Source organism: Salmo salar, chromosome ssa10, assembly GCF_905237065.1.
Source record: "Salmo salar chromosome ssa10, Ssal_v3.1, whole genome shotgun sequence".
Classification (NCBI taxonomy): domain Eukaryota; kingdom Metazoa; phylum Chordata; class Actinopteri; order Salmoniformes; family Salmonidae; genus Salmo; species Salmo salar.
In genome coordinates, this window is record NC_059451.1 from 87,141,644 (window position 1) to 87,285,822 (window position 144,179).

A 144,179-nucleotide genomic window follows, 5' to 3' on the forward strand; every position below is an offset into this window, starting at 1 on the left:
TTAAACTGATTATGGCATTAGTCATGTAAACGCCTTACTCTGCTTATCTTAAATAGGCGTATGGTCATAATCAAAGTAAGCATAAGCCGATTAAAAACACCTGATTTTCTGCGCAATCTTTTCGAATTATTAGGACATGATAACAGTTTAATCGGCGTTCCAGTGGTGTATTTGATCTGCACATGTGCCCGCACCAGGCAGCGCAGGCTTCCTCTTATGCACGAGTGAAGTGAGTTCGGAAAAACTGAAAGTATGCATCTTAGAAATAGTAAACATACAAACTTCATATGTCCAAACTCAGAATCAAATAGTCTTCACAAAATAACAAGTCCCATTAGTAGACTGATTTCAGATGTGTCCATGGAAACAGGATTATTAGAGAAATTGTGCTTCTTGCAAAGCATGTAAACGGTTTAATCAACTATTATATTAACCTGACTATGCACAATCATTATTGTGTGCATGTAACGGTGCTCAATAAGAAAATATCAGTGACTGATACCCAAGAGAGAACTTACGCTTTCACGTCAGCAGCGTCTTGTGATGTTCGAGTTAAGGTGCGGGAGCGTAGCCTCTCTCCAGCCTGCTGGATCTCCTGAAGGTTCCTCTCAACATGAGGAAGCTCAGACACGGCCTCAGTCTCTGCTGCAAGCTGCTCTGCCTGCTGCAGGAGTTCTCCAAAGCCCTCCGCTTCCATGGCAACCACTGGGAGTCAACAGACAGGCTGGCTGGATTAAAACAAATATAACTATAGTGGATTAATTGGCCTGCAGTCTTCATGACTCTAGCCTAACTATTAAAAATACTGCCTAGTCAAACCATTACTCTGTTCCAGCTGGCTGATAGGAGTTATTAGATAGGTACGGTTTAGCATAGCACAGAGAACTTGATCAATGAGAGAAGATTTGAAATAGACAATATTGCAGCCTGGATGACTTCATGGAGCAATGTTTTTTATTTTATTTATTTTTTACTTAATTTATTGACATTTTCTAAAACATTTGTCATCTTCTTCCAAGTTGGGCTATTGCCAAGTTAAGGTTGGTCGAACATTCTCTGTAATACACCAAAAAGTACCTAACCTGTAAGTAAGGCTGAGTTAGCCTGTAACAATCTGACTGCTAGCTATCCTAATCCTGGCTGGGAACATGGCATTTAAACAAATCAGTGACTGTCTGCTGTTTAGACCTAATGACTGATTCCAGATATCAATCATTCCAGATACCACAAAACATTCTTGATGAAAACTTGAAAAAAAAGACCGTCTGTATGTAATGTTAGTGTATGTAATGATGTTGTCCAGACCAGGACTGATCACTGGACTGGTTCTATATAATTCAGTGTTTTTTAATCTGTCACGGGCCACACCATGTACAAACTAATCTCATTTGTGTTTGGACCCTTTTCCTCAGTTTTCCGAAAATCGAACCCAACGCGCGACTGCCCCATTAGCACGATTAGCTATTAGGCTAGCTTGCTATCGTAGTGAGCCTCTTACTACGAATAGATTTTGATATCACTGTCTACAAAAACTCAAATACGAATTACACATTTTATGCCATCAACATTTTAAAATAAATCCTTCGTTTACTAACGGTAGACAGGTACAAAGGAAAGCATGTTAGCAAACTGGCTAGAGTCATGCTTGGCAAGGACAGACCGAGTACTGATGAATGGTGCTAGTATCAGCTAGCAGGATAACTACAATAACTAGTATCATTCCTTGCTAGTTATAACGCGTATTAGTTGGGCAACTTACAAGAAGACTAGATAGCAAATGATCCTTTCCCTTGTTCCACAAACTACTAGTTTTTTCTTTCTTTTGGAAACTAGTTATAACAGTTCTTTTGCGATTATCTCATTTCCCCCCCCGTCGTACATACATTTTACCCCGGCACTTCTGAGGTCTACGATGATTGGATGATGCCTCGTTTTCCAAAACGACATTGCGCTTTTTACTTGTGGGCAGCTCTCTGCCGCCACCTGCTGCGCCGGAATGTAATGGAGGTGGTAGATCGAGAAGTCACGCAACCTTGTGCCTATACCGTCATCATGAAGGAGTGGGAGCTCAGCCTCCAACCCAACCCCCCTTTTGGTTGAGTCTGCCTCATCCTCATTAGGGATGGGGACAAAATGATCATGTATTGCAATTGTCATTTTTCAATCCCTTCATGTGCTGGCATAACTGACTTGCCTAGTTAAATAAAGGTTAAATTAATGAATACAATATATGCCTTTTGTATAACCCCTTAAAGTGTGACAGGCCTGCTATGCCTAATTGGCAACTAAACACCCCCAAAATAAACACTCCTCAACCTAATCTATTATTAATCACTAATCTCAAAGCAGTGTTGACATGCAGGTTGAACTGTGTTAGAACAGTTTATTCACCTGTCACTCCACAATGTTAAAATACAATGCGTGCGCATCATTTTCGTGATGTCGGCCAACCCATCTACACATAACAGCCATGGAAAAAGGACAATTAGGCACTTAAACTTATGACAGACCAGTGTAGTATTTAGATTTGCATTGGAGAAGATTAGATACCAGAAGGTAGCAGACACTTGGTCAAGGACAGGTAAGATCTTAGACTTGCAGGAACCACTGAGTCAGGACTGTGACCTTCACCTTGTCCCCACAATTACTCAGCCTACTTGAGTGGCATACTTGTCCCCAGCAGCAATTGGTTCCCATGTGTCTCCCATCCAAATACTTCAAGCCTATTCTAGCCTTCATTGTTAGGGAGACAGTATAGCATATTGTGGATACATTTAGTACTCAGGCCATTTACCATTAAAAAAAGGTTCTGTCTACTTAATGAGGTGGCTGTCCATCCTGGTTTTGTAGACTAGACGTAACAAATACAGGACACAAATTGTTATGATAGGTACCCAAGGAGGGTAACCAGAATCTCAGACAACTAGCATTTTAACTTGATAGCATGTTAGCTAACCCCTTCCCAAACCTAACTCAGCTAACGTTAACCACAAACTGCTTGGAGTAACCCTGGATTGTAAATTGTCATGGTCAAAACAGTGATACAACAGTAGCTAAGATAAGAGAAGTCTGGCCATAAAGCACTGCTCTAACCTTATCAGTAACAAGGCAGGTCCTACCAGCCCTAGTTGTCACAGCTGGACTACTGTTCAGGTGTGGGGTCAGGTGCCACAAATACTTAAGAATTACAATTTGCTCAGAACAGCATGTCAATCGTTCATGGGTCAAAGTGGGAGGTTGACAAGCTGAATGCTCCGAGCTCTGTTAAAACTACTAACACAGCTCAGACACCCATGCACACGCCACAAGGCATGCTAAAAGGTCTTCAATCCCCAAGACTATGGGAGGCACACAGTATTATATAGAACTAGCCCACATCAGGTAATTGATGCAAGCGGTAAGATCAGATTCAAAACTAATAATTCACCTTACGGAACAGCAAGTACTGTGAAGACATGCTAGCACACTGTTTAGTGTTATACATTTTGTATGTGTAATGCTATTTACTGTTTTATGTAAGAGCCTTAGTGTTTGGACCCCAAGAACAGCTAAGGGGGATCTGTTAAGAAATACATTTTGTATTTAGACAAAATGCCAGTACAGAAAAAAAATCTTAAATGGAAACTTATGGTTAACTACGCAAATCCCCCACTTTTAATTTGGGAGGGAATCAAGAAACATGTAGACACTGGAAGGTTAAACATTTGTGTTGTTACCCACCCCCAGTAACACAAATGAAAGGCAAACTTGAATAAGTTAAATGGAATTTATTTTCTTACATTTAAGTACTAAGTCTAGGCTCAAGATGGTACAACCAATTTCATAGGGAATGACTGCATTGTCAGTCATGCACCAGGCCTCACTGACAACAGCTGGTATCACAGGTCTTGCCCTTACACACACAGCCTGAAGCACATTTACTGCAGCCGGAAGGACAGCAGGGGCAGCAACCTGACGGGACAAAAACAATAAATTAGTGATGACCAATGACAGACTATTGCATAACCTATTAATGAGGCTCTAGGATGAGTTGGCAACTTGTCTCCCCAGTCATGGTCAACTTACTCAAAGCAAAGACTTCCTAGTTTGGCGTCCTCTTGAAAAAAAGCCTAATTAGGCTACCAGGTGTTCATAACTAAGTGGGAAAATGGTAATACCATCTTTGAGAAACATTTTCTAATGGCCAACACGCAGTGTCAACCAAGTACAGCCATCATGCTGGTAAACAAAATGAGTGTTAAAAATTATTGTTTTTTATAAAAGTTGTGCAGTTGAATTTCTCTGCCGAAATTGCAGTTAAAGTCATTTCCTTAGGTGACGCCAGTATGAGAGAAGTCGGCGCTCAGGACATAAGTTTCCCCCACTAATTACCAGTTGGGGGGGTTAAGTGGATTTCTCTCCAGTTGTATGTGGTAAATTACCTTCCCACTTGGTTATCACATAGGGTGCACAGCCCGTCCTCTCCATTTAAAGTGCCACCAGACACCATTGAGAAGAGCTTGGGTAAATATACCTACATAGGCAATCTGAAGTGGTATTTAGAATGTAACAACCAACAAAAACTCTTACTTTTCTTACAACTGGTGCATGCGCAGTTGGCGCACTTACAGGATCCACCGCAGTTGCAAGAGCCAGCTACAAATACAAGTTGGGTTAAGAGATGATCAAAATAACAGGTAATTTGTTACGAATAAATAGGACTAAATTCTGATTATATTAATCAATATACATAAACTTACTTTTAGAGCATTCACAAGGATCCATGTTCCAGTTTTTGATCGCGCTTCTTTATTCAAATGAAGTATTTCAGCTTAATTTCACTGATGAGTTGTAAGCTTCAAATTTCTCTTTGGCGAAGCACCGTTTTTATAGCGTCAGGACAGACGGGTGCCGTGTGCAAAACAGTCTCGCGTTCAGACGATCAGGGTTTGCACCCGGGTTATTTCATTATACTGCGCGAAAATAATCAAGGAAGAGTTTCCTATTGTTTCCAAATTCAAAAGCCTGTTACATAAATCTGATTACCACGTTGATCGATTAATTAAGGCTACACCCTTATTTAACTATACAAACATTTATTGGGATCTTTTTTGTTTTTAGGAATACCTTCAATAACCCCCAGGGTCTGGAGAGTTGTAATCAATCAAGCAATTATATTGTTATTTTACAGGCACGATCTAATTGTAATGTTCAAATACATGATGATTTCAATTGTTATATACTATAATCTAATCTAGACATATGCCTAAAGATTAGAATGCGAAAAGTTAATATAATTATATTACTTGTCGGGAAGAATTTGAATATGCCTAGTGTATATGGAAAATATATTAAAACGACGATTTACAAATCACTACATTGTTGACTGGTTTTAGGTTGGACAGTCATCGTTACCGTGCACAATGCACACGGTACGCAAATTATTAAACGGTTCAGTTGTCACTTTTTCGGGAGTGGTGTTGTCATTGGTGCTGTGTTGAGAGCTTCCAGTCCCGTGCTTCCTTTATCTGCACACGAGCTGTGCCCATGAGCAACATTCGGATGTGAATGAATCACTTTGCGCATGTCGACTGAGTGTTAGTATTTTCTAGAATATCTTGCCTGAGTAAATGAGCTGTGTCATACCACAAGCATTGTGCGACGTGGTAAGAATAGTCACCGTCAGCAGCCAGTCTTACAATTAATTACAAATGACAGTTAAGAAAACAAAAACAATGATGCATTCAGAACTATTCTACAAACCTCATAAATACTTTCATCTTTCATCATGTAAATATATATAAAACAAATGTACCCTAATAAGAATCAGGATCAATACAGAAATATAGTCTAAACTCCATGAACGATGATGACTTCAAAGCACTTGTTTGGTACTGTGGAATAATACAAAGTAACTTGAGCAGCTTTGAGTGACAAGTGAAGTCATTTGCAATAGTTTTTTAAATAACTGCCGTTGCATGGTTTTAGCTAGCTAGCTAACCCAGAAACATTGACAGTTAAAGATCGAGGACTTCGTTAAGATATCGTCTCGCTTTATCAAATGGGCCAACTATATGAAATGCTTTGTATGTTCTGTCGACATATCTCATGTCTTGTTGCATATGGAAATGGTGGAATAAATATACCTAGCTATAGTAAGTAGTGAACGTCGTTATCTGTGATGAGTTACAATCGCTGACTGTCTTGTGGATGTGTTTATTTGGGAAAGATAATTACTGAAATGTTGCACTCTAGTATTAACAATATTTTAATTAGTCATAGCTATGCCATCTATCTAGGCATCTGTTCTATCTTTGTTGGTTATTTTCGAAGACTAGGAGGAGCCAATACAATGAACATGGACCGCCGGGACACCCAGCGGGCGCCTGGAGTAAGCCGTTTCAAAATCAAATTGTATTTGTCACATGCGCCGAGTACAACAGGTGTAAAAGACCTTACCGTGAAATGTTTACTTACAATTCCTTAACCAACAATTCAGTTCAAGAAATATAGTTAAGAAAATATAAACGAAATAAACTAAAGTAAAAAAATAAAAAGTAACACAATAACAATAAAGAGGCTATGTACAGGGGGTACCGGTACCTGAGTCAATGGGCAGGTGTAGGGGTAAAGTGACTATGCATAGATAGTCAACAGTGAGTAGCAGCAGTGTAAAAACAAAGTTTATGAGGGTAGTTTGAAAGTGGATGCAACATGCATGCATCTCCAGCAGTGATGATTAGATTTCATACTCATCTCAGAACAAGCATCCAGTAGAACAAACTCACAATATGTACTGTGATTGGTTATTTTACAGCCTTATTCTAAAATGGATTCAATTGTTTCTTCCTCCTCAATCTACACACAATACCTCATAATGACAAAGCAAAAACAGGTTTAGAAAGTTTTGCTAATTTATACAAATTAAAAAATGGAAATATCACATTTACATTAGTATTCAGACCCTTTACCTAGTACATTGTTGAAGCACCTTTGGCAGCGATTGCAGCCTTGAGTCTTCTTGGGTATGACGCTTCAAGCTTGGCACACCTGTATTTGGGGAGTTTCTCCCATTCTTCTCTGCAGATCCTCTCAAGCTCTGTCAGGTTGGATGGGGAGTGTTGCTGCACAGCTGTTTTCAGGTCTTTCCAGAGATGTCCAATCGGGTTCAAGTCCAGGTTCTGGCAGGGCCACTCAAGGACATTCAGAGACTTGTCCTGAAGCCACTCCTGCATTGTCTTGGCTGTGTGCTTAGGGTCATTGTCCTGTTGGAAGGTGAACCTTCACCCCAGTCTGAGGTCCTGAGCACTCTGTAGCACTCAAGGATCTCTCTGTACTTTGCTCCGTTCATCTTTGCCTCAATCCCGACTGGTCTCCCAGTTCCTGCCGCTGAAAAACATCCCCAAAGCGTGATGCTACCACCATTCTTCACCATAGGGATGGTGCCAGGTTTCCTCCTGATGCGACGCTTGGCATTCAGGCCAAAGAGTTCAATCTTGGTTTCATCAGACAAGATAATCTTGTTTCTCATTGTCTGAGAGTCTTTAGGTGCCTTTTGGCAAACTCCAAGTGGGCTGTCATGTGCTTTTTACTGAGGAGTGGCTTCCGTCTGGCCACTCTAGCACAAAGGCCTAATTGGTGGAGTGCTGCAGAGAGGGTTGTCTTTCTGGAAGTTTCTGCCATCTCCACAGAGGAACTCTGGAGCTCTGTCAGAGTGACCATCAGGTTCTTGGTCACCTCCCTGACCAAGGCACTTCTCCCACGATTGTTCAGTTTGGCCGGGCGGTCAGCTCTCGGAAGAGTCTTGGTGGTTCCAAACTTCTTCCATTTAAGAATGATGGAAGCCACTGTGTTCTTAAGACCTTCAATGCTGCAGACATTTTTTGGTACCCTTCTCCAGATCTGTGCCTCAACACAATCCTGTCTCGGAGCTCTACTGACAATTCCTCCACCCTCATGGCTTGGTTTTTGTTCTGACATGCACTGTCAACTGTGAGACCTTATATAGACAGGTGTGTGCCTTTCCAAATCATGTCATATCAATTGAATTTACAACAGGTGGACTCCAATCAAGTTGTAGAAACATCTCAAGGAATATCAATGGAAGCAGGATGCACCTGAGCTCAATTTCGAGTCTCATAGCAAAGGGTCTGAATACTTATCTAAATTAGGTATTTCAGTTTTTTATTTTTAATACATTTGCAAAAATTTCTAAAAACCTGTTTTAACTTTTCGTTATGGGGTATTGTGTGTAGATTGCTGAGGATTTAAAAAAAAATCTATTTCAGAGTAAGGCTGCAACATAACAACATTTGGAAAAAGTCAAGGGGCCTGAATACTTTCCGAAGGCACTCACCCTCAAGATGAACCATAAAATAAATCCTTGCATGTTTACAATGGGCAGGTTTAATGGGATCCACCCATGCCTCACTGCAGTCACACAATCAGGGAAGGTATGGCCTCGCCCAGTTCCCTTTGGTAGTTGCCATTTACATGTATGCATGAAGCTTGATGCATCGTAATATAGCACTCCAGCCCAAGTGATTCAATCTTCTCTCTTCTATCAGGTGTTCATCCATAACCCTCACATGTGTGGCCAGTGGCAGGCAGCCTACCGTCTGAGCCAGAGTGCCCAGGACTCAGACATCTCTTTGCTCAACATCACCAGGCACTGAGCTGCTCGACAGCTGGTACTCGAGGACCCAACACCACTGAAGACACGCTCCTCGTGGGCACCCAGACAAACCTGCTGGCCTATGATGTACACGAAATTGCTGACATCTTCAACAGAGAGGTGAGCCAAGGACTGGACAGGAAGCAATGATACAACATAATCATGTTTCTGTTGTAGTAGTATTACATAATAATAAAGTTTAGCAAATAATAATGCTATTTCCTTTCCTCTTAGGTGACAGATGGGGCCAATGCCATAGCTTTAGGGAAATTGGCAAACACCATCATCGGAGGAAACTGTGCCTTACAAGGATTTGACTGTGAGGGGAACGACCAGCTCTGGACGGTATGGATTGTGTTCCTCATCATCCTGTGAACTGTTGTCAAAGATTGAAATTGAAATAGTTTTACCACAATAAATGAAATTATATGTTTGTTTGTTTGTCTGGGTTCCTTTTCAGGACACAGGGGAAAATGTCCAGTCATTGGTTCTCTGTGTTTTTACTGGCAATTGAAAAAATTATTTGACATTTTATTTTGCAGAAGTTTCATCCAAAGATGAAAGCAAGTACTTTGCAATGTACAGCTAGACGACTTTAAATGTTGTTATTACATAAATATACTAGATCTTAAAATGGGTAATATACTGTGTATATTTTATTTTGTCTGGTCTTTGCAGCTTCTTGTCAGATCAAAGGACTTTGACATTAGGGTATACAGATGCACAATTGAGTGCATCCTGTCGGGCTGTATCACCGCCTGGTACGGCAACTGCACCGCCCACAACCGCAAAGCTCTCCAGAGGGTGGTGTGGTCTGCCCAGCATTACCGGGGGAAAACTTCCTGCCCTCCTGGACACCTACAGCACCCGATGCCATAGGAAGGCAAAAAGATCATCAAGGACATCAACCACCCAAGCCACTGCCTGTTCACCCCGTTAACATCCAGAAGGCGAGGTCAGTACAGGTGCATCAAAGCTGGGACCGAGAGACTGAAAAACAGCTTCTATCTCAAGGCCATCAAACTGCTAAACAGCCATCACTACTAGCACATCAGAGGCGGCTGCCTATAGGCATAGATTAGGAATCACTGGACACTTTTAGAAATGGATCACTAGCCACTTTAATAATGTTCCGTATCTAGCATTACTCATCTCACATGTAGAAACTGCACTCCACACTATTCTACAGTATCTTAATCACTATTAAATTGTGTTTACATATTGCATCACCCATTTCATATGTATATACTGTATTGTATTCTATACTACACCACCGACTGTTAAACAGCCATCTCTAGCATATCAGAGGCTGCTGCCTATAGACATAGATTAGGAATCACTGGCCACTTTAATGAAATGAAACACTAGCCCTTTAATAATGTTAGATATTACTTGTTAGATATTACTGCACTGTCGGAACTAGAAGCACAAGCATTTCGCTACAACCGCAATAACTATCTGCTAAACACGTGTGACCAATAAATTTGATTTGATTTTGATCAAAGAAGATGAACTTGTGAAAATGAGGTATAGCTCATATTACATACCCAGAGTTGTGTTTCTGCAGCAATTTGATGTTTTAAAACTTTAAAAAATCTTGCTGTGTATAGTACAGAAAATGTCAGCAAAGAGAGGATGTGTGCTGATTGTTCTCTCTTTGTGTCTTTCAGAAGGTTACCTCCCTCTGTCATAAGCATGGCAGCAAGTTTGCTTATGCACTGGCCAATGGAACAGTGGGTGTATATGACCACACTGCCCACTACTGGATAATCAAGGTACTGCAAGTTTTGAATGGGTGGAATATTAGTTTTCCTTCTTAATGCATCTGTCACTTTACACAAAACGTATTGAATTTGAACCAGCATTATGTTTAAAGATGTGCCAATAACTGTACCCTCTTTCCCTCTGCAGTCTAAGAACCATGCAATGAGCATCCATGTATTTGACCTTAATGCTGACGGTGTTGTAGAACTCATCAAGGGCTGGTCCAATGGAAAGGTAAACCACCTTGATGTGTCAGTCAATAATCAATTTAGGGCAATCGAGAAGACCTATTTGTTAAAATGAGTACAGAACCAATCAAGGAGAGTCTTCAAAGTCCTCTAATCCTTCACTTTGTCACATTGTCTAGGACTGGTTGACACTTGGCACCAGCCTTTCCTCCAAGTGTAAGGAATGTTGTAAGGCCCCTTGACTTCACCTTAATTTACATATTGATGCACGGAGCGATCGAAACAGGTGAAATCATCTTCAAAGACAGCTTCTCGTCCTCTGTGGCTGGAGTGGTGGAGAGGGACCTTACATGGATGGACAGATCCAGCTCATCTGTACCTCTGTGGAGGGAGAAGGTAAAGACATGAGTAACACTACTAGTACTTCGTATAGGCCTAGTTTATTTGTGTGTATTCTCTCAGAATTTGTCTTTGACATCCAATGTGTTGTATGGTTGTTGTCAGTGCGTGGCTACCTGCCTGCCAGTAAGGAGATGAAGGGGAACCTGATGGACTCCAGTGTGGAGCAGGATCTGATCTGAGAGCTGAGCCAGCTCAGGCAGAACCTGCTACTGGAACTACGCAACTATAAGGAGAATGCCAAGGTTTGTAAGAACTAGGGCTGAACCCATTTAGTCCACTGGTCGATAGGCTGTTGGTCGACCGAGACTTTGTTAGTCGAGCAGTGGCAAATATATTTAAAAAATATGTGGAACACGAGACACCTGTCTAATTCACGCCTTTCTGAGCAGACTAATCCATTGCGGAGGCCTCGGGAATGGTACACCAGTATCACCAGTAGTACATTTAGCCTACTATTCATTTCCATCATTTCTCATCTACATTGTTTAATTACGGTCATTTCTGTTGTCATTGTAGGAGTGGAAATGTTGTCTGCAGAGCGCACAATGTAGGCTACACTTGTGAGAAAAAAGTTTGGGTTTATTTCATTCCATTTATGAGTTGTCAATGTATTAATTGTCTTGTTTGGAGCACTCCTTACACATAGAAGTAGGCCCTAGGATACCTGGCCTGATTACACATAGAAGTAGGCCTAGGATACCTGGCCTGATTACACATAGAAGTAGGCCTAGGATACCTGGCCTGATTACACATAGAAGTAGGCCTAGGATACCTGGCCTGATTACACACAGAAGTAGGCCTAGGATATCTGGCCTGATTACACATAGAAGTAGGCCTAGGATACCTGGCCTGATTACACATAGAAGTAGGCCTAGGATACCTGGTCTGCGCGCAAATGTAGGCCTATGTGCCCATTTGGGGATCTGATACTATTTATGATAGTCTTAACTCACCATTACTGTGGAGCTTCTCAAAGTCATTTTTTCTTCGCCTCAAACAGCAAGTAAATTAAGTCTGTTTTTACATCCATTGAGAAGGACAATCGTTTCTTAACGTAGCCTATTAGAAACATCTTTCCAGCTCTCTCCCTTTCCATAACTACTCAGAATGAAAGGGGAAAAAATGTCATGCTCTAATCCAGTGAAAACGTCATTAAATATGCCTACCTGATTAATTCTTATCCATTACGCAAATAGCCTACAGCTGTGTCTGTCCGGAGCTCACTGGAGCAGGAAACTCTGAGGGCCCAGAATATTTTATACAATGTTGCAAGTTTGTTAGCCTCATGCTGGATCAAGTTAATAGTTGACACAATGTGTCAAGTTCCTTGCAGACAGGCCATGCGTAGCCAATGTGATTCATAGGATATTTATTTTTATCAGGATATTTTCTACCTCCGGGCTGCAATGTTTTTATTTGTTGGCTTTATGTAGGCTACTTTTACATATTGGCAATAGAAGTTACTTATAGATTTGTATCATTTTCATAGAATTTTGATAAACCACATGATATTGATTTACTATAAATGAAATGAAACTGTTCTGGTTAGGTGATATTGATCTCTGGCTCCCTCTTTAGTCATTTTATGTCTTCATTTTTAATTGCAGTGCTTTAAGCATCAGACAGGCTCAGTAGTCTATATATAGTTGATTTTATTCAAACATAGGGTGTGTCTATATATGTTTTAACATTTCGACCAATCGAATCTCTGTCGACCAACATTTTTTTTAGTCGGGGACAGCCCTACTAAGAACAGACACTGACAAACACTTTCACAGAATCAACTATGAGGATAAAGCTACAACCAAACACACGTTTACATGGATATATACACACTGAAACTCTCTGAAGTAACTAATATTAGAAGAAAATGATTAAGCCCACATGTACAATCAAACACCCACACCTCAGACAAACATTCCCAGACCTATCAGTTACTGTACTCTGAGGAGAACATTGATCCTCCCACTCTATGTACAAACATACACACGCATAGTGTTTGTACCTTAGTGTAAAGGACTGTGTGTCTTGTGTCTCTGGTAGCAGGCTGTCCCAGGGACTTCAGAAGGTGATACCCAGATGGGGGTGATACCAGCCAATACCCAGCTCTAGACTGCCATCTGTCAGAGCTGCCACGGAGTCCCAGAGGGCACACATAGAGCTCAGCATCTCCACGCCCAATGGTAAACACCATCACCCCAAACAGATACCCTCCCTACTAACCACTAACACATTCATGCACTGTCATCAAAACACAGTAAGCAGCTCACTTACACAGCCCTAAAACCGCACAGAAACTCACCATGCTGACCAAACTTCAGCCTGTCCCACATTGAACCCAATCACTCTCTCCACTCAACATCCTATAATCCAGAATGTGCAGCCTCATGTGGCTTGCTGTGGTAACTGAGTGGGCTGAGTACTGTCCTCTTGGATTTCCCCCTACAGAGACCATCATTAGAGCTGTGCTGATTTTTGCTGAGGGAATTTTCGAGGGTGAAAGTCATGTGGTACACCCCAGTGCCCAGAATTGGTCTGGTTGTATCCGTGTTCCCATCATTCCTCCGAAAGATATCCTTGTGGATCTACACGTCAAAGCTTTTGTTGGCGGCAAGAGCAGGTACACATATTTTAATTATGAAAGAGACAGCTGAGTCCTTTGCATAGATGTGTTAGTGAAGTGATTTGCCAGTGAAATTCACACTTTAAAACAACCAATCATTGATTTTGACTATCAATTACTTTCCAACTTTGTAAGTTTAGCAGTACTTTAGCTCTGTCTAATGACAACAATAAATAATTTTGTAATTTGAATGTGCTTATTCTTTCTCTTCTCTTTCCTCCAGCGTTCAGTTCCACGTCTTTGAGATCACGCGTCAGCTGCGTCGGCTGCCTGGCTTCTCCGTGTATGATCTTAATGTTGATCCTGATGTATCTCAACCTACTGGGAAAGTCACCTTCGCCAGGCCACAGAGAGTAAGCACATTCATTCTTTGTATCTCTCTCTCTCTTACTCTAACTTACACACACACTTCCATGTGCTGTCACGCTCCTCTACAGACTCTCCCAAGCCCCTCTGGCATTGTGCTTCATAGTAATGTTAACTGTTATTACAGAAAATCTGTATTCTCGTCTTTATGTCGTCATGTGGCTGAACCAGATCTTCCTTCTACCAGAGGGCATTGATACCCCAGTTGTGATGTTCAACTTTCTGCGCCGTGGGCAGAGGTATGTCTACATGTGTTAACACACATCTTCGTGCACAGGAGATCTGTAGTATTTCAAAATGGCCCCTTCAGTGGTTCTTTGCTTTCCAATCAGATCACACTAATCACAGACGACATAGACCTACAGGCAGAGGCAGACTTCCCCACGTACTTTGGGAAGCTGAGGACCACCATGACTGAGGTGAACAACACACTTCCCACACTACCCACCTCAACCTTCACACCAATAGCATTTCTCTCATTACCAACCTCACAACACTTTTGATATCGCTTTATTTTTGTGTAGTGGGCCTAACATTTCTATGTTCTCTTTCAGTCGACTCGGTTCGACGTCTCACTATGGGACACGCCCTCTTTTACGGGTCATTGGTTGAAGCCTTATTCAATCAAACCTAACAGGCCAATCAGAGCTTTGTGGGTGTATGCCCCGCGTGTCTATATAACACCCTGCACTGCTCTGGTTTCCTATTTCTTTGCATCTTCACAAGTCTATTTGGGTACTAGCTCATTAAGCAGCATTCTTCAGAAAACTAGCTCTCAACTTAACTTTTCTTTCCTGGTGGGTTACCACCCCACCATGGAGCATTGAGTGGCTTATTTTCAATTTTCAGGAACTCTGAAATCTTCAGCTTCACTTTACAGAGTGAAGATACCTCAGTTAGCTTGTTAGCAGCACTTTTTGTTGTTGGCTAGCTACAGTACATCTGTTACCTGGCCTTGTTAGCTAGCTAGCTCCACTGCTTTAGCATCCCGCTAATAGCAGGTTCCCACAAATTTAAGCTACTTATACCTGGGGTCTCTAGCTCTCTGTCGGATTCCACCGTTCGGAGCTAGCTGAACTTTTGAATGTCTTGGCTGTGTAGTGTGCTAACGGCTCCACTTGTGTTTTAGCTAGAATCCTTTGGGCTAAACCCCCATTCGGTTTGTTTGGCTAGCACGAGCGGTGCTGTTTCTTCAGTGTGTTACCCCACCATTGAAGCACCATCCCTTTTACCTTCCCCTGTGAATAATAGCCCAGCCGTTCATTCTACCTCGAGTTATTTAGTTTACACACCGAGTTGGCACTTGGTATCTCACGTGACGGCTCGGCTAGCTGGCTATCGTCACTCAGGTGAAGATTGCGGGCATTACAATTGCGGGCATTACATGTCTGGGACAGATTCCTATCCACTCTGTAATACTTGCCTAGGCGTTGAACACGCCATGGAGGCTCTCGTTGACCCCACTAGTTGTGTGCATTGCGCTCAGATGGGCTCCGGTGGCCTAAGACGTAGAGCCAAGTACATGGAAAGTATTGCCCAGGCCTCGTCCTTGCTCGAAGATGACTCTGTTGACAATGAAGTCCCTGAGGAGGGAGAAGCTACTCAGGCATCCCCTCCATCTGATTCGGACCTTAATTCTGACGAATCCGTAAGTGAGGACGACAGCATGTCTCTTGCCGCATCAGGCAGCGGCCTTTCTAACCAGGAGATGGATTACGCCCCTGAATAATTTCTCCCCTCTGCTCAGTTTGTGCTACCCAGCCAGACTGCAGAGGTAGGACAGGAGTCAATAATTGACCTCCACTTCTTCGAGGCAATCAGATGCACTGCAACCAAACTTGATGTTGAGTATTCAACGCCTCCCACACCTTCCAAGAAGACTAGGATGGATGGAATCTCCTCTCAGAGTAATTCTACATCCGTCCGACAGCGTGTACCAGCCTTCCTAGACTGTCTGGCGTTGTTGGAATCTTCCTGGGTGTGCCACTCAAGTCACCTTCTCCTGTGACTGGCTACCCCTATTTGGATATGCACAGCATGGAGTCATCGGGATGGCTCAGCCCGCCTCCCGTGGAGCCATCCCTGGCTCCTCTTCCTCTGCCCCCAAGCTCGCTCATCCCAATGACCGCTTCACCGCGTCCGTGTATGAGAGGATCTACCAATCTGCATCTCAGGTGGGGCGCTCCGTGAACGCTGCTGCCCTCCTCTCCATCTACATGGCGGTACAGAGTGCGCCATCTCTGTCCGGTCTCCAAGCCACTTTCCTCATCATGGGATTTGGCACTGGTTCTGGATGAACTTACAGGCAATCACTTTGAATCCGTGGAGACAGTGGATCTTAAGACTCTGTCTTATAAGACAGCCCAGTTGCTCGCCTTGGCTATGGCCAAGTGTGTTAGTGACCTTCATGTGCTCTCGGTTCATCCTTCATGCACTCAGTTTCCCCCCAGACTACCCCAAGGCTATGATACATCCGTGGTCGGGCTTTGTCCAAACAATGCCTCACCCATTGTGTAGTGGAGGCTATCGCCAAGGTGTACAGTTGTCTGGGATTGCAGTCTCCCCTGGGTGTCCGAGCACATTTCACTTGAGGAATTGCCACGTCATGGGCACTGTATAGAGACATCTCCGTCTTGGAGATTTCTGCGGCTAGTTAGGCTTCCTCTCACACCTTTGTCAGGTTCTATTGCATGGACGTTACTGCGCCCTCCCTGACGCACAGAGTCCTTGGACTGGAGCTGAGTAGGATGGATCAGGTACATTACCATGTACCACAACAGGCTTCTCAGCAAAGGTACTATTGGCAATCGGGGAGCTTTGCAAGTGTCCTGTAGTGAAATGTCCAACCGAGTCGACTGAAAGAAAACTTTGGGTTACGGTATGTAACCCCGGTTCTCTGAAGGAGATCTCACCAGATTGCCCCTCTTGTAAGAGGTAGTTCTTAAGGAAACCAGAGCAGTGAAGGGTGTTATATAGACACACGGGGCATACACCCATAAAGCTCTGATTTCTCTGTTAGGCATGATTGGTTTCAACCAATGACCCACAAAAGAGGGCGTGTCCCATAGTGAGATGTCTTCCTCATCTCCTTCAGAGAAACGGGGTTACATACCGTTACGCAAAGTTACCTATTGTTTGAACAGGTAGATGACTATCTCTCTGTCCACCAAATGCTGATGGCGGCCATTGCAGATCATTCTAATCACATCCGTAACATGCTGGAGTGGGCAGAGGACGCACAACTCATGGGGGACAAGTTAGTGACGCCACAACAACCACCATGATTTCTCTGCTTGGCTTTTCTTTTCATCCCTTCATCTTTTTGCATGACAGGAGGAACATGAAGAAGCTCTACATTGAGCTCTATGACCTGAACAGAGACCTGATCAATGAGTACAAGATCAGATCACAATGCTCTTAAGTCTGTCAACCAGGCCCATTCAGAGGGCAGGGAGACTGAGAGGTGAGTAGGGGTTGAAAGCGTGATCAGTGATCTTTCCTAACCTCTACTACTATTTGTCTCTCTCAGTGGGTAAGCCGAAGAATCAGGTTATCACAGCCTGCCGAGACGCTATCAAAAACAACGTCAATGCCCTGTTCAAGATCATGAGAGCAGGCACAGCCTCTTCCTGAGGGTACCCCCTGTGTGAGAGGGGGGAGCCAGTCTGGGGGGAGCCAGGAGAGGAGGCTTTATAAGTGTGAAGAAAGTCTAGTTCACTAGTGGCAAGGCCTGAAGAAAAGACAGGCCTCTCCTGCACCCCACGATGTCATATTTGTCAGCAGTGATGTTTTAGAAGAGTCAGTGGGTGGGAGTAACTGTCACGTTGTAAATGTGGTTTTCTAGCCAAAGAAATCTATACTCCTTTAATGTTAAATGGGACCATAGTGTGATACACGTTTACTTTTTGTAGATTGTTAATAGACAGGGAACTTTGTGTGTGCAGAAAATGTAACTAAATTAAATGGTCTTTTAACTTAATATGTCTGTTTTTTGTTTTCATTGTAGTATTTTCATTCAAGTCTTGTTGGTTGAATGAATGTCTTCAATGTCTCTCAAGCCAGATTGCTGTTAAGTGAATCCAGCTCCTAAATTGCAGCCATTTAAGACAGCTAGGGGCTAGAAGTGCATATGGTGCTGTATTGCAAGGACATCAATCACCACGATAAAATTACAAAGTGTCTGACAAAAAAATAAGTCTGCTAGGTTCGGATCATTATGCTCCCCCCTTTCCCCTTCCTTCATATTCTTGGAGAGTCCGCTTCCAGTTGCTGCGCTGGCATCTGGCGCACAGCTGGACCAGCGACTCCCACACGTGTCACGTGACCAGTGAAATGAATACCGTTAAAATGCTGTCTTGCCAATTTTGCACGTTTTTCAAAAAGTTTACTTTACCTTACTGAGCCTCCCTCCATACACCATGTAAGTCTGTATTCATCTCATGTATTTTTCTCTCCATTTTAAACTTCGTTTTTGTTGGACCCCAGCACTGTCAGAGACTGCAGTTTTCATACAGAAACCAGATGTTCCCGGGTTTGGCAGTGGCGCTATAAATTGCTTTGGTGACTTTCATCTGTTGTGGTAAGTATGATGGCTGATGCGTAGATTGAATACTTTGTACACATATACTGATACAATACAAACGCTGTCATTCAATATAGGGCTCCCTGTATTATGCAAATATGCAACAGTCTGGCAATTATATGTAAATCTAATGCGTCATGGTCGGCTTTTTCTTTTTTTACATGCGACAAAAGTTTTCCTTTGAGTTATTAACGCATGCATGTCCGAAAAATGATGCATTTTTGCAAATTATAAACTGCATGGTGAACCAATAAATAGTTACATTTGTGAAGGAGATTAAGATAGGGACATTGAGTTACGAACACTATGTTCTAATGCACACAAGAAATCATTTTCTATTTAGAAATCTTATGTAGAGTTTACATAAGATCCGACACGCCCTCATAATAGCCGAATTGACCAGATTTGGGGTTAGCTCCTATAGGAGAGGGTGGCAATGAAGTCGTTCTTCAAAATCTTTTGGAACATTTTGGTCTGGCTTAACATTTGCTTCTGAGGTGTCATTTGAACGCTAACTTGGAAACCGTGGTCAATTTCTGTAGACTACTGGGAGATTATCTGTTCTGTTCCTTTGAGGGGGCGTGTCTGCTATAGGAAAAGGTATGAACATTCTTGCATTAGTTCTGGAAACTTGGGGAAATGAGTTTGAACGGTTGGAACTGCAGATATCCCTGTAATGGCGCCTCAGATCATTTATGAATAATAAAGACAAAGAAAAATAAGAACAAACTATAACTGCAAATATAAAAGTAACAACAACCAAAAACTTTGTCAAATATATTTTGTTATTTTCCTTGTATGTGTAAAATGTCATTCTCGTGATTTATTTTCATATCTAGGATTACAGCCTGCTGAAGAGATGGAATGGAATGAATTTTGCAGACTAAAGGGAAAACCCCTCTGAGATACTGGAGTAGAAACATAAGGACTGCAGAGTGTTGGGTTACGGAGCATTATCCAGCAGGACCTCAGGGTCCCCCAGAAAACCTCTCGGGAATTGCTCTTGCATGGGTGATCAGTATTGTGAACTCTTCACAGGATGCTGTATGGAGCTTTCTGATCTCAGAGATCCTGAGGAAGAGGAAAATACAAATTAATGGGAAAAGAGTTGTAAATGAAATCAGCCTTTGAAGGGAAATAGGTTCAGTAGGACACAATGAGGAGAATTCACATAAAAGGAGATGTTCTGTGCACCCTGCTCATGCTGGGGCTACTCTGTCTGCTGTTGTATGCCCACCAATGCTTCACTCCCACCTGGGACACTTGGCACTTAGAGCAGGGCTCTACAAGCTCCCGTGCTCTTCTAGGGGCTCTACCAGAGAGCCACGTGACTAAACTAGTCCCCTCTATGCACCCAGATAAGACAAAGTGCCAGTCTGAGCCTCGGTCACATCCGAAGTCCAAACTTCAGTCTAAATCCAAACCTAAGGCCAAGACCAAATCTAGATCCAAGTCAAAGAAAGATGAGGGGACAAAGAAGGTTGCTCCAACAAAGGCTGCTCCTGTTTTACCCACACAACCACCTTTTGACTTTGAGGGTTACCTAAGAGATAAGGACAACCGGGACTTCAGACTGCTGATAGACCAGCCAGGGAAGTGCTCAGGCGAGCTCTACATGCTCATTACTATCAAGTCCGTAGCAGCAGACTTTGAAAGAAGGCAGGTAGTGCGGCACACCTGGGGAAGAGAGGGTGTTCTCCAGGATTTGCAGACAGTGAAGACTGTATTCCTCCTTGGGGTACCCAGGAACAAGACAGCCCTGCCTTTATGGGACCGGCTCCTTGCCTATGAGAGCCACACCTTTGGGGACATTCTCCTCTGGGACTTTGATGACACATTTTTCAATTTGACACTTAAAGAGACCCACTTCCTCCAGTGGGTGAATGACAGCTGCTCCAATGTCCAGTTTATCTTCAAAGGTGATGCTGATGTTTACGTGAATATAGACAACATTTTGCAGATGCTGAAGGGTCAGAAGCCTGACAAGGACCTCTTTGTGGGTGACATCATCCACCACGCCCGCCCCATCCGCCGGCGCAGCAGCAAGTACTTTGTGCCTGAGTTTGTGTACGGCCAGACGATGTATCCGTCATATGCAGGAGGGGGAGGCTTTGTGATGTCTGGTCACACTGCCAGGCGGCTGAGTGAAGCTTGTCAGCAGGTAGAACTATTCCCCATCGACGATGTGTTCTTAGGCATGTGCTTAAAGAGAATCGGAGTCAAACCGTCACGCCATGAAGGTTTCCGTACATTTGGCATTGTGCGCCCCTCTGCTGCTCCCCACCTCCAGGTGTTTGACCCTTGTTTCTACAGGGAGCTGATGGTGGTACACAGCTTGACAGTGCCACAGATCTGGCTCATGTGGAACCTGCTGCATGACCCCCAACTGAGCTGTCACAGTAACCTGGCCCCCACCCCATGGCCCTTTAAGTGGAGGGGCAAGGTACTCGGGACAACAGGACAGACGGACTCCGAGACTACAGTGGAACAGGACTATGATGTTAAAGTGTTTGTAAAGCATTGAGGGCTTTGTGTTATGTCGATTAGAGGGACTACACTGTGAAAGAGCCATTGTGATATGGAAGCTGTGATTGAATGTTTGGTACAGTTATTTTTAGGTAATACAGTGGTTTTTGCTTAACAGTTTACAGCCGTTGTAAATGTGCATTGTCTCTAGGAAACAGTATTTTTTCTTATCTTTTTCTTGGAAACGTCCTGGATGTAAAACCAGTTGGTAAATTTACTGTGGTGGTAATGTTTTAAAAACACCCCTGCTCCATTTAGGTACAGAATGACTTACTTTGTTTATTTTATTGCACAGAGCCTCAATAAGGTCAATATAGATTGAAACATGTGCCAGGTTGATTGTGTGCAGTTGAATATACAGTACAGCGCTGTAAATTAAGAATCTTTGGGTGCGTTCGTAAAGTCACTCTGGCTATCTACTCCGATTTCAGAGCACTCTTGTCTGAGTGTGTCAGAGCGCAGAATAACTGATGAATTTACGAACACTCAACACTCGTTGAATATGGCCGGCGTCAGTAAACGTCGGCAAAAAAATTAATTCAATTGTTTCCAGCAGCACAGTTACAGTCACCAACGCTCTGGATAACATTTAAACAGCCTAACCAGCTCTGCTAGTGCGAGTAAAATGGTTAGAGTGAGGTGTTCTCTAATTTGTGTCTGGAAGTAGCTAGCAAGCTCTGAAGCGCAACACTCTGAATTTACGAACGGACAATCTGACAACGCTCTGAATTTACAAACACCCAGAGCGCACTCTGAGTGCACTCTGGTAATCCAGATTGAATTTACGAACACACCATTTGTGTGCGATTACACATCAAATGATACATGTAGGTAGATTTCAATCTGAAATGAAGGGAGACAAAGCTCAATGCATCAACTGTAGCTGTGGCAGGAAGTCCCCAATGGACCTCATTATATATATACTGAACAAAAATATAAATGCAACAATTTCAAAGAAATGTTTTCCCACTCCTCTTCAATGGCTGTGCGAAGTTGCTGGTATCTTTGCATTCAAATTGCCATTGATAAAAATGCAATTGTTTTTGTTGTCCGTTGCTTATGCCTGCCCATATCATAACCCCATCGCCACCATGGGGCACTCTGCTCACAATGATGACATCAGCAAACCACTCGCCAACACAACGCCATACATGTGGTCTGCGATTGTAAGGCCGGTTGGACGTACTACCAAATTCTCTTAAACAACGTTGGAGGCGGCTTATGGTAGAGAAATGAACATTCAATTATCTGGCAACAGCTCTGGTGGACATTCCTGCAGTCAACATGCCAATTGTGCGCTCCCTCAAAACTTGAGACATCTGTGGCATTGTGTTGTGTGGCAAAACTGTACACTGGCCTTTTATTGGCACCAGCACAAGGTGCACCTGTGTAATGATCATGCTGTTTAATCAGCTTCTTGATGTGCCACACCTGTCAGGTGGATGGATTATCTTGGCAAAGGAGAAATGCTCACTAACAGGGATATAAACAAATTTGTGCACAACATTTTAGAGAAAAAGCTTTTTCTGCATATGGAACATTTCTGTGATCTTATATTTCAGCTCATGAAACATGGGACCAACACTTTACATGTTGCGTTTATATTTTTGTTCAGTGTAGTTCCAGAAATCTTTCTTAGAAACATTCCAACAGAGGTATAGTTTACATATTCATGAATGTTATGTGCACAGCACCTACTTTTTTAGTTCACAATTAGCTACACTGAAGATGACAATCGCCAAGCAACAAACCAAAGCCCAGAGTAAACCCTGAACAGGGGAGGGTGGTGTGCTTTCATTTACAATACTTCTGATAATCTTAGAATCCTTACATGCTGTTTCTTTTTAAACGTGTTATGTTCAGCTATACCTCCAGCTGTAGTCCAAATGCTGTAAGTAGACGACATGCTGTTGATATCAAAATGTAAAGCAATCAGTTAACACTGAAATTGTCCCTGGTGGGAAACATGTGCATGTACTGCTTTTTTTGTTCTTTAAAAAGAAAAAATACAGCTCAAGACCTTTCTTGTCATATTTATTACATCAATATTTTCATATCCTTTTTGTACACACAGTAACAGGATTTTTTTAAATGAACAAAATTCAGAATGAGCAGTTTTATAAAATTCAAAATGTTGAGTTTCAGTAGATTTTATGAGGAGCTCATCTTAATCACAGCATTCTTGCATCTTTCAGGAGCATTGTGCAAGCTTTAAGCAGACCGTTCTGATTCACCGTAGCAACGGTTATTGCTTTTTATGACATGCTTGATAATGTTGATCTACATGTTCTTTATTGTACAGAAGTAAAGCTATCCAAAATATGACACCAGATTCCAATTAATTTGATTCACATTTTGAATTAAGGATAACTCCCATTTCCAGAACTGGGTTAAATTGACTGAAACCACCAAAAATAACTACTTTGGGGAATGGGGATAAAACATACAATATAAAGGGAGACAATACATAGCATTAATATGAGTATTAAACTCAACTCAAGTTGTCCATTTATAATTAGTCTTAATTACAGTCATTAATTCAATCCAATGCAAAAATAGGATCAATTGAGAGGAAATAAAACAGCCAAAGCCAACAGCTGAAAAGGAAGCATTCACTTTCTCTTGGCATTTAAAACAAGATCCATGTCCACCTGAGATTGGGCAAACACAGCCCAGCTCATGCTCAGCAGTAACATTCCAGTAACGTTACCACAACATTGGTTGTGTTGCATTTGTTTGCTCGCTAATATAAATGCAAACTCATCTACAGTGAGTTATATCAGATGCAACAAATGTACCAGGCCGGGAGTGCATTGCATTGAACCCCAACAACCAGTGTGTGTAGCTCAGGTCATGAAGGGTTGGCCGGTGGTGATGGTCAGACTGATGTTAAAACCATAGTCTTGCTATGAGATGTTCAGTGATATACATGTTTCTGTATCCAGCAACTAGAACAAACCAAAACAATGTATTGTGTATTGTGCAAATCTTCCAATCAGAACACCAGGGGTTGTTGAGAGATGAGGATTAGCCCTTCATGACTGAGCTCAGGACCTGCACTGTACATCAAGTCTTTATTCTACAATTTGTCATGTTTTTTAGAGCAAGAGGGAAATGATGGCCTATGGGTGACAGTTAGTCGATCATGTTAGCTTGTCATGCTCAGTCATACTCAATGCTGTTCAATAGTTTCATTTACAGAGAGAAGTCAAGACAGGCTTGGTGGGAAATGAGGCACAACGTTAACAAAGAATTGTAGCTTTTTTTTGTATACTACTTGAACAAAGCAAGGGATACAATTTTAACAACATCAACAGCAGTACAGGATTTTTTCATTGCAACTCATGAAACAAGTCAATGTAACTGAATAAACAATGCCCGTGTAATACACCTGCATCACACGCTGCAAAGCTGAGGGCTGGTCTGAGTGGGGCTGACAGGCAAACCAGCCACCTGTGACAGAACAACAACACGACATACCTCTGTTCTAGCACCAGTACATGATCAACCCACTATAACAGGGCGACTGACCACAAACACCCGGTGGTTCTAAACAGAGTGTACAGGGCTACCTTCCCTATCCAGCTTTGTCTCTGATTTATCCTATCTTCAGCATCGGTCTCTAGTACTAATAGTGGTTAAAGCGGAGCTATAGAGATGAATGAACCATTCAGGAACAGGGTTTAGGAGCACCAGACAGTGTTCTCTCCACTAGGGGGGGGAGAGACATCAAACAGAATTCCTATGTAATACAAGTGTCTGGCGTGTGCTCTGACCTTAAAACAATTCAGGCCCACATCGTACCATTATCTTAAAATGACAAGCCAAAAGAAAAGGACACACTATTTACAAATCTGTACAAACACAGAACACCAGAAGAGACTGCTGCACATAGTTCCAAATCTACCTGCTACACATATAGGAGACATCTTGGTTAGAGTAAAAACTGAATGATAAAAGATCTGCATTAAAAAGCACAAAGCAATTATAAAGAATATTATATATTCAAGAAGTACTAAGATGAGATCAAGATTATGGTTCTGGGGCCTGCAATAAAAAAAATATTGTTTTAGGAGGGAATGTCTGCTCTTTTGGGCAAGAGGTCAAGTTGACAACTAAAATGACAATAACTTAAAACATCTTTGGCTAAAATGTTGGCATATTAACAAAGAAAAATGATAATGAATGACAGCAATGATGAAGTACATCTAAGGGGTTTAGCTGGATTCATTTAGATATCTATTGTGAATAGAAAAAGTGAAGTGAAATGGATGGAGAAAGGGAGCAATGATGAGAGTGCATGGGGAGGAAGGTTGTAAAGGACAGTGGTATAGCAGTGGACGTTGGAGGAGATGGTGTACATCTGGAAGGAAGGAAGCATGGCTTTTCTCTACAAAGTCAATTCAGGTGACAGAGGAGCAGGAGCCTTTCCTCAGTCATCACTAATGGAAACAAAATACACAATCCGCAGTGGATAGGAGACAAGAATCAAGTAAATATGGTGTATCTTAGTGCAAATGTCAAAACCAATGTTTTTATCGTTCCATGCAAAAACACAAAACAAACTATAAATGTATTTGGTGCTTCACCGCCTTGCAATAGGAGGTGGCTTATGCTGTGGACTTGGTCATGGCATGAGTGTATGAATGAGTGTATGAATGCGTGTGTGTGGGCCAGTATGTGTGTGTTTGTTCATGTACCAAGACAGTACCCCTCACAGCATGCAAAGCACTAGGACACTCCAAGGTGTGGCCAGTTTGTGCTTGTAATCTTAAAAAAATTGAAATATGTTCATGCAATTGTTTGTGCATGCATTGGTTTATGTCGATGCGCATGCATGGTTGTTTCTGTATGTGCATATATCTGCCTATGAATTGATGTACATGATGTGTTAGTGCTGCAGATGAGCCTGCATCCATATGCATGTGTTTTAAAATCGGTAACATGAACATATAGTGGAAAAAGGATTGAAATGGTTTTGGTGTCTGTGGCAGGCTTTTGGTATCTGTTTCTGATGTATGTTAATCATGTATTAAAATGTCAATTTAAAAAAACTACAGCATGCACGCAGGTGCTCATTTGTGTAAGCAAGTGAGCATTTGTTTCTGCTCGCAGGCATACAAATGTACACTGTCAACACATCTAACGAGTGTTCTGATGATGAAGAGCATTGGGACAGGGTGAGTCAGAGGGAGAAGGGATGATGGCTGCTGTAAGGCTCCAGGCAGGACCCTGCATGAGGCGCCCGTCACACAGGGGCAGATGGGTCCAGAGGAGCTCCTAGCAGGCCTCTCTGGTGTGAAGATGGCAGTGGCTGAGACAGAGAGTACACTGCTGATCAGCCCAGGGCTGGTGTGGAGCGGACTGGAGCGGTGGGGAGACAGCCCTCAGGCCGGGTATAAGTTGGGGCCTGGGGCGGCAGTGGGATGCTGTTCAGTGGCCGATGGCCTCGGCTCTGGCCCTGCTGCTGGGTCTGGGGGCTCCGTACAGGGTCACTGAAGCTATGTGGTTGTTCTGCATCACCTGGGACGACAAGTTAGCACAGTTCAGACACATACCATACATAGTTTACATACATCCAGGTCTTTGTACTTCTCAATCTAATACCGTCATTACTCGACCCACACACCAAGTGTTCTTACCTCAAAGATCATTCGCTGTAGTCCAAAACAGAATGTAGAGCCAAAGGGATTGGTGTTATTTGCCGAGGATGACCTGTGAAACACATCGTTTTTCACACCTTTTTGTTAACTGCAGGGCCAGCAGTCAGATGTCCAGTGAAAAGGTTTCAACTGACAGAAGTCATGTAAATTATAATCCAGACATCTCTTACCTGTGGAGCACGACAGGCTTCTCCATGGGGTGTCCAAGCAGCTCCTGAATCTGATCCCACTACGGGAGAATCAACCATAGTCAGTCAGAAGAACACAAACCTCGTCTGAAGTAGCTATAACATTCACCCATAGTTGCTCTTTTCACTACTCTTGAGTGAGCTAGGCAAAGACTGAGCAGTGTAGGCATGTCTGACCTTGCTGTAGGTAGTGAGGGTGCAGTCCTCCCTCTGAGCGGCAGCACCTTCTGAAAGACAGACAGGGATACGTGAGGAGACAGGCAGAGTTCACCAAATACAATAAAAATGCTGATTAGAAAACTCACCTTTCTTGATGACAAGTGGAATCTTGAAATCGCATCGATGATATCTGGTGTTGAGACAGTTACATGTTACTGAGTGTAGTGAACAGCACTCCTGTGACTAAATCACTTCACCACTAAGGAGTTTAATAGCCTCTTTTGGCTCTACTGGAAAACATTTATTCAAATGGATCATATGTCTGAAAATGGTATACTTGAGCCAAGGACCAATGAGGTGCCAGCTGTCTTAACTGAAGCAGAGAGAGGCTTACATGTTGAAATTGTAATGGCCGGGGAAGTTAGTATGAAGGACAAACTTCTTCACCAGGTGTGTGCTAGAATCAAAGAGTAAGTCCTGGTAAAAAAACAAAAAGGGACCAATCAAACAGTGGTAAGAAACAAGCAACATCCTACATTGAGCTTTAATGTCAACATAATTAAGGCAAGCCCTCTCTAACCACCCCCCATGGAACACCAATACCCACCACCCCCAGGGTGAAGTAGTTGAAGAAGTAGTCATTGCATTTGGACGGGACCTGCTTGTGAGGTGACGGAGAGTGGATCTTCATCTGAAACAGGAAACCCAAACATGAAGAGAGCTTGTTTATCAACATAGAGGACCATATCAACTGCTGAAAGGAGCAGGTCAAGGGAAAGGAAGAGACAGGAAGCAGAGTGGAGGGCCAAACCTTGTCTTCGGACTTGTAGAATACTTTGTGTGGCGAGCCCAGAGCGCTCAGCACATCCTGACAGGAGTCTCCAAAGTAAATGTTCCTCTCCACGGCACGCACCTTGGCATCAGCCATCACCCCGGGCCCACACCCTGAGGAGGATAGGAACAAGACCACTCATTATACAAACTTAATATGACCTGGTGTTGCAAAACTGTTGGAGCACATCTTCCTCTCAGATGTTTCATTAGGACTGTATATCATACATCAAACCACAGAGACAAACAAAACAGCTGGTCTAAGGAGACACGTCTAAACACAGAGATTGATGAGGGCATATTTTGATAGCCCTCCTCCCCTTCTAATAAAGGGTGTAGTAGGTCATTTGTTTAGCTCAGCTTCCCCAGGGGAGGGGTATGTCAGAGGTGATATATGGTGACGAGATTAACGGGCTAATGTGTGGACTGAAGAGAGCATGGAACGTGATAGACCTGAGGGACTGGCAGGAAAGGATTATATTGTAGCTCCAGACCATGAGGCTCTATTACAGCCATTACAACAGTACTGGAGGAATTCATTCATTAAAGGGAGGAAGAGAAGAGTAGCCTCATCCAATTAGAATTGAGGACTGATTGAGCTAGAGGAGGAAAATACCTACTTCCTCCAGTCCCTTCAGTGGCATGTACTCAGGAAGCCTCAAAAGGAATACCAACCTGAACAGATTTAGCTTGAATTCCACAGTTCTGATGGTGTTGTACTCATGGGACACGAGTGGGTTCAAATGTCCCCTTGCTAAGTACCTGCAGTGAGGAGGCGAAGTCTCAGACCAAGTGGCCCCACCCCATCCCTCAGCACATCCACACACTCTGCATAAACGTTGCCAAGGAAACAGGCAAGGGGCATCACTGGGGCCCTGAGGAACGACAGAGTGAGTCATAGTCAGGTCATTACAAATTCATGTCTTTCTCTCAATACTTAATAATAAGTATTTAGATAACTGAAATGCATCAGATTTAAACCTAATCATATTCAAAGGAAATGGTGGTGTTAGTTGAATAATTTACATCTGAGTAAACAAGCTCACCAAACACACAGTATCTTTCCCTTCACCCTATCCTCCACCTGCTTCCTCCATCTCCCCATAAACTTGCCATGCTCAACCATTATTCCAGGTGTGCTTGTGAATACATTATGTTCTTACTTGGTGTCCTGTAGGTTGTTCCCAGCGTAGATGTACATCCGTTTCACTGTGGCCCCGTGTGGAATCTGCAGGGAGGCCAAGCCATGGGCAAAGTTAGGCTGTCAAAGCAAAACAACTGGGAGTAGATTGGCGTGTGCATTTCAACAGCTCATATTCAAAACATGGATATACAAGTACACACATCAACAGCTTTATAACAATGTATTTTCATAAAAAAGACATACTGAGTAATTTTCGGGGCCAATTTGTTTTGTATTCCAGCATTACCAAATGCTTCAAAACCAAATACTCATGTTGTATTGGTAATGAAGTATGTACATGTATTTGTTCATTGCCAAGGGGTCGAAAATAGGCACGGGGGTTCTCATTATCGCTAACAGAAATCATTTTCTAAGACAAATACTCTAAGACAGAAAGACAAGTTCTTTATCTGGTAAACAAGGTCTATTAGGGTTTGTCAGCCAGGTAAAGTAAAGCACAGAAAATCAGTGAGGGAAACCAGTAAGGTTTGAACAAGAAGAGAAAGTTATGGAAGACAGTTGCTGTGTCAAACAGGGTTAACCATAAAGCCAGTCAGAAAAACAGCACACTAGGGATAAATATAGCAGGGTAAGGTAATAGTCTCACCTCATACTTGGGAGCTTCATTCCATGAGTCAAGCTGGAAGGAGAAGGAGAGTCCTCGAAAGTTCAGGTGGAAAAGTTGCTCTGCAGCATTGTATACTGGGGAGTGAGGAAAACATGGTCAAACACAACAAGCCTTGCAGCATTCCACAGTACTATCAATAAGACTAAAAGTTGTATCTTCCCTTACCTCCAGGGTGTGTGGCGCCAAAGGACTGATCAATCTGCTCTATGGTGGGTGCTATAGCCTGAGTGTTGAAATGTACTCCACTGCAAGACAATGACAATTTAGGCGTAGATACTATTACAGTATATGTAGTAGCACAAAATCCCACATCCAACATAAGCTGAAACAATTTGCAAAACAAGTTATTCTCATGGACTACAACAAACTATTCCAGTCTGACAAACTGTCAGATACACTACATGACCAAAACTATGTGGAAACCTGCTCGTCGAACATCTCATTGCAAAATCATGGGCATTAATATGGAGTTGTTCCACCCTTTGCTGCTATAACAGCGTCCACTCTTCTGGGAAGGCTTTCCACTAGATGTTGGAACATTGCTGCGGGGACTTGCTTTCATTCAGCCACAAAAGCATTAGTGAGGTCAGGTGATTAGGCTTGCCTCGCAGTCGGTATTCAAACTCATCCCAAAGGTGTTTGATGGGGTTGAGGTCAGGGCTCTGTGCAGGCCAGTCAAGTTCTTCCACACCAATCTTGACAAACCCTTTCTAACAACACTTACAGTGTTGTTAGGGCAGAAATTTGACAAACTGATTGTTGGAAAGGTGGCATCCTATGACGGTGCCACATTGACAGTCACTGAGCTCTTCAGTAAGGCCATTCTACTGCCGATGTTTGTATATGGAGATTGCAAGGCTGTGTGCTCGATTTTATACACCTGTCAGAAACGGGTATGGCTGAAATAGCCAAATCCACTCATTTGAAGAGGTGTCCACATACTTTTGTATATATAGTGTATACATTTGCTATGACACAACTCCAGTCACACTGGTATTAGAACAAGGAACTAGAGATCACTCACCAGTATTTCAATTTAACTTTGCTCAAGTCGTATACTTCAATCACCTAAACATGAGTAATGAGAGACTTGATAAGTCAACATAGACAGCCTTATTGTCTGTAGCGCCATGACCATGCCATGATCAACCAGAGCATGTCTCCCTCACCTTCAGTCTCTGGTTACAGGCATCAAACAGCAGTTTAATTCCATCCTGAGTCAAGTTGAGTATGAGGTCATGACTAAGTGGCGTCTAGAAGCACAGAAACATAACATATAATTTCAACGGACAGTCAATCAAAAAACGGTCAAATTAATCTGACAGCCCACACCCTATATCACACACAATAGTAGTTAACTAGTATCTTACCTGTTCACTGTAAAGAACCTGGACATTCTTGATGATGCGGCAGTGTTTCTGTAAAATGGAAATGGCCTGGGCCAATGGCATCCCTGTGACAAGAACATGGACAATATATTAGAGATTGCTTTAGTTCTCATTTACAAATGACAAACAAACATTAAAAACAACTGACATGCATATTAGTTGAGGTGTGTGGTAGGTTGAAGAAATACCCAATAGTCTCTTCAGGAGTCACTTACCTAACGCGAATTCCCATTGTTCATTTCCTAAAGATCTTTCAGGAACAACTTCCAGATCCAGCATTGGCAAGTAGGGAGAAGGATTTTCAACAAGGTTCTCTGCCTGTGCCTGAACTGGACCTTTCTTTAATACTAGACTGCCTAATCCTCTTCTTAAACACTCCTATTGTTTCTATACAACATGAAGTTAACACAATAAATACTTAATTCATAAACAATACGGCTTTACATAAAACACCATGAAATATATTGACAGCGGGACAAATTGTACGTTCTCAGAGACCAAGACAAAATATTTAGCGACGAGCGATTACTGTTAACATACTTTGAAGTGATCCTTGCTGACAAGTAGCTAGCATATAGGAATTGCGCAACCAACTTGCTAAATTACACACAAAGCCAACTGAGACTTAGGTTGGTGGCTGACATGTACGTTAGCTAGTTCTACCAACAGGTCGCAGATGAGCTGACTGACTGAGTGATGCGCAAATGACGACCACAGAACAACTAGACTGAAGTCTTTCCACACTCGTCACTATCTAAACATCTCAGCTGTCTCGCTTATGATCAGACTCTACAGGACAACTCAGCAGCTTGACAACAATTGTCGGTAACTTGTAGTTATGCTAGCTAGCTATCGTTAACATTAGCTCCGCTGTAACGTTATTGTAATCGATATTCACGCACAATTATAAACAAATATAACACGATCTTCAAAAAGACGAAACCAAACACTGCAGCTATGTCTGGCACAACATAAACAAAGAACGTCTCAAAGCGTTGACTAACGTCAGCTACGTTGCTATTTTCTTCATTATCGAGGACTCAATAGCAATACAGGCAGCTATGAATCGAAATTACAACCGTGTCACTTAGCTAATATTCAAAACCTCACTATTAGTTCAAAGTTCACAGAATTCCTTTTATCGTTTGATGTGTCTTTATAATGATTTGAAGAGAAGGAATAAAAACTCTCCACAAACAACAGCAACTTCCATCAAAACACCTCCAGTATCAGCTGATTATTCAACTTCCTGTAGATCGCGAAGAAACACCCACTTCCTGGTCAGCTGACCAAGTGGGAGGTTCTGCCGAATATTGTTCAACATGCACTACCTGACCAAAAGTATGTGGACACATGCTCGTCGAACATCTCATTCCAAAGTCATCGCTATTAAGGAGCTGGTCGCACCTTTGCTGCTATAACAGCCTCCACTCTTCTGAGAAGGCTTTCCATTAGAAGTTGTAACATTTCTCCTGGGACTTTTTAAACGTTTGTATTTAACTAGGCAAGTCAGTTAATGACAAGTTCTTATTTACAATGACGGCCTACCCCCGGACGACGCTGGGCCAATTGTGCGCTGCCCTATGGGACTCCCAATCACAGCCGGATGTGATGCAGCCTGGATTCAAACCTGGTACTGCAGTGACGCCTATTGTACTGAGATGCAGTGTCTTTGACCACTGCGCCACTCGGGAGCCCAAATGCTTCCAGGAGCCCAAATACTTCCATTCAGCCACAAGAGCATTAGTGAGGTCGGGCACTGACGTAGGGCGATTACGTCTGGCTCGCAGTCGGCATTCCAATTCATCCCAAAGGTGTTCGATGGGGCTGAGGTCAGGGCCCTGTGCAGGTCAGTCAAGTTCTTTCACACCGATCTTGACAAACCATTCATGTATGGACCTCGCTTTGTGCACTGGGGCATTGACATGTTGCCACAAAGTTGGATGCACAAAATCATCTAGAATGTCATTGTATGCTGTAGCGTAAAGATTTCCCTTCACTGGAACTAAGCTGCCTGAACCACAAAAAACAGCCCCAGACCATTATTCCTCCACCAAACTTTACAGTTGGCACTATGCATTGGGGCAGGTAGCATTCTCCTGGCATCCGCCAAACTCAGATTCATCCATCGGCCTGCCAGATGGTGAAGCGTGATTTATCACTCCAGAGATGGCGTTTCCACTGCTCCAGAGTCCAATGGCGGCAAGCTTTACACCACTCCAGACGATGCTTGGCATCACGTATGGTGATCTTAGGCTTGTGTGCAGCTGCTCGGCCATGGAAACCCATTTCATGAAGCACCCGAAAAACAGTTATTGTGCTGAAGTTGCTTCCAGAGGCAATTTGGAACTCGGTAAGGATTATTGCAACCGAGGACAGATGTTTTTTATGCCCCATGCTCTTCAGCACTCTGCGGTCCCATTCTGTGACCTTATGTGGCCTACCACTTCGCGGCTGAGCCGTTGTTGATCCAATTCACAATAACAGTACTTACAGTTGACCGGGGCAGCTCTAGTAGGGCAGAAATTTGACGAACTGACTTGTTTTCCAGCATCCTATGACGGTGCCACATTGAAAGTCACTGAGCTTTTCACGAATGGCCATTCTACTGCCAATGTTTTGTATATGGAGATTGTATGGTTGTGTGCTAGATTTTATATATCTGTCAGCAACAGGTATGCTGAAAAAGCCAAATCCACTCATTTGAAGGGGTGTCCACATACTTTTGTAAATATAGAGTATATATATATATATATATATATATATATATATAGTACCAGTCAAAAGTTTGGACACACTGACTCATTCAAAGGTTTTTCTTTATTTTTACTATTTTCTACATTGTAGAATAATAGTGAAGACGCCAAAACTATGAAACAGCACATGTGGAATCATGTAGTAACCAAAAAAGTGTTAAACAAACATATAGTTTAGATTTTAGATTCTTCAAAGTATCACCCTTTGCCTTGATGACAGCTTTGCACACTCTTGGCATTCTCTCAACCAGCTTCACCTGGAATGCTTTTCCAACAGTCTTGAAGGAGTTCTAACATATACTGAGCACTTGTTGGCTGCTTTTCCATCACTTTGCGGTCCTACTCATCCAAAACCATCTCAATTGGGTTGAGGTCGGGTGGTTGTGGAGGCCAGGTCTTCTGATGCAAGCACTCCATCGCTCTCCTTCTTGGTCAAATAGCCTTTACACAGCCTGGAGGTGTGTTGGGTCATTGTCCTGTTGAAAAACAAATGACAAATGATAGTCCCACTAAGTGCAAACCAGATGGGATGGAGTATCGCTGCAGAATGCTGTGGTAGCCATCCTGGTTAAGTGTGCCTTGAATTATAAATAAATCACACAGTGTCACCAGCAAAGCACCCGCACATCATTACACCTCCTCCTCCATGCTTCACGGTGGGAACAACACATGTAGAGATCATCTGTTCGCCTACTCTGCGTCTCACAAAGACACGGCAGTTGGAATCAGAAATCTCAAATTTGGACTCATCAGACCAAAGGACAGATTTCCACTGGTCTAATGTCCATTGCTTGTGTTTCTTGCCCAAGCAAGTCTCTTCTTATTATTGGTGTCCTTTAGTAGTGGTTTCTTTGCAGCAATTCAACAATGAAGGCCTGATTCACGCAGTCTGCTCTGAACAGTTGATGTTGAGATGTGTCTGTTACTTGAACTCTGTGAAGCATTTATTTGGGCTGCAATTTCTGAGGCTGGTAACTCTAATGAACTTATCCTCTGCAACAGAGATAACTCTGGGTCATTCTTTCCTGTGGCTGTCCTCATGAGAGCCAGTTTCATCATAGCGCTTGATGGTTTTTGCGACTGCACTTGAAGAAACTTTCAAAGTTCTTGAAATGTTCCATATTGACTGACTTTCATGTCTTAAAGTAATGATGGACTGTCATTTCTCTTTGGTTATTTGACCTGTTCTTGCCATAATATGGACTTCGTCTTTTACCAAATAGGGCTGTCTTCTGTATACCACCCCTACCTTGTCACAGCACAACTGATTGGCTCAAACGCATTAAGGAAAGAAATTCCACAAATTAACTTTTAAGAAGGCACACCTGTTAATTGAAATGCATTCCAGGTGACTACCTCATAAGTGGTTGAGAGAATGCCAAGAGTGTGCAAAGCTGTCATCAAGGCAAAGGGTGGCTACTTTGAAGAATCTCAAATATATTTTTGGTTACTACATAGTTCCATTATTCATACAGTGTAGAAAATAATAAAAATAAAGAAAAACCCTTGAATGAGTAGGTGTGTCCAAACTTTTGACTGGTGCCGTATATATTTTAATTTTAATTGAATCTTTCATTTTTAAATTATAGGCTGCAACATCTATGTGGAAATGTCTGTGTTTGCACATTTATATAATTAGTGCAATTAACACAAATCATTTATAATCAAACTATCAAAACTTTTCTGTGGGTAGCTTATTTAATATTTCATTTCTCATTAATATTCACTTACAGTATTAAACAGAAATATTTGGACTTAAAATTCATGCTTATTATTTTCACTCATGTTCTATATTTATCTCAATGAGCATACAGGTGTAGCCTAGACCTGCACTGGTAACGGTGGTTGTAATAGGCTACAAAGATGTGCCTATCTGTCCCACAGTAGGTTGACTGTTATGAGTGTCTGTTTGACTACGTTCTGGGTAGCGTAATTTGGGGAATTGTTTGGGGGGGAATGCAAGCTTCACAAAAAAATGAAATTGTTAAAACATTTCTAGACCGTCTGTCTATGGGTAACAGGGTTGACATGTTATGCTCAACCCAACTCAGTTATGCACCACAAAACACCAGAAAATGACCAAACAAGAGTAGAACCAGCTTACCTGCTTCTACACCAGGATGTGACTATTAGATCAAATAAATAATAATACATCTTCAGAAATCACTTTGTCAAAACAACAAAATACTAGGGCTTTACAATGATGGTGAAAACTTGGGGTTCAGTGGGTTAAAATCTTCCTAGAAGTCACAGAGGGACATGTGAAAATGCTGGATTTTGGCACTTTAGTAGGTCTTCTTTATTCAAATAAAAAAATCTAATTTATTCAATTTTCCATGTGGTCTATATTAAAGGGAACTTCATTTAATATAATAGTCTTTTCAAATGCAATATTGGTGCACAATTTCAACTTAAAATATCAAAGGGACACAAAAGGTAATCTCCAGTTCTGTTTACCAACTCATGTCTTTACACACTTCAGTCTTGTGACTGAATGATGCAAAACTTGTTCTGAGCACACATAGAACTCACTAAACCTGAGACTAGCAACTTGTTGAGCACAGTAACTATTCATAGGACCATCAAATAATTTCCTCCCACAAGCCTTCCACAAGCTTCCCACAATAAGTTGGGTGAATTTTGGCCCATTCTTCCTGACAGAGCTGGTGTAACTGAGTCAGGTTTGTAAGCCTCCTTGCTCGCACACACTTTTTCAGTTCTGCCCACAAATTTTCTATAGGATTGAGGTCAGGACTTTGTGATGGCCACTCCAATACCTTGACTTTGTTGTCCTTAAGCCATTTTGCCACAACTTTGGAAGTATGCTTGGGGTCATTGTCCATTTGGAAGACCCATTTGCAACCAAGCTTTAATTTCCTGACTGATGTCTTGAGATGTTGCTTCAATATATCCACATAATTTTCCATCCTCATGATGCCATCTATTTTGTGAAGTGCACCAGTCCCTCCTGCAGCAAAGCACCCCCACAACATGATGCTGCCACCGCTGTGGTTCACTGTTGGGATGGTGTTCTTCGTTTTGCAAGCATCCCCCTTTTTCCTCCAAACATAATGATGGTCATTACGGCCAAACAGTTCTATTTCATCAGACCAAAGGACATTTCTCCAAAAAGTACAATCTTTGTCCCCATGTGCAGTTGCAAACCATAGTCTGGCTTTTTTATGGCGGTTTTGGAGCAGTGGCTTCTTCCTTGCTGAGTGGCCTTTCAGGTTATGTCGATATAGGACTCGTTTTACTGTGGATATAGATACTTTTGTACCTGTTTCCTCCAGCATCTTCACCAGGTCCTGTGCTGTTGGCTGTTGTTCTGGGATTGATTTGCACTTTTCGCACCAAAGTACGTTCATCTCTAGGAGACAGAACGTGTCTCCTTCCTGAGCAGTTTGACGGCTGCGTGTTCCCATGGTGTTTATACTTGCGTACTATTGTTTGTACAGATGAACGTGGTACCTTAAGGTGTTTGGAAATTGCTCCCAAGGATGAACCAGACTTGTGGAGGTCTACAACCTTTTTTTTGAGGTCCTGGCTGATTTCTTTTGATTTTCCCATGATGTCAAGCAAAGAGGCACTGAGTTTGAAGGTAGGCCTTGATATACATCCACACATACACCTCCAATTGACTCAAGTCAATTAGCCTATCAGATGCTTCTAAAGCCATGACATCATTTTCTGGAATTTTCCAAGCTGTTAAAAGGCACAGTCAACTTAGTGTATGTAAACTTCTGACCCACTGGAATCGTGACACAGTGAATTATAAGTGAAATAATCTGTCTGTAAACAATTGTTGGAAAAATGACTTGTGTCATGCACAAAGTAGATGTCCTAACCGACTTGCCAAAACTATAGTTTGTTAACAAGAAATTTGTGGAGTGGTTGAAAAAAGAGTTTTAATGACTCCAACCTAAGTGTATGTAAACTTCCAACTTCAACTGTACAATACCAGTCAAAAGTGTGCGCTGTAGACAGTTTTAAAGTCTAATAAATGAGTGTTACTGGTAAGAGTGATTCTTAAAAACCAAGTACAACGATTGTTACAAATTTATTACGAAACATGTCAAATTCAACACTTCATATTTAAGTTTCCCCTTAACAAAACAAGCCATACAAGCTAAACCATAAAACAGAGAGAAAGAAACCTAAATTATTCAGTAAAATGTTAAAAGATAGGCCATTAAACACAGAAATACACAGTTCTTCATTGCGTAACCTGAACAAAACAAAGGTCAACCTGTATCAATAACTTAAAACAAATAATAAAATAAACAATTTATAAAAATAACTAGGACAGTCTCTGGTGTTAATGCCAGCCTTAATGCCAGCATTAAAGTGACGGGAGAAGCTCAGACAGGGGTACCAGCTAGCTGGGGCTCTGGGGAGTAGGCCTACACATGAAGGGAGAGACGAGAGGAGGGCCTGTTCTCCAGGGATTGTAATCAATTATGTTGGAAATCTAGGCTGGGACACCCATCACTAGGTAGGGTATATCATAACTCCAGTGTTTTGGACATTCCTGACCTCATGCACACAAATCACACTATTTACAGATGTAGGATCTTAATTTTGATCGCCCTGTTGCAGGATAACTTTCCTGCAATGCACAACATTTAAAACGTGTTGTGTATTTGAGATGTATTTCCACTTTGATATTTCAGACTTGATTTTCCATTAAGAAACATTTATCAACCCCTACAAAAATGTCCATTAATCAAAATCCACATAGTAATTCACATTTCCTGTTGCTGCAGGATTATTTTCCTGCTGTAGCAAACTGGTTCAAATTATGATCCTACATCTGTAACAAACATTTAAATGAAATAAAGATTCACAAAATCGTGAAGTAATAAATACCCAAGATTTCTATTTGTTTTTGGTTGTAGCTGGAGGTAGGCCAGTTAGTTTCTGAGTGTCCAACATGTTTTGTGCACTGACACTTCTATCAGGTAATCTATACACTGGAGTAGATATCAAACAAACCACTTGAAATAGAGCTCCCAGAATATTGTGAAATACTGTACACATTGTTTAAACATCACAATGGTCTATGGAAGATAACGTAAACATGTGCGTTCCTGTTACCCACATTGGTATGCTACCTTGAGATGACTGACTGAGTAACTCTTTGATACACTAAAGCAACAAGCTAAGGCCTGACACATTGTTTTTATGAGATGTAAATGCAAAAGAACTGCATCATTAGTGGGATGTGAAACATTATGCAAATATGTGTAATAGAAGTATTTGGGATAAAAACCTAACTCAAGGAAATACAATCCCATGCAGTATGAAATTAGAACTTGCTTCGATAGCAAAGTGTGACAAACCACTGCCTCTCCCTCTGTCCACCTAAACCCCATTATTTCTGACCTGCACATCCACATCTTACAACTTGCTAATGTTTGTCCCTTTACAAAACATAGGATACTTCCTCCACCTTTCCTCTTTATTCAAATTAAAGCAAATTCACTTTGAATAAAATACTGAGCTGATGCATTTCAAATGAATGGAAGAAAACCACAGGTTCATCACTGCTGCTAGACTTGACCATAGCTCTCTCCTTTAATTTCATATGCAGTTTATTGAGCCCCAGACTGTACAATCCATCTCTGTTCAAACTGATTTAAATACTGCCTATATTTCTGTGATTCATCTTATTTATTTTGAGGAAAAAATCTCCTGACTGACTCTTGGTCTATTTCATCCCAATATTTCATGACTGGTTGAAACAGTGCTGGATTGCAATCAATCATTTATATAAACCCTGGATTGCTGATTCTATGTATTGGCCATTGAGAGCCCTTGAAGCCACCGGTCAACCATATTGGCACTACCCAGTAGGAGCAGTCCTCCATAGATGCGTTAAAGGAGTCAATGGAATGCAGACGTTCCATATACCAGATTGGCGCACAGTCAACAAATCTGATCTAACAAAGTGAGTATTCATCAAATCCGTCATTATATATGTATTGTAACAGGTACACAATGTGGTTTCTTAAGTCCGATTTGGATATATTTGTCTGTCCCTTTTCAGGTTTAGAAGATGTGACTGCTATATGCTAACTCCACTTCGTATAAGCTGGTGAGCATAGCTAGCATAGATAAATATAGCTAGCATACAGAAATATAGCTAGCATAGAGAAATATAGCTAGCATAGAGAAATATAGCTAGCATACAGAAATATAGTTAGCATAGAGAAATATAGCTAGCATACAGGAATATAGCGAGCATACAAAAATTGTTGGTGGTAGTCAAATTCGTTTTTAACTGTAATGCAATTGATTGGTAACGATGACATGAACATGTGTTGGGGTTAACATCCATAAAAGCATTATACTCTGATTTTCACCTCAACATAGTGTGAAATACCAATATTAACAATAGCCTACATTTAGGCTATCTTTCCCCCCATGGCCCTTTCCCTCACACGTTTCCATGGCAATTCCATTGTTTTGGTCAAGTTCGATTGACCTCTTTACCGCATCTATAGGAATGAATGATTCTACAGTTTTTGAAAAAAAAATGTATGGTGAAATTGACATGTATTTGAGTATTTTTTTGTTGTAGTGGGGACAGTAACATTAGTACTCTCTAAATTTTTTTTTCTTCGAGATTATTCATTTTTTTATGTTTAACTCACATATAATTTAAAAGTATGCATTAATGTGTCTGTAATAGAATAAATGTGTCAAAAACAAATGTAGACATTAATAAATGCATTTCTATAGCTTCCAAAATCTTTTACAACGGAGAAGGAGTACCAAGATGGCTGCATGGTGGCTTCAATACAGCCATCCGTGTTAGCCATTCAGGGTTTACACACATCATTTATTCCAATAGAGAGTCTTCAATCTCTTTAAAGATGTTGCTCTCTCTAATCCCCAGTACAGACAACTTCATATGAATGAACTGTTAAAACTGTATTCCTGTAAAGGATGAGGAAGAAACACTGACAACAGCACAATAGTTGATGAAACTCAAAGATATTCAGATTACCTGAAACATACCAAACAAAACTGGAGGGTAAGTTAGTGAGATAATGTTGCTGTGTCCTTGCATAATTTTCAGGGAGATAGATCCCAGAGCTGGATCAAAATGTGCGACAAACCTCTGGAATGAAGCCGCAATGGATCAAAAAAAGAGAAAGTTACTGCTTAGACGTTACAAACTCTGATCTGGATGAAACGTGAAATAAAGAGAATAATAAAAAAAACAATGCAGAGGAGAAAGCCTCTTTGCCTCAACTTCCAAAGAGCGAGCTCAGAGACACTGAGCTCATTGTGCGCTATGTGCTGCTAGAGTCATGTTCAAAGACTGTTAAAATATGCTGCTAACATGGAGGAGACAGGAAGACAGAAAGCGCTGAGGATGATAGACCTTCCTCATCCGGGAAATCAACAGTCTCTTTGTAAAAGTAACTTTTCTTGAACACAACTTTACATATTCTACTGATATCCCATACGATAGCATAAAGACATACAAATACAGTATTTATATATAGAGAAAAGAAATAAAAAAGTAAACATCATGACTTTCACACAAAACATGAATAAAATAATAAAAAATACAATTTCATTAAAATAGTGCTATAATATGATAAATTATAGCCGTTAAGCAATCTTTTATAGTCCTTTATAAATACAAAATCAATAGGTGATTGATTGGTAACTATTTGTACTTGATGGTGCTATCTGGAACATAAAAGGGTTATTTCGGCTGTCCCCATAGGAGAACCCTTTTTTGAACCCTTTCTGGTACTAGATAGAACCCTTTTGGTTCCAGGTAGAACCCTTCCCACAGAGGGTTCTACATGAAAACCAAAATGGTTCCACCTGGAATCAAAAATGGTTATTCTACCTGGAACCAAAAAAGGCCTATTTCCAAACTACAGTTGCTACATCCATTTTTGGACATATAAACTTGGCCAAAAGTTTGTGGACACCCCTTCATATTAGTGGATTTGGCTGTGTGGATTGCACACAGCCATGTGCAATCTTCATAGACAAACATTGGTAGTAGAATGGCCCGTACTGAAGAGCACAGTGACTTTCAACATGGAACTGTCATAGGATGCCAACTTCCCAACAAGTCAGTTCGTAAAATTTCTAGAGCTGCCCCGGTCAACTGCAAGTGCTGTTATTGTGAAGTGGAAACGTCTAGGAGCAACAACGGCTCAGCCACGAAGTGGTAGGCCACACAAGCTCACAGAACGGGACCGGCGAGTGCTGAATCACACTTCACCATCTGGCAGTCCGAAAGACAAATCTGGGTTTGGTGGATGCCAGGAGAACACTACATTCCCGAATGAATAGTGCCAGGAATAATGGTCTGGGGCTGTTTTTCATGCTTCGGGCTAGGCCCCTTAGTTCCAGTGAAGGAAAATCTTAACCCTACAGCGTACAATGACATGCTAGACAATTCTGTGCATCCAACTTTGTGGCAACAGTTTGGGGAAGGGCCTTACCTGTTTCAGCATGACAATGCCCCCGTGCACAAAGCGAGGTCCATATAGAAATGGTTTGTCGAGATCGGTGTGGAAGAACTTGACTGGCCTGCACAGAGCCCTGACCTCAACCCCATCGAACACCTTTGGGATGAATTGGAACGCCGACTGCGAGCCAGGCCTAATCGCCCAATATCAGTGCCCGACCTCACTAATGCTTTTGTGGCTGGGTGGAAACAAACATCTAGTGGAAAGCCTTCCCAGAAGAGTGGAGGCTGTTATAGCAGCAAAGGGGGGACCAACTCCATATTAATGCCCATGATGTTGGAATGAGATGTTTGATAAGCAGGTGTCCACATACTTTTGGTCATGTAGTGAAAATTAATGATACATACTCATTGATTCTTGAAGAATATAATTTATAAATGCCTCATAAGCTTATTTCAACTGTCGTACCGCATCAGAACCCAAAATATAACCCACTGGGCACAGACGTCAATTCAAAGTCTATTCCACGTTGGTTCAACGTAATTTCATTGAAATTATGTTGTAACAACATTGATTTAATCAGTGTGTGCCCAGTGGGAAGCTTGTTTTACTCCAATGTTTCGAAACAAAATAAATGTAAACAAAGACTATATAGCCTCAAAACATGGTTAAAACTATAATTTTGATATCATGGATAGTCAGTCCTTGCATCCATAGCGTAGTCTATGAATTTGAGAGTGGTTACATTTCTCCAGCCCCATCCCTCAGCTTTTTACAGAAACGGGTAGGGTGGACGCAATGTTATTGTTTCAACTTCTGATTGCCGCTTTAATAAGTAATTATCAATAGATTAGAATTTAGCGTGAAATACATTTATGCTCAGTGCTCCTCAGTTGCTACCTGATTTGAAACAAACTTTATGGGAAACAATAAGGAAGATGGAAGAAGATATTTGGAATTATTAGAAATGTAACAATTTAGGAAGAATACGGAATTATTTAAGAACAAATGTGTTCCATTTAATCACCCAGTAATTTCCTATTTATAAAGCATTGTAAAAGAAAGTGCTGCCGAAATAGCTTGCATAGAGGGACAAAAGAAAACATAGGTAGGCAGGTGCTCCATGCATACAGAAGGCAATGTGGGTACTAAACTGAATGTATCAGATAGTGCAAAACCCCCCAGAAGACAAGGAGGTTTGGGTCGATCCTCTTACACCACACTTAAAAATGGACACCCACCTCACCCAGTCCCTTCTTAAAATGAAAAAGGGCCCCACCCCCACCCCCACCCACCCCCAAATCCCTAGCAATGTGGACTTTGGTCTCTCCAGTTAACAGCTTGGTGACAGGGTGTGAGACTGGCATAGTACGATGGACAGGTCACCCTGACCCCACCCCCTGCGTCTCTCTGGCCTCTAGCGCATCTTGTGATCATCAGCGTTGTTGCCCATGTTGGTGCCAGGGCTGGGGTCCTGCTGTCGCCTGGGCTGTTGGCACAGGGAGAGAGAGATGGGGGGGGGGGCAGAGAGATGGCGGGGGGGGGGCAGATTTAATATAGCACACAATATCATGAGTGTGTGTGTGTAATGTGTTGAGAATGGCCTTAGATGGGGCAAAAGTGAGTGCAGTATATGTCATACAGTATATTCGGCAGAGGGCACCAGAGAGCTTCCAGCTGAGGCTAAAAATTGATTTTCTTTTTTGGGCCGAATAGCAGACAGTCATTAGTCGTCGGGGAAGTCTTCAACATAACATGCTTTAAAAATAAAAAATGACTCGTCTGCCTGTCACAGATACATATGTTTATGTGTCTGCGTCTACATCTCTCCCAACATAGATATCTGTGAAACAGACGGACAGACAGGCAGACAGACAGGCAGACAGACAGGCAGACAGAGGGAGAAAGCAGACGCTGGTCTCTCAGCCGAAATGGCATGTAGTCGTCATCCAAATGACTCACCATAATAGCTCCTTCTAACCCTGGTTCAGTCTACTACTCTAATCCTAAATGAGACACTGATGCTCATCCATTCTTCCACTTCAGAATCATAAACGTAAATAGAGTGTCTTCAAAACAATTAATAGCCCTATAGTTAAATATAAAGAATTTAAGAAGATTTTTATGAACTTAACAAGATTTTATGAACTGGCCGATCAAAGTTTTACTCAGTAGTTGCAGAGTGATTTTGACAACAACAACACACATATGCATGGGCACACACACAAACACACACACACACACACACACACACACACACACACACACACACACACACACACACACACACACACACACACACACACACACACACACACACACACACACACACACACACACACACACACACACACACGGATGCTTCTGCCTTAGTTATCACTCATATTCACCCAGATTACAAACGGAAGGCGTCAGAGCTGTCCTTGAGTCAGTGAGCCAAATACACCAGTTACGGTTTGGTGATGGTTGAAGAAAAAACAACGTCTCAGGCCACACACCATGCAATGTGAACCGGACCAACCTCCAAAACAAGCAGAGCTAAGGAGTAATATAAAGAAACATCAGGAAGGATTCAACTTTTTATCAAGATTTGAAACATGGACTCAGTACGTAATAACATACTGTATGAAGTGCAGCAACTACTCTACAGTCAAAGGATTATTCTTTTGAGGAGAAGCATTACAGTAAGCCTCAGCCCTGAGTGGAGTGCTGTCGTAGTTACGGGGGGGCAGAGAGGAGAGGACAAGCACAGTGATCGATCATTGAGCCAGCCGGCAGAGCGCTAGCCTGTACCACAAGTCAATAGAGCTGAGATTAGGCAGGGCAGACCGGGATCCTAATAAAAATCAATACTAATGCTATATTAATACTTTTACTGGCAGCACATCATTCATCCTCTAACTCCACCAGCAGAATGGGGCCTGGACCATTTATTCTGCATCCATCTTATCTTCATCAATCATCTAGATGGCCATCACTGTCCTGTCCTGAATCGCTCTCACACGCACACACGCACACGCACACACACACACACACACGCACGCACACACACACACGCACACACGCACACACGCACACGCACACACACACACGCACACACGCACACACGCACACGCACACACACACACACACACGCACACACGCACACGCACAGCACACACACACACACACACACACACACACACACACACAGGAAAAACATAAAACCTGGACAATATTCATTATACATATTCATTACACAGTGACCAAAACAAGTACAGGTCACACAGCAGAGGAATCAACCTTATATGCTGTACTTAGACATACATACTCAAGAGCTGACACTGATATCCCTGCTAAAGAACAGCTGTGATTTCTGAACTAAATGACAGGTTTCTAAACCCTTAAAGAGGCCTCCCAGCTACCACTGATGGCAGACTGTCATTGTGCTGTTGGCCTTGAGTTACAGTGGACTGAGTATAAGTTCAGACCACAGAAATGCAACGGCTGAAAGTACTCAAGAGCCAGGCGCTCATATCACATAAAAACACGGTCCTGATGTCCAAATGCAAATCTTTATCTAAAATAAAACCAACAATATCATTTTTCTCCTTCCCTGAGAGGACAACAGAGCACAGGGATTCACTAATTAAAGAAATCGCTAAATGCTACAGTCCAATCAGAAAATTCTGGATCACAGCAGTTTATGAGACGACATTCTGCTATTTCAACTTGGATTAAAAAAAAACATTTAAATGTAATGAAAATGATTAGGGGGTTTCATGTTTCCACCACAGTCAGTATTTGAGAATGGAACACATGGGCAGTCTTCCGTTAGAATACAGTATATATCATATGTTCATTATGTGCACACCTTCCACACGCTGTTCTGTTTGAGACTATCTCCTCCAGGCTCGATGTCAGTAGAGAAAATAATGATATGTTATTTTTCTTTGAACAATACATAATATCTCCATAAAGAGCATTGCCTTATAGATTTTCAGAAGAAAAGATACAATTCTTCCTGAGGGAACTGGAAGGTATGTTTCTGAGGTAAGAAATACTAGATGTGAACATGAAAGCCCTGCTTCAGATCTCCCTCCCTCCCTCTCCCTCATCATGTGCTGCCAAGCTGTGGCAGATATGTCCCAGCAGGCCTTGCAGCGTACTCCTCCGGCAGCAGGGTGAGGGTGGGTGGTGTGTGTGTGGAGGTCTGTTCTCCATTAGGCACTGGGGGAAAGTGTGTGTGGGGGGTCTGTCTTCCAGTCTTCCAGCTTATACCCTGGTAGGATGTCCTGACCTGCACACGTCCCACTATCATAAAATGCATAAAAAAATCCATAAAGCATATTCATATGACTGACCCTGAGACAGTTTATGGGGGATGAGAGGGAAGGAACCCACATTATCACTAAGCATTCATTACACAGTGTGTTAACTCAACAGATACAGTTCATATGTAACTTTCTTTCTCTCTCTCTGTCATTCCCTCATTCTCTCTCTCTGCACATGCAGGCACTAAAACAGGCAGACTCAGATACTTCAAATTGTTCACATACATGCACATGCTCTCGTGTTGATTCACAAACACACTCACACAGGCAACACACAGACAACACACACACCACACACAGGGTTTAGTGCATGACAGAGGGACATTGATAAGCAAAGAAGACAGACCCTGGTCCTTGAATGCCATCAGTCCCAGATTTTTGATGCCACAGGGTCCTAAAAAAACACAGTTTGGTTTTCATCTTAGAGGGGTTGCATTTAGGGTCTGTGTGTTCTAATCATGAATAAACTCTTCATGCACTAAACCTACATACCATAAAAATGCTTTAAGATGAAATACAAACACAGACACACACACACACACACACACACACACACACACACACACACACACACACACACACACACACACACACACACACACACACACACACACACACACACACACACACACACACACACAATGAGTTCATGATTGTGTTAATGGTAAATATAAAAAACTAAATGAGTTATTCACACAATAAGAGTTCTCATGGTAACAAACACAACCAATCATCATATTCCAACAACACTTCTTAGCGTTAGCACTAATCATGTGACTAGAGGGGACATCACCACCCCATCCAGGCCTGTCAGCCAGTCCAGCCTTTCTCACCTCCAGGTCCTCTCGGTGCGAGCGGTCTCTGTCCTCAAAGTCCCGGGTCCTCCTACGCGACTCCTCAAAGGATGCCTGTGCCAGGGCATCCTCATGCTGAACACACACAGAGTGGGAGAGACACACAGAGACACACAGTTTGTTTGGACTGATGAGTGGGTGTTTTGTTTGTATATGCATAGGGGTAGGGGCGCAACCTGCTTAGTTGACTTTTAGTTAAGTCATTCAAAAGTAGTTTGTCTAGAGGTGTATGTCAATGTGTGTATATACTGTAGCCAATTGTTCTATCTAGTTGTGTTTTGTGTTGGTGTGGTTGGAGACCAGGGGGTGTAATGTAATGGTATGACACAGTACCTGTGCTCTCTCCTCATCGAACTCCAGACAGCCCATCCCATCCAGGCGCTGCAGGTCTATGCAGCCCTTCCAGATCACACACACTCCATTCAGGATCATAGGGGCCTTCAGGTACACCTGCAGACAGACCACACAGACACAACAATGCTCTGGCTCAAACATCGAGGAAAACATACACTTCAGAATGAATGCACAGACCTTGATACATTACTCAACCACAGTCATTGTGGCTCACTTTCAACCACTCAGATAAAAGTAGTAAGGTTTTCTCAAGTACAGGGTCACCCAGTTCACCATCAGAGACACATGTCTGTGTCTGTCTTCTCCCACTCCATCTAAGGCCCAGTGGAGGGGTTAGAGGGATGGGGATTGGAAGGCGAAATAGGACAGTGGTTTGCCCCCCCTCCCCCACATACACACACTAACATTTCCACTTTCTCTCTCTTCCTGTCTCACCTCAGGCCCAGCCAAGGCACAGCGTAGCACACTGAGAGGTTTGCTTCCTGTCATGCTGCTGTTTATTTATAAAGGCTGCTGTAGGATGGAGAAATAAAAAACCAAGGCTCTCCTATGACAGATCAGTAAATCCTAACTTTATTTATACAAATTAGTGCGTGAGGAAACATGAATACATTAATTAAGTATGTGAATATCCATAATAGAAGGAGGAAGAGAGAGAGAGAGAGAGAGAGAGAGAGAGAGAGGGGGAGGGAGAGAGACATAGAGAGGGAGACAGGGAGAGGGAGGGAGAGAGGGGGAGAGAGAGAGTGACAGAGAGGGAGACAGAGAAAGAGGGAGAGAGGGGGAGGGAGGGGGAGGGAGAGAGACATAGAGAGGGAGACAGGGAGAGGGAGGGAGGGAGAGAGGGGGAGAGAGAGAGTGACAGAGAGGGAGACAGAGAAAGAGGGAGAGAGGGGGAGAGAGAGAGTGACAGAGAGGGAGACAGAGAAAGAGGGAGAGAGGGGGAGAGAGAGAGTGACAGAGAGGGAGACATAGAAAGAGGGGGAGAGAGAGAGTGACAGAGAGGGAGACAGAGAAAGAGGGAGAGAGGGGGAGAGAGAGAGAGTGACAGAGAGGGAGACAGAGAAAGAGGGAGAGGGGGATTTGGGAGAGGGGGTGTATATGTATAGACCTCCTTACCAGAGAGTGGGAAAGAGTAACGCATAGTTTTTACCAACAAGGAATTTGGCAGGAGAAGTCCCAACCCCCTTCATTTTCAATGAGGGCATGCAGAGAAATGTGCAAGGGATTGTGGGAAGTTGAATGGCGAGATCCCTGCTAGCGGAGTGGTAGAAAAAGTTGAGCTCTGCTCTATTTTATGCAAATTGCAAGCGGAGCAAAGCGTTGTCAAGATGAGGTGCCACTTCTGATCAAAACCCACTGTGAGGGGGTTTAGTACATGGCTGTCTGTTTGGCTTAGGGCCATAGAAATATCACATCCCTGAGACTCTGGAATTCAGTCCCAGACAAAAGCGTGCAGTCTGTCAGTCTGTGGGGTGATGTTTATTTCTGTAGCTGGGAGTATAGGGCAGGAGGAAGAGAGGGGAGGTGGCTTTGGCTATAAACACGTATAACTTCTTTCAGACATACTCACACACACATGCAAACCTAATCACTCTGAAACACAAACACCAATCCTAGCCATAAACAGAAACCACTTATTGATTTCACAGGACAGCCAAGCTCACAGTGTCAGGAGAGTCTAGCACCTAGAACCATAGCCTCGGTCCTCTCCGCTTCTATTCTTCCAACTCTTTGTCATCGCACCACTACCACATCAATCCCGACTCTCCATCCAAACGATAATTCTTCCTCGCTGGCAACTTACTCTCTTCCTTCATCACTATCTGTACTCCCTCCTCTCTCTATCAGATCCACACCTCACACACCAGGCTCTTTACTGGGGTTCCATTAGGGCTGGGCGATGTGGCAAAAATATCATATCATTGTATTTTTAACATTTTTGATGGTATGACGATATTTGACGTTATTTTATGTTTGTTTTTTTCTAATAAAAGTTCTAAATTTGCTTTATGAGTAGTGTGTGACCCTAGGGTGTCAACACATATATTCTTAGTGATTTCAATGGGTCTTTCTCCATTCTGATTGTTTTATACTGTTCAATTCAACCTCAACCTAAAAGAATTTCCTGCATTTCCATCAATTTCTGCATTTCCTGCACTCATTTTTAACCAAATGTTGCAATTGCGATTTAGATCAAAACCCTTGGGTGAACTTTTGGAATCATGGAAATAGAATGTTTATTATAATTCTATAGTTAGAATATAAATAATAGTGGTCACTTTGAATACAGTGTTGTTTGACATGACAACGAATGAAAATGCCATGGATGAGTTATTGTGACAGGTTAGGAACGAAAGTAATGTTCAGTGTTTCCTATGAGATCCAATAATCTTTGGCAACATTAAAACTTTATTCATATAGCCAAGATATTCATGCTTTTTCTATTCCTCTTTGATTTAGAAGATACTGCTGCACAAACAACATGCTGATTTAAGCCTCCACCAGTACTGGTATCAGGCTGTATTAGCTAGCTACGTTTGCTCTGACTCAGTACTTTTATTAGCTAGTTAGCTAGCGATTAGCATTAGTGGCTAACACGATTTAGCTTAACTTGCTAAGAAAATACAAACTAGCTGTTTGGAGATGTAAGAAACACAAACTAATATTGTAATTATAGAACGCTTGTGGATTTATATTGATCAAAGTTTAAACAACATCGTTATCAACATTGTTGCATGTGCTGCATTGACCATGCAGACAGAACGAAAGTGTCTCGTGGTCAAGCAACAACAAATCCGCTCCTTGAGTGACGGGGTGGGACCAGGTCTGTGTGGAAAGCGGCATGGAGAGAGAGAGAGCGGAGAGGGATGATTCAAGTAGCGGAGTAAACTATAAAAATGGACGTTACACACTGCGTATCACATTTATCAAACCAAACATTAAAATACTGTTATAGAAGGTAAAGTAAAAATCCCAAACGGTCTGTGCATAAATACCGGTGTATAGTAAAATACGGTATACCCCCCAGCCCTAGGTTCCATTACAAAACGTGTTCACATTTTCCACTGAACACCAAGGATATAGAGAAAACTAAGCCCATTCCAACCTTCTCTGAAAGCAATGAATACATTTACACAGGGTGGTACTTTAAATTTGTCAGAGGCAAAGTTAAATCTTTAACTATCAACTGAATAGATGTAGTACACAAGCTGCACCTAATACACACCACACTACTCTACACTATAACACAGTGTTTGACGAAGACACATAGGCTACAAGTATAACAAATAATGCATGGAGAAAGAATGAATGTGAAAACTGCACCACAGCACATGCACATGGTTATGCGTGATATAGCATTTCCAAGGACTTAAATGTGCACCATAAGTGGTTCTGAGAATCCATATACCATGGGGCAGTGAGTTTAAAATAAACAGAAGATGAATGTCTGCATACATACGGTATATTTTTATCATTTTGGACCTCTCCACCTTTTTTGCCCTCCACCGGCCAACTTAAACAGAGCTCCCCCCAACCAATACAGTCCTTTTAGCCATCAATAACACATTTAAACAGTCTGTCTCAGGTCCTTCCAGAAGGAAAATTCATGACTCTATCAGGCTAAACACACAGTTTTTATTGGGGAGATGCCAACAATGCAGACATACGAGAAAAGCAGCTCCACTCAAAACCCCCCCTTTCCCCCAGGTTATTTTGAGGCGGTAATACAGTATATACTATATACAGTGCATTCGGAAAGTTTTCAGACCCCTTTTTCCACATTTTATTACATTACAGCCTTATTCTAAAATGGATTAAATAAAAAAAATACTTGTCAATCTACACAAAATACCCCATAATGACGAAGAGAAAACAGGTTTTTAGATTTTTTTGCAAATTTATTACATATAAAAATCTGAAATACCTTTTACATATCTATTCAGACACTTTGCTATAAGACTTGAAATTGAGCTCAGGCGCATCCTGTTTCCATTGATCATCCTTGAGATGTTTCTACAACTTGCTTGGAGTCCACTTGTGGTAAATTCAATTGATTGGACATGATTTGGAAAGGCACACACCTGTCTATATAAGGTCCCACAGTTGACAGTGCATGTCAGAGCAAAAAACAAGCCATGAGGTTGAAGGAATTGTCCGTAGAGCTCCGAGACACGATTGTGTTGGGGCACAGATCTGGGGAAGGGTACCAAAAAATGTCTTCAGCATTGAAGGTCCCCAACAACACGGTGGCCTCCATCATTCTTAAATGGAAGAAGTTTGGAATCACCAAGGCTCTTCCTAGAGCTGGCCGCCCTGCCAAACTGAGCAATCAGGGGAGAAGGGCCTTGGTCAGGGAGGTGACCAAGAACCCGATGGTCACTCTGAGAGAGCTCCAGAGTTCCTCTGTGGGGATGGGAGACCCTTCCAGAAGGACAACCATCTCTGCAGCCCTCCACCAATCAGGCCTTTATGCTTGAGTGGCCAGATGGAAGCCACTTCTCAGTAAAAGGCACATGACAGCTCGCTTGGAGTTTGCCAAAAGGCATCTACAGGACTCTGACCATGAGAAACAAGATTCTCTGGTCTGTTGAAACCAAGATTGTTGAAACCAAGATTGTTGTCTCTGGTCTGTTGAAACCAACTCTTTGTCCTGAATGCCAAGCGTCACGTCTGGAGGAAACCTGGCACCATCCCTACGGTGAAGCATGGTGGTGGCAGCATCATGCTGTGGGGATATGTTTCAGTGGCAGGGACTGGGAGACTTGTCAGGTTTGAGGGAAAGATGAATGGAGCAAAGTACAGAGAGATCCTTGATGAAAACCTGCTCCAGAGTGCTCAGGACCTCAGACTGGGGCAAAGGTTTTCCTTCCATCAGGATAACGACACTAAGCACACAGCCAAGACAATGCAGGAGTGGCTTCGGGACAAGTCTCTGAATGTTCTTGAGTGGCCCAGCCAGAGCCCGGACTTGAACCCGATTGGACATCTCTGGAGAGACCTGAAAATAGCTGTGCAGCGACGCTCCCCATCCAACCTGACAGAGCTTGAGAGGATCTGCAGAGAAGAATGTGAGAAACTCTCCAAATACAGGTGTGCCAAGCTTGTAGCGCCATACCCAAGAAGACTCGAGACTGTAATCGCTGCCAAGGTGCTTCAACAAAGTACTGAGTAAAGGATCTGAATACTTATGTAAATGTGACATTTCAGTTTTTTAGTTCAAATAAATTTACGAAAAAAATCTAAAAACCTGTTTTTGCTTTGTCATTATGGGGTATTGTGTGTAGAGTGATGAGTGAAAAAAAATAATTTATTCCATTTTAGAATAAGGCTGTAACATAACAAAACGTAAAAAAAGTCAAGGGGTCTAAATACTTTCCAAATGCACTGTATACATACAGACATACACTATATGGCCAAAAGTATGTTGACAGGTGTATAAAAACGAGTACACAGCCATGCAATCTCAATAGATAAACATTGGCAGTGAATGGCCCATACTGAAGAGCTCAGTGACTTTCAGCGTGGCACCGTCAAGTCAGTTTGTCAAATTTTTGCCCTGATAAAGCTGCCCTGGTCAACTGTTATTGTGAAGTGGAAATGTCTAGGACCAAGAGGTAGGCCACACATGCTCACAGAATGGGACCGGCGAGTGATGAAAAATCGTCTGTCCTCTGTTGCAACACTCATTGCCGAGTTCCAAACTGCCTCTGCAAGCAACGTCAGCACAATAACTGTTCGTTGGGAGCTTCATGAAATTAGTTTCCGTGGCCGAGCAGCCGCACACAAGCCTAAGATCACCATGCGCAATGCAAAGCGTCGGCTGGAGTGGTGTAAAGCTCACCACAATTGGAGCAGTGGAAACGAGTTCTCTGGAGTGATAAATCATGCTTCACCATCTGGCAGTTCTCCAGATGAATCTGGGTTTGGCGGATGCCAGGAGAACGCTACCTGCCCCAATGCATAGTGCCAACTGTAAAGTTTGGTGGAGGAGGAATAATGGTCTGGGGCTGTTTTTCATAGTTCGGGCTAGGCCCCTTAGTTCCAGTAAAGGGATCTTAACACTACAGCGTACAATTACATTCTAGACGATTCTGTGCTTCCAACTTTGTGGCAACAGTTTGGGGAAGGCCCTTTCCTGTTTCAGCATGACAATGCCCCTGTGCACAAAGCGAGGTCCATATAGAAATGGTTTGTCGATACAGTGGAGCTGCACAACTATCCACTCTCACAACAAAAAGGGCACTGGGTTTAAGAGGAAGGTCTAAGTGATATCAGAGAAAATCTGTTCTAGCTATATATAGTGTTTACATACAGCATATTATCAGTGATTTGATGTGTGTGAACTGATCTCTTATTTACTGCTTCACACTAACCCTATTGGGCTTGACTGGAGCCAGACCATGTAGTTTAGAGAGAGGGGAAAGTGATGGGGAGGGGGGCAGATTGAGTGGAGTTGAGCTGAGGTGGTGTTGGAGTGATTTATGGCCTGTTGAGTGGTCACTGGTGTCCTGGAGAGAGAATTTACACAGTGACACACAGGGAGGAGGGAGGCTGGAGGTTGGGTAAGACTACATAGTTAACCTACCTAGTTAATCTACTTTATCATAGACATAATGGCCATAGACAGTGTCACACCCTGATCTGTTCCACCTGTCCTCATTATTGTCTCCACCCCCTCCAGGTGTCGCTTCCCCCCCCCCCCAGTGTATTTATCCCTGTGTTTCCTGTCTCTCTGTGCCAGTTCGTCTTGTATGTCCAAGCCAACCAGCGGTTTTTCCCGTTTTCCTGCTTTACCTTCTCCTTTTTCTAGTCCTCCCGGTTTTGACCCTTGCCTGTTCTGGACTCTGTTTCTGCCTGCCCTGACCACGAGCCTGCCTGCCACTCTGAACCTCCTGGACTCTGATCTGGTTATGACCTTTTGCCTGTCCACAACCATTCTCTTGCCTATTCCCTTTGGATTTATTAAACATCTTAAACTCCAACCATCTGCCTCCTGTGTCTACATTTGGGTCTTGCATAGTGTCATGATACTGGGGGGGAGGATGGAGAAATGGAAGAGAAAGAAAAATAGCTCCAATAATTTTTACAGTAGAATTGAGACAGACAGAGATGTGTGGTGCAACAAGTTAGGAGGGAGGTGGAGGCTGTCTGCTCAGAGGGAGGCAGTACATGCCTGCAGGGTGGGACTGGTTTAGGGGATAACACACAGAGGATCAGTGTGTTTGTGAAGAGGGGTGGGGGAGTGTGTGTGTGTGTGTGTGTGCGCGCGTGTGTGTGCGTGCGTGTGCGTGTGTGTGTGTGTGAGTGAGAGAGAGAGAGAGAGCTTGCTTTGGCAATGTTGACATATGTTTCCCATGCAGATAAAGCCCCTTGAATTTAATTGAATTGAGAGTGTGAGAGAGAGAGAGAGAGAGAGAGAGAGAGAGAGAGAGAGAGAGAGAGAGAGAGAGAGAGAGAGAGAGAGAGAGAGAGAGGGTTAATACTGGGATTCAATTCATTGGAAGCTGTTGATTCCTAGAGCCAAAACAATCCTGATCTTCTCTTTGAGACATTATTTGCCCATAAATCCCCAGAGGTACCGGACATTAATTTAGATACATATGCTCCTGTCTGTCTCAGTCTTTGAAAAATGCTTTAAATAAATGCAGGTACAATGCTTTGTATAAGCATTCCATATATTCTTCAACAGCACAGCTCAAATGTGCCTTTTACCTTGGCTCTGGTCGTTATGTACAGTATGTGTTTATAGTCAAGACTACCCAGACTCTATGATAATAAAGTATGTGTTATGTACAGTATGTGTTTAGAGTCAAGACTACCCAGACTCTATGATAATAAAGTATGTGTTATGTACAGTATGTGTTTATAGTCAAGACTACCCAGACTCTATGATAATAAAGTATGTGTTATGTACAGTATGTGTTTATAGTCAAGACTACCCAGACTCTATGATAATAAAGTATGTGTTATGTACAGTATGTGTTTAGAGTCAAGACTACCCAGACTCTATGATAATAAAGTATGTGTTATGTACAGTATGTGTTTAGAGTCAAGACTACCCAGACTCTATGATAATAAAGTATGTGTTATGTACAGTATGTGTTTATAGTCAAGACTACCCAGACTCTATGATAATAAAGTATGTGTTATGTACAGTATGTGTTTAGAGTCAAGACTACCCAGACTCTATGATAATAAAGCTACACAAGACCACTACAAATAAGAAGCACAAATGAATGTGCGCATGAACAAACAACATGGGCCCATTCTCTGCACACAAAGCCCTATACGATTAACAAGCTCAAACACAGAGAAAATAAGGCAAAGCTGAGACAGAGAGGTCTGAACATGTCTGTCTCTAGTGCTTGAATGTATACACTGAGGTGCTGAGAGACATGGTAGATATGCAGACATAATGAGATACATTGACTCACACTCTAGGCAGTATGTCTGAGAGGAGAGGGAGGTGTGGACTAACCAAAACATGGCCAGAGGAGTCATAATGGAGCCTTCAGACTAGAGAATGTAGTAATACACTTTCACACGCCATGTGTCTGTTAAGGCTATACTGTGTATAAGTCCCTCCCCAATCAACCGCTCCCAAAGTATAGAGAACAGGAAGTAGAAGACAGACGTGTCACCCTGTGTGACATCCTGCTTCCAACGATGCAGTTCTCTACAAAGTAAGACAGAAGAGACAGACTCGAAGCAGATGTCATATGCTCCAGAAATGGGGAAGTGATCATTTATAAATTCGTGCAATTACAGCGACCCAGGAGAGTGGGGTGCACCCCTCATCTATCTATCTCAGAGACATTAAAGGTGTGTGTGCATGTGTGTGTGTGTGTGCCTGTATACCATTGCCCGATGTTTAGACGCAGTCAGACATACACTGAGGTCAACAAAGCGGCAGCTTTACGGCTGGGGAAAGCAGTATTTCTATCTAGGTAAACAAATGATCAGGAATAAATTAGAAATGAAAACACAAACACACACGCAGTGTAAGATGTGGATTCTGGTGAAGTTTGTTTTTTCTGTCAGATACATGCCCAGTCCCACGTTCCTGCATTTCTTTAGAGGCTATTTCTAGCAAGCCTCAAACAGGGGCTTCATTTACGAGAGGGCCAAGCCCAGACCTTCCCATGCTGCACTTGGGCGAGGCGGGGGAGCCTCTCGGCTCTCAGATTGGAGTCGGTTCAGTGTGCTCAGCCCTCAGCCCAGACCCAGCAGCGTCTAAAGGCAGAACAAAAACTCCTCCAGTTGTTACACAAGCACTGCTGAAATGACTTCCACATCTGTAAGAAACTGCATGGCTTTTAAAAAGCACGACTACTTGGAGAGGGAAAAATTTAGACGGGAGCGCAGAAACGATCTAACCACAAACTTCCTCTTCAGAAATAAATGTCAACCCCCACATCCCCCACACCCCAGTGACTGACACACGATCATGTGTGCACAGGCACACACGCACGCACGCACCCACCCACCCGCACCCACCCACCCACCCACCCACCCACCCACCCACACACCACACACACACACACACACACACACACACACACACACACACACACACTCACATTCACACACACAGCATACCAAATAGGTACATTGTGAATAAAAGTGGCAAAGAACTTGAATTGATGAAACACCCAAGTCTAAACAGGGCAGCTATTGGGTATGCAATACTGGGTCCAAAGATGCCACCATGGCAGAGTCTAACTGACTCAGCAGAACCAGACACTCCTAAACCATGAGGACATGAGGACAAAGATGGGAACACAAATACAAAACCACTGGTTGAGACTACATTCTCTGACTAGAGAGGTCCATTGTCCACAGATCCACAAAGGAAATGAAACCATCACAGCCATGATTTGTGAGCAGCACCAACTGTGGTCCAAGTACCTCCATAAAGATGGCCGAAAAGACTGAGAGAAGAGCACCCTTGACCTCTATGCAGGACCAGGATCTTTGGCTTTACAGAAATGGCATACACAGAGCCACAGGGAGGGATTTGTTATAGTTTGTATTTTTTTAACCTTTATTTAACTAGGCAAGTCATTTAAGAACAAATTATTATTTGCAATGACGGCCTACACCGGCCAAACCCGGACGACGCTGGGCCAATTGTGCGCCGCCCTATGGGACTCCCAATCACAGCCGGTTGTGATACAGCCTGGATGACACAGTAAACTACTGTAAAGTCTCAAAGTTAAGTATGGATTTGACCAACATTCTGCTGTGGTCTAAGCAACAGTATTATATTAGAAAAGCACACAAGGAGTGGTGCTGTATACTGTCCTGTGGTCAGTGTGGTGTCCCTGCCCTGGCCAGCCCTGGCCAGCCCTGGGAGACACTGACCCCATCCCAGGTCAGCTCCACTCCACTGGGGCACTCCTCCCCTCCACAGCCCAACCCCAACTGGCCTGAGGGTGAGCCGTCCTCCTATCCCAGCCATCCTCCCATCCCAGCCACCCTCAGTCTCTCTGTGAGGCTCTGCGCTTATAAGAGCAGTTGCACAACATTCATGCTCTTAGGAAACGCCTTTGATTTGAGGAAAAGAATGAAGGAATGTAGGGACTGGAGCTCAATCATTCAACATCACACAGCAGGACAGTATGACGTCCATATTTCAGAGGCCTTGTTTTGCACTTGACAATAGCAATCATGTTGGGGTACAACAGGACACTAGTATACTCGGATGAGAGTGGAGGCTAGCCGGTCTTCTTCAGGCTGTGCACACGGTTGCTTGCAGAGCCTTGGCACAGGGCCTGGCAACAAGCGTGACGCAGCCGAGCCACTGGCACAGGGCTCCTCATTTAGACACGTGCCAAAGGCTCGTCAGCAGATCTGGGTGCTCTCAGAGTAAAATAAAAGCACTTTAGAGAGAAGGAGAGCAGGGCTGCAGTCCCAGCCGCAGGGGGCAGAGAGGGCAGTGAGCCCGCACACAGAGGACCATTGTCCTCACACACCTCGTGGGTGCTCGTTTGTGTGAATGTGAGTGTCGTGTGTGTGTGTGTGTAAGTGAGTGAATGCACGTCTGAATGCTAGGAAACAACTGATATAACACGGTACTAATTATGCTATTGAGTGTCTGGGACGTGTGTGGATGTGTGAGTGTATTATTCACACAGTGACCATGAGCACGTGGGGATGACAGATCCCACTCAGGGCCTGAGCTCTCTCTGACTCTCTCTCTCTGACTCTCTCTCTCTGACTCTCTCTCTCTCTCTCTGACACTCACTCTCTCTGACACTCACTCTCTCTGACTCACTCTCTCTGACTCACTCTCTCTGACTCTCACTCTCACTCTCTCTGACTCTCTCTGACTCACACTCTCTCTCTGACTCACACTCTCTCTGACTCACACTCTCTGACTCTCACTCTCTCTGACTCTCACTCTCTCTGACTCTCACTCTCTCTGACTCTCTCTCTCTCTGACTCTCTCTCTCTCTGACTCTCTCTCTCTCTCTCTGACTCTCTCTCTCTCTGACTCTCTCTCTCTCTCTCTCTCTGACTCACTCTCTCTGACTCTCACTCTCTCTGACTCTCACTCTCTCTGACTCTCTCACTCTCTCTGACTCTCTCTCTCTCTCTGACTCTCTCTCTCTCTGACTCTCTCTCTCTCTGACTCTCACTCTCTCTGACTCTCACTCTCTCTGACTCTCTCTCTCTGACTCTCTCTCTCTGACTCTCTCTCTCTGACTCTCTCTCTCTCTGACTCTCTCTCTCTCTGACTCTCACTCTCTCTGACTCTCTCTCTCTCTGACTCTCTCTCTCTCTGACTCTCTCTCTCTGACTCTCTCTCTGACTCTCTCTCTCTCTGACTCTCTCTCTCTCACTCTCTCTGACTCTCTCTCACTGACTCTCTCTCTCTCTGACTCTCACTCTCTCTGACTCTCACTCTCTCTGACTCTCTCTCTCTCTGACTCTCTCTCTCTGTGTCTCCAGGGTAAGTATGATGGGGTTCCCCCCTGTAATGTGTGTGTATTTACAGGCAGTGACCATGCTGTGTCATCATGGCTGTTCTGAAGTCATGCCTAAAACCTTGTCAAGTTGACGTCAAAAGTTGTTTTGTTTTGGATTTAAGCCAACCCTAACCCCTTTCCTAACCTTACAGTAACTTATTCTCCTAACCTGCTACGTTAATTCTCCTGACCTGCTACATTAATTATCCTAACCTGCTGTGTAAGTTCTGACATAAGCTGTATATTATCTAGTCGAAAACCCTGTTCTGATTCCACCCTCCTGACTCGACACCCTCTGACCCCCATCCTCCCATAAGCCTCCACCACAACCCCACAATGCTGTGCTCTGGGCAGGGCTACATCTAGATTGGGAGTCTTCAGGTTCCGGTCCAAAGTCACAAACACACAGAGACAGATGCCCATGTTCCCCTCTCCTCCACTCTCCTCCCCTCTCGCCTCCAGGTCTGTGAAACCATGCCAGCTGCCTACCCCGCACCACTCTCTCCCCTTTCCCCTCACCTTGCCCTCTGGCTGGGCTGTAACAGCTGCCTCTGTGCCCCCCTGGTGACTCAGCAACCCTCACTGGGCAGGTCAGCAACCGGCAGGAAGTGACAAACACACTGGTGCCCAGTTCTACCACCACGTCCTCACCAACAGCCCATTCATACTGTACACTCCCACCCACCCAACCTTAACGAGCAACACAGGAACATAGTCACAAACCACCATATGGGCTTAAACAAACTGGTCTTAAATAGGTACCAGTGCCCACACACTACAGTCTGTAATGGTAACTACAGGACAGAATACCCACACACTACAGTCTGTAATGGTAACTACAGGATAGAATACCCACACACTACAGTCTGTAATGGTAACTACAGGACAGAATACCCACACACTACAGTCTGTAATGGTAACTACAGGACAGAATACCCACACACTACAGTCTGTAATGGTAACTACAGGACAGAATACCCACACACTACAGTCTGTAATGGTAACTACAGGACAGAATACCCACACACTACAGTCTGTAATGGTAACTACAGGACAGAATACCCACACACTACAGTCTGTAATGGTAACTACAGGACAGAATACCCACACACTACAGTCTGTAATGGTAACTACAGAACAGAATACCCACACACTACAGTCTGTAATGGTAACTACAGGACAGAATACCCACACACTACAGTCTGTAGTGGTAACTACAGGACAGAATACCCACACACTACAGTCTGTAATGGTAACTACAGGACAGAATACCCACACACTACAGTCTGTAATGGTAACTACAGGACAGAATACCCACACACTACAGTCTGTAATGGTAACTACAGGACAGAATACCCACACACTACAGTCTGTAATGGTAACTACAGGATAGAATACCCTCACACTACAGTCTGTTGTTCCGGAACTCCAATTTGAGCAGCAGCAGCTGAAAAATGAGCTCCTACAAATATTGAAATTTACATGGTTTTTAGAGTGAAGTACATCGGAAAAAAGCAAAAGAAAACTGCAAGACTGAATAGGAGAAAAAACAAGCAACAAACAAAGAAGATAGGCTTTTGAAAAATAACTATTTTTCATAAAATAGTTATTTATCTTAGCTAGCTGAATTGTTTACCAGTTGCTAAGCAGTTGCTAGGGACTCTTTTGGAAGAAGCTAGCTAGCTAACGAAGAACAACAAAGAATATCTAGTTAACAGAAGAAAAGAAAGAGAAAATCAGGATAGAAGAAAAAGGATATCAAAGTGAAACAGTTCTCTAAAGACACAAGAGACAATAATACAAGAAACAACACTTCTGTAGCTTGTCAACTATGTGTCTGTCTATCCCTGTTCTCTCCCCTCTGCACAGGCCATACAAACGCTTCACACTCTAACCTGGTGGTCCCAGCGCGCACGACCCACGTGGAGTTCCAGGTCTCCGGCAGCCTCTGGAACTGCCGGTCTGCAGCCAACAAGGCTGAGTTCATCTCAGCCTATGCTACCCTCCAGTCCCTAGACTTCCTGGCGCTGACGGAAACATGGATTACCACAGATAACACTGCTACTCCTACTGCTCTCTCTTCGTCTGCCCACGTGTTCTCGCATACCCCTAGAGCATCGAGCCAGCGGGGTGGTGGCACTGGAATCCTCATCTCTCCCAAGTGGACATTCTCTCTTTCTCCCCTGACCCATCTGTCTATCTCCTCATTTGAATTCCATGCTGTCACAGTTACCAGCCCTTTCAAGCTTAACATCCTTATCATTTATCGCCCTCCAGGTTCCCTTGGAGAGTTCATCAATGAGCTTGACGCCTTGATAAGTTCCTTTCCTGAGGATGGCTCACCTCTCACAGTTCTGGGTGACTTTAACCTCCCCCACGTCTACCTTTGACTCATTCCTCTCTGCCTCCTTCTTTCCACTCCTCTCCTCTTTTGACCTCACCCTCTCACCTTCCCCCCCTACTCACAAGGCAGGCAATACGCTTGACCTCATCTTTACTAGATGCTGTTCTTCCACTAATCTCATTGCAACTCCCCTCCAAATCTCCGACCACTACCTTGTATCCTTTTCCCTTTTGCTCTCATCCAACACTTCTCACTCTGCCCCTACTCGGATGGTATTGCGCCGTCCCAACCTTCGCTCTCTCTCTCCGCTACTCTCTCCTCTTCCATCCTATCATCTCTTCCCTCTGCTCAAACCTTCTCCAACCTATCTCCTGATTCTGCCTCCTCAACCCTCCTCTCCTCTCTTTCTGCATCCTTTGATTTTCTCTGTCCCCTATCCTCCAGGCCGGCTCGGTCCTCCCCTCCTGCTCCGTGGCTCGACGACTCACTACGAGCTCACAGAACAGGGCTCCGGGCAGCCGAGCGGAAATGGAGGAAAACTCGCCTCCCTGCGGACCTGGCATCCTTTCACTCCCTCCTCTCTACATTCTCCTCTTCTGTCTCTGCTGCTAAAGCCACTTTCTACCACTCTAAATTCCAAGCATCTGCCTCTAACCCTAGGAAGCTCTTTGCTACCTTCTCCTCCCTCCTGAATCCTCCTCCCCCTCCCCCCCTCCTCCCTCTCTGCGGATGACTTCGTCAACCATTTTGAAAAGAAGGTTGACGATATCCGATCCTCGTTTGCTAAGTCAAACGACACCGCTGGTCCTGCTCACACTGCCCTACCCTGTGCTTTGACCTCTTTCTCCCCTCTCTCTCCAGATGAAATCTCGCGTCTTGTGACGGCCGGCCGCCCAACAACCTGCCCACTTGACCCTATCCCCTCCTCTCTTCTCCAGACCATTTCCGGAGACCTTCTCCCCTACCTCACCTCGCTCATCAACTCATCCTTGACCGCTGGCTACGTCCCTTCCGTCTTCAAGAGAGCGAGAGTTGCACCCCTTCTGAAAAAAACCTACACTTGATCCCTCCGATGTCAACAACTACAGACCAGTATCCCTTCTTTCTTTTCTCTCCAAAACTCTTGAACGTGCCGTCCTTGGCCAGCTCTCCTGCTATCTCTCTCAGAATGACCTTCTTGATCCTAATCAGTCAGGTTTCAAGACTGGGCATTCAACTGAGACTGCTCTTCTCTGTGTCACGGAGGCTCTCCGCACTGCTAAAGCTAACTCTCTCTCCTCTGCTCTCATCCTTCTAGACCTATCTGCTGCCTTTGATACTGTGAACCATCAGATCCTCCTCTCCACCCTCTCCGAGTTGGGCATCTCCGGCGCGGCCCACGCTTGGATTGCGTCCTACCTGACAGGTCGCTCCTACCAGGTGGCGTGGCGAGAATCTGTCTCCGCACCATGCGCTCTCACCACTGGTGTCCCCCAGGGCTCTGTTCTAGGCCCTCTCCTATTCTCGCTATACACTAAGTCACTTGGCTCTGTCATATCCTCACATGGTCTCTCCTATCATTGCTATGCAGACGACACACAATTAATCTTCTCCTTTCCCCCTTCTGATAACCAGGCGGCGAATCAAATCTCTGCATGTCTGTCAGACATATCAGTGTGGATGACGGATCACCACCTCAAGCTGAACCTCGGCAAGACGGAGCTGCTCTTCCTCCCGGGGAAGGACTGCCCGTTCCATGATCTCGCCATCACGGTTGACAACTCCCTTGTGTCCTCCTCCCAGAGTGCTAAGAACCTTGGCGTGATCCTGGACAACACCCTGTCGTTCTCCACTAACATCAAGGCGGTGACCCGATCCTGTAGGTTCATGCTCTACAACATTCGCAGAGTACGACCCTGCCTCACACAGGAAGCGGCGCAGGACCTAATCCAGGCACTTGTCATCTCCCGTCTGGATTACTGCAACTCGCTGTTGGCTGGGCTCCCTGCCTGTGCCATTAAACCCCTACAATTCATCCAGAACGCCGCAGCCCGTCTGGTGTTCAACCTTCCCAAGTTCTCTCACGTCACCCCGCTCCTCCGCTCTCTCCACTGGCTTCCAGTTGAAGCTCGCATCCGCTACAAGACCATGGTGATTGCCTACGGAGCTGTGAAGGGAACGGCACCTCCATACCTTCAGGCTCTAATCAGGCCCTACACCCAAACAAGGGCACTGTGTTCATCCACCTCTGGCCTGCTGGCCCCCCTACCTCTGAGGAAGCACAGTTCCCGCTCAGCCCAGTCAAAACTATTCGCTGCTCTGGCACCCCAATGGTGGAACAAGCTCCCTCACGACGCCAGGACAGCGGAGTCAATCACCACCTTCCGGAGACACCTGAAACCCCACCTCTTTAAGGAATACCTAGGATAGGATAAAGTAATCCTTCTAACCCCCCCCCCTTAAAAGATTTAGATGCACTATTGTAAAGTGGTTGTTCCACTGGATATCATAAGGTGAATGCACCAATTTGTAAGTCGCTCTGGATAAGAGCGTCTGCTAAATGACTTAAATGTAAATGTAAATGTAAAATGTAAATGTAATGGTAACTACAGGACAGAATACCCACACACTACAGTCTGTAATGGTAACTACAGGACAGAATACCCACACACTACAGTCTGTAATGGTAACTACAGGACAGAATACCCACACACTACAGTCTGTAATGGTAACTACAGGACAGAATACCCACACACTACAGTCTGTAATGGTAACTACAGGATAGAATACCCACACACTACAGTCTGTAATAGTAACTACAGGACAGAATACCCACACACTACAGTCTGTAATGGTAACTACAGGACAGAATACCCACACACTACAGTCTGTAATGGTAACTACAGGACAGAATACCCACACACTACAGTCTGTAATAGTAACTACAGGACAGAATACCCACACACTACAGTCTGTAATGGTAACTACAGAACAGAATACCCACACACTACAGTCTGGAATGGTAACTACAGGACAGAATACCCACACACTACAGTCTGGAATGGTAACTACAGGACAGAATACCCACACACTACAGTCTGTAATGGTAACTACAGGACAGAATACCCACACACTACAGTCTGTAATGGTAACTACAGGACAGAATACCCACACACTACAGTCTGTAATGGTAACTACAGGACAGAATACCCACACACTACAGTCTGTAATAGTAACTACAGGACATAATACCCACACACTACAGTCTGTAATGGTAACTACAGGACAGAATACCCACACACTACAGTCTGTAATGGTAACTACAGGACAGAATACCCACACACTACAGTCTGTAATGGTAACTACAGGACAGAATACCCACACACTACAGTCTGTAATGGTAACTACAGGACAGAATACCCACACACTACAGTCTGTAATGGTAACTACAGGACAGAATACCCACACACTACAGTCTGTAATGGTAACTACAGGACAGAATACCCACACACTACAGTCTGTAATGGTAACTACAGAACAGAATACCCACACACTACAGTCTGTAATAGTAACTACAGGACAGAATACCCACACACTACAGTCTGTAATGGTAACTACAGGACAGAATACCCACACACTACAGTCTGTAATGGTAACTACAGGACAGAATACCCACACACTACAGTCTGTAATGGTAACTACAGGATAGAATACCCACACACTACAGTCTACCCCTAAGATGACTTAGATGTGGATATGTGAATGTGTACTGTGTGGATGTGTTTGTAATGGTGTATGTGTGGATGTGTAGTTTGTGTGTGTGGATGTGTAGTTTGTGTGTGTGAGTAAGGCCTCCCAGGCCCGGGCCAGTCAGCCTGGCCCTCTACTGCAGGGACCCAGAGGGGCTGGCCCGGGGGCTCCAGCCATGGGAGGGAGGGACCCTATCAGACTGTACTGATGGACATTCATTGTCTACAGCAACTGAACCACAGCTGCTTCTCAACCTGGCTACCCAACCCCCAGCCTCCACCCCCCCTCCTCTCCCAGTATCTCTATCTGTTCCCTCCCTCTGCTCCGCTAGATATGGAGAAGCAGGAAGTCCGTGGGAGTCGAGTCAGCACAGTTCCTTTACAGGAGTAGTGTGTGCAATCCTAATCAGGGCTGAGTTGTTTTTTCCAGATACAGTGTCAGTCTATCCATATCTATGAGCACACACACATCCTTCATCGTTGAGATCAAACACACACACACACACACACACACACACACACACACACACACACACACACACACACACACACACACACACACACACACACACACACACACACACACAAACAGGTGTGACCAGGTGCAGTTGAGATGCATACAAAGCAAGATGAGATAGAGCACGCTTCTCTCTGTAATCAGAGCGGATGAAGTTGAACGTTTACACTATTGTCTTGGGCACATAAACCCATCCACACCCACACATCAATACTCAGACTAACACCCTCACACACAACTCTCCGTTACTCCACCCACACCACCTGCCAGAGAAACAAAGAAACAGAGGTATTAGCCTTGTTTTGCCCCGTGCGCTCACCCGTTCTCCCCGCCCATCCAAGCCCTATAATTACCCCTCACCACTGAGTCACGACAGGGCAGTTATAGCCCTTTTACTGACCCCCTCCCGCCCAAACCCAGTTATAGCCCCCTAACTGACCCCCTCCCGCCCAAACCCAGTTATAGCCCCCTAACTGACCCCCTCCCGCCCAAACCCAGTTATAGGCCCCTAACTGACCCCCTCCCGCCCAAACCCAGTTATAGCCCCCTAACTGACCCCCTACCGCCCAAACCCAGTTATAGCCCCCTAACTGACCCCCTCCCGCCCAAACCCAGTTATAGCCCCTAACTGACCCCCTCCCGCCCAAACCCAGTTATAGGCCCCTAACTGACCCCCTCCCGCCCAAACCCAGTTATAGCCCCCTAACTGACCCCCTCCCACCCAAACCCAGTTATAGCCCTTTTACTGACCCCCTCCCGCCCAAACCCAGTTATAGCCCCTAACTGACCCCCTCCCGCCCAAACCCAGTTATAGCCCCCTAACTGACCCCCTCCCGCCGAAACCCAGTTATAGGCCCCTAACTGACCCCCTCCCGCCCAAACCCAGTTATAGCCCCCTAACTGACCCCCTACCGCCCAAACCCAGTTATAGCCCCTAACTGACCCCCTCACGCCCAAACCCAGTTATAGCCCCTAACTGACCCCCTTCCGCCCAAACCCAGTTATAGCCCCCTAACTGACCCCCCTACCGCTCAAACCCAGTTATAGCCCCCTAACTGACCCCCTCCCACCCAAACCCAGTTATAGCCCTTTTACTGACCCCCTCCCGCCCAAACCCAGTTATAGCCCCCTAACTGACCCCCTCCCGCCCAAACCCAGTTATAGCCCCCTAACTGACCCCCTCCCGCCCAAACCCAGTTATAGCCCCCTAACTGACCCCCTCCCGCCCAAACCCAGTTATAGCCCCCTAACTGACCCCCTCCCACCCAAACCAAGTTATAGCCCTTTTACTGACCCCCTCCCGCCCAAACCCAGTTATAGCCCTTTTACTGACCCCCTCCCGCCCAAACCCAGTTATAGCCCCCTAACTGACCCCCTCCCGCCCAAACCCAGTTATAGCCCCCTAACTGACCCCCTCCCACCCAAACCCAGTTATAGCCCCTAACTGACCCCTCCCGCCCAAACCCAGTTATAGCCCCCTAACTGACCCCCTCCCACCCAAACCCAGTTATAGCCCCCTAACTGACCCCCTCCCGCCCAAACCCAGTTATAGCCCCTAACTGACCCCCTCCCACCCAAACCCAGTTATAGCCCCCTAACTGACCCCCTCCCACCCAAACCCAGTTATAGCCCCCTAACTGACCCCCTCCCACCCAAACCCAGTTATAGCCCTTTTACTGACCCCCTCCCGCCCAAACCCAGTTATAGCCCCCTAACTGACCCCCTCCCGCCCAAACCCAGTTATAGCCCCCTAACTGACCCCCTCCCACCCAAACCCAGTTATAGCCCTTTTACTGACCCCCTCCCGACCAAACCCAGTTATAGCCCCCTAACTGACCCCCTCCCACCCAAACCCAGTTATAGCCCCCTAACTGACCCCCTCCCGCCCAAACCCAGTTATAGCCCCCTAACTGACCCCCTCCCACCCAAACCCAGTTATAGCCCCCTAACTGACCCCCTCCCGCCCAAACCCAGTTATAGCCCCCTAACTGACCCCTCCCACCCAAACCCAGTTATAGCCCTTTTACTGACCCCCTCCCGACCAAACCCAGTTATAGCCCCCTAACTGACCCCCTCCCGCCCAAACCCAGTTATAGCCCCCTAACTGACCCCCTACCACCCAAACCCAGTTATAGCCCCCTAACTGACCCCCTCCCGCCCAAACCCAGTTATAGCCCCCTAACTGACCCCCTCCCACCCAAACCCAGTTATAGCCCTTTTACTGACCCCTCCCGCCCAAACCCAGTTATAGCCCCCTAACTGACCCCCTCCCGCCCAAACCCAGTTATAGCCCCCTAACTGACCCCCTCCCGCCCAAACCCAGTTATAGGCCCCTAACTGACCCCCTCCCGCCCAAACCCAGTTATAGCCCCCTAACTGACCCCCTACCGCCCAAACCCAGTTATAGCCCCCTAACTGACCCCCTCCCGCCCAAACCCAGTTATAGCCCCCTAACTGACCCCTCCCGCCCAAACCCAGTTATAGGCCCCTAACTGACCCCCTCCCGCCCAAACCCAGTTATAGCCCCCTAACTGACCCCCTCCCACCCAAACCCAGTTATAGCCCTTTTACTGACCCCTCCCGCCCAAACCCAGTTATAGCCCCCTAACTGACCCCCTCCCGCCCAAACCCAGTTATAGCCCCCTAACTGACCCCCTCCCGCCGAAACCCAGTTATAGGCCCCTAACTGACCCCCTCCCGCCCAAACCCAGTTATAGCCCCCTAACTGACCCCCTACCGCCCAAACCCAGTTATAGCCCCCTAACTGACCCCCTCACGCCCAAACCCAGTTATAGCCCCCTAACTGACCCCTCCCGCCCAAACCCAGTTATAGCCCCCTAACTGACCCCCTACCGCTCAAACCCAGTTATAGCCCCCTAACTGACCCCCTCCCACCCAAACCCAGTTATAGCCCCCTAACTGACCCCCTCCCACCCAAACCCAGTTATAGCCCCCTAACTGACCCCCTACCACCCAAACCCAGTTATAGCCCCCTAACTGACCCCCTCCCACCCAAACCCAGTTATAGCCCCCTAACTGACCCCCTCCCGCCCAAACCCAGTTATAGCCCCCTAACTGACCCCTCCCGCCCAAACCCAGTTATAGGCCCCTAACTGACCCCCTCCCGCCCAAACCCAGTTATAGCCTCCTAACTGACCCCCTCCCACCCAAACCCAGTTATAGCCCTTTTACTGACCCCCTCCCGCCCAAACCCAGTTATAGCCCCCTAACTGACCCCCTCCCGCCCAAACCCAGTTATAGCCCCCTAACTGACCCCCTCCCGCCGAAACCCAGTTATAGGCCCCTAACTGACCCCCTCCCGCCCAAACCCAGTTATAGCCCCCTAACTGACCCCCCTACCGCCCAAACCCAGTTATAGCCCCCTAACTGACCCCCTCACGCCCAAACCCAGTTATAGCCCCCTAACTGACCCCCTCCCGCCCAAACCCAGTTATAGCCCCTAACTGACCCCCTACCGCTCAAACCCAGTTATAGTCCCCTAACTGACCCCCTCCCGCCCAAACCCAGTTATAGCCCCCTAACTGACCCCCTACCACCCAAACCCAGTTATAGCCCTTTTACTGACCCCCTCCAACCCAAACCCAGTTATAGCCCTTTTACTGACCCCCTCCAACCCAAACCCAGTTCTAGCCCCCTAACTGACCCCCTCCCGCCCAAACCCAGTTATAGCCCTTTTACTGACCCCCTCCCGCCCAAACCCAGTTATAGCCCCCAACTGACCCCCTCCCGCCCAAACCCAGTTATAGCCCTCTAACTGCCTTGCATTCACCTGACACCATGCCAGGGCAGAACTCACAAACATACATACATACAATCACAGACAGCCTGGCAGACAGCCTGGCAGACAGCCTGGCAGACAGCCTGGCAGACAGACTATTCCTCGGATATATGTTCCTAATCAGAGGATAACTGCGCCTGCTAAGCCTGATTCTGTAATGCAGTAACACTGACTCAAATTCAGTGAGGCTTCCTCTACGTCATTTCCCAATTCAATTGTAAAAGTCATCAAAATGGATTGTTTCTATCTTGCCAATCCAGCGAATAGTGATACAGCTTTACTTTATCCTTTATATTATTTAGAATTGTACAACCCAAAAAGCTATCCAGTTTAATAGATGCCTTATTATCTGGGTGGTAAGGAAAACGTAGTCTTTGTCACTTTGTCAGCCAGATTATGAGTAAGTTTGGTTATGATTCCACTTTTTTCTACCATTTATACTTTTACTGGGAATAAGGTATAGGGTAGTTGGGGACACAGAGTACACTATGTAAAATAATTTCTCGCACGAACACCATACACATGATATCCATTTCTCAGTTTTTACAGATGGCTGTTTAACTTAAGTAAATATCATGCAAAGGCAAATTCAGCATTTGGATAAAGTTTCTAACCACAGGAGAATGGGAGAGAGACTGCAGGGACAGGCTACAGAGGAGAATTGGCTGAGTCTACAAAACCCCAGAGGATTCTGAGAATTCACATCAGATAGTCACAGACACTAATATAAACGTCACTCTTAGATATGGAATTGTTATTATCTAAAAGTAGTCAATTAACTCAATTTTTAACAATAAATGAACAAATTAACAAAATAATGGTTGAAAATACAATAGACGAATATTAGCATTTCAAAAGAACGTGATGGCGGGCTCAGTTTTCATAAGAAGAGGTAACGACAGTCAAAATAAAGAATCAGCAGGCTTGCCAAGAGCATCTTTGGGGACTTGATTTCTCAGGCACTCTAGAAATACTTGGACCCAAGTCCAGCTCACGTCTGCCATTTTCTCTCTCTGTACAATACTACCAGGGGGACATAGGAACTGGACAGGGAATACTGGGTTGTAGGGCGCCGCTTGGCCCCTCCCCACACACACCCATTACAGTGTCAGGTTGGAAGCAGAGAGGCGAGACACGACCCTACAGGCCAAGTGACCACACAGGTCTCCCTCTGTGGCCAGAAGAGAACATAGTTCCTGGAATAGTGACCAGGAATGCTGTCGGCAAATACACGCTGTATTTCTCACCTGTGTCCTGAGGCTTCTGGAGAAACAAATCCAAAAGCAGGATGCTTCCCTCTCCTCCCTCCCAGACAGCAACGCTGTCTGACTGCTCCCACTCAGGGGGATGGAAGGAGGGTGGGAGGTTCAGACTTGCATCAGTACAGACACTGAAGTATTTCACCTACTCATCTGGGCTATCCATCTATGACATTTACGCAGGAACAATTGAATGTCATTAATATTTCATTCATTCATGAAATGTTGATTAAGTGACCTGCTCAGATGCAACATCACCATCCAGTTAGGTCCCCATGTTCCAAACTCCCAGGAATCAGAATCAGTGGAGGAATTCCACAGTATCATGGAATGTTCATTATTCCGGAGGGCAAGGCGATTGGAAAACAAAGGAAAGAAAATCTTTAAATTGGCAGGAGGAGAGCGAGAAGGAGAGGGTGAGAGTGGTTAACTGAAACACCTCACTTTTGGTGGAAAAGTGTGATGTCTATATAAAGAAAACAAAAGAAATGAAGGACTCTTGTAACTCTTGCTATTAACCTCAGACTGAGCAATAGATGTTTGCAACCTGGACTCAGGGGTAGACGTAACATAGCAAAAGTAAATCTGGGACACTCCATTTAGTATGATATGTTACGTTTCGTATGGTATGTATTAATTTGTGGATGTCCATCATGCATTTCGTATGATATATCACAAATTACAATTCATATGATATGTTATGAATTCCAATTTGTTGTGGCTAATGTTAGCTAGCTAGGTGGCTAAGTGGCTAACGCTAATGTCCAGTTATGAGTCAACATGCTCTCACGTCTCATTGTGAAATGAACAATGCTCCTGTAGGTAGCAGAACAGTTAAGTAATAACAGCTAAATGTTATGTTTTTTGTACGTCTTCGAAAGTAGCCATGATAATGGCCGAACCAGAGCTCACCTGTTTCATTTGACTGTAAGATTACATTTTTCATTTAGGAAGCCATGAAACGTTCCATTTCTTTGTACCCCGCAATAAAGCCTGCGAGTGGTCATTGATCTGAGGCTTGGGATAGACGAAGAGGAAATTTGAGCTGGGGAGCTATAACGAGAACCCTATGGGAAGACTAGAGGAAGGAGTATGATTGACTTTTAGCTGGGAAAAACAAAGCTTCTCTTTCCCCAGCACAGACAGTTCTGTCCCAACAGACAGTCAAAACAGGAACATTTTTGTAAAAACCTAATTCAAGAAAAGGACATGGCATAGCCAAGAATACAAAGGACCCCTCTTTTTAACAAACATCAAACAATTAACATCAGATCAGAGGAACACGAGGAGGGCTCAGTGCACAATGGGCATGACAGAGCAGCAGGAATCAATTAGTGGGCTCACTTTGATGATGTCATTGACAAGTAATCTGCTAGTGGAGTGGCTTCTGTTTGAGGGAGACGGAAACAAGAGCCCCCACCACAGAAGGAGCTGGCACACTGCGCTCCTCGCAGAGACGCTAGTCCATCATCCTCCCTCTGCCCTGGCCTTCGCCCAGTCGCCCCTCTCCTCATCAGTGTCAGGAGTGAGGGCTGATGCCTCCCTACCCCCTCCCCCATCATACACTCATTATTACCAGGTCCACTTCAGCCAGACTTAAGTACAAACTCCATTAAATATGTATGGACTAACTATAGTAGCTTTATGACATTAAGGACATAAACTTTAAACTTAGCAACCGACCAATTGGTATTTGTGTGGCTTCCTGAGATCATTTCGTAGCCCTTCCCAAACCACACCCTGCTTCACGTTGGGGCTGAAGATGAGAGAGATTAACTTGCTCAACATTTTGTTTCCTTCAATAACCACCACCGCCAGCAGAAGCAGCAGAAAGTGGAGCTGCTAAATGAAAGCTGTTCCCCCTCTCTGGCTCTGTAACAGAATTAACTGTCAAGCTGTTCCCATCTCTCTGGCTCTGTAAGATGATTAACTGTCAAGCTGTTCCCCCTCTCTGGCTCTGTAACAAGGTTAACTGTCAAGCTGTTCCCCCTCTCTGGCTCTGTAACAAGGTTAATTGTCAAGCTGTTCTCCCTCTCTGGCTCTGTAACAAGGTTAACTGTCAAGCTGTTCCCCCCTCTCTGGCTCTGTAACAAGGTTAACTGTCAAGCTGTTCCCCCTTTCTGGCTCTGTAACAAGGTTAATTGTCAAGCTGTTCCCCCTCTCTGGCTCTGTAACAAGGTTAATTGTCAAGCTGTTCCCCCTCTCTGGCTCAGTAACAAGGTTAATTGTCAAGCTGTTCCCATCTCTGGCTCTGTAACAAGGTTAACTGTCAAGCTGTTCCCCCTCTCTGGCTCTGTAACAAGGTTAATTGTCAAGCTGTTCCCCCTCTCTGGCTCTGTAACAAGGTTAATTGTCAAGCTGTTCCCCCTCTCTGGCTCAGTAACAAGGTTAATTGTCAAGCTGTTCCCATCTCTGGCTCTGTAACAAGGTTAACTGTCAAGCTGTTCCCCCTCTCTGGCTCTGTAACAAGGTTAACTGTCAAGCTGTTCCCCCCTCTCTGGCTCTGTAACAAGGTTAACTGTGAAGCTGTTCCCCCTCTCTGGCTCTGTAACAAGGATATGTGTCAAGCTGTTCCACCCTCTCTGGCTCTGTAACACGGTTAATTGTCAAGCTGTTCCCCCCTCTCTGGCTCTGTAACAAGGTTAACTGTCAAGCTGTTCCCCCTCTCTGACTCTGTAACAAGGTTAATTGTCAAGCTGTTCCCCCTCTCTGGCTCTGTAACAAGGTTAACTGTCAAGCTGTTCCCCCTCTCTGACTCTGTAACAAGGTAAATTGTTAAGCTGTCCACACTATCTGGCTCTGTAACAAGGTTAACTGTCAAGCTGTTCCCCCCTCTCTGGCTCTGTAACAAGGTTAATTGTCAAGCTGTTCCCCCTCTCTGGCTCTGTAACAAAGTTAATTGTCAAGCTGTTCCCCCTCTCTGGCTCTGGAAAAAGGTTAAATGTCAAGCTGTTCCCCCTCTCTGGCTCTGTAACAAGGTTAACTGTCAAGCTATTCCAACCTCTCTGGCTCTGTAACAAGGTTAACTGTGAAGTTGTTCCCCCTCTCTGGCTCTGTAACAAGGATACGTGTCAAGCTGTTCCCCCCTCTCTGGCTCTGTAACAAGGTTAATTGTCAAGCTGTTCCCCCCTCTCTGGCTCTGTAACAAGGTTAATTGTCAAGCTGTTCCCCCCTCTGTGGCTCTGTAACAAGGTAAACTGTCAAGCTGTTCCCCCCTGTCTGGCTCTGTAACAAGGTTAATTGTCAAGATGTTCCCCCTCTCTGGCTCTGTAACAAAGTTAATTGTCAAGCTGTTCCCCCTCTCTGGCTCTGTAACAAGGTTAACTGTCAAGCTGTTCCCCCTCTCTGGCTCTGTAACAAGGTTAACTGTCAAGCTGTTCCCCCTCTCTGGCTCTGTAACAAGGTAAATTGTCAAGCTGTCCACACTCTCTGGCTCTGTAACAAGGTTTACTGTCAAGGTGTCCCCCCTCTCAGGCTCTGTAACAAGGTTTACTGTCAACCTGTTCCCCCTCTATGGCTCTGTAACAGGGTTAACTGTCAAGCTGTTCCCCTCTCAGGCTCTATAACAAGGTTAACTGTGAAGCTGTTCCCCTCTATGGCTCTGTAACAAGGTTAACTGTCAATCTGTTCCCCACTCTCTGGTTCTGTAACAAGGTTAACTGTGAAGCTGTTCCCCTCTCTGGCTCTGTAACAAGGATACGTGTCAAGATGTTCCCCCCTCTCTGGCTCTGTAACAGGATTAACTGTCAAACTGTTCCCCCTCTCTGGCTCTGTAACAAGAATAATTGTCAAGCTGTTCCCCCTCTCTGGCTCTGTAACAAAGTTAATTGTCAAGCTGTTCACCCTCTCTGGCTCTGTAACAAGGTTAATTGTCAAGATGTTCCCCCTCTCTGGCTCTGTAACAACGTTAACTGTCAAGCTGTTCCCCCTCTCTGACTCTGTAACAAGGTAAATTGTTAAGCTGTCCACACTATCTGGCTCTGTAACAAGGTTAACTGTCAAGCTGTTCCCCCCTCTCTGGCTCTGTAACAAGGTTAATTGTCAAGCTGTTCCCCCTCTCTGGCTCTGTAACAAAGTTAATTGTCAAGCTGTTCCCCCTCTCTGGCTCTGGAAAAAGGTTAAATGTCAAGCTGTTCCCCCTCTCTGGCTCTGTAACAAGGTTAACTGTCAAGCTATTCCAACCTCTCTGGCTCTGTAACAAGGTTAACTGTGAAGTTGTTCCCCCTCTCTGGCTCTGTAACAAGGATACGTGTCAAGCTGTTCCCCCCTCTCTGGCTCTGTAACAAGGTTAATTGTCAAGCTGTTCCCCCCTCTCTGGCTCTGTAACAAGGTTAATTGTCAAGCTGTTCCCCCCTCTGTGGCTCTGTAACAAGGTAAACTGTCAAGCTGTTCCCCCCTGTCTGGCTCTGTAACAAGGTTAATTGTCAAGATGTTCCCCCCTCTCTGGCTCTGTAACAAAGTTAATTGTCAAGCTGTTCCCCCTCTCTGGCTCTGTAACAAGGTTAACTGTCAAGCTGTTCCCCCTCTCTGGCTCTGTAACAAGGTTAACTGTCAAGCTGTTCCCCCTCTCTGGCTCTGTAACAAGGTTAATTGTCAAGCTGTCCACACTCTCTGGCTCTGTAACAAGGTTTACTGTCAAGGTGTCCCCCCTCTCAGGCTCTGTAACAAGGTTTACTGTCAACCTGTTCCCCCTCTATGGCTCTGTAACAGGGTTAATTGTCAAGCTGTTCCCCCTCTCTGGCTCTGTAACAAGGATAACTGTCAAGCTGTTCCCCCTCTCTGGCTCTGTAACAAGGTAAATTGTCAAGCTGTTGCCCCTCTCTGGCTCTGTAACAAGGTCAATTGTCAAGCTGTTCCCCCTCTCTGGCTCTGTAACAAGATAAATTGTCAAGCTGTCCACACTCTCTGGCTCTGTAACAAGGTTAACTGTCAAGCTGTTCCCCCCTCTCTGGCTCTGTAACAAGGTTAATTGTCAAGCTGTTCCCCCTCTCTGGCTCTGTAAAAAAGTTAAATGTCAAGCTGTTCCCCCTCTCTGGCTCTGTAAAAAGGTTAACTGTCAAGCTGTTCCCCCCTCTCTGGCTGTGTAACAAGGTTAACTGTCAAGCTGTTCCACCTCTCTGGCTCTGTATCAAGGTTAATTGTCAAGCTGTTCCCCCCTCTCTGGCTCTGTAACAAGGTTAGCTGTGAAGCTGTTCCCCCTCTCTGGCTCTGTAACAAGGATAGGTGTCAAGCTGTTCCCCCCTCTCTGGCTCTGTAACAAGGTTAATTGTCAAGCTGTTCCCCCTCTCTAGCTCTGTAACAAGGTTATTGTCAAGCTGTTCCCCCTCTCTGGCTCTGTAACAAAGTTAATTGTCGAGCTGTTCCCCCTCTCTGGCTCTGTAACAAGGATAACTGTCAAGCTTTTCCCCCTCTCTGGCTCTGTAACGAGGTAAATTGTCAAGATGTTCCCCCTCTCTGGCTCAGTAACAAGGTTAATTGTCAAGCTGTTTCCCCTCTCTGGCTCTGTAACAAGGTTAATTGTCAAGCTGTTCCCCCTCTCTGGCTCTGTAACAAGGTTAACTGTCAAGCTGTTCCCCCTCTCTGGCTCTGTAACAAGGTATGTTGTCAAGCTGTCCACACTCTCTGGCTCTGTAACAAGGTTAACTGTCAAGCTGTTCCCCCCTCTCTGGCTCTGTAACAAGGTTAATTATCAAGCTGTTCCCCCTCTCTGGCTCTGTAAAAAGGTTAACTGTCAAGCTGTTCCCCCTCTCTGGCTCTGTAACAAGGTTAATTGTCAAGCTGTTCACCCTCTCTGGCTCTGTAACAAGGTTAACTGTCAAGCTGTTCCCCCTCTCTGGCTCTGTAACAAGGTATTTTGTCAAGCTGTCCACACTCTCTGGCTCTGTAACAAGGTTAATTGTCAAGCTGTTCCCCCTCTCTGGCTCTGTAACAAGGTTAACTGTCAAGCTGTTCCCCCCTCTCTGGCTCTGTAACAAGGTTAACTGAGAAGCTGTTCCCCCTCTCTGACTCTCTAACAAGGTTAATTGTTAAGCTGTCCACACTCTCTGGCTCTGTAACAAGGTTAACTGTCAAGCTGTTCCCACCTCTCTGGCTCTGTAACAAGGTTAATTGTCAAGCTGTTCCCCCTCTCTGGCTCTGAAACAAAGTTAATTGTCAAGCTGTTCCCCCTCTCTGGCTCTGTAAAATTGTTAAATGTCAAGCTGTTCCCCCTCTCTGGCTCTGTAACAAGGTTAACTGTCAAGCTGTTCCAACCTCTCTGGCTCTGTAACAAGGTTAACTTTGAAGTTGTTCCCCCTCTCTGGCTCTGTAACAAGGATACGTGTCAAGCTGTTCCCCCCTCTCTGGCTCTGTAACAAGGTTAATTGTCAAGCTTTTCCCCCCTCTCTGGCTCTGTAACAAGGTAAACTGTCAAGCTGTTCCCCCCTATCTGGCTCTGTAACAAGGTTAATTGTCAAGATGTTCCCCCTCTCTGGCTCTGTAACAAAGTTAATTGTCAAGCAGTTCCCCCGCTCTGGCTCTGTAACAATGTTAACTGTCAATCTGTTCCCCCTCTCTGGCTCTGTAACAAGGTTAACTGTCAAGCTGTTCCCCCCCTCTCGCTCTGTAACAAGGTAAATTGTCAAGCTGTCCACACTCTCTGGCTCTGTAACGAGGTTTACTGTCAAGGTGTCCCCCCTCTCAGGCTCTGTAACAAGGTTTACTGTCAACCTGTTCCCCATCTATGGCTCTGTAACAGGGTTAACTGTCAAGCTGTTCCCCCTCTATGGCTCTGTAACAAGGTTAACTGTCAATCTGTTCCCCCTCTCTGGCTCTGTAACAAGGTTAACTGTCAAGCTGTTCCCCCCCCTCTCGCTCTGTAACAAGGTAAATTGTCAAGCTGTCCACACTCTCTGGCTCTGTAACAAGGTTTACTGTCAAGGTGTCCCCCCTCTCAGGCTCTGTAACAAGGTTTACTGTCAACCTGTTCCCCATCTATGGCTCTGTAACAGGGTTAATTGTCAAGCTGTTCACCCTCTCTGGCTCTGTAACAAGGTATTTTGTCAAGCTGTCCACACTCTCTGGCTCTGTAACAAGGTTAATTGTCAAGCTGTTCCCCCTCTCTGGCTCTGTAACAAGGTTAACTGTCAAGCTGTTCCCCCCTCTCTGGCTCTGTAGCAAGGTTAACTGAGAAGCTGTTCCCCCTCTCTGGCTCCTTAACAAGGATACGTGTCAAGCTGTTCCACCCTCTCTGGCTCTGTAACACGGTTAATTGTCAAGCTGTTCCCCCCCTCTCTGGCTCTGTAACAAGGTTAACTGTCAAGCTGTTCCCCCTCTCTGACTCTCTAACAAGGTTAATTGTTAAGCTGTCCACACTCTCTGGCTCTGTAACAAGGTTAACTGTCAAGCTGTTCCCACCTCTCTGGCTCTGTAACAAGGTTAATTGTCAATCTGTTCCCCCTCTCTGGCTCTGTAACAAAGTTAATTGTCAAGCTGTTCCCCCTCTCTGGCTCTGTAAAATTGTTAAATGTCAAGGTGTTCCCCTCTCTCTGGCTCTGTAACAAGGTTAACTGTCAAGCTGTTCCAACCTCTCTGGCTCTGTAACAAGGTTAACTTTGAAGTTGTTCCCCCTCTCTGGCTCTGTAACAAGGATACGTGTCAAGCTGTTCCCCCCTCTCTGGCTCTGTAACAAGGTTAATTGTCAAGCTTTTCCCCCCTCTCTGGCTCTGTAACAAGGTAAACTGTCAAGCTGTTCCCCCCTATCTGGCTCTGTAACAAGGTTAATTGTCAAGATGTTCCCCCTCTCTGGCTCTGTAACAAAGTTAATTGTCAAGCAGTTCCCCCGCTCTGGCTCTGTAACAATGTTAACTGTCAATCTGTTCCCCCTCTCTGGCTCTGTAACAAGGTTAACTGTCAAGCTGTTCCCCCCCTCTCGCTCTGTAACAAGGTAAATTGTCAAGCTGTCCACACTCTCTGGCTCTGTAACAAGGTTTACTGTCAAGGTGTCCCCCCCTCTCAGGCTCTGTAACAAGGTTTACTGTCAACCTGTTCCCCATCTATGGCTCTGTAACAGGGTTAACTGTCAAGCTGTTCCCCCTCTATGGCTCTGTAACAAGGTTAACTGTCAATCTGTTCCCCCCTCTCTGGCTCTGTAACAAGGTTAACTGTCAAGCTGTTCCCCCCCCTCTCGCTCTGTAACAAGGTAAATTGTCAAGCTGTCCACACTCTCTGGCTCTGTAACAAGGTTTACTGTCAAGGTGTCCCCCCTCTCAGGCTCTGTAACAAGGTTTACTGTCAACCTGTTCCCCATCTATGGCTCTGTAACAGGGTTAATTGTCAAGCTGTTCACCCTCTCTGGCTCTGTAACAAGGTTAACTGTCAAGCTGTTCCCCCTCTCTGGCTCTGTAACAAGGTATTTTGTCAAGCTGTCCACACTCTCTGGCTCTGTAACAAGGTTAATTGTCAAGCTGTTCCCCCTCTCTGGCTCTGTAACAAGGTTAACTGTCAAGCTGTTCCCCCCTCTCTGGCTCTGTAGCAAGGTTAACTGAGAAGCTGTTCCCCCTCTCTGGCTCCTTAACAAGGATACGTGTCAAGCTGTTCCACCCTCTCTGGCTCTGTAACACGGTTAATTGTCAAGCTGTTCCCCCCCTCTCTGGCTCTGTAACAAGGTTAACTGTCAAGCTGTTCCCCCTCTCTGACTCTCTAACAAGGTTAATTGTTAAGCTGTCCACACTCTCTGGCTCTGTAACAAGGTTAACTGTCAAGCTGTTCCCACCTCTCTGGCTCTGTAACAAGGTTAATTGTCAATCTGTTCCCCCTCTCTGGCTCTGTAACAAAGTTAATTGTCAAGCTGTTCCCCCCTCTCTGGCTCTGTAAAATTGTTAAATGTCAAGGTGTTCCCCTCTCTCTGGCTCTGTAACAAGGTTAACTGTCAAGCTGTTCCAACCTCTCTGGCTCTGTAACAAGGTTAACTTTGAAGTTGTTCCCCCTCTCTGGCTCTGTAACAAGGATATGTGTCAAGCTGTTCCCCCCTCTCTGGCTCTGTAACAAGGTTAATTGTCAAGCTGTTCCCCCCTCTCTGGCTCTGTAACAAGGTAAACTGTCAAGCTGTTCCCCCCTATCTGGCTCTGTAACAAGGTTAATTGTCAAGCTGTTCCCCCTCTCTGGCTCTGTAACAAAGTTAATTGTCAAGCTGTTCCCCCTCTCTGGCTCTCTAACAAGGTTTACTGTCAAGGTGTCCCCCCTCTCAGGCTCTGTAACAAGGTTTACTGTCAACCTGTTCCCCATCTATGGCTCTGTAACAGGGTTAACTGTCAAGCTGTTCCCCTCTCAGGCTCTATAACAAGGTTAACTGTGAAGCTGTTCCCCCACTATGGCTCTGTAACAAGGTTAACTGTCAATCTGTTCCCCCCTCTCTGGCTCTGTAACAAGGTTAACTGTGAAGCTGTTCCCCACTCTGGCTCTGTAACAAGCTTAACTGTCAATCTGTTCCCCCCTCTCTGGCTCTGTAACAAGGTTAATTGTCAAGCTGTTCCCCCTCTCTGGCTCTGTAACAAAGTTAATTGTCAAGCTGTTCCCCCTCTCTGGCTCTGTAACAAGGTTAATTGTCAAGATGTTCCCCCTCTCTGGCTCTGTAACAAGGTTAACTGTCAAGCTGTTCCCCCTCTCTGGCTCAGTAACAAGGTTAACTGTCAAGATGTTCCCCCTCTCTGGCTCTGTAACAAGGTTAACTGTCAAGCTGTTCCCCCTCTCTGGCTCTGTAACAAGGTTAATTGTCAAGCTGTTCCCCCTCTCTGGCTCTGTAACAAGGATAACTGTCAAGCTGTTCCCCCTCTCTGGCTCTGTAACAAGGTAAATTGTCAAGCTGTTCCCCCTCTCTGGCTCTGTAACAAGGTGAATTGTCAAGCTGTTCCCACCTCTCTGGCTCTGTAACAAGGTAAATTGTCAATCTGTTCCCCATCTCTGGCTCTGTAACAAGGTTAACTGTCAAGCTGTTCCCCCTCTCTGGCACTGTAACAAGGTTAACTGTGAAGCTGTTCCCCCTCTCTGGCTCTGTAACAAGGATACGTGGCAAGCTGTTCCCCCCCCTCTGGCTCTGTAACAAGGTTAATTGTCAAGCTGTTCCCCCCTCTCTGGCTCTGTAACAAGGTTATTGTCAAGCTGTTCCCCCTCTCTGGCTCTGTAACAAGGTTAACTGTCAAGCTGTTACCCCTCTCTGGCTCTGTAACAAGATAAATTGTCAAGCTGTCCACACTCTCTGGCTCTGTAACAAGGTTAACTGTCAAGCTGTTACCCCCTCTCTGGCTCTGTAACAAGGTTAATTGTCAAGCTGTTCCCCCTCTGTGGCTCTGTAAGAAAGTTAATTGTCAAGCTGTTCCCCCTCTCTGGCTCTGTAAAAAGGTTAACTGTCAAGCTGTTCCCCCCTCTCTGGCTCTGTAACAAGGTTAACTGTCAAGCGGTTCCCCCCTCTCTGGCTCTGTAACAAGGTTAATTGTGAAGCTGTTCCCCCTCTCTGGCTCTGTAACAAGGATAGGTGTCAAGCTGTTCCCCCCTCTCTGGCTCTGTAACAAGGTTAATTGTCAAGCTGTTCCCCCTCTCTGGCTCTGTAACAAGGATAGGTGTCAAGCTGTTCCCCCCTCTCTAGCTCTGTATCAAGGTTAATTGTCAAGCTGTTCCCCCTCTCTGGCTCTGTAACAAGTTTAATTGTCAAGCTGTTCCCCCTCTCTGGCTCTGTAACAAGGATAACTGTCAAGCTTTTCCCCCTCTCTGGCTGTAAAAAGGTTAACTGTCAAGCTTTTCCCCCTCTCTGGCTCTGTAACAAGGTTAACTGAGAAGCTGTTCCCCCTCTGTGGCTCCTTAACAAGGATACGTGTAAAGCTGTTCCACCCTCTCTGGCTCTGTAACACGGTTAATTGTCAAGCTGTTCCCCCCTCTCTGGCTCTGTAACAAGGTTAACTGTCAAGCTGTTCCCCCTCTCTGACTCTCTAACAAGGTTAATTGTCAAGCTGTTCCCCCTCTCTGGCTCTGTAACAAGGTAAATTGTTAAGCTGTCCACACTCTCTGGCTCTGTAACAAGGTTAACTGTCAAGCTGTTCCCCCTCTCTGGCTCTGTAACAAGATAAATTGTCAAGCTGTCCACACTCTCTGGCTCTGTAACAAGGTTAACTGTCAAGCTGTTACCCCCTCTCTGGCTCTGTAACAAGGTTAATTGTCAAGCTGTTCCCCCTCTGTGGCTCTGTAAGAAAGTTAATTGTCAAGCTGTTCCCCCTCTCTGGCTCTGTAAAAAGGTTAACTGTCAAGCAGTTCCCCCCTGTCTGGCTCTGTAACAAGGTTAACTGTCAAGCGGTTCCCCCCTCTCTGGCTCTGTAACAAGGTTAATTGTGAAGCTGTTCCCCCTCTCTGGCTCTGTAACAAGGATAGGTGTCAAGCTGTTCCCCCCTCTCTGGCTCTGTAACAAGGTTAATTGTCAAGCTGTTCCCCCTCTCTGGCTCTGTAACAAGGATAGGTGTCAAGCTGTTCCCCACTCTCTAGCTCTGTATCAAGGTTAATTGTCAAGCTGTTCCCCCTCTCTGGCTCTGTAACAAAGTTAATTGTCAAGCTGTTCCCCCTCTCTGGCTCTGTAACAAGGATAACTGTCAAGCTTTTCCCCCTCTCTGGCTCTGTAAAAAGGTTAACTGTCAAGCTTTTCCCCCTCTCTGGCTCTGTAACAAGGTTAACTGAGAAGCTGTTCCCCCTCTCTGGCTCCTTAACAAGGATACGTGTCAAGCTGTTCCACCCTCTCTGGCTCTGTAACACGGTTAATTGTCAAGCTGTTCCCCCCTCTCTGGCTCTGTAACAAGGTTAACTGTCAAGCTGTTCCCCCTCTCTGACTCTCTAACAAGGTTAATTGTCAAGCTGTTCCCCCTCTCTGGCTCTGTAACAAGGTAAATTGTTAAGCTGTCCACACTCTCTGGCTCTGTAAAAAGGTTAACTGTCAAGCTGTTCCCACCTCTCTGGCTCTGTAACAAGGTTAATTGTCAAGCTGTTCCCCCTCTCTGGCTCTGTAACAAAGTTAATTGTCAAGCTGTTCCCCCTCTCTGGCTCTGTAAAATTGTTAAATGTCAAGCTGTTCCCCCATTCTGGCTCTGTAACAAGGTTAACTGTCAAGCTGTTCCAACCTCTCTGGCTCTGTAACAAGGTTAACTTTGAAGTTGTTCCCCCTCTCTGGCTCTGTAACAAGGATACGTGTCAAGCTGTTCCCCCCTCTCTGGCTCTGTAACAAGGTTAATTGTCAAGCTGTTCCCCCCTCTCTGGCTCTGTAACAAGGTAAACTGTCAAGCTGTTCCCCCCTGTCTGGCTCTGTAACAAGGTTAATTGTCAAGATGTTCCCCCTCTCTGGCTCTGTAACAAAGTTAATTGTCAAGCTGTTCCCTCTCTCTGGCTCTGTAACAAGGTTAACTGTCAAGCTGTTCCCCCTCTCTGGCTCTGTAACAAGGTTAACTGTCAAGCTGTTCCCCCCCCTCTCGCTCTGTAACAAGGTAAATTGTCAAGCTGTCCACACTCTCTGGCTCTGTAACAAGGTTTACTGTCAAGGTGTCCCCCCTCTCAGGCTCTGTAACAAGGTTTACCTTCAAGCTGTTCCCCATCTATGGCTCTGTAACAGGGTTAACTGTCAAGCTGTTCCCCTCTCAGGCTCTATAACAAGGTTAACTGTGAAGCTGTTCCCCCTCTATGGCTCTGTAACAAGGTTAACTGTCAATCTGTTCCCCCCTCTCTGGCTCTGTAACAAGGTTAACTGTGAAGCTGTTCCCCACTCTGGCTCTGTAACAAGGTTAACTGTCAAGATGTTCCCCCCTCTCTGGCTCTGTAACAAGGTTAATTGTCAAACTGTCCCCCTCTCTGGCTCTGTAACAAAGTTAATTGTCAAGCTGTTCCCCCTCTCTGGCTCTGTAAAAGGTTAACTGTCAAGGTGTTCCCCCCTCTCAGGCTCTGTAACAAGGTTTACTGTCAAGCTGTTCCCCCTCTCTGGCTCTGTATCAAGGTTAATTGTCAAGCGGTTCCCCCTCTCTGGCTCTGTAACAAGGTTAACTGTGAAGCTGTCCCCACCCCCTCACTGGCTCTGTAACAAGGTTAACTGTCAAGCTGTTCCCCCCTCTCTGGCTCTGTAACAAGGTTAACTGTCAAGCGGTTCCCCCCTCTCTGGCTCTGTAACAAGGTTAATTGTGAAGCTGTTCCCCCTCTCTGGCTCTGTAACAAGGATAGGTGTCAAGCTGTTCCCCCCTCTCTGGCTCTGTAACAAGGTTAATTGTCATGCTGTTCCCCCTCTCTGGCTCTAACAAGGATAGGTGTCAAGCTGTTCCCCCCTCTCTAGCTCTGTATCAAGGTTAATTGTCAAGCTGTTCCCCCTCTCTGGCTCTGTAACAAAGTTAATTGTCAAGCTGTTCCCCCTCTCTGGCTCTGTAACAAGGATAACTGTCAAGCTTTTCCCCCTCTCTGGCTCTGTAAAAAGGTTAACTGTCAAGCTTTTCCCCCTCTCTGGCTCTGTAACAAGGTTAACTGAGAAGCTGTTCCCCCTCTCTGGCTCCTTAACAAGGATACGTGTCAAGCTGTTCCACCCTCTCTGGCTCTGTAACACGGTTAATTGTCAAGCTGTTCCCCCCTCTCTGGCTCTGTAACAAGGTTAACTGTCAAGCTGTTCCCCCTCTCTGACTCTGTAACAAGGTTAATTGTCAAGCTGTTCCCCCTCTCTGGCTCTGTAACAAGGTAAATTGTTAAGCTGTCCACACTCTCTGTCTCTGTAACAAGGTTAACTGTCAAGCTGTTCCCACCTCTCTGGCTCTGTAACAAAGTTAATTGTCAAGCTGTTCCCCCTCTCTGGCTCTGTAAAATTGTTAAATGTCAAGCTGTTCCCCTCTCTGGCTCTGTAACAAGGTTAACTGTCAAGCTGTTCCAACCTCTCTGGCTCTGTAACAAGGGTAACTTTGAAGTTGTTCCCCCCTCTCTGGCTCTGTAACAAGGATACGTGTCAAGCTGTTCCCCCCTCTCTGGCTCTGTAACAAGGTTAATTGTCAAGCTGTTCCCCCCTCTCTGGCTCTGTAACAAGGTAAACTGTCAAGCTGTTCCCCCCTGTCTGGCTCTGTAACAAGGTTAATTGTCAAGATGTTCCCCCTCTCTGGCTCTGTAACAAAGTTAATTGTCAAGCTGTTCCCCCTCTCTGGCTCTGTAACAAGGTCAACTGTCAAGCTGTTCCCCCTCTCTGGCTCTGTAACAAGGTTAACTGTCAAGCTGTTCCCCCCCTCTCGCTCTGTAACAAGGTAAATTGTCAAGCTGTCCACACTCTCTGGCTCTGTAACAAGGTTTACTGTCAAGGTGTCCCCCCTCTCAGGCTCTGTAACAAGGTTTACTGTCAACCTGTTCCCCATCTATGGCTCTGTAACAGGGTTAACTGTCAAGCTGTTCCCCTCTCAGGCTCTATAACAAGGTTAACTGTGAAGCTGTTCCCCCTCTATGGCTCTGTAACAAGGTTAACTGTCAATCTGTTCCCCCTCTATGGCTCTGTAACAAGGTTAACTGTCAATCTGTTCCCCCCTCTCTGGCTCTGTAACAAGGTTAACTGTGAATCTGTTCCCCACTCTGGCTCTGTAACAAGGATACGTGTCAAGATGTTCCCCCCTCTCTGGCTCTGTAACAGGATTAACTGTCAAACTGTCCCCCCTCTCTGGCTCTGTAACAAGGTTATTTGTCAAGCTGTCCACACTCTCTGGCTCTGTAACAAGGTTTACTGTCAAGGTGTCCCCCCTCTCAGGCTCTGTAACAAGGTTTACTGTCAACCTGTTCCCCCTCTATGGCTCTGTAACAAGGTTAATTTTCAAGCTGTTCCCCCTCTCTGGCTCTGTAACAAGATTAACTGTGAAGCTGTTCCCCCTCTCTGGCTCTGTAACAAGGATACGTGGCAAGCTGTTCCCCCCTCTCTGGCTCTGTAACAAGGTTAATTGTCAATCTGTTCCCCCCTCTCTGGCTCTGTAACAAGGTTATTGTCAAGCTGTTCCCCCTTTCTGGCTCTGTAACAAGGTTAACTGTCAAGCTGTTCCCCCCTCTCTGGCTCTGTAACAAGGTTAATTGTCAAGCTGTTCCCCCTCTCTGGCTCTGTAAAAAAGTTCATTGTCAAGCTGTTCCCCCTCTCTGGCTCTGTAAAAAGGTTAACTGTCAAGCTGTACCCCCTCTCTGGCTCTGTAACAAGGTTAACTGTCAAGCTGTTCCCCCTCTCTGGCTCTGTATCAAGGTTAATTGTCAAGCTGTTCCCCCTCTCTGGCTCTGTAACAAGGTTAACTGTCAAGCTGTTCCCCCTCTCTGGCTCTGTAACAAGGTTAACTGTGAAGCTGTTCCCCCTCTCTGGCTCTGTAACAAGGATACGTGGCAAGCTGTTCCCCCCTCTCTGGCTCTGTAACAAGGTTAATTGTCAAGTTGTTCCCCCTCTCTGTCTCTGTAACAAAGTTAATTGTCAAGCTGTTCCCCCTCTCTGGCTCTATAACAAGGTTAACTGTGAAGCTGTTCCCCCTCTCTGGCTCTGTAACAAGGATACGTGGCAAGCTGTTCCCCCCTCTCTGGCTCTGTAACAAGGTTAATTGTCAAGCTGTTCCCCCCTCTCTGGCTCTGTAACAAGGTTATTGTCAAGCTGTTCCCCCCTCTCTGGCTCTGTAACAAGGTTAACTGTCAAGCTTTTCCCCCTCTCTGGCTCTGTAACAAGATAAATTGTCAAGCTGTCCACACTCTCTGGCTCTGTAACAAGGTTAACTGTCAAGCTGTTCCCCCCTCTCTGGCTCTGTAACAAGGTTAATTGTCAAGCTGTTCCCCCTCTCTGGCTCTGTAACAAAGTTAATTGTCAAGCTGTTCCCCCTCTCTGGCTCTGTAAAAAGGTTAACTGTCAAGCTGTTCCCCCCTCTCTGGCTCTGTAACAAGGTTAACTGTCAAGCTGTTCCCCCTCTCTGGCTCTGTATCAAGGTTAATTATCAAGCGGTTCCCCCCTCTCTGGCTCTGTAACAAGGTTAACTGTCAAGCTGTCCCCACCCCCTCACTGGCTTTGTAACAAGGTTAACTGTCAAGCTGTTCCCCCCTATCTGGCTCTGTAACAAGGTTAACTGTCAAGCGGTTCCCCCCTCTCTGGCTCTGTAACAAGGTTAATTGTGAAGCTGTTCCCCCTCTCTGGCTCTGTAACAAGGATAGGTGTCAAGCTGTTCCCCCCTCTCTGGCTCTGTAACAAGGATAACTGTCAAGCTTTTCCCCCTCTCTGGCTCTGTAAAAAGGTTAACTGTCAATCTTTTCCCCCTCTCTGGCTCTGTAACAAGGTTAACTGAGAAGCTGTTCCCCCTCTCTGGCTCCTTAACAAGGATACGTGTCAAGCTGTTCCACCCTCTCTGGCTCTGTAACACGGTTAATTGTCAAGCTGTTCCCCCCTCTCTGCTCTGTAACAAGGTTAACTGTCAAGCTGTTCCCCCTCTCTGACTCTCTAACAAGGTTAATTGTCAAGCTGTTCCCCCTCTCTGGCTCTGTAACAAGGTAAATTGTTAAGCTGTCCACACTCTCTGTCTCTGTAACAAGGTTAACTGTCAAGCTGTTCCCACCTCTCTGGCTCTGTAACAAAGTTAATTGTCAAGCTGTTCCCCCCTCTCTGGCTCTGTAAAATTGTTAAATGTCAAGCTGTTCCCCTCTCTGGCTCTGTAACAAGGTTAACTGTCAAGCTGTTCCAACCTCTCTGGCTCTGTAACAAGGTTAACTTTGAAGTTGTTCCCCCTCTCTGGCTCTGTAACAAGGATACGTGTCAAGCTGTTCCACCCTCTCTGGCTCTGTAACAAGGTTAATTGTCAAGCTGTTACCCCCTCTCTGGCTCTGTAACAAGGTAAACTGTCAAGCTGTTCCCCCCTGTCTGGCTCTGTAACAAGGTTAATTGTCAAGATGTTCCCCCTCTCTGGCTCTGTAACAAAGTTAATTGTCAAGCTGTTCCCCCTCTCTGGCTCTGTAACAAAGTTAATTGTCAAGCTGTTCCCCCTCTCTGGCTCTGTAAAAAGGTTAACTGTCAAGCTGTTCCCCCCCTCTCTGGCTCTGTAACAAGGTTAACTGTCAAGCTGTTCCCCCTCTCTGGCTCTGTATCAAGGTTAATTGTCAAGCGGTTCCCCCCTCTCTGGCTCTGTAACAAGGTTAACTGTCAAGCTGTCCCCACCCCCTCACTGGCTTTGTAACAAGGTTAACTGTCAAGCTGTTCCCCCCTCTCTGGCTCTGTAACAAGGTTAACTGTCAAGCGGTTCCCCCCTCTCTGGCTCTGTAACAAGGTTAATTGTGAAGCTGTTCCCCCTTTCTGGCTCTGTAACAAGGATAGGTGTCAAGCTGTTCCCCCCTCTCTGGCTCTGTAACAAGGTTAATTGTCAAGCTGTTCCCCCTCTCTGGCTCTGTAACAAGGATAGGTGTCAAGCTGTTCCCCCCTCTCTAGCTCTGTATCAAGGTTAATTGTCAAGCTGTTCCCCCTCTCTGGCTCTGTAACAAAGTTAATTGTCAAGCTGTTCCCCCTCTCTGGCTCTGTAACAAGGATAACTGTCAAGCTTTTCCCCCTCTCTGGCTCTGTAAAAAGGTTAACTGTCAAGCTTTTCCCCCTCTCTGGCTCTGTAACAAGGTTAACTGAGAAGCTGTTCCCCCTCTCTGGCTCCTTAACAAGGATACGTGTCAAGCTGTTCCACCCTCTCTGGCTCTGTAACACGGTTAATTGTCAAGCTGTTCCCCCCTCTCTGCTCTGTAAGAAGGTTAACTGTCAAGCTGTTCCCCCTCTCTGACTCTCTAACAAGGTTAATTGTCAAGCTGTTCCCCCTCTCTGGCTCTGTAACAAGGTAAATTGTTAAGCTGTCCACACTCTCTGTCTCTGTAACAAGGTTAACTGTCAAGCTGTTCCCCCTCTCTGGCTCTGTAACAAAGTTAATTGTCAAGCTGTTCCTCCTCTTTGGCTCTGTAAAAAGGTTAACTGTCAAGCTGTTCCCCCCTCTCTGGCTCTGTAACAAGGTTAACTGTCAAGCTGTTCCCCCTCTCTGGCTCTGTATCAAGGTTAATTGTCAAGCGGTTCCCCCCTCTCTGGCTCTGTAACAAGGTTAACTGTCAAGCTGTCCCCACCCCCTCACTGGCTTTGTAACAAGGTTAACTGTCAAGCTGTTCCCCCCTCTCTGGCTCTGTAACAAGGTTAACTGTCAAGCGGTTCCCCCCTCTCTGGCTCTGTAACAAGGTTAATTGTGAAGCTGTTCCCCCTTTCTGGCTCTGTAACAAGGATAGGTGTCAAGCTGTTCCCCCCTCTCTGGCTCTGTAACAAGGTTAATTGTCAAGCTGTTCCCCCTCTCTGGCTCTGTAACAAGGATAGGTGTCAAGCTGTTCCCCCCTCTCTAGCTCTGTATCAAGGTTAATTGTCAAGCTGTTCCCCCTCTCTGGCTCTGTAACAAAGTTAATTGTCAAGCTGTTCCCCCTCTCTGGCTCTGTAACAAGGATAACTGTCAAGCTTTTCCCCCTCTCTGGCTCTGTAAAAAGGTTAACTGTCAAGCTTTTCCCCCTCTCTGGCTCTGTAACAAGGTTAACTGAGAAGCTGTTCCCCCTCTCTGGCTCCTTAACAAGGATACGTGTCAAGCTGTTCCACCCTCTCTGGCTCTGTAACACGGTTAATTGTCAAGCTGTTCCCCCCTCTCTGCTCTGTAAGAAGGTTAACTGTCAAGCTGTTCCCCCTCTCTGACTCTCTAACAAGGTTAATTGTCAAGCTGTTCCCCCTCTCTGGCTCTGTAACAAGGTAAATTGTTAAGCTGTCCACACTCTCTGTCTCTGTAACAAGGTTAACTGTCAAGCTGTTCCCACCTCTCTGGCTCTGTAACAAAGTTAATTGTCAAGCTGTTCCCCCTCTCTGGCTCTGTAAAATTGTTAAATGTCAAGCTGTTCCCCTCTCTGGCTCTGTAACAAGGTTAACTGTCAAGCTGTTCCAACCTCTCTGGCTCTGTAACAAGGTTAACTTTGAAGTTGTTCCCCCTCTCTGGCTCTGTAACAAGGATACGTGTCAAGCTGTTCCACCCTCTCTGGCTCTGTAACAAGGTTAATTGTCAAGCTGTTCCCCCCTCTCTGGCTCTGTAACAAGGTAAACTGTCAAGCTGTTCCCCCCTGTCTGGCTCTGTAACAAGGTTAATTGTCAAGATGTTCCCCCTCTCTGCTCTGTAACAAAGTTAATTGTCAAGCTGTTCCCCCTCTCTGGCTCTGTAACAAGGTCAACTGTCAAGCTGTTCCCCCTCTCTGGCTCTGTAACAAGGTTAACTGTCAAGCTGTTCCCCCCCTCTCGCTCTGTAACAAGGTAAATTGTCAAGCTGTCCACACTCTCAGGCTCTGTAACAAGGTTTACTGTCAACCTGTTCCCCATCTATGGCTCTGTAACAGGGTTAACTGTCAAGCTGTTCCCCTCTCAGGCTCTATAACAAGGTTAACTGTGAAGCTGTTCCCCCTCTATGGCTCTGTAACAAGGTTAACTGTCAATCTGTTCCCCCTCTCTGGCTCTGTAACAAGGTTAACTGTGAAGCTGTTCCCCACTCTGGCTCTGTAACAAGGATACGTGTCAAGATGTTCCCCCCTATCTGGCTCTGTAACAGGATTAACTGTCAAACTGTCCCCCCTCTCTGGCTCTGTAACAAGGTTAATTGTCAAGCTGTCGACACTCTCTGGCTCTGTAACAAGGTTTACTGTTAAGGTGTCCCCCCTCTCAGGCTCTGTAACAAGGTTTACTGTCAACCTGTTCCCCCTCTATGGCTCTGTAACAAGGTTAATTGTCAAGCTGTTCCCCCTCTCTGGCTCTGTAACAAGATTAACTGTGAAGCTGTTCCCCCTCTCTGGCTCTGTAACAAGGATACGTGGCAAGCTGTTCCCCCCTCTCTGGCTCTGTAACAAGGTTAATTGTCAAGCTGTTCCCCCCTCTCTGGCTCTGTAACAAGGTTATTGTCAAGCTGTTCCCCCTCTCTGGCTCTGTAACAAGGTTAACTGTCAAGCTGTTCCCCCTCTCTGGCTCTGTAACAAGATAAATTGTCAAGCTGTCCACACTCTCTGGCTCTGTAACAAGGTTAACTGTCAAGCTGTTCCCCCCTCTCTGGCTCTGTAACAAGGTTAATTGTCAAGCTGTTCCCCCTCTCTGGCTCTGTAAAAAAGTTAATTGTCAAGCTGTTCCCCCTCTCTGGCTCTGTAAAAAGGTTAACTGTCAAGCTGTTCCCCCCTCTCTGGCTCTGTAACAAGGTTAACTGTCAAGCTGTTCCCCCTCTCTGGCTCTGTATCAAGGTTAATTGTCAAGCTGTTCCCCCCTCTCTGGCTCTGTAACAAGGTTAACTGTCAAGCTGTTCCCCCTCTCTGGCTCTGTATCAAGGTTAATTGTCAAGCTGTTCCCCCTCTCTGGCTCTGTAACAAGGTTAACTGTCAAGCTGTTCCCCCTCTCTGGCTCTGTAACAAGGTTAACTGTCAAGCTGTCCCCCCCTTCTCTGGCTCTGTAACAAGGTTAACTGTGAAGCTGTTCCCCCTCTCTGGCTCTGTAACAAGGTTAACTGTCACGTCCTGGCCAGTATAAGGTTAATTGTTTTTGTAGTTTGGTCAGGACGTGGCAGAGGGTATTTGTTTTATGTGGTTCGGGGTGGTGTGTTTGTGTAAAGGGTGTTTGATTTAGTATTTCCGGGTTTTGGTTTATGTTTAGTTAATTCTATGGTTAGTCTAGTGTGTGTGTTTCTATGTTTGGTTGATTGGGGTTGGGACTCTCAGTTGAAGGCAGGTGTTGTCTATCTGCCTTTGATTGAGAGTCCCATATATTAGGGTGTGTTTGTATGTGTTATTTGTGGGTGATTATTCTGTGTATAGCCTTGTGCCTTACCAGACTGTTTATTTGTCGAGTGTTCGTTTTTCGTGTTTGTTATTTTTGTATGTTCATTTTTGAGAGTAATTAAAAATCAAGATGAGCATTCACGTACCTGCTGCGTTTTGGTCCTCATTCACCGACAACAACCGTGACAGAATCACCCACCACTCAAGGACCAAGCAGCAGAAGAAGGAGCAGAGGGAATTCGAGTTGGACTGGCGGGAGAAATGGACCTGGGAGGAAGTTCTGGACGGGGCCGGACCTTGGCACCAGGCTGGGGATTATCGACGCCCGCAGTGGGAAATTGAGGCAGCCAAGGCAGAGAGGCGGTGGTATGAGGCCAAGTACGCGCTGAAGGAGAAGCACGAGAGGCACCCCCAAGAAAATGTTTTGGGGGGGCACACGTGTAGTTTGGCTAGGCGTAAGAAGAGCCGGAAGCCAGCTACCCGTAGTTATATGGAGGAGCGTATTGGGTGGAGAGCGCTATGTTTCGCTGAGGAGCGCACTATCTCACCCATACGCACGCACAGTCCGGTGCGCGTTATTCCAGCCCCTCGCAGGTGCCGTGCTAGAGCGGGCATCCAGCCTGGTAGGAGGATGCCTGCGCAGCGCATCTGGTCGCCGGTACGCCTCCGAGGACCAGGCTACCCAACTCCCGCTCTACGCACGGCTACCATCAGGCCCCTGCACAGCCCAGTCTGCCCTGTACGGGCACCCCGCTCGTACAGGGCTACTAGTTCCATCCAGCCAAGACGGGTTGTGCAGGAGGTAAGATCGAGACCGACTGTGCGCCTCCATAGCCCTGGGTTTCCAGCTCCTGTCTCTCGTGCGGACCCGGAAGTGCGTCAACCCAGTCCGACTCGTCCTGTTCCCGCTCCCCGCACTAGCCTGGAGGTGCGTGTACATAATCTGGTAAGCCCAGTACCAGCACCACGCACCAGGCTACAAGTGCGTCAACCCAGCCTCGCCAGTCAACAGTCTTCATCAGAGCTGCCCGCCAGTCAACAGTCTTCATCAGAGCTGCCCGCCAGTCAACAGTCATCATCAGAGCTGCCCGCCAGTCAACAGTCATCATCAGATCTGCCCGCCAGTCAACAGTCATCGTCAGAGCTGCCCGCCAGTCAACAGTCATCGTCAGAGCTGCCCGCCAGTCAACAGTCATCGTCAGAGCTGCCCGCCAGTCAACAGTCATCGTCAGAGCTGCCCGCCAGTCAACAGTCATCGTCAGAGCTGCCCGCCAGTCAACAGTCATCGTCAGAGCTGCCCGCCAGTCAACAGTCATCGTCAGAGCTGCCCGCCAGTCAACAGTCATCGTCAGTGCTGCCCGCCAGTCAACAGTCATCGTCAGAGCTGCCCGCCAGTCAACAGTCATCGTCAGAGCTGCCCGCCAGTCAACAGTCGTCAGAGCTGCCCGCCAGTCAACAGTCGCCAGAGAGGTCAGACTGCGCTGAACTGCCGGAGTGGTCAGACTGCGCTGAACTGCCGGAGTGGTCAGACTGCGCTGAACTGCCGGAGTGGCCAGACTGTGCTGAACTGCCGGAGTGGCCAGACTGCGCTGAACTGCCGGAGTGGCCAGACTGCGCTGAACTGCCGGAGTGGCCAGACTGCGCTGAACTGCCGGAGTGGCCAGACTGCGCTGAACTGCCGGAGTGGCCAGACTGCGCTGAACTGCCGGAGTGGCCAGACTGCCCTGAACTGCCGGAGTGGCCAGACTGCGCTGAACTGCCGGAGTGGCCAGACTGCGCTGAACTGCCGGAGTGGCCAGACTGCCCTGAACTGCCGGAGTGGCCAGACTGCCCTGAACTGCCGGAGTGGCCAGACTGCCCTGAACTGCCGGAGTGGCCAGACTGCCCTGAACTGCCGGAGTGGCCAGACTGCCCTGAACTGCCGGAGTGGCCAGACTGCCCTGAACTGCCGGAGTGGCCCGAGTGGCCAGACTGTCCCGAATTGCCAGACTGCCCAGACTGTCCCGAATTGCCAGACTGCCCAGACTGTCCCAAATTGCCAGACTGCCCAGACTGTCCCGAATTGCCAGACTGCCCAGACTGTCCCGAATTGCCAGACTGCCCAGACTGTCCCGAATTGCCAGACTGCCCAGACTGTCCCGAATTGCCAGACTGCCCCGACTGCCCCCGGCGATGCCAGACTGGCCCGACTGCCCCTCGGCGATGCCAGAGTGGCCCGACAGCCTGGAACGGCCGGAACCAGAGCCACCTCCAGAAATAGGTGGGTTGGGGAGGGGGTGTAGCACAGTGCCGTCGTTGACGGCAGCCACCCTCCCTTCCCTCCCTTTAGAAAAGGGGAATTTTTTTTTGGTGTTGCTTGGGGTTATTTTTTAAGGTGCTTCTGGGGTAGCACCTTTAAGGGGAGTACTGTCACGTCCTGGCCAGTATAAGGTTAATTGTTTTTGTAGTTTGGTCAGGACGTGGCAGAGGGTATTTGTTTTATGTGGTTCGGGGTGGTGTGTTTGTGTAAAGGGTGTTTGATTTAGTATTTCCGGGTTTTGGTTTATGTTTAGTTAATTCTATGGTTAGTCTAGTGTGTGTGTTTCTATGTTTGGTTGATTGGGGTTGGGACTCTCAGTTGAAGGCAGGTGTTGTCTATCTGCCTTTGATTGAGAGTCCCATATATTAGGGTGTGTTTGTATGTGTTATTTGTGGGTGATTATTCTGTGTATAGCCTTGTGCCTTACCAGACTGTTTATTTGTCGAGTGTTCGTTTTTCGTGTTTGTTATTTTTGTATGTTCATTTTTGAGAGTAATTAAAAATCAAGATGAGCATTCACATGCCTGCTGCGTTTTGGTCCATTTCTACCAACGACAACTGTGACATTAACTGTGAAGCTGTTCCCCCTCTCTGGCTCTGTAACAAGGATACGTGGCAAGCTGTTCCCCCCTCTCTGGCTCTGTAACAAGGTTAATTGTCAAGTTGTTCCCCCTCTCTGTCTCTGTAACAAAGTTAACTGTCAAGCTGTTCCCCCTCTCTGGCTCTGTAACAAGGTTAACTGTGAAGCTGTTCCCCCTCTCTGGCTCTGTAACAAGGATACGTGGCAAGCTGTTCCCCCCTCTCTGGCTCTGTAACAAGGTTAATTGTCAAGCTGTTCCCCCTCTCTGGCTCTGTAACAAGGTTATTGTCAAGCTGTTCCCCCTCTCTGGCTCTGTAACAAGGTTAACTGTCAAGCTGTTCCCCCTCTCTGGCTCTGTAACAAGATAAATTGTCAAGCTGTCCACACTCTCTGGCTCTGTAACAAGGTTAACTGTCAAGCTGTTCCCCCCTCTCTGGCTCTGTAACAAGGTTAATTGTCAAGCTGTTCCCCCTCTCTGGCTCTGTAACAAAGTTAATTGTCAAGCTGTTCCCCCTCTCTGGCTCTGTAAAAAGGTTAACTGTCAAGCTGTTCCCCCTCTCTGGCTCTGTATCAAGGTTAATTGTCAAGCGGTTCCCCCCTCTCTGGCTCTGTAACAAGGTTAACTGTCAAGCTGTTCCCCCTCTCTGGCTCTGTAATAACGATAGGTGTCAAACTGTTCCCCCCTCTCTGGCTCTGTAACAAGTTTAATTGTCAAGCTGTTCCCCCCTCTCTAGCTCTGTAACAAGGTTATTGTCAAGCTGTTCCCCCTCTCTGGCTCTGTAACAAGGATAACTGTCAAGCTTTTCCCCCTCTCTGGCTCTGTAACAAGGTTAATTGTCAAGCTGTTTCCCCTCTCTGGCTCTGTATCAAGGTTAATTGTCAAGCTGTTCCCCCTCTCTGGCTCTGTAACAAGGTTAACTGTCAAGCTGTTCCCCCTCTCTGGCTCTGTAACAAGGTATGTTGTCAAGCTGTCCACACTCTCTGGCTCTGTAACAAGGTTAACTGTCAAGCTGTTCCCCCCTCTCTGGCTCTGTAACAAGGTTAATTATCAAGCTGTTCCCCCTCTCTGGCTCTGTAAAAAGGTTAAATGTCAAGCTGTTCCCCCTCTCTGGCTCTGTAACAAGGTTAACTGTCAAGCTGTTCCCCCTCTCTGGCTCTGTAACAAGGTTAATTATCAAGCTGTTCCCTCTCTGGCTCTGTAAAAAGGTTCAATGTCAAGCTGTTCCCCCTCTCTGGCTCTGTAACAAGGTTAACTGTCAAGCTGTTCCCCCTCTCTGGCTCTGTAACAAGGTTAAATGTCAAGTTGTTCCCCCTCTCTGGCTCTGTAACAAGGTTAACTGTCAAGCTGTTCCCCCTCTCTGGCTCTGTAACAAGGATACGTGTCAAGCTGTTCCCCCTCTCTGGCTCTGTAACAAGGTTAACTGTCAAGCTGTTCCCCCTCTCTGGCTCTGTAACAAGGTTAACTGTCAAGCTGTTCCCCCTCTCTGGCTCTGTAACAAGGTATGTTGTCAAGCTGTCCACACTCTCTGGCTCTGTAACACGGTTAACTGTCAAGCTGTTCCCCCTCTCTGGCTCTGTAACAAGGTTAATTGTCAAGCTGTTCCCCCTCTCTGGCTCTGTAACAAGGTTAATTGTCAAGCTGTTCCCCCTCTCTGGCTCTGTAACAAGGTTAATTGTCAAGCTGTTCCCCCTCTCTGGCTCTGTAACAAGGTTAATTGTCAAGCTGTTCCCCCTCTCTGGCTCTGTAACAAGGTTAACTGTCAAGCTGTTCCCCTTCTCTGGCTCTGTAACAAGGTTAATTGTCAAGCTGTTCCCCCTCTCTGGCTCTGTAAGAAGGTTAATTGTCAAGCTGTTCCCCCTCTCTGGCTCTGTAACAAGGTTAATTGTCAAGCTGTCCACACTCTCTGGCTCTGTAACAAGGTTAACTGTCAAGCTGTTCCCCCCTCTCTGGCTCTTTAACAAGGTTAATTGTCAAGCTGTTCCCCCTCTCTGTCTCTGTAACAAAGTTAACTGTCAAGCTGTTCCCCCTCTCTGGTTCTGTAAAAAGGTTAGTTGTCAAGCTGTTCCCCCTCTCTGGCTCTGTAACAAGGTTAACTGTCAAGCTGTTCACCCTCTCTGGCTCTGTAACAAGGTTAACTGTCAAGCTGTTCCCCCTCTCTGGCTCTGTAACAAGGTTAATTGTCAAGCTGGCGGCAGGCAGCTCAAAAACATGTTTTGTGGCACATGACCCGTCATGAATATGGAGATTGGCTCCGTAAGTGCAATGCTAGGCAGACAAACACATACATAAAAACACAGTCACCCACACCCACCCCTACACAACACACACACACACACACACACACACACACACACAGGCTGGTTTTGGGAACAAGCGAAGAAGCTTTAACACAAAACTATTAAAACTCCAATTCCTGTGGTGACGCCTCAGACTGCAGTCCCTTTCACAATGGAGTCATTTACTGTGAATCTTCCCTGTGCTATCTGCCCCCGAGCGAAAATTCTTACATCCAGAGACAGGCCGAAGATTTATAGTCTGCTGCCTCTGAGGCCCGCTATCTGTCTCTCTCTGTTCTAGCCCTATGACAGACACCAACACACCTACACAGTCTCAGGATGGCTTACTGCTGTAATACCAAGACTGTAGCTCAAAGGTTTAGGAGTCATTCTACCACTTTCTTCAAGTATTTGTGCTCTTAGCTCTTAACACAGAGTGGAAGCACACTGTGGATGGTCTACACCAGCAGCAAGAGGCCAATCAGTTAACAAGACTCCAAACTCAACCTTGTGGCATGGCCATGCAGACAGAACCCAATTTGTGCTTTGTATAAAGGGAAACCACACACAAGTGCTACTGATGAACAGAGTAGAGAGGGAGATTTGGACAAGATGCCAAACACAATATCTCTTAAACCCTTAAAGCTGAACCACGCTCCAAAACCCTAAAAGTCTCACATTTTAACAAGATTGAGTTGAGGAGACAGAGTTCATATTTAAGAGTCTATCTTCCCTTCTCTTGTTACAGTAAAAATCCTATTTTATCAAATGGGCATGTCTTCAGTCCAGGTAGTCTGTGTAGAGGTTGTTGACCTAGCCTAAAGAGATACCCAACCCATGGTGAGTCATCAGTATCAATGCAATTCCATAACAACAAAGCATCAATCAGTGGTGTAAAGCACTTAAGTAAAATCATTTAAAGTACTACTTAAGTCTTTTTGGGGTATCTGTACTTTACTTTACCATGTATATTTTGATTACTTTTACTTTTACTTACTACATTCTTAAAGAAAATTATGTACTTTTTACTCCTTACATTTTGAATGCTTAGCAGAACAGGAAAATGGTCCAATTCACACACTTATCAAGAGAACATCCCTGGTCATCCCTACTGCCTCTGATCTGGCGGACTCACTAAACACAAATGCTTCGTTTATAAATTAAGTCAGTGTTGGATTGTGCTCCTGACTATCCGTAAATAAAAAGAAAAAAAGAAAATTGTGCTGTCTGGTTTGCCTAATATAAGGAATTTGAGATGATTTCTACTTTTACTTTTGAGGTTAAGTATATTTAAAATCAAATACTTCTAGACTTGTATTCAAGTAGTATTTTACTGGGTGACTTTCACTTTTACTTGAGTCATTTTCTGTTAAGATATCTTTACTTTTACTCAAGTATGACAATTGGGTACTTTTCCACCACTGGCATCAATGGAGGATCCTCATCAGAGACCCCTATCTCTCTGAACTCATGTCTGAGGTAAGCTAACTTCACTTGGAACAGATTAATAATTGACTACGATACATTGAATCATCCCCCTCCTCCTGCCTGCTACTGTAGAAATTCAAACACCCTGCACTTCTGCTGCCTGTCACAGTATGAGGACCTGAGTTAAGGACTCTATACTCGATGCTTCCGTGGCAGTTATACAACTTCCTGTTCTGCTCTGTGAATTTTGAACAGTATGCTGCTGTGTATTCATTTCTATCTCTGATGACTTTCTGAAGGCACTGTTAGCTATCCTTTGGCACTCCAATCTAATCAACTTAATATTGGACTAGGGAGTTAGGGTCCATGACCATTAGGGCAGTGTGGATGATCCACGGGACTGACCAGGGTTCTGGTATGAAACAGTCGGCTACTGGGAGCCCCTGGCTGGGACAGGGTTAGCGGCTCCTCCCCAGGCCTACCGCTAAAATGAACCTCCCACACAGCTGGTTCCCATTAGCCTGTAGTGACACTCAGAGCCTGTACTTAAGCTCTACTGGGGGGCTCCAGTGGAGCTGGGCTCACCGCCCCACTCAGATAATACTACTGTCCTCCACCAGAGTCCAAGTTTAAACTGGCCCCATTCTGCTGGCACCGTCTGTTTTCAATGGTTTATTCACCCGCGCATGAGAGAGAAATGTGAGAGAGAGAGACCAAGAGTGAGAGAAACACCACAAAAGAGATATAGAAAGACCTAAAGACAGACCAAAAAAAGAGAGAGACCAGAAGAGATAAAGAGAGAGCGATAGAGAGACCTAAAGAAACCAAGAGAGCGAGAGAGAGAGAGAGAAAGAGAGAGAGAGAGAAAGAGACAGAGAGAGAGAAAGAGAGAGAGAGAGAGGGAGCTATAGAGTGAGAGAGGGCAGAAGAGAGAGAAAGAGAGGGAAAGAGAGGGAAAGAGAGAGGGTCCCTGGGCTCAGAGACAGAGAGTCCCTGGGCTCACACTGCACTGTGGTTGGTTCTGACTCCATCAATCACAAACACCAAGACCCATAAAATCACTCACTTTTCATGGAAAGAATATTATAACTGCTCCCTATTCATCTGTTACTCTGGGCTGGCGTTGGGTGGTGGTGAGGGGAGAGCTGCATGCTATATGCTCTTTATGGACCTCACACTTCAACTGGGCATAGGGGGATCATGCCATACATACAGAGACATGGCTGATGTATCTATAGGCCACACCTGGACAGCTAGGCCAGGATCTTTGACAAATCATACAGTGCATGTTCCACTGGCTAAAGGACTTTATGAAATGCTTCAATATTTAACTCCACAGTTTGATCTTTTATTTCAGACTTTTTAAAATGTATTAAATGAATACAGCAGCAGACACAAACTGGTTGGCCCACGTTATTTCAGTTAAACCAGTCATCACGTTTCCTCTTCTGACACCACGGACTCCACACACTTTCAGTTTTCACTGCAGACATTCTGTCTATTAACGTCTCCTAGCCAGGCAGCGTGAGATGTGTTTGTGTAGAAGGTTAACAATCACACTAATTAAGAGCAGAGGTTGCAGCGTGCGCAACATCTCTCCCAGCCTGACACCACTAGTCTGCAGGGAGGTAGAGTAGATAGGGGTAAAGTGAGAGGGAGCGAGGGAACGAGGGAGGCAGCGAGGGGGAGGGAGGGACGGGGAGCCCAGAGAAAAATCATACGTTCTCCAAGTAAGTTCCACCTTAGTTCCTAAAGAGAAGTACTTATGACAAGGAGCAGAGCAGTAGCACCCATCTAGAGATTTATACCCTGTGTGTGTGTGCGCACGCATTTGTTCAAAAGTGCATGTGTTTGTGTAGGGTGACAGTGCTAGGAGAGTGGCTGTGACTAGGAGCTCCTTGGGGCTTATTTTGGAATAGGAGAGACGGAGGGCCCAGGGCTCATTAAAGCTGCATGGTCTCTAAGCCTGCTAGAGGGGATAGGGGATATGGTTACTACAAGGCCCCTGCCCCGGACACTCAACGCCTCATCTGTAAAGTGCTCGGCACGCCTGACAACTCCCAGTCACGCCTTTTTAAATAATTAATGGGCAAAGATTAGTCCGTCAGCCTTGAGCCGAAAGGTCCATCGATTTCTCACAGATGCATTTTTAATGAGCACATTTCAGCGAGGCACTGTCTGTGAACAGGGGGCTCTGGCACACCTTACATACGGCAACAGCCACGAGCCCTCCAGGGGAGCAAATGAATACACAAACAAAACAATAACAAAAAATACAATCCTTCTAAACACTGCATCTTCATTGGTGTGGAAACAAAGGTGTCAAGTTTTAAGATTCCTTATCTAATCTGTTAAAAAAGAAAATCATTTTGGGTCATCTTTATACAATGACTAGTAAAATCTTCAGGGCTAAAATATGTATGTTTCCCATTGTTTTATTGAGCGCTCCATGGAAATGGAAGGGATCAGTCAGTGGTGTTTAACGGTTCAGATAATCATTTTATGACCTACTTTATTCAGTACGGCTCATCCTGGACCAGGCCCAAATCCCCGACACTCAAAGAAGGAAGAGGCGTCGTTATAGAGGCCAGCGTGCGGGATACCTGACGAGACTACGTCGGTGAGTGGATAAACCGCCTCTAACCTCCGTTCTTTTGGTGAACATGCAATCACTGGAGAATAAACTTGACGAGCACCATTCGATCTATCCTATCAACATGATCTGAAGAACTGTAATATCCTATGTTCCTCAGAGTCGTGGCCGGACATGGAAAACACACAGTACCAGTCAAAAGTTTGGACACACCTACTCATTCAAGGATTTTTTTACATTTTTACTATTTTCTACATTGTTGAATAATAGTGAAGACATCAAAACGATGAAATAACACATTTGTAATCATGTAGTAACCAAAAAAGTGTTAAACAAATCAAAATATATTTTATATTTGAGATTCTTCAAAGTAGCCACCCTTTGCCTTGATGTCAGCTTTGCACACTCTTGGCATTCTCTCAACCAGCTTCATGAGGTAGTCACCTGGAATGCATTTCAATTAACAGGTGTGCCTTATAAAAAGTTAATTTGTGGAATTTCTTTCCTTCTTAATGCGTTTGAGCCAATCAGTTGTGTTGTGGCAAGGTAGGGGTGGTATACAGAAGATAGCCCTATTTGGTAAAATACCAAGTCCATATTATGGCAAGAACAGGTCAAATAAGCAAAGAGAAATGACAGTCCATCATTACTTTAAGACATGAAGGTCAGTCAATGCGGAAAATTCAAGTGCAGTCACAAAACCCATCAAGCGCTATGATGAAACTGGCTCTCATGAGGACCACCACAGGAAAGGAAGACCCAGAGTTACCTCTGCTACAGAGGATAAGTTCATTAGAGTTAACTGCACCTCAGATTGCAGCCCAAATAAATGCTTCACAGAGTTCAAGTAACAGATACATCTCAACATCAACTGTTCAGAGGAGACTGCTTGAATCAGGCCTTCATGGTCGAATTGCTGCAAAGAAACCACTACTAAAGGACACCAAGAAGATGAAGAGACTTGCTTGGGCCAAGAAACATGAGCAATGGACATTAGACAAGTGGAAATCTGTCCTTTGGTCTGATGAGTCCAAATTGGAGATTTTTGGTTCCAACTGCCGTGTCTTTGTGAGACGCAGAGTAGGTGAATGGATGATCTCTGCATGTGTGGTTCCCACTGGGAAGCATGGAGGAGGAGGTGTGATGGTGTGGGGGTGCTTTGCTGGTGACACTGTCTGGGATTTATTTACAATTCAAGGCACACTTAACCAGCATGGCTACCACAGCATTCTGCAGTGATACTCCATCCCATCTGGTTTGTGCTTAGTGGGACTATAATTTGTTTTCAACAGGACAATGACACAACACACCTCCAGGCTGTGTAAGGGATATTTGACCAAGGAGGAGAGTGATGGGTTGCTGCACAGATGATCTGACCTCCACAATCACCCAACCTCAACCCAATTGAGATGGTTTGGGATGAGTTGGACCGCAGAGTGAAGGAAAAGCAGCCAACAAGGGCTCAGCATATGTGGGAACTCCTTGAAGACTATTGGAAAAGCATTCCAGGTGAAGCTGGTTGAGAGAATGCCAAGAGTGTGCAAAGCTGTCATCAAGGCAAAGGGTGGCTACTTTGAAGAATCTAAAATCTAAAATATATTTGGATTTCTTTAACACTTTTTTGGTTACTACATGATTCCACATATGCTATTTCATAGTTTTGATGTCTTCACTATTATTCTACAATGTAAAAAAAATTAAGAAAAACCCTTGGCTAAGTAGATGTGTCCAAACTTTTGACTGGTACTGTACATATTACCTCAATTACCTCAACTACCTCGTACCCCTGCACATTGACTCGGTACTGATACTCCTTTTACATAGCCTCGTTATTGTTATTTTACTGTGTGACTATTTTGTTTTTTATTTTTGTAAAGTTTTCTTACTTTTTAACTCTGCATTGTTGGGAAAGAGCTCGTAGTTAAGCATTTCAGGGTAAAGTCTACACCTGTTGTATACGGCGCATGTCCCAAATATATTTTGATTTGGTAAGACCTGGAGACAGTCCCATGGACTATCAGCTGTCATGGCTGCATCACCTTAACACGCCTGTAATAATAATAATAGATTTTATTTTAAGCGCTTTTCACGACACACAAAGTCAGTTTACATACACAATAAATCAGTAGTATAAAAAGCAATAAAATCACATATTAAATAAGTAAGTATATAAAAGTACACTAAACATGATGACAGAAAAACCGTGGAGAACACTAAACATGATGACAGACTAACCGTGGAGAACACTAAACATGATGACAGACTAACCGTGGAGAACACTAAACATGATGACAGACTAACCGTGGAGAACACTAAACATGATGACAGACTAACCGTGGAGAACACTAAACATGATGACAGACTAACTGTGGAGAACACTAAACATGATGACACACTAACTGTGGAGAACACCTAGACATGATGACAGACTAACCGTGGAGAACACTAAACATGATGACAGACTAACCGTGGAGAACACTAAACATGATGACAGACTAACTGTGGAGAACACCTAGACATGATGACACACTAACCAGGGAAGTGAACTAGACAGTGGATAAAAGCTAAGCCTGTGTGAAGAGGTGTGTCTTTAGTGTGGACTAGAATATGTGTATGGATTGTGAGGTTCTAACATGGAGAGGGAGGGAGTTCCAGAGTTGGGGAGCTGCACTGCTAAAAGCCTGGTCTCCCATAGAGCGGTGCCTGGTGTGAGGGAGGGTGAGGAGGCCAGTGTCAGATGTGCACAGTGAACAGGTGGGAGTGTAGGGGTGCAGGAGGTCCGTAAGGTATGTGTGTGCCAGTCCATTGAGGGTTTTGTAGGTGAGCATGAGCAATTTGAAGATGATCCTATATTGAACTGGAAGCCAGTGGAGTTTGATGTGGGTGGAGGTGATGTGGTCCCAAAGTCTGGCGTGTGTGAGGACTCGTGCAGCTGAATTTGGAATTTATTGGAGTCTGTCTCGTGTTTTGGCACGGAGTCCGTAGAGAATGGCGTTGTAGTAGTCCAGGCGTGATAAAACAAAGGTGTGAATGAAGGTTTCAGCAGTTGGGTCAGTGAGAGAGGGTCTGAGTCGTGAGATGTTTTTTGAGGTGGAAGAAGGCTGAATTGGTGATGTTCTGGATGTGGGGTTTAAATGACAGGGTTGGGTCAAATGTAACACCAAGGTTCCTGACTGTGGAGTTGGAGTGGATGGTGCAGCCGTCGACCCAGTTTGTTAATGAGGGAGTTGGGGCCCATGAGCATGATCTCTGTTTTGCTGTTTAGTTTGAAAAAGGTATTGCTCATACAAGTTTTCACTTCACAGAGACAGTCAACAACAGAGGGAGGTGACAAAGTGGAGTTTGATGTTGTGTTGATGTAGATAAATGTGTGTGTGATCTGCATAACAGTGAAATCTGAGTCCAAATTGACAGAGGATCTGACCAAGGATTAGCATGTAAATAGTAAACAGTAATGGACCTAACACTGAGACTTGTGGAATACCTTGTGAGACAGGGGCTGGGGCAGACCTGTAGTTGCCAAGGAAGAAAAACTGTTGTCTATCAGATAGATAAGATTTGGACCAGGCAAGGGTTGTTCTGGAAACTCCAAGAAGCCTCTCCATCCGGTCAGTTAAAATCTGATGACAGACAGTGTCAAATGCTTCAGACATGTCCAAGAGGATGCTGATGGAGATGTTCCCAGCATCAGAAGCACAGAAGTGGTAATTCACTATCTTTATCAAGGCAGTTTCAGTGCTATGCATAGCCCGGAAGCCCGACTGAAGGGTGAGACTGTTGCAGCTGTTGGTAGATAGCCTCCACTTTGTTTTGAAAGGAGGCCAGAAAACTGTCACAGAGGTCGTGGTGATTGTGAGAGAGGGTTTTCCAAGGGGCGGTGAAGTCTGTTGATGGTTGAGAAAAGCACTCCTGGGTTTCCTTGTTCATTCCTTATGATGTTGGATGAAATAAGCAGATTTGGTTGTGGGAAGTGAGTTCTTGTAGTTGTGAATGTGATCTTTGTAGGCCTCCTCGTGGATAATGAGCCCTGGTTAATAAGCCCTGCCCTGCAGTACTGTCAGAATCACAGGAAAAGCAAGGCTTTACTATAGAATTACTATTTATATACTATACTATGCTATACTATACTGTGATATACTATTACTATATAATTACGATTGTATTTCTATGGTTGGAACAGTGTCATCATCTTCCTTCCTTATGGCTTTGAGGGAAACCACATACTGTAGTCATGTGTTCATTGAGTTGGTAGAATGTGTTGGAATTACAGTGAGAAAAATGGGCATGCTAAAAAAAGAAACAATAGGAGAAACAGTGAAGAGTGGGGTTTTAAGTGGACGGCAGGGCTGTGTTCTGTGTAAAGCAATAACATATCATTACGGAAAGCCCATGGTTTATCCCACCCAGAGAACATATCAATCTGAATCAACAGCCTGGATTCAATCAAACTGTCGTGAGATCAACCTCAACTTTTGGTGAAAAATTCTAGGAATACCTCGCGCCCATACCAAGCTCTTTACAGATCATTAGTGTGCGGTTACATGAGTTCACAGAAATGTCTGGGAAATAAAAAGTGTCATAGATGAGGTTAAAAAAAATCACCTCTCAAAAGATGAACAGATGAGATTAGAGGGAGGATAAAAAGAGAGAGAAGAAGAAGAGAAAGAAAAGAGATGTCAGGATTACCTTTCCCGTCTCCCGGTCAAAGTCCACATAATCTCGTGTGGGCGTCTGCCTCTGCTCCCCATGCAAGTTGGCTGGGAAGAACTGCAGCGAGAGGTTGGTGCCCGTCGCCACAAAAGCCTTTTAGAGGGAAATCAATACAAACAGGATCAGAACACTGGGCCTGAGCATAAATTATGCAGCCCATCATTTCTTTTTCACATCAGAGAGACTAGTGTCTGGAGCCAGCGCTCCAGAAAAAACAAGAGTCATAATTTTCTCTATTTGGAGTATAGAGTTACGTACATCTGATTTTATTTTACCAACACTCACTGTTGGAATACTGGGCAATAGAGAACTGACTTTAGAAAAGACAGAGACTGAATGAGAGGGAGATGGCATGAGTGAGAGATAGGAGGAATACAGTAAGAAAGACAGGGAAGGAAAATCAATAGTATCTTAAAAGCAGCCCCTGCCTAACACTAATGATGCAGGGTCCAGATGATTTCTTCTGAATTATGTTCCCTGTGCTTGGTTGGTGTTATGGAATTTACCAGCTCATAGGTAAAGATTTTAAACAACTGAGCTCCAAACATGGACACAATGTTTTCTGTTGTTTTCACAGCATTACTTCAACCAGAATAAAGGAAAAAACAACACAGGCAGAATACACAAAACACATACTAACACAAAATAAAATGTTATGACCATATAATTACTAAGGCTATATGTGCATAGCATATATTCTGCCTTATTTAATTAACAAAGTCTATTTGAATGTATTTAATTTACAAACATTTTAGGTATGATGATGGTAATTTCAAATGGCTTTCTCAGTCAGAATAATTGTATTTTGAAATAGACACACTTGGGTGAATGGTAGGGTTAGGACCCTTACAGAGCAAACAGTGACAGTAACAAATCAAACCATCCTCATAAAGCACCAAAATACTTTAACCACAAAAAAAGAACTAACTAGAAGTAGGCCTAGTCACAATATTATTCTTGTCAATATCTTTGTGAATCTTTTTGTCTGAAAATGGCAGTGAATACACTGCAGTGTCACTTTATTGTTTAATGGCACGAGGAAAAATCCTTGATTTGAATTAGCTTACCAAAACTATTTAAAAAATCTGACTCAAAAAGAGTGAAATGTTAGACTACTCTAAGAATATAAGTAATAGGCCTACATAAAAAAAATACATTTGACTTTATTACAGCAAATACCTTACTACACTCTTAGAATGAACGGGGACTGGAGTAAACCTGGAGGAACCCCTGGAGTTCCTCCATGAACCATTGAGGTCAATGGTTCATATTTGCACCTTTGGTTAGTTGAAGAGTTTCTTGGAGGAACCTTTAATTAATGTTTAAATGCTGCAACTGGTAATCTATTGATAGGCTGCCACCTCTACAATTAAAAGGTTCAAAATGTAACCCTTCCCATCACAAAAAGGTTCCAGTTTGAACCTTTAAACAGATCCTTTCAAAGGAACCTTTTTGAACTGGAGAGTTTCCCCGTGTGGCATTTTTTAGAACCCCCAACGGTTCTTCCAGGGACAGAGTCCTTTACTTAAGAGTGTAGCCTACGTGAAAATATCGTGATGACTGAAAAAGGAGTGAGCAGAGGGACCGTTTTATGTAGCCACTATCGGTGCCGCCAGACCAGCTCTGCTCCGACTTCAGTCATTGTCAATGCCCCAATTGTGTTTCTCTCCTCTAAAGGCTGTTGAGACAGAGACAGACCTTAATAGCCTTGTCTGTCAGACACCTGATACACAGGTTTATGACCGTTCTGGATAGGGAACTAATCATATTACAGTGTTATGAAATGTTTGTGAAATAATGTTATGAGGATGTTTTTTGTGTTGTTTGCCAGAGAATAAAGGATTAAGTCATGTTTTGGCTGATGTTTTATTTTATAATTATTATTTTTTTAAACCTTTATTTAACTAGGCAAGTAAAATGTCTAGTTCCGTTCCGTGTGTCTATTTATGCAACTTATTGACAAACACTTAAGGTTAGTGTAATGATGTCTGATTATAGTGTTATTATCGCAGTTGTATGCTGAACAGAAATGTTTTACTCACTATTTCTGAGCGACCGTCTCTAGAAGCGTTCTGAAACCTGGCTTGCCTCTCCTCGTGCGGTCTGTCTCGGAAACCTGTGTATTTGATCTGAAAATAGGAAGGGGAAAATGCATCAATAAAGTTAATCCCAGAGGGAAAAAAATACATAAGTAAGTAGCATAAATATACTTTACTGTGAAGGCATTAATCATGGCTCACTTTATGGCTCAGATGATAGTCTACATTTTAGAGACGTCTTTATTTTTTATAAATTCTTACAATTCCGAGGTATCAGATTAATTTAATTCAAATGCATCTCCATTTAGCCTATTGAATGATACAATATGGGAAATAAATGTACATTAGCCATGAGGCAAAGTCACCGTGAATGGCAGTGCTTCGCGCACTGAGGTGATGATGAGCGAAGTTGATGGACTTAAAACAAATCAAATCAAAACTAAAAATAGTCTCATAACTCTTCCACTTTTTTGAAAAGTGTAGGCTTATTCAGACATTAAAATATGAAATAACGTATCAGATGAATTCAACAGTGCTTCATATCTATAATGGAAACCATATCCATCTTTCAGTAAGAAAATAATAAAACGGCTATTGTGCTGCCTCAGCGCAACGTGCATTTCCACATTATGAGATACTTTGTTTCCGCCACCAGATAAAATGTATCCAATGAGTAGACTTGCCTCGCACTCCCGACTGAGTTTCCTGAAGAATTCTTCGTTTTCAAACTTGCTCCTTTGATCCGGGACCACCCGAGGCATCTTGAAGCTTTGCTGAGAAATTTTCCTTGATTTTAATTGTTTTGTGAGCAAGAAAAACCTTTTCCGTGAAATAACAGCTATCCCGCTTCTATTCTCTTCCGTCTTGTTTAGTAGCAATGTGCTAACGTAATATTTACCTAATTGTAAGCAGGGTCGTGATCTCTCCCCGCTTTCAAATCTAAACTAGTGAGTGGTCAGTCTCTGCCACTGCAATGGATTAGGCTCAATTTCGCACTGGGCTATAATTCCCTCTCACCCCGAAGCGTGTGATCCCCGTCCACTGACAACAAACGCCCGCTCTCTCGACTTTATCTGTCGCGCTGCATACTTCCTGGCTCCTCGGAGTCCGATTTATGACTGTACACCCAAAATACTCCCCCCATTCACAATTCTCCTCACTACTGATCCGCAGTGCGCAGGCGCTGAATTTAACAAACTTCAGAGCACAATAAATAGCTTTCCTATGTATATGTCCATGTCTCATGTTCCTTAGCCCAGAGACATAAAAAAAACATCTTTGTTCGTAAATTATTTGGATCAGTAGGCCTACCTTGTGGAGACATGTTTTCCATAAGCATAAGACTTCTGGTAAAAGACAAGGCTTCTGAAACAATTACTCAAGGCAAATATTTGTATCTCTGGGAGGCACATTAAGGAGAGGCATATGAGAGTACCCTAATGTTGTAGAACATTTGAATTCCTGGAAAATAGTTGCATGTAAAGCTAACGATTTGAAAACCCGGTCCCCATCTCTTTCCTCTCCTTATATCAATCAAGGCCAAGGGCAATAGTGCCGCTTGTTGATAATTTGAAACGTTGAGGCACTTTGTGCTCTGTCCCTCTCTCTCTCTCCCCCACACACACCACACACACTCACTCACGCATGCACGCACACACACACAAACATTCACACAAACATAATTTCATGATCCTAAATATTCTCTTTGTTTTTACTATACATTTACTGATGATGATTATGATTTGTATTCTCTTGTAGAACATATTGGCAAACTCAAGCCCTCCCTTGTGGAATGATTGCAAGATTATGCAATGGCTACAAGGCGTATAATAACTTGCCTGTGAAATGACATTTTGCAAAATGTCATTCCAGTTACTAAACAGCACCAATCATGATTATTTTACTGTAAACAAAACAATATACTCAGGAGTTAATTATTATAATTAACCACATATACTAATTAAAAAGCAAATACACATTTCTGTAAATTATTGAGATAAAAAGTAACTCGTAAAAAATGTGTGACTAATGTGAAATGTTTGGAGTATGTGTTTTAACTAGTATCTCCCTGAGGACAGTGGGAGGAGACAGGGAGTGGGGGAAAAACACAGAGGGAAAAGCAAGAGCAGAACAATGAAGAGGCCATGTACAGACGTCCTCGTCCTGTTTGGAAGATTTCAGTTATTACTTCACGCAATACAGTTTTCCATCGCTTTCAATGTTGTACAACGTTAACGCCTTAGACACACTTGTGGTTACAAGGTTTTGAAAAACAATGTTTGCTCCAAGTGCTATGATGAACTTGATGACCACTGACCAACAACTTAGATGTTGTCCAGTGGGCTTTTTGGGGTGACTTCTGCTGCGGTGTACAGATCTTGATCGATGAGCACTTTGTCTGTGAGGAGGATATGGATTCCAAATAGACACGTCAGGGTCAAATAGCGAAGGGCGAATTGCCCATTCCACAATTCCAACTTTACAATCAACATCAATTCGAAAGCATATATATGAAGAAACATTTCATCACTTTTTTGTGCTGTCTGTATATTTAGCACTTACGTAAATGAAAACTCTAAACCAAAGGGGAATCGGTGATGTGGCAGACAATTAGACTTTCATAAGGCAATTTGGACCAATCACATACAGTATGTTGTTGAGGGTTCTTTTGTGGGAATTGTTGCTTTTATGAGCACTGTATCACTGCAGATTCGTTTCTTGGATTGAGATCCTTCATGAGTAAATGTGTTAAAAGGAAAGGCTTCTGGCCAAATGGGGCATGTGAGTGCTTTAATAACACCACAAAACGCTAATTTATTAATAAAATATTCTGTGGTCACCGTTGGAGAGCCATTCTGACAGGCAGCTTCCAGTCAGGAGCTAGGTGTCTGCTCCAATCCTCCTCAACAGGATGGACACAGAGGCAGAGCTGTGGTGTGGAGACACAGAGAGACAGACAACCCTCTCCTGAGCCAACACATACACTGGTGCTGATGAAACATAACCTACTGCAGTTGAAATGTTCTGACATTAAAACGTTTCACTCTCATCGCCTTTAAGTTGCTATTCAAGGCCATGTTAATACCCTGTTTTCTTGTTTTGCAAAAAAAACATTGTTCAGATTTGGTATTACATATTAAAAGGCATCAAGTGAAGCAAGCAATAACGCAGCACAGACAGAGCTAAGACTACACACATTCCCTTTACTGAACTAAAGAGCCGGTTGTTATTTGTGTGGTTGTTAAATAATGATCAATGGAAATCTATATATGAAACGAGGTGCTTTGAAGTATCTTGACTACTAACACTCCAACCTGAATCTGAACTGAAAAGATCTAAACTTGGCTCTACATGTCTGAACACATTTTCTGCAGACACTGCAGGATAGACAGTAGAGAATAACTAAAGGGGAAATGCTGTAAACAAAAAGAGAAAGGTAAAAAGGGGTAGAAAAAAACAATGCATATATATATATATATACAGATATATATACTGTATATATTTATTCATATATATATTGGCTTTATATATACATATTATCTGTATAGTGGTTAGCCTATTTGTCATTCACTTTGCAGAATGAAAACACCATAAATAGGCCTAAAAGTGATGTCTATCTGATAGTTCTACTGGAACTATTAAACTGATGCCGTGTCTGCCATGACGGCAGATTGAGTTGGTGTGAATAGTAGTAGCCTGCTGTATGTTCAATGAGATCTGCTGCCTCCTAAGTATTAGCCCAGTTTTTGGGTCATATTCTACTTGATGAAACTTCTGTTGTCATGCCTGACTGGGGATGCAGGCAGGACAAGCTGGTAGACAGCGGGTAGGAAATGAAGCGAACATCTGAATATAGTGGCTGCCTGGGCCGGCATCACAAGTTATTAACCCAAGCATATCGAGCTACATCAGAGGCTGAGAATCACGCGGTCTCAGCGCCGAGGATGATTAATGATGTTACGGAATCTCCTCGGCTTCCCTGTCTCTCACTCATCCGTCGGCCACACATAAACAGCATGGGGCGCCCTCTGAAACGCTGCAGGCTGCGTTGCAACGTGGTCTCAGGGCAATTCGTATTAGTCTGTATGTAAATCTGTCACACTCAATTTAGTATGATGTGTGCAATAATAGGGTTTAACATGATTTTTGAATGACTACCTAATCTCTGTACCCCACACATACAATTATCTGTAAGGTCCCTCAGTCGAGCAGTGAATTACAAACACAAAATCAACCACAAAGACCAGGGAGGTTTTCCAATCTGTTAAGCCTGCTCTCGCTCCCCCTCTCTTGTGCTCGAGGTGGCAGGCTGCCCTTCATTATTCACACCTGTCACCAACATTACACGCACCAGTGCTCATTGGACTCACCTGGACTCCATCAGGTTGTTGATTGCCCCTGCTATATCTGTCTGTTCCTCAGTTTTGTTCCCCGTGTCAGCATTATTGTCGTAATGTAGTTTTGTTTCCCCCGTCCAGATGCTGTTCTTGTTTTGTTTGATGTCCATTTTCCCTGTACTTGCTTCTTTTCTCCAGCGTCGGTCCTTACACAATGCCTCGCAAAGAAGTGGGCCTATTGGTAGATGGGTAAAAAAAACTAAACAGACATTGAATATCCCTTTGAGTATGGTGAAGTTATTAATTACACTTTGGATGGTGTATCACTACACCCATTAAACAAAAATACAGGCATACTTCCTAACTCAGTTGCCAGAAAGGTAGGAAACTGCTCAGAGATTTCACCATGAGGTCAAGTAAAAGGTCTGCGTGAAAATCTATGGCAAGACATGAAAATGGTTGTTTAGCAGTGATCAACAACCGATTTGACAAAGCTTGAAGAATTTTGAAAATAATAATTGGCAAATGTTGCACAGTCCAGGTGTGGAAGCTCTTAGAGACTTACCCAGAAAGACTCACAGCTGTAATCGCTGCCAAAGGTGATTCTAACATGTATTGACCCAGGGGTGTGAATACTTATCTAATCAAGATATATGAGTGTGTTTTTGGAATTTTTTATTTTTTACAAATGTTAGAATTTTTTTGTGTTAATCGTTGACAAAATATGTTATATTAAATCCATTTTAATCCCACTTTGTAACACAACAAATTGTGGAAAAGTCAAAGGGTGTGAATACTTTCTGAAGGCATTGTATTTGGATCTGGTAATATATCTTTCTCTGAGACCAGGTTGCTTGTTGAGTCAACAACAAAGGATAATTATGTGGAGAATTTACATTGGTGGTTGGGCGAACTAATGACAAAGGTTAGGATAATTTACATGAAAGGTTAGGGGAACTAAAACGATAAAGGTTAGGTAAATTTAGGTAGCAGGTTAGGTGAAATGGGTTAAGTTTAGAATAAGGGTTAGGGGAAGGGTTAGTTAAAATGCCCACCCACCCTACTTGACCCACCTCCCTACGTTTGTTTCTGTCTAAAGTAACTAGACCATTAGTAGGTATCATACAGTACATATTGGAGGTGCTCAGAAAATAAATAAAGTATGTTTCGTATTGGCTCTGAGGCCAAGCTGCTGAAACAGAAGGCAAGGGGTGTCTGGAGGTCAGACGGCTAGACTGGACGGTTTTAGAGAGGCGCGTGGTGGCAAGTTGTCTGTCTGACAATCAGACAGGGGGCTCTCCTCGTGAGAGCAAAAAATAACATCACACACTGACACACATATAGACTGGACTCCATGACTGGGCGGGAAATCTTTTATGACAGGACAGGAGACAGACTTGTAGATTATGTTGAAAGATGTAGGCTATAATGGCTTTAAAATAAAGTTGATAAGTTATTTTATTGGCCAGTCTAAAAAAGGCTATTTCATGCCCATGGTACCATTATCAATTTACAGAAGGACAAATCTAAATATTGACGAAAATCATCCCTCATTTTGTTATGCAATTACTTGGGCTATGCTTACATTACGAACATATGTGGGAACTAACCACACAACAAGATGCATACTCAATGCATAGCTTATTTTAACATAAAGTAAACAATATTATTCATTTAGTTTCATACACTTTTCTGAATATCCATTAGAATTTAGGATAAATATATTTTTACTCTAAGGAATTGTAGTAGGATTTTTGTCCACCAGAGGGAACACAGCCATACCATCAGTTATTTCCACTGTGCATCTACTGTATAGACCTGCCTGTGGCCCTGTGCTGAAAAACTCCCCAAAGGATAGTCATTTTGGCTATTCATTAAAGCCAAAACAACTATCCATTACAGCCAAAATGACTACCCAAGGGGTCTAGAAAACATCACAGTGAGTGCCTCATGCTGTTTCTGTCTCGCACGCATGCACACACACACACACACACACACACACACACACACACACGCACACACGCACGCACGCACGTATGCACACACGCACACACGCACGCACGCACGCACGCACACACACACACACAGTTCAACTGTTTATGTAGGCTACTGTAAATTCAAATCAGGTAATGAGGATTTCCCAGCAAAGAGGGAGGGTGGGAATGAGAGAGAGAGATAAAGAAAGAGAGAGAGAGATGCAACACAAGCATGAATCTTGCAAACTGAATTCACCATACTGTGATATTATCAGGACACAGTAAACGAACGATGCAACAAGCAGCACAAACCAAAGAACAACGTTGTGTTACTGAGCTGGGCACAAAGCAGAAAGCCAGTTAGTTTCCATAGCAATCATAGATTGAGGGCCTTGACCCTTGAGGAATAAACATGATCAGCACTTTCTCTTCATTCAAGGATCATTCAATGACAATGACACCCCCCTCCCCCCAGAATAAATAAGACACAATAGAGGAAAATGTACATGTGAGCAGATGTCTTACAGGCAGCAGTCTGGCTTTCTATCTGAGAAGACTCTCAGGACCCTTCTCAGAGGCAACACTATTGTCCATGTCCATTCCCATGAGCGGGCACTTAGGTATTCATTTGTGTGAGTGTGTTATGCATTGTTTAATCTAATACTGTACAGGATGTTAAGGCAAAAGCCCTATGTGGCTAGGAGGAATAAGCCTACAGCTCAGATGCATTCACACTGTACAGACAAATACATGGGTTGGTTGGGTAACCCAGTCAACTGTATATACAATGATTTGTATAGTAGCAATTTTCATGGAACATTTCATCTTGTAAACGAAAAGGGGACTGCTAGCTTGAGAATTCTGCTAGCAACAGACAGACAGCACTGCTGTGCTATAAATATCCTGTTGGTTGGTGTGTGATGTGAGGCTGGCGGGGACAGGAATAAGGCACAGGAGTTTTGGGGCATTCCGAGACTCTGAATTCACTCACGGTGACCTCACACCCTGACTGTTCCAGACAGACAAAGCATGCATGAGCAAGACACACAGTCCAGTTCTAGTGCACTGCATGAAGAGGAGAGAATATAGGCCGACTATGAGTCTCAAGGACCAGACAGAATAGCAGCTCTTTCTCAGAAAGCATGTGATAATACATCTACTTCTCAGCTCTAAACCTGAGCTCTAAGATATGTCAGCCTTTACAACCACAAACTTGTCTTGATAGATGAGAGAAGTGTGTGTGTGTGTGTGTGTGTGTGTGTGTTTATGCGACAACTAGGCTATATGTCTAAGTGAGTGTAGGTTACGTGGTTGACCGGTGAGTAAACGCAATGCTCCACGTCCTAAAATGTCACGGTCTGTTTTTTGATATAATGCCATGCTTTAATTTTAGAAAGTAAAGTACTGTAAGGGTACAGTATATCACTACAGTAATTCATCGAGAGGCGGGACCACAAATGGACCTTCCCTTTTGGACCAGAAGATGGTGCAATTGCTCCATTACACAGAGCTCAGACCATAGAACCCATTCAGTACCCACCCATCTGCTGATGCCATCTTTAAAATAAACACTCCCTCTTGCTCTTCCTCGATCTCCCTCTCTCCAACACTGATAAAACAGTCTGTCATGCTAAGGAATCAGGCTGGCCAGACGTAGCCTGCTGAAGTATGTCACTGTAGTCGTGACAGTATTATAATTCCACTGATACTGGTGACCTTCTGAATTAGCAAAATGTGATGTTTGTTGAGATGATTTACATGTTTGTTTGCATTTTGTGATGCATAGCTAATCCCTTAATAATCCCATATTTCAAATAGATTTGGGTGTTTTTAAAATAACGGCCCTCTGGTAATACTATTCATGTTCTTTCACTATGTAGTGTCCAAGCTCAAGTCTCTAATGCACAGTTCAAGACAACTGCAAATCAACACGCCACTCTATTTCATCAAGCACCATCCTCCCTCACTTCCTATCTACCCTCTTCCTCTTCTCACCCTTCACAATCATTCCCTCTCTCCTTCCTTGTCTCTCTCTCTCCATCTATCTGTGCCATGGCTGAACCCACTGAACTTGCAGCCTCAGCAGTCTGCCCAATCAGAAGCTGAGTCCCCCTTCTTGGGCATGACTGTGTGCTTCTGTACTGAATGACAAAACTCTCTCTCTCTCTCTCTCTCTCGCTCTCTCTCTCTTTCAGACAATCAGCTCTCTGGCTTATTCTACTACATACTTAATTTCTCAGATTTGCAATGCTGTTGGTTCTTTTGCCCATCCACAAAAAATACCAGATTGTTACTACACTGAACGAAAATATAAACCCAACATGGTCCCATGTTTCATGAGCTGAAATAAAAGATCAGAGAAATCTTCCATTCACACAATAAGCTTATTTCTCTCAGATTTTGGCCACAAATTTGTTTACATCCCTGTTAGTGAGCATTTCTCCTCTGCCAAGATAATTCATCCACCTGACAGGTGTGGCATATCAAGAAGCTGATTAAACAGCATGATCATTACACAGGTGCACCTTGTGCTGGGGACAATAGAAGGCCACTCTAAAATGTGCAGTTTTGTCACACAACACAATGCCACAGATGTCTTAAGTTTTGAGGGAGTGTGCAATTGGCATGCTGACTGCAGGAATGTCCACTAGTGCTGTTGCCAGAGAATGTAATGTTCATTTCTCTACCATAAGCCGCCTCCAACATAGTTTTAGAGAATTTGGTAGTATGTCCAACCGGCCTCACAACCGCAGACCACGTGTAACCACGCCAGCCCAGGACCTCCACATCCGGCTTCTTGAGTTTGAGTTTATTTTATTTTTACAGGGACAGTGCACATGAATCAACATTTCAGTAGTGTCGGTTTTAGCCAGCCGGCTAATTTTCAACCGAAGTCCCTGGGCAGGTTATTAAAAACAATTACAATATAGACAATCATTGAGCAGTGAGCACACGCAGAGCAACATAGGACAAGCAAGACATAGCATACAGACAGAGCAACATAGAACAAAAAGCAACAAGACAAAATCCATAAAAGCAAACAAAGTATTTCCACACCTCACAAGCTTCGGACAACAGACAACATCAAAAGCGGCAATACACATCTAAGGATTGTGTTCACAAATCTGATTGACCTTTAGCCATGTCTTCATGTTTTTTGTGAAAGTGTGATAGGTGGTGCAGTTATGTGTGTCTGATGGCAGTGTATTCCAGACATGAGAAGCTCTCACAGAGAAAGCGGATTTACTAATGGTGCTTTTCTTTAAGGGAACTATACAGTCACCTCTCATGGCAGACCTTGTGGATCTTCTGCCATATGTTTGGGTTTTCTGTTTAACAAAAATACTGAGTTGGGCCATCTAGGATCTAGCCAGGCCATTTAGGATCTTGAATACAAGACATGCGTCGGTGTATTGCACAAGATTTTCCCAACTCAGGAGCTCATGCTTTCTGAGGATGTAACAGTAATGATGGCTATTGGGCTTCCTATCAAGCACTTTGAGAGCCTGTTTGTAGACAGACTGAATAGGTTTTAATGTTGTACAGCAAGCTTGGGCCCAACTAGTCAAGCAGTTAGGGGGAGTGATGAGCTCTACAGCAGTCTCACAACTCAATCGCTGGTTGAAAACTGTTTTCTGCCCCTCCCAAAAGATAGAATTTGTAGATAATTGGCCCTCTTTCTGGGACTCACCCACAAACAGGACCAAGCCTGGCCTGTTGAGGAGTGACGGACTCCATCCTAGCTGGAGGGGTGCTCTCATCTTATCTACGAACATAGACAGGGCTCTAACTCCTCTAGCTCCACAATGAAATAGGGTGCAGGCCAGGCAGCAGGCTGTTAGCCAGCCTGCCAGCTTAGTGGAGTCTGCCACTAGCACAGTCAGCGTAGTCAGCTCAGCTTTCCCCATTGAGACCGTGTCTGTGCCTCGATCTAGGTTGGGCAAAATTAAAAATGGCGGTGTTCGCTTTAGCAATCTCACTAGTATAAAGACCTCCTCCATTCCTGCCATTATTGAAAGAGATTGTGATACCTCACATCTCAAAATTGGGTTACTTAATGTTAGATCCCTCACTTCCAAGGCAGTTATAGTCAATGAACTAATCACTGATAATAATCTTGATGTGATTGGCCTGACTGAAACATGGCTTAAGCCTGATGAATTTACTGTGTTAAATGAGGCCTCACCCCCAGGTTACATTAGTGACCATACCCCCCGTGCATCCGGCAAAGGCGGAGGTGTTGCTAACATTTACGATAGCAAATTTCAATTTACAAAAAAAAACAACAATGACGTTTTCGTCTTTTGAGCTTCTAGTCATGAAATCTATGCAGCCTACTCACTCACTTTTTATAGCTACTGTTTATAGGCCTCCTGGGCCATATGCAGTGTTCCTCACTGAGTTCCCTGAATTCCTATCGGATCTTGTAGTCATAGCAGATAATATTCTAATTTTTGGTGACTTTAACATTCACATGGAAAAGTCCACAGACCCACTCCAAAAGGCTTTCGGAGCCATCATCGACTCAGTGGGTTTTGTCCAACATGTCTCTGGACCTACTCACTGCCACAGTCATACTCTGGACCTAGTTTTGTCCCATGGAATAAATGTTGTGGATCTAAATGTTTTTCCTCATAATCCTGGACTATCGGACCACCATTTTATTACGTTTGCAATTGCAACAAATAATCTGCTCAGACCCCAACCAAGGAGCATTAAAAGTCGTGCTATAAATTCTCAGACAACCCAAAGATTCCTTGATGCCCTTCCAGACTGCCTCTGCCTACCCAAGGACGTCAGAGGACAAAAATCAGTTAACCACCTAACCGAGGAACTCAATTTAACCTTGCGCAATACCCTAGATGCAGTTGCACCCCTAAAAACTAAAAACATCTGTCATAAGAAACTAGCTCCCTGGTATACAGAAAATACACGAGCTCTGAAGCAAGCTTCCAGAAAATTGGAACGGAAATGGCGCCACACCAAACTGGAAGTCTTCCGACTAGCTTGGAAAGACAGTACCGTGCAGTATCGAAGAGCCCTTACTGCTGCTCGATCATCCTATTTTTCCAACTTAATTGTGGAAAATAAGAACAATCCGAAATTTATTTTTGATACTGTCGCAAAGCTAACTAAAAAGCAGCCTTCGCAAATGGAGGATGGCTTTCACTTCAGCAGTAATACATTTATGAACTTCTTTGAGGAAAAGATCATGATCATTAGAAAGCAAATTACAGACTCCTCTTTAAATCTGGGTATTCCTCCAAAGCTCCATTGTCCTGAGTCTGCACAACTCTGCCAGGACCTAGGATCAAGGGAGATACTAAAGTGTTTTAGTACTATATCTCTTGACGCAATGATGGAAATAATCATGGCCTCCAAACCCTCAAGCTGCATACTGGACCCTATTCCAACTAAACTACTGAAAGAGCTGCTTCCTGTGCTTGGCCCTCCTATGTTGAACATAATAAACGGCTCTCTATCCACCGGATGTGTACCAAGCTCACTAAAAGTGGCAGTAATAAAGCCTCTCTTGAAAAAGCCGAATCTTGATCCAGAAATTATAAAAAACTATCGGCCTATATCGAATCTTCCATTCCTCTCCAAAATTTTAGAAAAAGCTGTTGCACAGCAACTGACTGCCTTCTTGAAGACAAACAATGTATACGAAACGCTTCAGTCTGGTTTTAGACCCCATCATAGCACTGAGACTGCACTTGTGAAGGTGGTAAATGACCTTTTAATGACGTCAGACCGAGGCTCTGCATCTGTCCTCGTGCTCCTAGATCTTAGTGCCGCTTTTGATACCATCGATCACCACATTCTTTTGGAGAGATTGGAAACCCAAATTGGTCTACATGGACAAGTTCTGGCCTGGTTTAGATCTTATCTGTCGGAAAGATATCAGTTTGTCTCTGTGAATGGTTTGTCCTCTGACAAATCAATTGTAAATTTCGGTGTTCCTCAAGGTTCCGTTTTAGGACCACTATTGTTTTCACTATATATTTTACCTCTTGGGGATGTCATTCGAAAACATAATGTTAAATTTCACTGCTATGCGGACGACACACAGCTGTACATTTCAATGAAACATGGTGAAGCCCCAAAATTGCCCTCGCTAGAAGCCTGTGTTTCAGACATAAAGAAGTGGATGGCTGCAAACTTTCTACTTTTAAACTCGGACAAAACAGAGATGCTTGTTCTAGGTCCCAAGAAACAAAGAGATCTTCTGTTGAATCTGACAATTAATCTGGATGGTTGTACAGTCGTCTCAAATAAAACTGTGAAGGACCTCGGCGTTACTCTGGACCCTGATCTCTCTTTTGAAGAACATATCAAGACTGTTTCAAGGACAGCTTTTTTCCATCTACGTAACATTGCAAAAATCAGAAATTTTCTGTCCAAAAATGACGCCAGAAAAATTAATCCATGCTTTTGTTACTTCTAGGCTGGACTACTGCAATGCTCTACTTTCCGGCTACCCGGATAAAGCACTAAATAAACTTCAGTTAGTGCTAAATACGGCTGCTAGAATCCTGACTAGAACCAAAAAATTTGATCATATTACTCCAGTGTTAGCCTCCCTACACTGGCTTCCTGTTAAGGCAAGGGCTGATTTCAAGGTTTTACTGCTAACCTACAAAGCATTACATGGGCTTGCTCCTACCTATCTTTCCGATTTGGTCCTGCCGTACATACCTACACGTACGCTACGGTCACAAGACGCAGGCCTCCTAATTGTCCCTAGAATTTCTAAGCAAACGGCTGGAGGTAGGGCTTTCTCCTATAGAGCTCCATTTTTATGGAATGGTCTGCCTACCAATGTGAGAGACGCAGACTCAGTCTCAACCTTTAAGTCTTTACTGAAGACTTATCTCTTCAGTAGGTCCTATGATTAAGTATAGTCTGGCCCAGGAGTGTGAAGGTGAACGGAAAGGCTGGAGCAACGAACCGCCCTTGCTGTCTCTGCCTTGCCGGTTCCCCTCTTTCCACTGGGATTCTCTGCCTCTAACCCTTTTACAGAGGCTGAGTCACTGGCCTACTGGTGTTCTTCCATGCCGTCCATGGGAGGGGTGCGTCACTTGAGTGGGTTGAGTCACTGACGTGGTCTTCCTGTCTGGGTTGGCGCCCCCCCCTTGGGTTGTGCCATGGCGGAGATCGTTGTGGGCTATACTCGGCCTTGTCTTAGGACGGTAAGTTGGTGGTTGGAGACATCCCTCTAGTGGTGTGGGGGCTGTGCTTTGGCAAAGTGGGTGGGGTTATATCCTGCCTGTTTGGCCCTGTCCGGGGTATCATCGGATGGGGCCACAGTGTCTTCTGATCCCTCCTGTCTCAGCCTCCAGTATTTATGCTGCAGTAGTTTATGTGTCGGGGGCTAGGGTCAGTCTGTTACATCTGGAGTATTTCTCTTGTCTTATCCGGTGTCCTGTGTGTATTTAAATATGCTCTCTCTAATTCTCTCTTTCTCTCTTTCTGTCTTTCTCTCGGAGGACCTGAGCCCTAGGACCATGCCTCAGGACTACCTGGTATGATGACTCCTTGCTGTCCCCAGTCCACCTGGCCGTGCTGCTGCTCCAGTTTCAACTGTTCTGCCTGCGGCTATGGAACCCTGACCTGTTCACCGGACGTGCTTGTTGCACCCTCGACAACTACTATGATTATTATTATTTGACCATGCTGGTCATTTATGAACATTTTAACATTTTAACATTTTGACCATGTTCTGTTATAATATCCACCCTGCACAGCCAGAAGAGGACTGGCCACCCCTCATAGCCTGGTTCCTCTCTAGGTTTCTTCCTAGGTTTTTGGCCTTTCTAGGGAGTTTTTCCTAGGGAGTTTTTCCTAGCCACCGTGCTTCTTTCACATGCTTTGCTTGCTGTTTGGGGTTTTAGGCTGGGTTTCTGTACAGCACTTTGAGAATATCAGCTGATGTACGAAGGGCTATATAAAAATAAATTTGATTTGATTTGATATGTTAAGTTGGGGAGTATCATAGATTTGAAATACAGTTTTGCTACTTCTGTATTCAAACAATTTCGTATAAATCGGAAATTAGCTAGGTTGAATTTGGTTATTTTCACCTGGTTTTTAAAGAGTGGTTGGAATCAAGTATGATGCCAAGGTACTTAAAACCAGATACCACCTGGAGCTTCTCCCCTGACACATAGACATCTGGCTCAGTAGCATCTGTTGCCCTCTTTGAGAAGAACATGCAGACAATTCTTTTTACATTGAGATGCAAACACGAGCCACTGAGCCACTTTGTAACCTGGACCATTACAGTAGTGAGTTCTTGTGCAGCTTGTTGTTTGCGCTTTGCATGCACATATATCACTGTATCATCTGCATACATTTGAACTTCAGACCCAGTACAGACAGAAGGCAGATCATTAATGTACAGGCTGAACAGGAGGGACCCCAGTATTGACCATTGGGGCACGCCCACATCATAGCTAAGAGTGGGCGACAGCTCATTTCTCCCTCTGACACACTGAGTTCTGCCTTCAAGGTATGATTTCATCCATCTCAAGGCATCGGGGGAAAGTTGAACTTGGACAATCTTCACGTGCGGGATCGTCTGAGACCAGATACCCAGACAGCTGATGAAACTGTGGGTTTGCACAAACAAACAATTTCTTCACAAACTGTCAAAAACCATCTCAGGGAAGCTCATCTGCCTGCTTGTTGTCCTCACCAGGGTCATAACCAACTTCAGTGGGCAAATGTTCACCTTCGATGGCTACTGGCATGCTGGAGAAGTGTGCTTTTCCCGGATGAATCTGGGTTTCAACAATACTGGGCAGATGGTGTCGTGTGGGCGAGCGGTTTGCTTATGTCAACGTTGTGAACAGAGTGCCCCATGGTGGCGGTGGGATTATGGCATGGGCAGGCATAAGCCACGGACAACAGACAATATTGCATTTTATCAATGGCAATTTAAATGCACAGAGATAACGTGACGAGATCCTGAGGCCCATTATTGTGCCATTCATCCGCCACCATCACCTCATGTTTCAGCATGATAATGCACGATCCCATGTCGCAAGGATCTGTACACAATTCTTGGAAGCTGAAAATGTCCCAGTTCTTCCAATACCTGCATACTTACCAGACATGTCACCACCCATTGAGCATGCGTGTTCCAGTTCCCGCCAATATCCAGCAACTTCGCACAGCTGTTAAAGAGGAGTGGGACAACATTCCACAGGCCACAATCAACAGCCTGATCAACTCTATGCGAATGACATGTGTTGTGCTGCATGAGGCAAATGGTGGTCACACCAGATACTAACTGGTTTTCTGATCCACAACCCTACCTTTTTAAAGATATCTGTGACCAACAGATCCATATCTGTATTCTCATGGATGGGGTGTCTCATGGATGGGGTGTGGGTCTATGAGGCAGTCAGCCTCATGCATGGTGTGTGTAGCCTATGTGTACCCCCCTGGGCTGAGCTGACTCCCTCCATCCCCTGCCCAGCAGAGATGTCAGCTAGCAGCAGGACATCCTTTCTGCAGGCAGGGGGACGGACGGAGGGGAAGTGATCCTTTCATCCCCTCTCACCTCCCTCCTCACAGCTATTTCACTGAATATGGGCCTCCATCACACACTCACCACAGGAAATTAGTGGCACCTTAATTAGGGAGGATGGGCTGGTGGTAATGGCTGGAGCGGAATACTTGGAATGGTATCAAATACATGGTTTCTATATGTTTGATTCCATTCCAGACATTATTACGAGCCTTCCTCCCCTCAGCAGCCTCCACTGACACTCACACACTCAATCTATTAGATGAGTCACAACCCAAAATTCTTATCCAACCTAGTTTAAGCTTGTGGAATGATTGGTAGTTATGTTTAGAGCTGTTATGGTGACCATATTACCTCCACATCGGCGGTCACGAGTCATGACTGCAGTCAAATTCCAAGTGACCGTTAAGTCAGACTAACTAGACTTCTCCAAGCTCTGATGCTGCTGATGGTCATTAGTAGCCTACTAATCTTGCTAACTGCCTGGTACTCAGCACTCTATTGTCCCTCTAATCACTCTGCCATAAATGCAAACGTAATAAAAAATCGAATCAAACATTTCACAAGAGCCGATGAGTTCATGTTGCGCAACATTTCTATGGGCTATGCAATTACGTGAAACAACAGCGTTTTGATGGCCTCTATTAATAGAGGAGGAGATCTAGTATATTTATTTCTCAACTTTCTTAATATTAAGCACATTGCTTCGCTTTACAACAGGAGTATAGCCTACCTGGCTGGCATGAAAATTAACCACAGGGAAAAGCGTCCTCCATTCGCTATTTAACTACATAGATGACATGTATTTTTTCACGCTGCCCCTGTTCCAAGACAGGTGCATGATAATGGTCCATTCTAAATCAAAACTCATTTTACACATATATGTAAAGACAAGATTACATTAAGAATAGACTGATGGGTGAATGATTCCCAGCATGTGCAGTATAAGGCAAGAAACAGTTCATGCCTTTTTTTGCAACTTTTTCAAATCATAGTCGCACACCTCATGTAGCCTAGCCCATAGGCCTCTATGTTTTGATAAGGTTTGTATCACAACTAAGGTGGCCAAATAACTTCTTAAATTTAAGCACATTCATTTGCTTTACATGTGTAGTGCCTAACTGGCATACATAGGCGGCGTGTGAGTTTCAAGTTTGGGGAAGATCATTTTCACCATGCAAATGCACCTTCATAATAAAGCATTATATGCATAATCACATTTGTGGTCACTTTTGAGAGTGGTGTTTTCCCCCTATGATTGCATTTTGGAACCATTGCGTGTATAGCCTACTGCTGTGTGCACATTGCTGCGCTTATAATGTGAAGAAATAGCCTAATAGTTTAGCAAAATGTTAAGCTAAACATTCTGATTTGTTGCATAAGCCTCAGTGCTTTTACATTTTTTTTTATGCTAGTGGTTGTATTAATTTGGGATCTATTGCATCCCACAACTGTCCCAGACTATGTTTGGAATATTTATTTATTGCACAGAAGGACAAGTTGACCAATAGAATAGGTCAGCTTTTGTACTATGGGGGATAGTAGATTGACATACTGTAGGCTAGTGCTTTAGCTGTTTGTTAGACCTACTCATCTTGTTGGCTGACGAAAAGTCAACGTGGACAGTTCTTCTAACACTTTCAATATGGGCCTCGGAATTCAATAAGGACTTAAACAGTTACATCTCTGGTGTGTCTGTCTTCATTTGCAGCCCACTTCAGAGCTGTGATGCCCGTGAGAAGGACCAGATCACGTGATGGGCATTAGTTAATAACAATTGAGATATGTGAGGGAAAGGTGCTTCGGAGCATGGTGATTGGCAGCCTGGAGAAGGGAGTTATAATTATTATATTCAGCCCAAGGGCACAATGGCCACTTGGGCTGCAAAAGGCATGGATTTTGTTTAGGGGGCTTAACGGCCACACAAAGGCGATGCCGCCAGGAAATTCTAGGCCTGGTGAGAATATTATCAAGTGCTTGTCAAATTGTGAATGACAGACTGATGAAGTGTGTGCAGTCTGCTTAAGAAACAAAGCAGAGCTCATGCCTTTCATGCAACTTTTTTCAAATCATCATTAGAGTCTCATCATGCAGCCTTAGAATGTATTAAAAATCTAAACATATAGCGTTTGTAGCACAACTAAAGTCGCATAAATAAAACTCTAAATGAAGCATATCGGAGGACCTGTTTCTTTGTTAACCACGCAACACAGAATAGCCGCATGTGCACACTCCCTCAGAAATCGTTTGGAGAAAATATCCTTTATATTTTATTCAGCTATGTTCAATTGTATTCTTCAGACTTATATAATTTTATAAAATAATGCCATGGAATTCTAAGCAAATCTTGTCTGGTAAATGAACTAGAGTAGCACACAGCCATATGGCATAGCCAGATCAGGACCTAACATAAGGACAACTCAGTGTATGCATTTCTGTTCTGAAATAGACTACATTTCCTTCATATCGTGTTTCTTTAAATCTGTCTAAAATAAATAATGGATTTATTGTGAAGGTGTAGGCTATATTACATGGATTTATTAGACTTTTTAAATGTACTGTAGATGTTCCAAAGGTCTGCATCAGCGGCTTGTAGGCTACGTGTGGAAGCCAGGAGATGCTAAACGTGTTTATGTTAATTAACGGTCAATTACTGTGAGACCAGCAGTTATTTGCTTGACAATCATGGCTGACAAAATGTCATGACCACAGCCCTAGTTATGTTGTTTCGTGCATTCTTACTTACCTCCCTAGCTCAGTTTCACAGCGTTGTTTATCTTATTAGTAGTTTGTCAAGTGCCGGAAGGTGTCAAGTGCTAGAAGGTGTCAGGTGCCAGAGGACAGTGTAATAGATAGAAGGTGTCAGGTGCCAGACGACAGTGTAATAGATAGAAGGTGTCAGGTGCCAGAGGACAGTGTAATAGATAGAAGGTGTCAGGTGCCAGAGGACAGTGTAATAGATAGAAGGTGTCAGGTGCCAGAGGACAGTGTAATAGATAGAAGGTGTCAGGTGCCAGAGGACAGTGTAATAGATAGAAGGTGTCAGGTGCCAGAGGACAGTGTAATAGATAGAAGGTGTCAGGTGCCAGAGGACAGTGTAATAGATAGAAGGTGTCAGGTGCCAGAGGACAGTGTAATAGATAGAAGGTGTCAGGTGCCAGAGGACAGTGTAATAGATAGAAGGTGTCAGGTGCCAGAGGACAGTGTAATTGATAGAAGGTGTCAGGTGCCAGAGGACAGTGTAATAGATAGAAGGTGTCAGGTGTCAGAGGACAGTGTAATAGATGAGGTGTCAGGTGCCAGAGGACAGTGTAATAGATAGAAGGTGTCAGGTGCCAGAGGACAGTGTAATAGATAGAAGGTGTCAGGTGCCAGAGGACAGTGTAATAGATAGGTGTCAGGTGCCAGAGGACAGTGTAATAGATAGGTGTCAGGTGCCAGAGGACAGTGTAATAGATAGGTGTCAGGTGTCAGAGGACAGTGTAATAGATAGAAGGTGTCAGGTGCCAGAGGACAGTGTAATAGATAGAAGGTGTCAGGTGCCAGAGGACAGTGTAATAGATAGGTGTCAGGTGTCAGAGGACAGTGTAATAGATAGAAGGTGTCAGGTGCCAGAGGACAGTGTAATAGATAGAAGGTGTCAGGTGCCAGAGGACAGTGTAATAGATAGGTGTCAGGTGCCAGAGGACAGTGTAATAGATAGGTGTCAGGTGCCAGAGGACAGTGTAATAGATAGAAGGTGTCAGGTGCCAGAGGACAGTGTAATAGATAGAAGGTGTCAGGTGCCAGAGGACAGTGTAATAGATAGGTGTCAGGTGCCAGAGGACAGTGTAATAGATAGAAGGTGTCAGGTGCCAGAGGACAGTGTAATAGATAGAAGGTGTCAGGTGCCAGAGGACAGTGTAATAGATAGGTGTCAGGTGCCAGAGGACAGTGTAATAGATAGAAGGTGTCAGGTGCCAGAGGACAGTGTAATAGATAGGTGTCAGGTGCCAGACGACAGTGTAATAGATAGGTGTCAGGTGCCAGAGGACAGTGTAATAGATAGAAGGTGTCAGGTGCCAGAGGACAGTGTAATAGATAGAAGGTGTCAGGTGCCAGAGGACAGTGTAATAGATAGAAGGTGTCAGGTGCCAGAGGACAGTGTAATAGATAGAAGGTGTCAGGTGCCAGAGGACAGTGTAATAGATAGAAGGTGTCAGGTGCCAGAGGACAGTGTAATAGATAGAAGGTGTCAGGTGCCAGAGGACAGTGTAATAGATAGAAGGTGTCAGGTGCCAGAGGACAGTGTAATAGATAGAGGTGTCAGGTGCCAGAGGACAGTGTAATAGATAGAAGGTGTCAGGTGCCAGAGGACAGTGTAATAGATAGAAGGTGTCAGGTGCCAGAGGACAGTGTAATAGATAGGTGTCAGGTGCCAGAGGACAGTGTAATAGATAGGTGTCAGGTGCCAGAGGACAGTGTAATAGATAGAAGGTGTCAGGTGCCAGAGGACAGTGTAATAGATAGAAGGTGTCAGGTGCCAGAGGACAGTGTAATAGATAGGTGTCAGGTGCCAGAGGACAGTGTAATAGATAGGTGTCAGGTGCCAGAGGACAGTGTAATAGATAGGTGTCAGGTGCCAGAGGACAGTGTAATAGATAGAAGGTGTCAGGTGCCAGAGGACAGTGTAATAGATAGAAGGTGTCAGGTGCCAGAGGACAGTGTAATAGATAGGTGTCAGGTGCCAGAGGACAGTGTAATAGATAGGTGTCAGGTGCCAGAGGACAGTGTAATAGATAGGTGTCAGGACAGTGTAATAGATAGAAGGTGTCAGGTGCCAGAGGACAGTGTAATAGATAGGTGTCAGGTGCCAGAGGACAGTGTAATAGATAGGTGTCAGGACAGTGTAATAGATAGGTGTCAGGACAGTGTAATAGATAGGTGTCAGGTGCCAGAGGACAGTGTAATAGATAGGTGTCAGGACAGTGTAATAGATAGGTGTCAGGTGCCAGAGGACAGTGTAATAGATAGGTGTCAGGACAGTGTAATAGATAGGTGTCAGGACAGTGTAATAGATAGGTGTCAGGACAGTGTAATAGATAGGTGTCAGGTGCCAGAGGACAGTGTAATAGATAGGTGTCAGGACAGTGTAATAGATAGGTGTCAGGTGCCAGAGGACAGTGTAATAGATAGGTGTCAGCCAGAGGACAGTGTAATAGATAGGTGTCAGGACAGTGTAATAGATAGGTGTCAGGACAGTGTAATAGATAGGTGTCAGCAGAGGACAGTGTAATAGATAGGTGTCAGGACAGTGTAATAGATAGGTGTCGAAGGACAGTGTAATAGATAGGTGTCAGGACAGTGTAACAGATAGGTGTCAGGTGCCAGAGGACAGTGTAATAGATAGGTGTCAGGACAGTGTAATAGATAGGTGTCAGGACAGTGTAATAGATAGGTGTCAGGACAGTGTAATAGATAGGTGTCAGGACAGTGTAATAGATAGGTGTCAGGACAGTGTAATAGATAGGTGTCAGGACAGTGTAATAGATAGGTGTCAGGACAGTGTAATAGATAGGTGTCAGGACAGTGTAATAGATAGGTGTCAGGACAGTGTAATAGATAGAAGGTTAATTATCAGTGACAATAAGAATCTGAAGGCCCCAAGTTGTAGTCATGAAAACTGTGGCTTTTAATGTAAACACTACATTCGATTGGTATTCCAGCACGAACATCCCACATGAAAGAACAACCATTCACTAAAGAGGAGGGAGAAAAAGCAGCACGGAAAAGCATTTACTGGGATAAAAAATTGAGGAAAAAGGAGGGGATCAAAGGAAAAAGAATGCCAAACTGGTATATGTAATAATACACAGTATTCTTTAAAAACATTTAAATCAAGAAGGCAGATAGGGAGGAGAGATACATCTTTCCAAATCTATGTGTGAATTAAGAGCTGTGCTTTTCTATGCAGACCTGGAAGGTGTTTGAGTACAATTCCCCCAAAATAAAAGAAAGCGCATGAATCTGTACAGTCGCGTACACACCCCACCCTTAACAGCAACGGGGCAGGACGTGCTCCAAAGTGGTTCTTCCAAAATAAAAAAAATAGATATTATATATATATATATATAAGTCAGGCTAAGTAAAGACACTGTAATGCAGGGAGAACAGGCAGAAATAATCAGTACAGTTCATAAACATCAGTAAGTCAGTAAAAACGGTGTGGATCACGGGAACCCTTGCCAAACATTTTTTGAAATGGGGGAGAGAGAAACATTTTTTTCTGTAGCTACAAAGCACAAGAAATATACTTTAATAATATTACAGAATCATCATTATCATTGATATTGTAATTCATCATCATTTTCTGCATTGTTATTATTGTCATAATCATTCTTTTTTGTACATTTTTTCTTCAACAGTTCCACATTGTAAAGATTTTAGAACCCAAGGATCTACAGCTTTCTACCAAGACACACAGTCCAATGACCCTTGACCTCAAATCTCCCAGTCCATACACCCAGTGCATATGACGGTTGTCTTTTTATGTCGCTGTTGTCTTTTTTCTTTCGTTTTTCCATTTCTTTTACCTTTTTTGTGGATTTTGTAGGATTTTTTCTCAATATTTTCTATGTGACGCGTTTATCTCTCTCTTTTTTTCTACAAAGGCTGAAGGGTTGCTCATGCTATTTGTGTCAGGAGGCGTGACGATAGACACCACTACTCAGCTAATGGCCAACCCAAAACAATTAAACGATAGGTGAGAGAGGTGGGTGCTAGGAAAAGATGAGTGGAGGAATAAAGTACAAGGTGTGTGGTGAGTGCAGAGGTGGTGTGTGGGACAGACAATAAATAAATAAATTAATAAATGATCATAAAAAAGTAGAAGTTCCTTACATGATCATGTTAATAGGTATTCATTACAGTAACAACGTGTTCCTAGGACTATCTCCAAACCTGTCATTCTCCTGGGGTTGGCACTGATATGACACTTTTCAGATATCCGGTTCAGAGGCTTTGGGTCACGCTGTGACTCCCCGCTCCAAAATCCACACAACCAATGGCAAAGGCCCACCGGAGTGACAGGAAGGGATGGGTGGAAAAAGGACGCATCAATCCTGGGTGTTTCCTTTTAACTAAATGATCAAATAGCTGAACAGAACTTCTAGGATTACCATGAAAACCCAGTCTGGTACAAAAGAAAGAAACTGATCTTGACTGTCGTACTCATGACCATCATACCTATCATAGCCACTGTTAGAGCTAGAGCAGTTTTCAGCATAATTACAACAGTAATATACTCAGGCAAATGTGTACAGGTCACCCATGGACTGATATTCATGTAATAAATATAGACATGATAAACAAAAACATAAAAAATTACAAAAACATTATGAAAAACAGGGTTGTTTTGTTAAAAACAAAAAGACACAGTCGGGAAGGGGAAAAAACAAACATTAAACGAGTTCTCAACTTTGTTCTAAAATTTTAAAGGCTGGGTTTCTATAAGAAATCAGTTCTGTTGGCAGCTCTTCGAAGACAAACTAAAAACAATGGGGCCATACTTGCGAACATTAGAACGTTTACATTTAAATCCACACCAGTCAATTAAAATCGTTGATGTAGTTGCACGTGATAGAACGCTACTTGTTAGCTTTTCCCATTAGATAACCTGGCATATTTAGCCATATGATAACACCACCAGCTGGACATGATTATTTCCTGTAACAAATTCTGTATCAGCCAATTACCAATGTTGACATAGTTGGACGTGACCAAAGTCGCACGTTGATCTGCTAATCAAAGTTACTAAAACACACACACAATTTCAATTGGACAGATAGCTCACTGTTGTGATCTTGACTTCCGGTAATTTTTGTTGTTTGCAGCAAGTTCGAATTCCAGGTGAGATATCGTTTTTTTCCTTTGAAATGTAGAATTACATTTATTGTGATAGTGTGTTAGTTAGTTGTGATAGTGTGTTGCGAAAACCTTGTAAATTAGAAATATATTTAATGAGACGCTTCTTGGACTCCCTCTTGCAGACTGACATATAGGCCACTGCTATACAGGGGTGCAGATCAGCTGGAGCACACCGGAGCCACATTTCGCCACTTAGAATGGTGCATGTTTAATAAAGTTTAGGTCAAAACTGAATCAACGTCTCGCAATTCGTCGCCAGACCCACTGGCTCCAGGTCATCTAGAAGTCTTTGCTAGGTAAAGCTCCGCCTTATCTCACTGGTCACCACAACACCCACCCGTAGCACGCACTCCAGCAGGTATGTCTCACTGGTCACCCCCAAAGCCAACACCTCCTTTGGCCGCCTTTCCTCCCAGTTCTCTGCTGCCAATGACTGGAACGAATTGCAAAAATCGCTGAAGTTGGAGACTTATATCTCCCTCACTAACTTTAAGCATAAGCTATCTGAGCAGCTAACCGATCGCTGCAGCTGTACACAGCCCATCTGTAAATAGCCCATCCAATCTACCTACCTCATCCCCACATTGTTTTTAATTGACTTTTTTTGCTCTTTTGCACACCAGTATTTCTACTTGCCCATCATCATCTGCACAAATTGTAATTACTTCGCTACTATGGCCTATTTATTGCCTTACCTCCTTACTCCATTTGCACACAATGTATATAGATTTTTCTATTGTTATTGACTGTACTTTTGTTTATTCCATGTGTAACTCTGTGTTGTTGTTTGTGTCTCACTGCTTTGCTTTATCTTGGCCAGGTCGCAGTCGTAAATGAGAACTTGTTCTCAACTGGCCTACCTGGTTAAATAAAGGTGAAATAAAAAAACTTAATGATGAATTTGTGTTCTACATAGGCCTAACATTCCATAGCAAATAGGATTAAAATATCCCTCTGGTGGCCAGGGTTAACCTATTTCAAGAAATGCCATTGGTTGGTGGATAAAAAGTCTCATATCTTTGTGGAATTTGATATACAGAATAATCACTGTCAGCTGGTGAGGTTAGGATAGGGCTAAAATGTGCCAGGTTATTTGATAGAACAACGATACTAATCAACGATATTAATTGGCTGATGCGCATTTTGAGAGGGGGAAACAGTTTAAAGGTAAACTGTTCATAATGTTTGCAAGTATGGCCCTATTATATACAGTACCAGTCAAAAGTTTGGACACACCTACTCATTCAAGGGTCTTTCTTTATTTGTACTAGTTAAGAGAAGGCCAAGAGTGTGCAAAGCTGTCATCAAGGCAAAGGGTGGCTACTTTGAAGAATCTCAAATATATTTTGATTTGTTTAACACTTTTTTGGTTTCTACATGATTCCATATGTGTTATTTCATAGTTTGATGTCTTCACTATCATTCTACAATGTAGAAAATAGTAAAAATAAAGAAAAACCCTTGAATGAGTAGGTGTGTCCAAACTTTTGACTGGTACTGTATATATATTTATATATACGTATGCCTATTTTTAAATTTCATTATTTACCAAGTTGCATTTTGAATTCGAATAATTTCCAGAGGTGAGGCGAAGGGGCGGTCAGGGCTTAGTACAAACCACAGCCTCGCAGGTTGTTGGCGATGATGATGTCAGTGACAGCGTCAAACACCACCTGGATGTTCCCTGTATCCGTGGCACACGTCAGGTGACAGTAGATCTCCTTATTAGGCGAGCGGTTCTTGCTCTCAAATTGTGCTTGGATGTAGGCAGCTGCATCATCATAGGTGTTAGAACCTGTAATGGAGGTAATGGAGAGAGTAAAAGATAGGAAAGGACGAGGGAGAAAGGAGGAAAGACAGAACAGAGAGAAAGGTAACAGTGAAAGAGTAAGAACTAAGCTGAAGAAAGCTTTTAGGGCCTGAATTCATTCCATTCAATATGTTTTAACATTCTGCTACATAAATATATTATCATAACAAACATAACTATGCAGATGTAGGATACTAGTTTGAGTCAGTTTGCTACAGAAGGAAAATAATCCTGCAGCAACAGGAAATGTGAATTATGTGGATTATAATTAATGGACATAATTAATGGACGTCCAAGTCTGAAATTTCAAACTTCAGAAGCCTTTTTAAACCTCAACTACACTACAAGTTTTTGTATTTCCTGCAACAGGGGGATCAAATTAAGATCTTACATCTGTAGTTAGCTCTATTGCAAAAATCACAATACTCTATTGAGAGAACCCATGTGACTTTAGTTACCATGAGAATACAGCAGTCCCATTGGCTTAGCTTTGTGTGCCAGATGTGGAAGGCTGCAGAATAACGTCCACTTCTGCAGTGTTTATTTTGTTATTATTTATTGCACTGCGTTTCCCAGTCGTCACTGGCCAGGCCGTCATTGTAAATAAGAATTTGTTCCTTAAATTGACTCGCCTGGATAAATAAAGGCCAAAAAATATATATAAAAGTGTCCCCTGCGGCTCTCTAAGCAGGGAGAGGAAAGAGTATGGTGTCTGTCTGTCTGTGCCTGAGCAGACAGGGACGGAGACAGCCCTCAGTGGCCATCCCTTCTCCATGACTGCTCAAGCGTGGCTCTGCTTTTATTCTCTCTTAGGCCATGGTTGACCATCTCACCTTGTCAGATAGGGGAGGGAGAGGGGGCAAGGGGGGGTTAGAGAAACTAAATATTTGTATACCCCTGTGGTTGAATATACCACAATGTCAACTTCTTTTAAGATCACATAGTAAAGACCTAGGTGGATTTTTGCAGACTCAACTGCAGGGTTTCAGCTAGCAGATATGATTTGGCCAATTCTTACATTTACAAAAGGTACAAAAAAGTGTCCATTAAGTTACAAATCTTACCGGTATACTCAGGGAAACAGATACTCAAGGCAGATTTCTTGATCTTTTCGGCAAACAGATCTTTCTTGTTGAGGAAGAGAATGATGGAAGTGTCAATGAAGAATTTGTTGTTACAGATGGAATCGAACAGCATAAGAGACTCGTGCATGCGATTCTGCAGTGGAGAGAAAAGGAGGAAGAGAGAAAGGAGGACAGAAGCAGAGGGAGGAAGAGAGAGAGGAGGAAGAGTGGTAGGGAGGGAGAGAGAAACAGATCATGTGGAAAGGTTAGCACCAGAGCAATAAAAACCAAGCTGGAATAGTTGAACCAAGCTTCATGACTTGAGGACAGTAGAGAGAGAGAGAGCCTCCCAAAGCACTCGGACAGGACAGACTGCTAAGTAGGAGAAGAAAGGGTTTCTAATGAAACTTTGTTGAACCAATCCGAACAATTGCGCCCTGCGATAAAGAACATTGAATGGTTAGAATCAGACATAATGAGATGTTTCTAGGAGACAGCTAGCAGCTGCTGTGTTCAGTGTCTGTGTGTCTGAAAATGACTCAGGTGATAAACAGGGGGCAGGGGAGAGAGAGACAGGACCAGACCAATCCTCCCTTCACAGTTCTCATCAACATGCATACAGAGAGAGATAGAGAAAGAGGATGGAGAGACATAGTGAAATATTGTGTGTCTGTAAGAGTGTGTGTTGTGGTACTGAGAGAGGTGTTGTGTGTTAGTGTAAAGTGTGTGTGAGTGTGCTGTGCAATGGGTAGTAGTTTGTTTCTCATAGTCCCCTGGGCTCTGTACTGCAGGCGGTGACACGCTCATAGTTAGTTCAGTAGCATCCCATTGCGCAAGGGAAGAGAGTAGAGAGAGAGAGCGAGAGAGCAAAACACTCACTGCACAGCGCATACACAAACTTGATCATCATCCAACTTGAATCAAGCCCATGACCTCTATTTAAATAATTCCCTTTTCCAGGGTAAACATGACGCAGAGAGAGTGCCATGAGTCATAAAGAAGCAGGCACTTGGCCTGGGAGAGAGTGACAGAGGGAGAGAGAAAAAAAAGAGAGCGAGGGAGGGTCAGACAGAGTTTCATGTGGTGCTTTATTATTTCCTTCATATAAATACACCCTTCAATAAATAATCATAACAGTGAAAGAGACGAATGAGCAAACAATAATTACATCAGTGAGACACAAACAACACCTACTAGAGAACAGGCAGTAAATCATACCATGACGTACTGTACTGTCAGCATCCTAGTGCTGCTTGTGGGTTGGTGGCTTGGTACGGTTTGGACGGACACTACATTTTCAAATGAACAACAATTTAATTTCCTCATAGGGGTTGTGGTAAGCTCCAGAGAATAGTCTCCAATGTATTCCTCCCATGCTCATGCAGAGGCAGTCTTTGTGTAACACATGGCGAAATGCATTCAGGGAAAGAATTCTCCTTTTCAAAAGTTCTATTGTGCCGATTGTTTTATTATTTATGGCTGCAGTTGAAATATTGGAATGTTTAGCCTGCTGTGATTGGGAGTACCTTGGTGTGTGTATGCGTGCGCGTGTTTTGTATGTGTGTGCGTGTGTGTGCTTGACTGGGACTGACACACTGGGTACTGGGAGAGCCTGACAGCTAATCAACTGTATTACAGCTCCAGACAGCTTCTGTACATCTCCACCAAGGCAAAGTGCAGACGTGGTAAACTAACCTCTATTACATCAGAGGACCACACTACTGTATATCATATCCACTGCTGTCTCTCTCTCTCTCTCGGTAACCACCAGACTGGAGATCCAGTTTACTCAGGGCCACATATTGTACCTCCCATCTGTTTCTCTCCAGCAGACACACTTACCAATCTGTCTCTTTACCTTGGCCCTAAGACTCCATTATCCATCAGCCTCACTGCTGTGCACATAAACTCTATTACCCAGCGTTCTCTCTGCCTGCCGTTCCCTGATCTTATTACCCTTCATTCCCTGGACCAAGGACACAGGCTTTATAGGCCATCAGTCAGGTGTAAGGCCAAGCTATAAGATGAGCAGAGAGACCATCTGGGCGGGTGCTCTGGGACACACACACGCCCTGCTAGACTTCTGATGGCTTCCATCTTAGTTTAGCCTCTGGTATAGAAAACTCCAGCTGTGACTCTGCTTGCCGACACCGCAGCACGGACAAGCTTTTTATTCATCTTAAAATGTGGCACACCAACACTGTCTCAACAGATTTGGCACAGAATGAGATTTCTTCTGCCCATGAGAACTCAGAGACCATGTCCTGTTGTGGAGCTGGCAAAGCCTTTGCTTCCTGCTGCGCACCTACCGAAGCAACACAGTAACTTACTGCAATGGTGTTGTAGTGTACTGCAGTACAGTCAACAAATCTTTCAGAGCCCAGAGAACCAGGCTGTCAGAGTCACCTGACACACAAGAGGCTGCACCTGCCAGCTAAGGCAGGCGTGGTGCTGAGAACGATCGTCATGGAAACATCTGCCCTACCCACACTCACCCGGCACCTGCATGGGTGTGACAAACTAGTGATTTCGTAGAGAGCTTCCTACAGCCATGACAAGAGCACAGCTAAAAGAGGAGGACGGAATCAAACCTCAGGGAGCAGGGTTTATTTGGCAAGAAACCAACAGGTTTTTCCCCTTCTTGGAGTGGTTTGGCATTATCTGGCAAGTGACAGGGAGGGTGTTGTGACATTTGGTTTCCTCCCCGAGGTTCTGTGTAATGAGGAATGGAACAGTTGTTTCCTGGATAACCTCATCCTACACACGCTCTCTATTGCAGTATACTACAAACAGATACTAACGTATTTGACCTCACACACATTAAATACTTCCTGCTTATCCTATTGACTCTCCCATTAAGAATATAGCATTGGCACCGGTAAGGCAAAGTAGTTACTGACAATCACCATCAACGTAAGTCAAACAACTCCCAGTGCTTGATTGAGACTGCTGAGGCACCTAAACCTCAACAAGAAAATCTGGACTAAATATGACGGGTGAATATTTCTACAGCTCTAACTCAACAGGCAGTGACTTTTATGAAGATTACCACCGCTACCAATTTCCATTATAAATGGGCTACAATTAGTTATGCAAATACACTGTACGGTTTGTGGAAATGTACCCTTCAGTGAGACCACTGCAGTGTAAAGGGCTGAAAACATCTTTGGCTGTACTTTCAAATCTTACACTGAATCGTACAAATATTAGACAATAGCCAAAAAAAGCCATCCAATACAAAAATCTTAGAACCCACATGACATATAAGCGGAACAACAAATAATATTTCAACCCAAAAATAAATCCTGAAATTCACATTATTTACACGGTAACATCTTCCACTAGCCAAAAACACATCTCCAACTCTTCAACTCCAATTCCCACTTCAAAGTGTTTCACAAAACTGTCCAGGCACAAATTCCTCTCATATCAGATGACTACTACTCAATAAGCAAAAGAGATACTTCGTTGGTAAAGATGGGCAGTTTTCCTTGTAAACTGTATATTCTTGTTTATGGTGGTGACCCAATTCCAGTTAGGCAATCATTACTGTTGTGTAACATTGTGTAAGTGTTTTAGTAAACAATGCAGCATATTGCCAAACATAAAATGACTTTTGTATCAAATTGTCAAAATGTATATTCTTTATCAAACTAAACTAATTGTTCCACTCAGGAGTCCTCTCTTTTTCCTGTCTTCACCTCTCCTTGTGATGTGCAAAGCCTGAGGCCTAAAATACAGCTGTCTCTCTTTCTACAACTGAATGAAAATGTTTTATTATATAAACAAATCTAAAAGCATAAAAGACTGAGGGAAAAGTGGAGAAGGGCCTATCCTCTGGGTTAATACAGGCCACAACCACGCAGGTTGTTGGAGATGATGACGTCGGTGACCGCGTCAAACACAAACTGGATGTTGTTGGTGTCGGTGGCACAGGTGACGTGGGCATACACTTCCTTTTGGAGGGACTTGTTCCTGCTCTCGTACTGAGACTGGATGTGGCCCACCGCCTCCATGAAGGTGTCCGTGCCTGCAGAAAGGTGTGAAAAAGCAGGAGAAAAAGGAAATGGAGAAAATATATGGCCCAAGACAGGATGTGGAAAGGAAGTTGGTTAATAAAAGAAAGAAGAAGTAGAAAGATGAAAATAAAAGGGGAAGATAAGCAGACAAAAAAAATGAAAAGATATAGGGACAAGAACAGACACAAAACAATGTTTTTCCCCAAATATTACACACCCAATGTAAAACCTAGTGCTTGTCTAAGTGACTTGATTATGCTGTAACTGCGGAGGGAGGCCTTGGTTTACACAGCGAGTACAGCAGGCGAGCCAGACTCCTTGGCTGCTCTGCACTATAAGCCCTAAGATGATAACATGGAGTCATGCCAGGTAAGGCATGAGTAAATGAGAAAGAATCCTCTTCTCCTGTTCTGATTCTGAAAGCTAATCATCCCTCTTCAAGCATTTCTACACATTATCCCTCATTACCACACTACCCCTTCTTCTAGTTGTCCTTCCTGCTGCTACTCCATCCCTCTTTTCTCCTAGCTCAATAGCCTCCACTCTACATCAATTACCTGTGTACTCCGGGAAGCAGATACTAAGGGGAGATTTCTTAATTTTCTGCTCGAATATGTCCTTCTTGTTGAGAAATAGAATGATGGAGGTGTCTGTGAACCATTTGTTGTTACAGATGCTGTCGAACAGCTTCATAGACTCATGCATGCGGTTCTGTGGGTAGAGAAAACAACGTCAGTCAGTCTGCTCTGTGACTCTCTAACTACGTCACACCCACACAAAAATAGAGAAACAAGTGAAGAATGGAAACTACAAAAGAATAGAAACTAAACTTTAAATGCCCCTTCCAGGAGCTAAAGCGTTAACTGTATATGAGCCACTTCCCCCGAGATCCAAGAACATTCTAAAAGAAAGTGTCTACAGTATTTCATTACCATGATCCCGTTTGCCACAGTGTCATGGTAATATGTTAAGTATGACAAGTATTCAGCTTCCTGGGAGGGTAGCCTTGTTCATGCACAATGTTATTAGGTACGTAGCCTTGGTCTAGGACAAACCCTGTGTGCTTCTCTCTAGAACAGGGATGGGAGGGCATGCAAATACATTTCTAGACAACTGATACGTAATTTCACCAGGGTGTTTGTAGAGTTGGAAGCAGACACTCTCTCTGGTGTGAGTGAATTGTTGCCTTGTTCTCAATAACAGTGGAAAAGACACAAAGAACAAAGTCACGACTGCTCCTTTACAGCCAATCACATTCCACTTAGAGCAGCAGCGAGGGCTCGCACAACCCAATCAGATGAAATAGAGCAGAGGAAAAAGCCAATCATAATCTGTTGATAGAACAAGATGAGTCACAGAGACTGTTCTTGGTGTGTTAGTAATTCTTAGAAAATGTAAGAGAGAGAAAGAGAAGAGATAGGAAAACTAATGACCATAGTTTAGCATTTATCTCATCAGTTGATTGAGCCTCTGACAAGTAACTCTGAGAACAAGGCAACACATACTAGAGTACAGACAGTGTCATATCATCCTCACAGTGCAAGTCACAGGCACTCACAGGTAAATACACACAGGTACATACATACGATGTACACACAGAATCACATTACAACCAGAACGAGTGCTGCTTTTAACTCTTTCCAGATGATTTTGTCCTTGTTTAAGGTTTCATACCTGTACACATGTTTGGTGGGAGGGTCCTCTGTGGAACCAGGTGGGTTTTTAGCATTTGGCGATTGGTTAGAGAGGACAGCCGATGGCGAGAGATGACAGGAGAGGAGCTGAGAAGCCGTTGAAGGAGAGATGAGAGCTGCTGGGGGGGCTCAGTGGTGCGGAGATGGACATGCACAAGAGCCCAACTCATCTCCCCCCTCTTAAACACACACACGTGCACGCTCGCACAAGCAGAAACGCACCCACAGTCATGTGCCAGCACGCACACGCACACTCCCCCCAACGATGAAAGGAGAAAACTGTAGAGCAGGCAGGAAGGACCGAAACCAAACCTTGCAGTTACATTTATTGAACAGGATTGCTGTAGAAACATTTTTTCGGTGCCCTGCTGTGCACGTCTTTCAGTGGGTGCCAGTACTTGCATGAAGGGGAAAAACAGGGAAAGGAAGCCAGATAGAGGGAGTGAGAAATGAATGCAAATGTGTGTGTGTGTGTGTGTACGTGCTGATACACACGTGCGGCCATATGTATAGGAGTCCAGGGGTAAACTTTGATTTAGGAGCCCGTCAACCTGTTAGAAGCATTGTTCCTTGCTTGTTCGGTTTTATCATGTCTGTTAATCAGTCTGTACTGAATTAAGGGAATTGCCTATTCTATTCTCAAACATTTTGTTGCATTTTCAAATAGGATTATCCTGAACTATAGAAATATTTCTAAAATAAACCCAGCTGCTTTTGGAAATGGCAGTAGAATAAATGTGATGAGGCTTTTAAACAGGCCTGGGAGAGATTATACTGGATGTTAGAGATGTATATCGCACATTTAGGCCCCCGAAAAAACTGTTCACGCACTGCCATTGGCCATGGGGGTGCTCAGGGATGCTCACTAACTAAGCAACTGGATGGAAATCAACTCATTTGCCTGGGCATTAACACCAGCTGATACAACCAGAGGTTATGGTAGAGAACTGGGTGGAACCAGATGGGAAGTGTGACTACTACTGTGTTTGCATAGAGAGAAATACAGTAACTATGTGGTCTAATCTAATGCTGTGTTATGTAAAGCTCCTCACATATTTTTGTTTATCAAAAAACGAATCCAAAATGAATCTACACTTGCATGTAAACGGTCATATCAATGTAAGCTACTGTACATTAGCAATGTGTTTCAGAGCATAGATTAACCTGAGGATCCATAGATAAAAGGCCTGGTAATGGTAATTGTGAACCCTTCATTTCAACATGAGTAGCAGGAAACCAGGGATGTGGTACACTGGCGTACCACACCTCCCCGCAGCCCTAGCAGGCACTCACTCTTAGTGTAAGAGCTGTTTGAAAAGATTGACTGAAATTTCAGACTGTTTTAGTGGGATGGAGTTATGACATGCCTGTTGACATCACCAGACAGTAAATTAGTAGACCAATAAGAAAGAGAGTTCCAAACCTCTCTGCCAATAACAGCTAGTTTTCAGTTTTCCCCTCCCCACTCAGACCAGTCCCAGACAGTCCTAGCTAAATGTGTAGAATAGCAAGAAGTTACACGTTTTCATTGCTCGGTCCTCGCGAAACTGCGTTACGCCACTGGATGTGTACTGTACATACAGTGCCTTGTAAAAGTATTCATCCCCCTTGGCGTTTTCCTATTTTGTTGCATTACAAACTGTCATTTCAATGGATTTCATGTAATGGACATAAAGAAAATAGTCAAAATTGGTGAAGTGAAATGAAAAAAATGACTTATAAAATAAAAAACGGAAAAGTGGTGCGTGCATATGTATTCACCCCTCTGCCATGAAGCCCCTAAATAAGATCTGGTGCAACCAATTACCTTCAGAAGTAACATAATTAGTTAAATAAAGTCCACCTGTGTGCAATCTAAGTGTCACATGATCTGTCACATGATCTCAGTATATATACACCTGTTCTGAAAGGCCCCAGAGTCTGTAACACCACTAAGCAAGGGGCACCACCAAGCAAGCAACACCATGAAGACCAAGGAGCTCTCCAAACAGGTCAGGGACAAAGTTGTGGAGAAGTACAGATCATGATTGGGTTATAAAAAAAGAAACTTTGAACATTCCACGGAGCAACATTAAATCCATTATTAAATAATGGAAAGAATATGGCACCACAACAAACCTGCCAAGAGAGGGCTGCCCACCAAAACTCATGGACCAGGCAAGGAGGGCATTAAGCAGAGAGGCAACAAAGAGACCAAAGATAACCCTGAAGGAGCTGCAAAGCTCCACAGCGGAGATTGGAGTATCTGTCCATAGGACCACTTTAAGCCGTACACTCCACAGAGCTGGGGTTTACGGAAGAGTGGCCAGAAAAAAAGCCATTGCTTAAAGACAAAAATAAGAAAACAAGTTTGGTGTTCGCCAGAAGGCGTGTGGTTGACTCCCCAAACATATGGAAGAAGGAACTCTGGTCAGATGAGACTAAAATTGAGCTTTATGGCCATCAAGGAAAATGCTATGTCTGGCGCAAACCCAACACCTCATCACCCAGAGAACACCATCCCTACAGTGAAGCATGGTGGTGGCAGCATCATGCTGTGGGGATGTTTTTCATCGGAAGGGACTGGGAAACTGGTCAAAATTGAAGGAATGATGGATGGCGCTAAATACAGGGAAATACTTGAGGGAAACCTGTTTCAGTCTTCCAGAGATTTGAGACGGCAACGGAGGTTCACCTTCCAGCAGGATAATGGCCCTAAGCATACTGCTAAAGCAACACACGAGTGGTTTAAGGGAAAACTTATAAATGTCTTGGAATGGCCTAGTCAAAGCCCAGACCTCAATCCAATTGAGAATCTGTGGTACGACTTAAAGATTGCTGTACACCAGCGGAACCCATCCTACTTGAAGGAGCTGGAGCAGTTTTGCCTTGAAGAATGGGCAAAAATCCCAGTGGTTAGATGTGCCAAGCTTATAGAGACATGCCCCAAGAGACTTGCAGCTGTAATTGCTGCAAAAGGTGGCTCTACAAAGTATTGACTTTGGGGAGGTGAATAGTTATGCACAACTGTTCTGTTTTTTTGTCTTATTTCTTGTTTCACTAGAAAAAATATTTTGCATCTTCAACGCAGTAGGCATGTTGTGTAAATCAAATGATACAAACCTATCAAAATACATTTTAATTCCAGGTTGTACGAAAACAAAATAGGAAAAATGCCAAGGGGGGTGAATACTTTCGCAAGGCACTGTAGCACCGGTGTAGGAAACTGTTGTTTATTATGTTGACGTATTCAACAAAGGAAACATACATGACTCATATTAAAAGGAATTTACTGTGCTGCATTGTAGAGTGTTTTATGGAGATATAGACACAACTAATTAAGTGTGTGTGTGTGTGCGAGACTCACCGTGGTTTCGTCTTCATGCAGCACCTGGTCGTACCCACTCAGTGCCACACAGAAGATAATGGCTGTCACGTCCTCAAAGCAGTGGATCCATTTCTTCCTCTCCGACCTCTGACCTCCCACATCAAACAGCCTATGGAACACACACCATCCATTACACGTGCACAGAAAAACCAAAAGCAACCACTCAGAGGATCACATACTGTAGTATAAAGTATACAGTATCAGTACAATATCTACCACATACAGTCAGTCTGACATAGCAA

General features: G+C 44.4%; 7 protein-coding genes and 1 long non-coding RNA gene across 21 annotated transcripts in view; 3 read left to right on the top strand and 5 right to left on the bottom strand.

Moving 5' to 3' along the window:
• The window catches only part of LOC100195319 (nucleoporin 93), a 35,696-nt gene extending 33,729 nt beyond the window's left edge, over positions 1-1,967 (bottom strand). Inside the window, exons 1-2 of one of the 4 annotated variants that reach the window (XM_014124080.2) lie at positions 1,884-1,967; positions 519-728 (exon numbers count right to left, since the gene is read on the bottom strand). In XM_014124080.2, the coding sequence (XP_013979555.2) occupies positions 519-697 (179 nt within the window). In that variant the 5' untranslated portion in view covers positions 698-728; positions 1,884-1,967. 4 annotated transcript variants of the gene reach the window in all.
• Positions 1,968-3,753: 1,786 nt separating this feature from the next.
• mt2 (metallothionein 2) lies at positions 3,754-4,764 on the bottom strand. The gene is given in 4 exon segments (NM_001123669.1): positions 3,754-3,857; positions 3,860-3,951; positions 4,570-4,635; positions 4,740-4,764. Coding segments are annotated over 3 exon segments (183 nt in total). The 3' UTR covers positions 3,754-3,857.
• Positions 4,499-9,498, top strand: LOC123724457 (uncharacterized). Its single transcript, XR_006757016.1, has 4 exons — positions 4,499-4,676; positions 8,547-8,773; positions 8,888-8,998; positions 9,332-9,498. It is a non-coding gene; the product is annotated as an uncharacterized lncRNA (long non-coding RNA).
• Positions 9,499-10,321: 823 nt separating this feature from the next.
• On the top strand, positions 10,322-17,975 carry LOC106560847 (Bardet-Biedl syndrome 2 protein homolog). Its single transcript, XM_045688188.1, is given in 10 exon segments — positions 10,322-10,428; positions 10,565-10,951; positions 10,954-11,001; positions 11,110-11,249; positions 13,051-13,124; positions 13,126-13,190; positions 13,456-13,627; positions 13,854-13,983; positions 14,168-14,235; positions 14,329-17,975. Coding segments are annotated over 9 exon segments (789 nt in total). The 5' UTR covers positions 10,322-10,428; positions 10,565-10,869; the 3' UTR covers positions 14,339-17,975.
• Positions 17,976-18,615: 640 nt separating this feature from the next.
• LOC123723712 (UDP-GlcNAc:betaGal beta-1,3-N-acetylglucosaminyltransferase 9-like) lies at positions 18,616-23,121 on the top strand. Its single transcript, XM_014124220.2, has 2 exons — positions 18,616-19,178; positions 19,418-23,121. Exon 2 carries the CDS (start codon positions 19,735-19,737, stop codon positions 21,100-21,102), a length of 1,368 nt encoding a protein of 455 aa, XP_013979695.1. The 5' UTR covers positions 18,616-19,178; positions 19,418-19,734; the 3' UTR covers positions 21,103-23,121.
• LOC106560845 (phagosome assembly factor 1) lies at positions 23,122-32,406 on the bottom strand. Of its 5 annotated transcripts, none has more exons than XM_045688187.1 (16): positions 31,360-32,406; positions 31,127-31,209; positions 30,926-31,009; positions 30,781-30,824; positions 29,922-30,001; positions 29,736-29,830; positions 29,109-29,206; positions 28,708-28,820; positions 27,926-28,059; positions 27,773-27,805; positions 27,509-27,591; positions 27,261-27,304; positions 27,133-27,179; positions 26,938-26,996; positions 26,747-26,819; positions 23,122-26,627 (listed from the first exon to the last, which is right to left on the bottom strand). In XM_045688187.1, exons 1-16 carry the CDS (start codon positions 31,421-31,423, stop codon positions 26,538-26,540), a joined length of 1,224 nt encoding a protein of 407 aa, XP_045544143.1. In that variant the 5' UTR covers positions 31,424-32,406; the 3' UTR covers positions 23,122-26,537. The 5 variants fall into 5 exon arrangements, with proteins under 5 accessions (XP_045544143.1, XP_013979686.1, XP_045544142.1 ...); XM_014124211.2 differs by having other exon boundaries at positions 27,133-27,182; XM_045688186.1 differs by having other exon boundaries at positions 27,722-27,805; positions 31,360-32,405.
• Positions 32,407-42,648: 10,242 nt separating this feature from the next.
• Positions 42,649-109,354, bottom strand: LOC106560844 (core-binding factor subunit beta). 6 transcript variants are annotated; one of them, XM_014124208.2, is made up of 7 exons: positions 108,914-109,353; positions 108,234-108,320; positions 106,168-106,284; positions 47,848-47,964; positions 47,494-47,589; positions 47,007-47,054; positions 42,649-43,831 (listed from the first exon to the last, which is right to left on the bottom strand). In XM_014124208.2, exons 1-6 carry the CDS (start codon positions 108,989-108,991, stop codon positions 47,025-47,027), a joined length of 525 nt encoding a protein of 174 aa, XP_013979683.1. In that variant the 5' UTR covers positions 108,992-109,353; the 3' UTR covers positions 42,649-43,831; positions 47,007-47,024. The 6 variants fall into 6 exon arrangements, with proteins under 6 accessions (XP_013979683.1, XP_045544145.1, XP_013979679.1 ...); XM_014124206.2 differs by having other exon boundaries at positions 42,651-43,836; positions 108,914-109,352; XM_014124207.2 differs by lacking the exon at positions 42,649-43,831 and adding an exon at positions 45,888-46,640.
• A 23,265-nt stretch (positions 109,355-132,619) lies between these two features.
• LOC106560843 (guanine nucleotide-binding protein G(o) subunit alpha) overlaps positions 132,620-144,179 on the bottom strand; it is a 143,784-nt gene continuing 132,224 nt past the window's right edge. The window contains exons 6-8 of one of the 2 annotated variants that reach the window (XM_014124202.2): positions 143,917-144,046; positions 134,858-135,011; positions 132,620-133,778 (exon numbers count right to left, since the gene is read on the bottom strand). In XM_014124202.2, the coding sequence (XP_013979677.1) occupies positions 133,591-133,778; positions 134,858-135,011; positions 143,917-144,046 (472 nt within the window). In that variant the 3' untranslated portion in view covers positions 132,620-133,590. Of the gene's footprint in view, positions 133,779-134,857; positions 135,012-135,926; positions 138,888-139,433; positions 139,588-143,916; positions 144,047-144,179 lie in introns of those variants that run through there. The other variant, XM_014124203.2, reaches the window with a different exon arrangement.

Bases quoted from the DNA above. Each gene is read 5' to 3' on its own strand.
- LOC123723712 (XM_014124220.2), top strand. From the start codon at position 19,735: ATGAGGAGAATTCACATAAAAGGAGATGTTCTGTGCACCCTGCTCATG.
- LOC106560845 (XM_014124209.2), bottom strand. From the start codon at position 31,423: ATGCTGGATCTGGAAGTTGTTCCTGAAAGATCTTTAGGAAATGAACAA. The intron at 31,010-31,126 runs GTAAGATACTAG...CTGTGCTTCTAG, and splicing joins AGGTTCTTTACAGTGAACAG to ACGCCACTTAGTCATGACCT. The intron at 30,825-30,925 runs GTGAGGGAGACA...ACTCATGTTTAG, and splicing joins CCTGTAACCAGAGACTGAAG to GTGATTGAAGTATACGACTT.
- LOC106560844 (XM_014124204.2), bottom strand. From the start codon at position 108,991: ATGCCTCGGGTGGTCCCGGATCAAAGGAGCAAGTTTGAAAACGAAGAA. The intron at 108,321-108,913 runs GCAAGTCTACTC...TCCTATTTTCAG, and splicing joins AACTCAGTCGGGAGTGCGAG to ATCAAATACACAGGTTTCCG. The intron at 47,590-47,847 runs GTACTGTGTCAT...GTGTGTGTTCAG, and splicing joins TCGATGAGGAGAGAGCACAG to CATGAGGATGCCCTGGCACA.